The 134,779-nt window shown below is 43.0% G+C and overlaps 4 protein-coding genes across 13 annotated transcripts; 1 reads left to right on the top strand and 3 right to left on the bottom strand.

The window, feature by feature from the left end:
* Positions 1-13,388: 13,388 nt before the first annotated feature.
* On the bottom strand, positions 13,389-45,412 carry GPRC5C (G protein-coupled receptor class C group 5 member C). Of its 3 annotated transcripts, none has more exons than XM_042448095.1 (5): positions 44,962-45,412; positions 33,480-34,546; positions 20,435-20,529; positions 18,525-18,671; positions 13,389-16,257 (listed from the first exon to the last, which is right to left on the bottom strand). In XM_042448095.1, exons 2-5 carry the CDS (start codon positions 34,501-34,503, stop codon positions 16,225-16,227), a joined length of 1,299 nt encoding a protein of 432 aa, XP_042304029.1. In that variant the 5' UTR covers positions 34,504-34,546; positions 44,962-45,412; the 3' UTR covers positions 13,389-16,224. The 3 variants fall into 3 exon arrangements, with proteins under 3 accessions (XP_042304029.1, XP_042304028.1, XP_042304030.1); XM_042448094.1 differs by having other exon boundaries at positions 44,958-45,410; XM_042448096.1 differs by lacking the exon at positions 44,962-45,412 and adding an exon at positions 41,131-41,824.
* Positions 45,413-53,651: 8,239 nt separating this feature from the next.
* On the bottom strand, positions 53,652-98,543 carry CCDC137 (coiled-coil domain containing 137). 6 transcript variants are annotated; one of them, XR_006101778.1, is made up of 8 exons: positions 98,207-98,539; positions 95,052-95,179; positions 94,290-94,488; positions 91,975-92,057; positions 89,562-89,635; positions 56,328-56,474; positions 54,222-54,414; positions 53,652-53,852 (listed from the first exon to the last, which is right to left on the bottom strand). XR_006101778.1 is itself a non-coding variant. In XM_042448100.1 (7 exons), the coding sequence occupies exons 1-6, from the start codon at positions 98,248-98,250 to the stop codon at positions 56,328-56,330; spliced, it is 675 nt and encodes a 224-aa protein (XP_042304034.1). In that variant the 5' UTR covers positions 98,251-98,539; the 3' UTR covers positions 54,968-55,007. The 6 variants fall into 6 exon arrangements, 4 of the variants coding, with proteins under 4 accessions (XP_042304034.1, XP_042304032.1, XP_042304031.1 ...); XR_006101779.1 differs by having other exon boundaries at positions 53,653-53,852; positions 56,328-56,471; positions 98,207-98,538; XM_042448100.1 differs by lacking the exons at positions 53,652-53,852; positions 54,222-54,414 and adding an exon at positions 54,968-55,007.
* PDE6G (phosphodiesterase 6G) lies at positions 98,485-115,626 on the top strand. 3 transcript variants are annotated; one of them, XM_042448102.1, is made up of 5 exons: positions 98,485-98,606; positions 109,423-109,500; positions 110,987-111,200; positions 114,033-114,073; positions 115,435-115,626. In XM_042448102.1, the coding sequence occupies exons 3-5, from the start codon at positions 111,055-111,057 to the stop codon at positions 115,509-115,511; spliced, it is 264 nt and encodes an 87-aa protein (XP_042304036.1). In that variant the 5' UTR covers positions 98,485-98,606; positions 109,423-109,500; positions 110,987-111,054; the 3' UTR covers positions 115,512-115,626. The 3 variants fall into 3 exon arrangements, 2 of the variants coding, with proteins under 2 accessions (XP_042304036.1, XP_042304035.1); XR_006101780.1 differs by lacking the exons at positions 98,485-98,606; positions 109,423-109,500; positions 110,987-111,200 and adding an exon at positions 111,556-111,616 and having other exon boundaries at positions 115,435-115,535; XM_042448101.1 differs by lacking the exons at positions 109,423-109,500; positions 110,987-111,200; positions 114,033-114,073; positions 115,435-115,626 and adding an exon at positions 102,076-104,578 and having other exon boundaries at positions 98,488-98,606.
* Positions 115,627-121,119: 5,493 nt separating this feature from the next.
* On the bottom strand, positions 121,120-131,232 carry TSPAN10 (tetraspanin 10). The gene is made up of 3 exons (XM_042452517.1): positions 130,942-131,232; positions 128,434-129,014; positions 121,120-122,151 (listed from the first exon to the last, which is right to left on the bottom strand). The coding sequence occupies exons 1-3, from the start codon at positions 131,041-131,043 to the stop codon at positions 121,782-121,784; spliced, it is 1,053 nt and encodes a 350-aa protein (XP_042308451.1). The 5' UTR covers positions 131,044-131,232; the 3' UTR covers positions 121,120-121,781.
* Positions 131,233-134,779: the final 3,547 nt, after the last annotated feature.

Raw genomic sequence — 134,779 nt, 5'->3', positions numbered from 1 at the left:
CACCATCACATAGTGTGACGACAGGGGAAAGACCCTTCTCAGAAGACTGTGGAATTCCCTCCACTCTTAGGTTCATTTAGACCCACCAACCCACCCCTTTCCAGTGGAAGATAGTGACTTTTTTTTTATTTAGTCAGACTTTTGCTCTTAACCCATGTGGCAGAAGGGCTTTAAATGAGGCATGTTCTGCTTTTATCATTTGTTGTTGTTTTTGTTGCATGCTTTCAAGTCATTTCTGACTTACAGAGCCACTAAAGCAAACCTATTGGGGATGGTTCTTGGCCACCATCACATAGTGTGACGACAGGGGAAAGACCCTTCTCAGAAGACTGTGGAATTCCCTCCACTCTTAGGTTCATTTAGACCCACCAACCCACCCCTTTCCAGTGGAAGATAGTGACTTTTTTTTTATTTAGTCAGACTTTTGCTCTTAACCCATGTGGCAGAAGGGCTTTAAATGAGGCATGTTCTGCTTTTATCATTTGTTGTTGTTTTTGTTGCATGCTTTCAAGTCATTTCTGACTTACAGAGCCACTAAAGCAAACCTATTGGGGATGGTTCTTGGCACGATTTGTCCAGAGCAAGTTTGCCATTGCCTTCCTCTGAGGTTGAGAAAGAACGACTTGTCCAAGGTCACCCAGTGGATTTCCATGGCTGCGCAGGGACTTGAACCCTAGTCTTCCAGTACCCTAGTTCAATGCTCAATGCCACACTAGCTCTCTTTTGCCCTTTTTATAAGTGTATTAAATTGTTTCAACATTGTGCTTCTAAAATATTTTTTTTATTTAATTGTTCTTTAAACTTTTCTATTAGTAAGATTTTATCTACATTTGTTTAGCCAGCATGGCCTATATTTGGTTTGAGTGCTGCACTAGGACTATGGAAGACCTGTTTTTAAAATCCCAACTCAGACCTGGCAACCTGCTGGGTGACCTTGAGCAAGGTACACTTGTTGGCCAAATGCAAGGGTCCCAGAAGGCAAGCCACAATTAATATTCAATTAGGGAATTTTAGTAGCTCAACTGAAAGCAGTGAGAGGGCTTGGGCAACTGAGGAAGGGATTCACCCTGTGTATACTGCTTCCAGAAAATAGGACACCAGAGTGCAAGGTTCAAATCAGTTTTATTTATTAATCAGAAAGAAATCATTGCCCTCACAAACACTCTCTCTCACATACATATTTCAAGAACTAACAACATAAAAGGTGGTAGCAGATAGAGAATTAAAGGTCAATACTATACCAATTCCAGAAGCAAAGCTCTAATCAAGGAGACATGATGAAGTGAAAGTGGCTCAGCAAACTGCCTGGAGATCGTGGCATGGCCAGCAAACCTAGGAGTCATGTGCAATACAGACAAAAAGGGTGTCTGACCTTTTGAGACCAAACAGGCATGTTTAAAATGCAAAACCTGTCCCAAGGCAGGATTAGAGTGGATCTTCCAGGAGAGAAGAATGGGAAAGGAAGTTGGCAATGATCAGACATCAATGCAAATGTCCCTGGACAAAGAAACATCACTCTCAGAGAAGGTACTCTTGGCTTTACTGTTTACTTGCAAATATGTTTTTCACTCTCAGTTGCTTCCATTGGTGAAAGCGTTATGCAAAATTCGATCTTGATCAATCTATCTGTGGCTACGTGCCTTTCAGCTTCCCCATGAAGAGCATTTTGGATCTCGAAATATGGTCCCAAATCTCCTTATATGGCATGGCTGTTTCCTTGCCCTGAGACACATTTGCAGCTAAAAGCCTCAAACAGGCCCTTTATATCAACTTAATATCAAAAAGGAGGCGAGGAGGTGAAAGGAGAATGGGTCTTGGGTAACACACTCTCTCAGCCTCATAGGGAAGCAAAAGCAAACCCTTTCTGAACAAATTTAAAGAAAACATCATTATAGGTCTATCTTAGGGTCACCATAGGTCAGAAAAGTTAAAAGGACACAGCACATACACATACTTTGTTTTAATTTGTTGCAAGCCATCTTAAGTCCTGTGCTGGGAGCAAGGTGGGAACTCAGTTAAATAATTAGTTAATGTCTGATGCCCTGGATTGCATATGAAGAACTTACATAGCAACTCAATCCCTCCATGCCATGAACTTTCACACTGATATTGCTTCTTCACCCAAGAGGAGAGCCATGTCCTTCTCTGTCCCAGTATAAAAGATAGAGAAGAAAAGAAAAAGAGAACTCTTGTACTGCCCTTAATACGAATTGGTTTGTTTTAGAGGCAAATATGTGCTAGCCTGGAATATCAGTATGCAAAGGAATTTTGTAGCACCTTTAAGATTAGGGGGCTGCACATACAGCCCCAAAGGGGCAGCCTCCAGCCTAGTTGGATTGGAGCCGTGGCAACTTCATGCTGTGGCCCCGATCCAGCCTTTCCAGGGTGCAAAAAGGAGCCGCAGAAAGTGGCTCCTTTTAGTGGCCAGGAAAGGCTGCAATAACCACGGTGGCATGGCTATGCAATGTTCCTTCGGCGTTGCATAGTATGGACGCAGTGCTGGAGGAGTGCAATGATGCTGCATGCTATGTGGAGTGACACGTGGCATCACAGCACCCTGGGGGCAAAGTTGGAGTGTGCGTCATGAAGGTGCTATGCCCCAACTCCACCCCCATGTCAGCCCTAATTGCTGATCTGTATAGGACCTAACTGTGTGAAAGAATTTGTAGCATAAGCTTTTGTAGACTTGGGGGCCGTGCAAACAATCCCGAAGGGGTGGCCTCCTTCTGCTCCTTCTTTGGACAGAACAAGGCCGCAGCAATGTCATGCTGCAGCCCCAATTCAGCCTTTCCAAGGTGCGAAAAGGAGCCGCAGAAAGTGGCTCCTTTTAGTGGCCAGGAAAGGGTGCAATAGCTGCGGCGGCATGGCTATGCAGCGTTCCTTCGGTGCTGCATAGTATGGACACAGCGCTGGAGGAGTGCAGTGATGCTGCACACTGTGTGGAGCAGTGTGCAGCATCACAGGACCCTGGGGGCGGAATCAGAGCATGCGTTGTGAGGACGCTATGCCCCAACTCCGTCCCCATGCCAGCACAATGTGCCAATCTGTATACAGATAAACTAGGTGAAAGAATTTGTAGACTTGGGGTCTGTGCAAACCCATCTGCCCCTTCTTCAGCCAGATCAGGGCTGCTGCAACCACATGCCATGGCCTCGATCTGACCTTTCCAGGGTACAAAAAGGAGCCGCAAAAAGTGGCTCCTTTTTGTGCCCTGGAAAAAGCATGATAGCCATGAGGAACACCATGACACCGCGCACCTTGTGGTGTGGCGCATGGTGTCACGGAACCCTGGGAGGAGCCAGAGCATGCGGCGTGGAGACGCTATGCCCTGACTCCACTCCCCAGCCAGCCTTTAAGGCCAATGTGTACAGGCTCTTGGTCTACTTCCTCAGATGCCTGAGGAACTCTCAGTATGCATCTGAGGAAGTAGACTAACTCTATGAAAACTTATGCTATAACATCTTTCACACAGTTAGTCTTAAAGGTGCTACAAGATCCCTTTGCACGCTGGCTTGTTTTATGTGTGGTACACACTGCGCTAAAGTGCCATGCTGGCACTGTACTAGGGTTAAGGGACCATGTGGGAACTGCATGGTCCCTAACCCTAGTATGGCGCAGCGCCGTAACAATGCCGGTGTCCTGTGTATATGGGCGCCGTCATTGTGATATGATGGACGCATAGTGTCTGTACATCACACCGCATCTGCAATGTCATGAGTGTGCCATTGGCGTACTCGTGACGTCTGCCCTGTGGGGCAAAAAGAGCCCACTTTTCGCAGATTCTTTTTCCTCTGCAGGGAAGCCACACAGTTTGGCGGCTGCAGTTTCCCTGCAGAGGAAAAACAGGCACCGGCAAGCCGCCCTTTTTGGGTGGTCTGTCCCGCGCCTTAGTTGAATATTGTACTCCATCACTGCATCTGATGTCTTTGTGGTAGAAGCAAAAGCTTCACTCCAGTAGTCTTTACATGGCATGGATAATATAACAAAAACTCAATGAATTGATATTAAGCAAAACAAGGAGGCAGAATTTCCCTCCCAGAATTTTACCACCTCTTATCCATCTGCCTGTTTATTTCATCTACAACAGGCTGTAAGAAAGGAATATACCTACTCCCACACCTGCCACTGATTTCTGAACTCTGAGGAATCCAGAGAAAGAGCAATAGTCTCACCCACATTAAATAAGATTCCACAAAATTGGTTGCTGCCAAGGTTCAGTTGCACATAATGGAACATTCATTAGACAGACAGGACAGTTGATCTGGCTTGTGCTAAGCTTAGAAAGAACCATAGAGCTAAACATACATACACACGTGTGCGTACACACACATGCTGTGTAATACCCATATGAACACTTCTCCTCTGAGAGCAGACAGATCTATGGCCTCTGACAATCTTGTAGCTAGCAGCTAGCAAGTAGAGTTCTCCATTCATTTTCTTTGCACTGTGAAAATGCAAGAAGACAAAGTCTGCCCCCTCAGAATTTACTCGGTCCCCTAAATGTCTCCCTCCTTCCAGTGCTGTCACTCTCATTCTTTGCTGGGATGTATCAACCTAGTGTGGGTTGTTCCAGGTGATAAGCTCAGGGCAAGCATTCCTCTCAGCTCAGAGAAGGGGCAGCATTCTCTTCTTGCCAAAGACTAAATCAAGGGCACCATTCACATCCCTCTCCTGTCACACGTGACTGCCACCTCCATTGCCAGAACTCAATGTCAAACAGGACAAATAGCTGGCCAGGCACAATCCAGCTGTCACTGAGAGATAGGATTGCCACCCATCAGGATTTTTTTAAAAAGATATCCTGACTATTCTACTCTAATTCCCTTGCCTTTTGGAGCTGACTCTTAAAGGGGCAAATCCCCACAGCCCACATAAACGTGTCTTTGTTGGATTTTGTTTTGTTTTCAGCTAAAGTGCCTCCCCACCACCCAAAAAATCCAATAGGCCCTGCTGTCTCAGGGCCTGCCTTTGGTGACTAATGTTGCCAGAGAGAAAACTGGAGAAGGCTTCTGGACCTTTAATACTGTAGTTGGTATAAGAGGGAATTTCAGCAGGTGTCATGCAGCTAGGTAGAAAGCAATACTTGCTGAAATTCCCTTTTCCTCACAACCATAAAAAGGACAGGAGGCATCTCTTGTTTTCACTCTGGCAAGTCTATTGGGGGGCCCATCAAAAATCACAAGGCTTCACCACCTGCTTTCAACAGGAGAGTCCCTCCAGGCTCCATCTAGATAACAGAAGTTAGTCTTTCAAGAGATGGCAACCCTTGATTCCTCTACCATTTTGTTTGTTTACCTGTTGGTAGGCTGGGCAGATTAGCTGACAGGGAATGTTGCTTTTCTTCTTTCACTCTCACGTTCCTTCCCAGATAGTTTGGCAACGCTGATCCTCAAGCTATAGAGAAATATAAGGGAAAGTTATTTTAGGAATGTAAGTGATAATAATTTGGCCAAAGAAACACATTTGAGCAGCAGCCAAAAACTTTTGAGCAAGGACCAAAGACTAAAATGAGATGTTGGACTGGGTACCGTTAAAACTGACTGCAGTTAATCCATTTCCCGTCCAGTGCAGACTAAGCTGGCCCAAGACATTTAGTCCTGCCTATTGAAAAGTACAAGAGGATGTTTCCCTTTTCCACTGATGTCAGACAAAGCAAAGTGGCTGATGAATTTGACTGCCAGTAGGTCTTCCTTTGGGGCTTAGGGCAGAACCCTTCACATGTATCCTCTGAAGAAGGTTCAACAGGATGTACCCCCATCTTGCAGAATATGTTCTCTTTTAATTTAGCAGCTGACAATGCAAGCCAGGAGTTGCTTTCTTCCTTGTCTCAGTATTATGTTCAGATGCTTTCCACTGCTAGCTCTCTGCAATGCACAGAAAACTGCTCAGCATTTGCTGTCAATGAATCTGTATTAGCTGGCATTTTGAACATGTCCAGTGGTTGGGAGGATTGTTTTTCTTGGATGACAACTCCCAGAATCCTCCAGTGAGTAGTCTGAAATAACATTTCCAAGCTCTGGATTTGTGTATTGAACCCACGCTGGTTTTTACAAGCTTGGTGTTATTAATGTGACAGGATTAGACCACTGAACCAAGAAGGGCCCCAAAACTGAATAGCAAATACTGTTTGCTGGACATGAGCATTTTGTATGTGGTGTGTGTGTGCGCGTCCGCACACACACACCAGTTTCAATATGAAGGGCAGTAGCTCAGTGACAGAGAACAATGCAGAATATCTTGGGATCTTTGACCTGGTACAGACTGCCGAAAAGAGGCAGTCTGGGGCCAATTTTAGGGCTTAGGATTGTGGAGCAACCGCATGATCCCGAGCCCTAGTACATGGTGGCAGCACCATCATGGTGGCCTCTCGTCCACACAGGGGCTGCCATGATGACACAAGCACGGCACAGAATCCGGATATCGCAGCACCACACTTGTGTTATCGACACACGACAGTGCACCAATGGAGCAGTCATGGTGTCTGTCACATGCAGCAAAAGTAATCCACTTTTAGCTACAGAGGGAGGCTGCACAGTTTGGCTACTGTGGCATCCCTCATGAGGAAAAACGGGCACCTCCAGCTCACCCTTTTGGGGTGGTCTGTTGAGCCCCTCTGTTTAAAAGAATAGGGCAGCAGGCTGATGATGGAAAAAAACAAGTTTCTTTCCTAGAAAGCTACTGCAAATCAAAGTAGATGACACTGTACTAGATGGACAATAGACTGTCATGGCATAAGGCACAGGCTATTGTTTGTATGTAATGGTGAACAGCCCGGTATTGTGGTCCTTCCTGTTGATGACCTTCTTGTTGTTGCCTTGTTGAACCCCATGCCACACACCAGAAAGGAAAGAAGTTTGGAAAATGTAAAGTTACTGCCAGTAACCCACTCCATTGTTTGCCCTCTTCCTCTTCCCCACTCCTCGCCATGGGATGCTGAAGGAAGAGGAGCAGGTGCTGCCAGAGGAATCACTGCAGAACCTTAAATAGCCAAATAGCTAAAAGGGTATATACTGTAATTTGCCCATACTAGTAGGTCAATGGTGAGAAGCAGGAGTAAGATATTTGTGTAGAATAATGCATTCCCAGGATGATGGTGGCAAGTGGAAACAAACCATCACATGCCCCAGTCTGAAAATAGTAGTATTGCGGGACTGTCTACAAATTGTATATGTTATCTGCCTTCAAGTCATTTCTGACATATGGCGAACCTAAGGCAAACCTGTCAGAGGGTTTTCTTGACAAGGTTTGTTCAGAGGAGGTTTGCCATTACCATCCTCTGAGACTGAGACACTGTGACTTGCCCAAGGTCACCCAGTGGATTTATGGCTTTATGTGGATTCAAACCCTGCTTTCCAGAGTCATAGTCCAGCACTCAAACCACTATGCCACACGGGCTCTCAGCCTACAGATTACCCTCCCTATAACTAACTAAAAGCTGAGATTCATGGGGAGAGACTGGTCCAGCCCAGTCTTCTTCCTCTTCCTGTATACGTATCTGTTTGAGAAACTATATATAGGTTTGTACTATGTGTGTAATTGTGCTCAGTTTCTCTCTGGGGTATATATGCGTAAGATACAAAGTCTCACATCTTTATTTCCTTCTTTCTTGTCTGTATTATGAGTGCATTATAGAGCCAAAGAGAATACAGTATTTCTCTGTGTCTCAGGCTGCTGCCACATTTCACAATTAATAGTTTGACACCATTTTAACTGTCATGGCTCCATGCTATGGAATCATGGAATTTGTAGTTTGTTATGGCACCAGAGCTCTCCAACAGAGAAGACCAAATACCTCACAAAACTACAAATCCCAGAATTCAATAGAAATGAGCCTTGGCAGTTAAAGCAGTGTCAAACTGCATTAACTCTGGAGTGTAGATACAGTGTCTCTGTGTGTACAATTGTGTTTCTGTATACAAAATGAATAGTTTCTATATGATTAATCATACTGAATATATGTGATCTGACGTGTAGCAGCCTGTCTTTGAACTCACTTTCCCAGAGAATTGCATGGTGACATATAAATTATGAGTGCAGGACAGAAGAATAGTTGTTGGAATAGCAACAGCTCAGAAAAAGGAGGACATGAGAAGGTAAATATGTACAGTTTGTTCAAGATGGCCAGTTCCCTTCATTTTGCCTTAGGCTCCAACCGTTCAGACAACAAAGCCATCGACCTGCTAGAAAATAATGATTAAGTGGGGTTTGGCCTGACAATAGCCCAGCTGGTTAAATATTTCCAGCAGCTCCAAGAACCACTGCAATGTTTAGCACCAAACACAAAACAGTTTGTAGCACTGGCTAGTTATGCAAACTCATGCCTCAAGTCCTTAGGGATCAATGAAATAATTTCTGGGCAGGTAACTTAATAGGTTTTCTTTTCTTTTCTTTTTAATGGCAGCTTTCTTGTACATGCTGAAATTTAGCAGGAGAAGCAGGAAAGCAGTTTGTAATGTTTTGAGGACTGGGGGAAGGGATTCTCCAAACACTGCTAAAAAGTAGGATGTTTCCAGCAGACATGGTGCCATTTTGGGAGTGGAAAGACTATTACAAATCAGAGCACACACAGGTGATCAGAATGGTTGCTGGATTGTATAAAGAGGCCTGGTCAGTGCTACAGAGATCAGACCTACTTCTTACTTATTTTGTAGTCTTATAGAACTAGTCTCCTTCTGGACAGCACCCTACTTTTTCTAAATTTTGTCAAACCTCCACAAAGTTTCTACACCCACTGATGTTGTCGTTGTACACCTTCTATTAATTTCTGATTTCATGACAACACTGAAGGAAACCTATCATGGATTTTTCTTGGCAAGATTTGTTCAGAGATTAGCCACTGCCTTCTCCTGAGGGTGAGAGCATGTGACTTGTCCAATGTCACCCAGTGGGTTTCATGGCCCAGCGGGGGAATCAAACACTAGTCTCCAGTTGTAATACAACACTCAAACCAATACACCACTCTGGCCCTCTTTCTACACCCATGGTTTAACAAAGGCCAGACCAATTGGAGGAATGCAGCGCTCTTAAATCCTAGTCAGTATAGCAAGTGGTGAGCAATGCTGTGAGCTGCAGTCCAAAATCTGCAGGGCCACACTTTACCCACCCCTCTTCCAACCAGAGACCAACACCATTTGATATTCAGATACATATTATACCCAGCATCTGGCATTCAGATGCTTATTGCTTTTGAACATGGAAGATCCACTTAGCTATCATGGCTTGTAGGAAGTGTTGTTCTGACTTACAACAACATCAAGGTGACTCTATCAAGGGGTTTTCTTGACAAGCAGGGGTTTGAACCCTGCTTTCCCAGTCTTAGGTGAACACTCAAACCACTACACCCTGCTGGCTTTCTGTGGCTTGAATAGAAATTTGTGTTGGTAGAGCAAGGAAGGTGTGTTAGGAGTGGCACCCAAATATATCCTGCCTGCTTCTGCTTCTTTTCCAGCACCCCTTCCCTGCACAGTGGCAAATTGTGAGAAATGCCTTACTTGTCTGTAATGAGCAGACTTAAAAGAAAAAGATCAGGGCTGGAAAAATGAGTGGCAAACCCTAATTGTCAGTTCACCCAGTTATCACCAGTTTCACCTTCTTTTATCTTAGCATCTAGAAGCTATCATCACGTCTCTTCACATAAGCTGTTGTGCAACCAGGACAACACAAGTCACTTCACAAATGGTCTCAGCACGTCTGATGTTAAGCAGTCTTAAAGAGAAGCCTCGGGGCAGAGACCTAGCAAACCAAAAGGGACCCAAGAGAAATGCAAAACAGCATCAGGAATTTACCAGGAGGAATTTATGACTGTTACCAGCCTCTTAGGAAATGACTTCTTGACTTGGGAAATATCATTTCAGGCCTAGAGGTGTGGCTAGATTACCAAAACTTCATTTTGATTGTAGCTCAGAAAGGACCATTCCTATTATGTGAAGGAAGAAAACTTATCTCCAATCGATCTGTCCAAGGAAGCATGAGGCTCAGTAACTAAAGCTAATAAGGAAACCCTACATGCAGGTTCCCGCAAGCTAAGAGCTCCCTAGCCTATCTCAAGGAGAAAGAGAGGTCACAGAATTCCCACCAGCCAGACCAAGGCATTTCAGGTACTACATAATTCATTAGGCTTCAGTTTGCTAAGACTTCCATTTCCTGAATGGTAAAGAAACTGACAGGAAGGAAAAGATATCTGACCAAGATCTGCCCCACTGGCCCTTGTCATAACCTTCAGTGTCTACCTACCTACTTAAGGAAACATTCAGAAAACTTTGATGCTTTGGGTGTCTTTTTAAAATAATGCCACGCTTCCTCAGAGACAATGATCATTTCACGTCTCCTGCTTAAATGCATTCAGCATAACAAACATTCTGGAGTGCACTATAAAGTGTGTTTTTCAACCTTTTTTTTCCAAATTTGTGTAGTGTAAATATGCTCCAGCAAAACACAACATCAGTTTGATACCATTTTATCTGCAATGGCTGAATCTTGTAAAATTCTGGGGTTTGTCATTTGATGATGTGGTTAGAAATCTCTGCTAGAAACCTCTAGGATTGTAGTTCAGGGGAATGGATTAGAACTCTATAGAAGAGGAATCTAAGCACCCAACCATACTACAACTTCCAGGATCCCATAGGATGGAACCATAGCAATTAAACTGTGTAGTGTAGTTACATTCTTGGTTTTTATAAATCAGTGCTGTTTTCATATTTCCTGTCTATGAATGTGTATGTCTGGTTATTTTTAGGTGAACTATATAACACATTTCTGTTTGGGCTCACTTTGCAGGGCATGAATACAGTATCTGAGAATCATTTCAGTGCTGCCACAGAGGACACATTGTTGCTATTTGGGTGTTTTAGTTGTCACATCGTGGTTTATAGATTTTGCTGTTGTTGTGCATTTTAAGTATTTAGCTACCAGGATCTTTTTTGAGGAGAGACAGTACATAATGGTTACTTAAAACACAAATGTATTTCCATTAGAGTTGCAGGAAATGCAAATAAAAATAAAAATGCTTTTAGTGCCATGGTGAGACCTCTGAGAAGAATGGCTCTTTCAGTCAAGTTACAAAATGCAGGTGATCCAGAAACATGGGAATAAGTGAAGATTTAATAAGAAGCAAACAAATGTCACTTTGTGTATATGTCCATTAATACCTAGAATCCTGGGATGCAGAAATTAAAAAACAAGCAACTGTACAGCCTGATGGAATCAATATTTATGCCCCAAGGAATAATTCCTGTCCACCTTAACATTTCAAGTCTTTTGTTGTAGTTGTGATTTGCTGTGCTAGAAACCCATGTGTCAGCCATGATGTCAGCGAGCCATCCAGCCATCTAGTTCTGCTTGGGTTACCTGAACAGAAGAGGCAGGAGGGCACAAAGTTCATAGGACAGGCAAGAAACCAACATCCCAACCTTTAAGACTGATATGGTTGGGCAAAGTTGGACTGCACAAGCCCACAAACCACCAAGATACCACGGATGGCAAAGACACAAAACTTGGTATTCTCAAATAGGTTGGATGACAATTCCCACAGTCCCTGGCCACTGGTTATGCTATATGGGAATTACGGGAAACATAGTCCAAAGCAGTTGCAAAACATTGCCTTACAAACCTGAAACATGGAAACCAAGTAGGCATTGGGAAAAGGGGTGGGCAAGAAGGATGCAGGACATAAGAAGCTGCCTTATATAAAGTCACACTACTAGTCTAGCTAGCCTGGGATTGCTTACTTTGTCTGGCAGCAGCTCAGGCAGATGGCTTTTACATCACCAACTGGTCCTTTTAGCTGGAGGTGGCAGGGATTGAATCTGAGATCTGCATGGAGAGCTTGTGTTCTCCCACAAAACCTTGCCTCAAGAAGAAGAGCCCTCCCTCCATGACATCATCATCAGACCTGAGAGGGAGTGAAAAAGAGAGGCCCAACTTCCATCAGGCCTAACTGTGAATGTACTCACTTTGCTCTCTTTAATTTTATTGTATTTTATTTATTTATTGTATTTTATTTTCTTTATTTTTATTGTTGTAACCCGCCTGGATTCCTTGTGATTGGGCGGGCTATAAATAAATCATTATTATTATTATTATTATTATTATTATTATTATTATTATTATTTGGTAGTTGAATGCGGTGTTACCACTTGCAACTTTTATGTTGCTGACTGTCACCAATTAACTGATCTTTTTAGCTGGAGGTGGCAGGGACTGAATATGAGATCTTTTGTATGGAAGGCTTGCATTCTCCCACCTAATCTTATTTGGTAGTTGAATGTGGTGTTACAGTTTACAACTTGCATGTTGCTTACCTTGCTGCCTTAAGGCAGGAAGTTGACTAGGATAGTTCTCCTTGATCTCTTCTAGCTTCTGAGCTCAAGTGCCAGAAAATAAGCTCAGCTCAGCAGCACAGGTTGCACAGGAATCAGGGGAATGGTTTCTGCCATATCACCTGAGAAGAGTGGAATGGGATGGTAGGGGAGAAAAAAAGCTCATCCAAAAATTATAGTTACAGCTGGGATATTATTTCACACTGCAAGAAGGACAACATTGTAGCCAATGGATTACCTAACCAAGGTTTAACACAGGGGTAGGCAACCTGCGGCCCGCGGGCCGGATGCGGCCCAGCAAGGCCTTGGGACCGGCCCCTGCCCGGTCCTGCCGCCAATTGCCGCCGGGGCCTTTGGGAGGCAATTGTCTATAGAAGCCTCAGAAACATGCATTTATATTAACATTTTTTAAAAAACCAGCAAATTTTTTCACTTGTCCTCCATTTTTTTAAAAAAAAGTGTCTTCCATTTGAAAATTTTGTCCTACATTTGTCTTGGTTTATTTATATATTTAATTATTTATTTTTTGGCTTCGGCCCCCCCAGTTGTCTGAGGGACAGCAACCCGGCCCCCAGCTCAAAAAGGTTGCCTACCTCTGGTTTAACAAATAAATCAGGATCATGAACAGCAACATTGCTAATTTATACCAATAGAGGCCAACCTGGCTGGAAACAAGATTGTAATATTCTATTCCTCGTCTTGAAAAGGATTTGTATTTTAAAGCAAAGGGTCTCAAATTTGAGGTCTTGGGACTGAATTCCCAGATCAACTATGTAAACAGCATAAACCAAGTGGATTAGTGAATTAGAAAATGGTCAAGAGGGGGAGACTGGAAAAAAAATGAACTTTTCGGAGGATCAGAATCGCTTTTGCAGCAAACAGAACAAAGCGTTTTGTGGTACCTCAATTTGTGATGGGATACGCTTTCACAGAAGTGGACTGTAGCTTTAAAAAGCTCATGAGATCATAGGTGGTGGTACAGAACCCTTATTGTCATCTTCTCATTCATCCCCCACTCTTCAACTTCAAACTCATTGAAGGAAATTGGAAAGCAAGAAAGCCACAGTGCCATTTAGGAAAAAATGGATTTAATTTGTCAGATAGCTCTGGGCTAAAAAAGCCACGTCCTAGGAGGACACGCTTCCTTCCCCCACCCCCACTTAAATAACACTTAGATTAAACACAGTCTCTTTCACTCTCGCTCTCTCATACACTTCTCCTTTTCTTCCTACCATTCACTCACAACCCTTATTGAAAAAAACAAAAAACAGAGAAAGATCATATCATACATCATTATCTGTATAAAGACTGTCTCACCCAAATGTTATGTGCACATACATACATACAGCAAAATCTAGAACTTCATTCTCAGCAAGGGTGGGCAGAAATCATAATTCAATGCAAGTCTTTATGACCTGCCATGGAGAGCATAAATTGGCCCTTCATATTCTGAGCACAAAGACACAGGGCAAACTCTACAGGTCGGAAATGGTCCTTCCCTCCCGTTGTAAATAGAGCCTGCTCAGATAGAGAGTTTAAGAGAAAAGGATGGCTCATCGGCCAAAGGCACTGAAGACACCAATCTCAGGGGCCTTGAGAGGACCATTGAAAAGGCATTGCTTGGAATATGCAGTGCTTCCTCACTATTGTTATTCAAACTTTTTTCAGCTTGGGCCCTGCAACAGGAAAAAAACATACTCTGGGGAGAAACAACACCTCTTTCCTCTCCAAAGCAAGAAGGATAAACGGTAGCACACTAGGATGCATATGCAGGATGCATAAAGACCATGCTCAGGACATAGCCCAGCAACTAGCACATAGAAGTGTGTGGGAAAATGTGATATCAGGGTGCTGCTAATGATAAAGAATCTGACTGACAGATTTACTGTGGCAGATATTATGTGGGCCAGAGCCCCTTCATCAGATACAAAAAGTGCCACCCTCAGTTGGCAGATGCATACATGGGTACAAGGCAGAGACTGGGGGACAGGATTGTTTTTGTTATTACCAAGTGTGTTCAGAACTAGACAGTCCAGCAATGGATGACTGCATGTCACTTTACTATTCACAGCTCAAAAGATAGCAGATCCATTCAAAAGCAGAAAAGACTCAGAGTGGGTGTGACCTATTTCCAATGGGTAAGGAATAGACAAAGGCCACTAAACAGAGCTAGTAGCTTTCTGCACTGAGCTGACCATACTCAGTTGCTCTGGAGCCAAATTTTGAGAGAATCACATCTGCCAAAGAATCCCAATTCAGCCGCTTCACCTTTCAAAAGCGAAGCAATGATAACATGGTGCACAGTTCTGCAATACACCTCATCTCTTGCCCTGTCAGGGCCTCTGGCTTCATTCTACCTGTAATGAGATTACTCCCTCTCTTTCTCTTTACTCTCTCAACTTACATGCAGAGTTTAGGAGAATTACCTTTTGGAGTATAACTCCCAAAATACACACACACCTAGTTCACTGGCCAGAGGATTCTGGGAGCTGTAATCCAAAATGGAACGTTTCCTACATGCATAACCTGATGCTAATACTTCATGCACCTGACAAAGTAAATGTGACAGACAGAGGGGGGTGGGGACTGAGAAGGCTTCCTGTTGACCAGAAGCAGCTGTTCACCAAATAGCAAATATCATAGATCTCCCACAATTGCTAAACTGCATGGGAATTAGGGAATACCATTTGAATATTCAGAGTACTATACATAATCTATTACTCCGTGCTTTACTCATCAGTTGTTGCCTCTTGGACGTTAATGGACAATATCAGATCAGACACCAGTAAATTGAAAATATAGAGCTGCATCTACACTACAGGAATAATGCAATTTGACACCACTTTAACTGGCATAGCTCAATGCTATGTAATTCTGGAATTTGTAGTTTTGTGAGATATGTAGCTTTTCCTGTTGGAGAGTTCTGGTACCATAACAAACAACAAATCCCAGAATTCCATACGATGGAGCTATGACAGTTAAAGCAATGTCAAACTGCATTAATTATGCAGTGTGACTGCAGCCTAAGACCTCTTAGATGTTACCCAGAAAGTCAGTTCAAGCCACCCACACATCATCTTCTTCCAATAAGATTCAGAGTAATTATGAAGTCCAAGCATAAAAAGTCTGTATTGCTGCCTTAATTTGTGTTGTAGGATAAGCAGAGAAGACAAACAAAGAATCTGGGAGCAACATGTTATTGTGAAACTCCAGGGCTTGGTCCAAAGGCAGGAAGAAGACTATAGGAGAGCTGACCACAACTTAAGACTAGAGTCCCAGAAGTCTTTCTCCAAATGATAAGTCTCTTTTTCTGCAAGACCAGCATCCTTGTGGAACTCCATGTAACTTTCAGCTGTGAAAAACTTCTTTGTGAGATCTGGCAACAAGGTGGAAAGGAAGGTACTCCAAATTATCCACTGTGGTTGGCTGTAACTTGTGCAAGATCATTACTTTACCAGAAAAGGCCTAATTTTGCAGCACAGGTGGGGGGAAGGAAGATTGTAGGAGAAGGTGAAAAGCAAGAGAGTCACCATGGTCGTTCAAAGGGTGTGGGGTTAAAAGAGGGGGCTCTAATGAACTGATTGGCTGTACTGGAGAGAGGGCACTAAAGAGAGCTTGATTGAAGCTTCCAAGAAGAGTAGAAGTCTCACCATCAAGTATATACCAATAATCCCCCTCAATGGTGCATGTCAATGGAGTGATCCAAATTTTCTATAGCAGAAGTCAAGCAGAGCACTTGGGTTACACATAAGAAAAGGAAGTCAAGCAAAGCACTTGGGTTAAGCATTATCTCAGCTTCCATGATGTCATCCCAAAGGCAAACTGAAACCGTGATGCTCTTTCACAAAGGCAGATTTTGCAATCCATCCTTGAAGAACTGGACCTGCTGACATCAAGGCTGAAGTTTCTACCATCTGCTCTTGCTGTATGGAGATGAAGCCTGAGGTAAAAGACAATATCAAGACATTTGGTTACTTACAGCGGGAAAGTTCTTTGCAGATCAACAAAGTAAAAGCAAGTGAGCATGAGAGCTTGTGAGATAGAGACGTTCTGTAGATCAGTTCCCTGTCTGCAGAGTGGATTTGAGCTCAGTAGGGCAGGAATGGACTGCACTAGTAGGCTGGGATCTGACTAACATTAGATCTCCAAGGGATTCTGTCTTCCAGCAGTTTAAAAATTGCTAGTAAACTTGTGCATTAAAAAAATTCTCTACCATGGTTCAATCTGTACTAATCACTTGCCTCTCAGCCTTGGTGTTGCCCACTGGTAAAATGTGAATCTTTTTTGGTTATCTTTGACCAGGTATGGTTCTGACATATAGTTTTACAGTTTGGTATTAAGAATCTCTGATCTGCAGTAATTCAGATGCAGGCTTATATCTGCAGGGGTATATGTACTAACCCCAGCTCCACCCACCACATGTTAGCATTTTGCATCTGGCTCCATTCCCCAGCCACCACGCATTCATCTCTAGCTGCTGGACCTGTGTTCTCATAAAAAGAGCCCTAAACCTGAAATCTTCCCACCATTGTAGCTGGGTACTAATACAGGTCAAGTCTCCCTTATCCAAAACACTTGAGACCAGAAGTGTTTTGGATTTTTGAATATTTGCATATACATAATGAGATATCTTGAAGATGAGACCCAAACTTAAACATGAAATTTGTTTATGTTTCATATACACCTTATAAACATAGCCTGAAGATACAGTAATTTTATACATAATATTTTAATCATTTCGTGCATGAAACAAAGTTTGCGTACAATAAACCATCAGAAAGCAACGGTGTCACTGTCTCAGCCACCCATGTGGCCAATTTTAGATTTCAGAGTATTTTGGATTTCAGAATTCCAAAAGGGATACTCAGTGTGTATGAACCATCACCATTCTATAATTCTATGATCATCAATAGGACCCGGAACAATGGCTGCAAGCTATAGGAAAAGAGATTCCACCTAAACATTTCCTGACAGTGAGAGCTGTTCACAGTGGAGCAAACTCCATCAGAGTGTGGCAGACCCAGGGTCCTTTGACTGTGAGTTCTTGCATGGCAGAAGGTTGGACTGGATGGCCCTTGTGATGTCTTCCAACTCTATGATTCTATGATCATATAGGTCTCATCAACAGTCATGTCTGTATTTGTTGACAGCTGGTCAAACCCACCTCCTGCTTATTTTGTAGTCTTGTAGAACTTAATTTATTCTTGCCAGTATTTTGTAGAAGTTGTCTCCTAGACTGTACCCTGCTTTTTCTAATTGTAGTCAGACAGAAACCATTAAGAAGTTTCTACACCCATTGTTGATATTGTGTGCCTTTAAGTCCTATCTGACTTATGACAACCTTAAGCAAACCTATCACAGAGCTTTCTTGGCAAGATTTGTTCACAGGGTATTTGCCACTGCCTTCCTCTGAAGCCGAGAGAGTGATTTGTCCAAGGTCACCCAGAGGTTTTCCATAGCTGAGTGGGGATTTGAACCTTGGTCTCCAGAATCATAGTCCAATGCTCAAACCACTACATCAAGTTACCTCAGTGAATTCCAGAGTGTGCAAGTATAACTAGATGGAAGATCTTCAGGTCTGTAGAGGACCCTATTGTGATGTTTACATATGTACAGTCTGCCCTTCCCTTACACGGGGGCAAAGGAAAAAATGCAGATGCTCAAGCCCCATTCAAATGAATGGGGCTTGTGCCCGCGGAGGTGGGTGGCGGCACACAGGGCACATGCTGTGGGAGCACACACCATTGTTTCCTTCCAGCACGCGCCTCCCTCACTTCCATCGCGGCTTCCAGCGTATGCTGGAATGCGCGCTAAACACCGCCATGTATACCACAGGAGCACTGTATATATTTTATTCAGCCAAGCCTTTAAAACATAACATTTTTGAAGAACGCACTAGGAGGCGCTGCAATATATTAACAACTGTTTTAAAGAGCTCTTATCTTTTTCCAATTGCATGTTATTCTTTTATTGTGTGATTTGTTTTAATACTGTGATCAATTCTATTTTAATGTTCTTTTTTATATGTTTTTAATTCTAGTATTCTTTTAAACTGTGAGCCTCTTTAAGACCCTATTTGGGGGGAAAGGAAGATATAATTAAATGATGACAACGATGATGATAGGGGCAGGGAAGGAGCTGCGAGTTTGAGTAGCAGTAGTTGGGACTAGTCTGAGATGAAATGCAGTTGCCTAGCACTCTACACACCTGTCCACCCTTTCCATCCTTCTGGGCCATTGCTTGCTTATTCTGTGAAATGTAGGCCTCCTCAGCACGCAGTGTGGAATTGGCACTGCCCATCACTTGGCTGTTAGCTGTGGCACGAGGGAGGATGACATCGTATGGGCCCTCAGACTGGAAGCAAAACAACAGCAATGAAAAATGAGCTAAACAGTTAGAACTGAAAATATAGTCAGGAAAGGAGCCAAATGATTAGAGAGTTAAAAAAAACTAACAAACAAACAACTAGCCAATGTATATCTCAAATACAAGGGATTTTTTTTCAAAAGCCAAAATATTGATCAGTCAGGAAAAAAACTTATTTAAAAATTTTTCAGTGGACTGGGCCATATAACAAACTATGGAACTGTCTTCCCGTTTTTCATCCATCCTCTTTCCACGCCAAAATCATACCCAGGGAAACTAGTAGGATCAAGCCCAGTAAACCCTTCTCTTTTCAGGACATGTTCTAATAACAAAGGTAGTGGTTAACTTCAATCTGAATTGTCCAATCCCAAAAGGCAGGTGAGGGCTCCTCTAACTGATCACTTCTCCATGAAACAAGACAAAATTACATTAGAACACCTGTGAACAGGAAACTAGGTGTCAAAGAAAAGAGCGATATATCATGTACGTTTATCAGTGAACTCAGAACTCTAAGTCAGAGTTTCTCAACCTGTGGGTCATGACCCCTTTGGGGGTCGAACAACCCTTTCATAAGGGTCGCCTAAGACCATCAGAAAACACATATTTCCAAAGGTGTTAGGAACTGAGACAACTCTCTTCTATCTGAGAGGTCACCACAACATGAGGGACTGTATAAAAAAGTCATGGCATTAGGAAGGTTAAAAACCACTGCTCTAAGCAGTTTACAATCTGTAAACCAATTGCCCCAACAAGCTGGGTACTCATTTTGATGACCTATGAAAGGATGGAAGGCTGAGTGGACCTTGGATCCCTGCCTGGGATCGAACTCACAACCGTGTGGATGCAGTACTGGCATTTAACCACTGCAGCACCAGGGCTCCCTATGCATACTGTGCAAAGAGGGAGGTTTACCAAAATGAAAACTGGAGATGTATCCTGTACCTTTAGCAGTTGTATACTGGAGAGAATTTCAGCAGATGTTGCTTGTTATGAAGCCAGGTAACAAACAACAGATACAAAATTTCAGATACTGAAATTCTCTCTTCTACACTGAAAGTGGAGGAGCCCTCTCCTGTTTTCACTCCAGTAACTCTAGAGACAGTCTAGGGACCGGATTGGTTCCCAGACAGAAAGAAAGAAATCTACACTCAAAAGACCTGACATGAGACTGTAGATCTTCATCATCTGAATAATCATTGCCACTGTTGTGTCTTCCTGTATGGAAAGAACCTAGATTTAACCTTTCAGGCAAGCTTTCAATCCTCTGGCTAACAGAGAAGTTAGGGCCTCTACTAATGGATGGCTCAACGCCGCCCCTTTGAGGTCTGGATGGAGGCCGCGGCAACTAGACGTCGCAGCCTCCGGAAGCACCAAAAAGAACCCACTTCCCGGTAGGTTCTTTTTGCATCCCAGAAGGAGCGCCACAGGCATGATGATGCCGCTTCTGCAGAGCGCTGTTTGGGCACTGTGCCACCCATGTGTCATCAGGGCACGCCTGTGTGAAGAGGTGTGTGCCATAATGGCTCATGGGCGACAGAACAAGGTTTTGGAGCATGTGAACGCTCAGCCCTACCGCAGCCCTAACACACACGCAGGCCCCCATAAACTAACTGTCAAGCTTCTTAGTCTTCAGTTGGCTGGTACCCACTTCTCCATCTAACAAAGCAAATCACTTGTCAGAAAATTATTTAGAAAGCCAGGTTTTAGTCAAGTTGGATAAGAAAGGGCAGCAGCACCACACACTCACTTACAGGTCCTTTATGCATCAGAGCCATCTCTGTGGGTTGATACACGCTCGTCAGTAGTTGCCCGTTGTATCCACTGTATGGGGACACAGGCTTTTTGGCTGAAAAGAGAGAAAAGCCACAGTACAATGACATTTTAAAGCAAGTCCTTGGGCACATTTTGGAGACACTCTCGTCAGTAGTTGCCTGTTGTATCCAGTGTATGGGGACACAGGCTTTTTGGCTGAAAAGAGAGAAAAGCCACAGTACAATGACATTTTAAAGCAAGTCCTTGGGCACAGTTTGGAGACAAAGCTGGTATCTGAGATAGCACACATTAAGCTGCAGAATGAAAGAACTTCTGTCAAATGGCTTGTTACAGAGACAGAACAGTGGGTGTACAACTGTACAATGAAGCTACAACATGAAGTGAAAATCACATTTATTTCTTATCATGGCCTCTTGAAGCAGGTGTTCTCAAAGTGGCAACTGCTCAGGGAAAAATAAGCAAATAAGGCAAAAATTAATCTGAATGCAACCTTTTTGAACAAGATTGCCCAACCTGGCCATTGGATCCCTCTGGACAGAAAGCTCTCAAAAACTTCTTGTTGGTCTTGAGCATTGGTTGAGCCACACAACATTTCTTAAATCTGGCTCATCTCTGACAGCTGCCTACAGTTCAGCTCATACAGACAGTTGGGGCTGTGCAGACTGCAGCTGCCTCCATTTTCCCCAGATCGGGGCCGCAGCAACCACACGCCGTGGCCCCGACCTGGCCTTTCCATGGCATGATAACCGCACTGCAGTGGCTTTAAGGAGCTCCTTTGGTGCTGTGCCATGTAAACGCAGTGCCAGAGGAGTGCTGTGACACTGCACGCCATGTGGAGTGGTATGCGGCATCATGCTGCCATGGGGGCGAAGTTGAGGTATGCATCGTATGGACGCCATGCCCCAACTCGTGCATGATGTTTCCTTTTGTATAATAAAGCATTTAAATTGGACATTATTGTTTTAACTATCTCACCAACTATATCATTCCATTTGTCAATGCAAGATACAGCATAAGTAATGTAAATGCTTCAAATATTGTACTGTCTAGTGAACATCCAAGAACAAAATGTTTTTTTAAAGAAGGAAAGCAAACCTTTCACAGGTAGATATACTGATCACCACATGTGATAAAGGGATGAGGAATGGTGGGGATAGATGTGGCCCATAGAAATGCGAGGGACCCTAAGGTATACAAAAAAATCCTTCCCCATGAGCCCTTCCAAAAATGGTGAAGGCCAAAGTCTGGGCTTGTCTGCTTCAATCATGCTGCTGGCAAAGTTGGAAAGAGAAATCAATGTACCTGCAGGTGCAAGTCCACACAAATCCTTACAGGATTTGGACGTTGAGCTGATTTCCTTCAATGTGAGGCCTAAGGGCAGTCAGGTATGGGAAGGATGTTTTTAGATAGACTGAAATCTCAGACATGTCTCCCCCAATACTTCATGCCTCAGGGTACACTTCTCCCAAGCAAACACATCAGACTCAGAAAGCCTATTTAAAAGGTGAACTTTACAAATATAATACAATTTTAAAATAAAGGGGGGAAAGGGAAGAACATATGCAAGAAACATAAAACAATGAAAAGCTGTAATATTTAAAAAGATGTACATGAATACACCAAAGGAATGTGTGTGTACTCCTTCATGTTACATGTGCTGTTCAGTACATAATCATGCCTAGACAGATTTTTAAATTCATAGCAATGGTCCAAAACACACTGCAGAAATAATCCAGTCTGAGACTGCTTTAACTGCCCTGGCTCAATGGTAGGGAATTCTGTGAACGGTGGTTTTTTGAGGCATTCACCCTTCTCTGTCAGAGAGCTCTGGTGCCACAATAAATTTCAGTTCCCAGGAGTCCCTAGCCCAAAGCGTTCTCAAAGTGGATTATTTCTGCAGTGTTTTGAACCAGTATCTCCTGTTTGGACACTTGCAGGTCTGCCCCATGTATACTAACCCATTTCCTGATGCTTGAACAGCAGCCTGCCACTTTACACTTCAATATTTAACGTTCTCCTTTACACTGAAAAAAAGTGTCATTAAAAGCTTCACATGTTTTATTTTTGTTTGTTGTCTGCTGTTAAAGCATTAGGAGGAGAGATAATTGAAAAGCAAGCTAACATTAAATGACTGTATAAGAAACCATCATATATATGACCGGAATCCATTTCAGCTCTTTTTAAAAAATATATATACACATGAAGAAACTTTACTCTCTCATGGATAATTTTTATGACTGATTAAACTGTCAGATTTCCTCTCCATTATATATTACGCTTCATTTCATATGCCACTAGGAGACAGCAAGGACCTTCACCTCTGATCACAGATAGCTCTACAAAGGAGAAGTGATTGCTATATTTCTTTCATGCTGCTTCTTACTGCTGGAAGCAAAGCAGAAAGCACCAGCTAATCAATGTATTCAAGTGAAGCAGACATCAGGAGCCTGCTGGGGCCTTTATTTTTTAAGCCAGCCATAAAACAAAGCCTTGTTTGTGGGTAACTACAGACAAAGTAGGTTTTAATGAGCAAGCTGTGCTCAGAGACCTTCCTTAAATCAGAGAGTCCTCCAAGGTTTATGTAACTCAAGAGGCAATGCTTCCTGTCACAAAATTCTAGCCAGCCATCTAGTCACACTCATGTGTTTTTAGCCACTCAGGTTCCCACCAAAAAAAACTGTGAGTATATGGGTATATGAGAAATGGCAGCCATCTTAGTTAGTGTACTGTCATCTGCCTCAAACAAGGGGACTTTCACACTGGCAGTTTTTGCTTCTTTAACTGTGCTGTAATCCAATCTAGGCAACTCGGATGTATTTGTCACAGAAGGGTAACAAAAATAAAAATATTATTTTGGATTCCTGCAGCACTGTAATAGACAGGCCTACACGAATCCCCAGAAGATTAAGATTTAAAAAACAAAAAGGAACAAGTTGGAGATTCTGTACCTGCTCCCTGGAGTAAAAGTAGACTGTGAACTTCTGCTGGGAACCCTAAAAATTGACATGAGATTCCCTCTCTCTTTTAGGACAAGATGGTACAAGATGGTTATAATATGACTGAAGTACAGTGGACCCTTGTTATCTGCTGGAGTTTGGTTCCAAGATCCGCCGTGAATAACAAAATCTGTGTATGCTCATGTCCCATTAAATACAATGGCATATCAAAATGGTGTCTCTTATAGAAGATGGAAAAATCAAGGCTTGATACTTGAAATTTATACTTTTTTGGAATATTTTCCAGCCATGTATGCTTGAATCCGTGCATAAAAAATCCATGTATAAGGCGGGCCAACTGTATAAAAGTTGCAGTTAAGACATTAACAGAGCAGGGAACATAGCTTGCCATGTAAGGCTTAAACGTTCAATATAACATAAAGTTGTGATTGTAAAAGATGAAGTAATGAACTAAAGGTAGCACTGCATGCAAAAGCTTTTTATGATGATGCTCAATGCCATAAGAATATGAACAACATGATATTTGTTATAGTACTATGTAACAATCCCATTGAGCACACTGTTATTTCCTTCCTAGGAAGGACTGCAGTTATACCTCTTTCAAAATCATACTTTCATTCACGGCAGCTTTGAAATGAAGCTGCAGAACATTCTTACACTAGGATGGTATAAGGAATTGTGGCATACAAACTGATGGGTGAGATTTACACAGAGGAAAGAAAATCTGAAACTGCATTGTGAAACTATGCCAGAAAAAAAAGATCCCACAGTCATCTTTATTTCACATGACTAGATCCCCAAGTTACCAAGCTATAAATGTTGATCATTCTCTGTTCAAAACTCCAGATAATATAGTCAAACCACAAAAGGTGGTCTGCTCATACAGCCAAGTTTATGTCCACTTGTTCTGATACCTATCGAAAGGTCTTCTCAGGGATTTTAGTATTCACGTCTGAGAAACCATCCCTCTTGCCACTTCTTCTCTTTCTCTGTTCTAAACATACTTATACTTTTCTTAACCCTTTGGAATTTCCCTTCCAAAAATGCCTTGATTTTTCCAACTTGCTTTCTCCATAATACCTGAATGGAATATTTCCAATTTCTATTCAGTCGTAAGCAACAAGTGCTCCCCAGCGTTGTTTCTTAGATAGAGAAAGCAAGCTGCTTCATTTTGACATTTAAAGTGAACTGTGAAGGCTTGTGAATCTTGAAGCAAAGTACCGAGGCCTGTTTGATGAGGAAGCAGAGAATGTCTAATCAGGTCCCTATATCCTTATGTTCTGAACTTCTGCATCCAGTACTACAGCACTCATAGCATATTGTTCAAAAGCAAGGTTTCTTACATATTCTCATGGGCTATCATTTAACCTAGGGTACAGCCTGTACAAACTTACTAGAGACCAAGAGTGAACACAGAGGGACTTGCTTCTGAGTAAACGTGCATAGGGTTGAGTTGCCATTCTCCAGACTGTTTTTCATTTTCCTTTGCTTTAACAATATAAACGAGATTCCCATATTTGAGACTGTATGTTTTTCTGGACCTTTAAAAGCAGGCAGCCATGGGGGAATAAAAGAAAAGCTTCACACAAAGCATATACACCCAGCGTATTCACCTCTTCAAAGGCACAGGAGAGAAAATGTTAAAAGCTGGAAAACCAACCCATCTACAAGACTGTCTCTGCGGAGGCATGCCTACAAGTACATATTCCTCTTCTAGATAATATGGGAAACTCATAATAGGCCCGTTTTACAATGACATTTAAAGGCATAAGCATGTTAGTCTGGAAAATCAGTATGCAAAGGGATCTTGTAGCAATTTTGAGACTAAGAGGCTGTGCAGACCGCCCCTAAGGAGTGGCCAGCAACTGCCACTGGCTGTGCCAGATTGGTACCGCAACAACTGCATGCTGCAGCCCCAATCTGGCCTTTCCAAATAGCAGCTCCTTTTTGCGCCCTGGAAAGGGTGTGATAGCTGCGGTGCCGCAGCTTTAAGGTGCTCCTTTTGCACTGTGTCATGTGGACGCAGAGCCAGAGAAGCACTTTGATGCCATATGGAGTGGCGCATAGTGTCATGTCAGGGCATGCGTCATATGGATGCCACGCCATGACTCCACCCCCAGGCTAGCCTTATTGGCCAGTCTGCACAGCCCCTAACTGAAAGAAAGAAGCTGTAGCATGAGCTTTCATAGACTTCAATCTACTTCCTCAGATACATGCACCCAAGAAAGTATGCTCAAGTCAACTAAAGCTCATGCTACCAGTTTCTTTCTTCCATTTAGTCTCAAATGTGCTACAAGATCCCTTTGCACAATGACATTCATCGTGGGATTTATATGGAGTCTCTGGTCAACAGCAAACCGAGATAATATCAGTTGGCGAGTAAGCAGCACTGGGAATAGTGCAAGTAATGTCTCCTCCTTTCCCTAGGGAAAAACCTTCTTTTTCTATACAGGCCCACATACCATACTTCATTTGGGTCTCATTTCCACTACGAAAAAAATCGCAACAGGAATCGAAGTAAATGACTCCAGTTCCCATTTGAAATCGATCCTGATCCTTATCAGATCAATTTCAAAGGGGAAAACATGGGGCAAACACAAATACCTTGGCGTTTTCTGACACCACTTTCAAAATGTTGCTTTTTGGGATGAATTGATCTATTCTAAAATAAATTGATTCATCCCAGAGGAAACCATAGATGGATTTGCTTCCTCCACCAACCTTTTCCCCTCCTCCTCTTTCTCTCCTTCACTCCCTCCGCCGGCTGGCCTGCCTACCTGGCTGCTGGTGGCTTTGAGGGGCTTGGCGGTGGCGGTGGCAGAGACTTTCAAGGCTCTGTGCTGGCCCTCTCCTCCTCCTCGGGATCCCAGCCGGATCCTTCTCTGCTGCCCATCCTCCTTTCCCTACTCTGCCCTGGTAGGCCTACCTTAGAAGGAAGCCAGGGTGAAAGGAGAAAGCCAAGCCAGGAGGACGGGGGCCGGATCCTTCTCTGTTGCCCGCCACAGCTTGCCTCCGTCCTCCCTGTGGCAGTGGGTGGTAACGGCTGCAGCAGTCAGGCTCATTGGACATGCCTCCAGCGTGCCTCTGTCCTCCAGGAGACGAGCCCCGACAGCCGCCGCCTCTTCTGTCCTCCAGAGGGCTGCTCTGGAGGGCTGCTCCCGGGGCTGGCGGGCCCTCCGGCGGTGCTACTGCACTGCTGCCGCTTGCCTCATGCTGGCCGGCAGAGCAGCAGCACTGTCAGAAGGCCTGCCAGCCTTGGGAACAGTGGCGGCGGCACAGCAGCAGGCCAAGCAGGAATGAAGGGATAAAGGTAAGGAAGGAATAGGGATAGGTGGAAGGAAGCCCCGCCAGCACTGGGAAGCGGTGGTGGCTTTCCCCAGCAATGGGGAACCCAGGAGGAGGAGGAGGAAGGTGCGAGAAATTTTTTGAGGGGGGAATAGAATTGATCACAAAAGCACTCTATTGCAAAAGCCTTCCCTGGCACCTCCAGTGGGAACGACAAGTGTTCCCAGCTAAAAAAGCAGTTCTAAACAAGGTCCCTTTTCATAGTCTGAACGAGGGACCTTTTGGAATCGCTTTCCTTAGTGGAGCAGAGCAAGATTCCAATGCAGAGTTTTCCGCAAGTGGGAGTGGGCCCTTGGAAGGGCTACAGAGACAGTCACAGAAAGATTCTGCATGAGCTACAATGGCAGATGTATGAATGGATCAAATTCAGAGTCCATTAATCGTATGTAATTTGGTCATTTCTAAAATTTATAAACCACCGTTCTGAACCCTCCAACATTTTACAAATGAAAACTGGGAAATATGTGGCCAAGCATCATCAAAGTGTGGTCAACACACCAAAAGTTATTAATCAGAAAGAACAGACAAGTTAGGAGATGTCTCACCACATTGCTTCGGCTGAACCTACTGGGAAGGGCAAAATTCCACCTCGACTCTTCTCACCACTGCTCAGCTAATTAAGAGGAAACTATATTTACACTTTGAACTACATTTGCAGCAGTTAAAGTAAGCTGAGGACAGTGGGCAGAAGAGAGAAAAACTAGACTATTTAAAAGGCAGATGAAAAATTGGAATGAGAGGATTAATCGAGACTGTCCCTGCCAAGCCGGGACAGTTGGAGGATAGGTTCTTTATCCACAAAGAATGCCAGAGCAGTTCATTTTATTTTAATTGTATTGTTTTAGAAAGGATACTAACAAATATTGTGGTACCACACTCTAAGACGGAAGAGCTGGACTACAACTCACATACTGCCCAGCTATTGTTCCTGCTGTCTGGTGAGCAATACATCTAAGAGCTTCAGGATGGGAAGTGATGCTCTAGAAGTAATAATAAGCATCTCCATGCATCTGAGGATGTAGACCAAGGGGCTGTGTACCCTCTCGGGGCGGAGTTGAGGCATGGCATCCATATGATGCAGGCCCCAGCTCCGACCCAAACCAGTGTGATGCCACATGCCGCACCACATGGCATGCAGCATCAGAGCACTCCTATGGGGCTAGGTCCGCACGACGCAGTGCTGAAGAAGAGCCATAAAGGTGTGGTGCCACAAAAAGGAGTAGCTTTTGGCGGCTTTGTTTTGCACCTTGCAAAGGCCAGATCAGGGGTGCGGCATGCAGTTGCCGCAGCCCCAATGTAGTGTGGCTGAAGGCGGCTGCAGGCAGCTCCTTAGAGGCACCCTGTACAGCCTCCAAGTCTACAAAAGCTTATGCTACAACTTCTTTCACACAGTTAGTCTTAAAGGTGCTACCAGATCCTTTTTTCCATAGGAGTAAGTTAGAGTCGCCAGAGCCTGGGCCCAAGTTTTCTTGGGTCATCTCCCAGCAGAAGACACAGGTCCAGATTCTCCAGCTCAACTCTAGGCAAGAGAAAAGAACTAAATAGCGGATCAGCACATTTACACAGTTAGCTTCCTTTTCCCCTCCTTGTTGTTGTAACTCCAGGGCTCACCGCCTGCTCTGCTCTGCACTAGACTGCTCTGGCTAGAAGCAAGTAGGCTACATTACACATTCCTTATCCCTACTGCTTAAGTTAAATGAGAAGTAGCAATCCCCTCATGGCATCGTATTTTGGAAACAGCCCATTTGGCTAAGATTTCTATCTTCATTTCCAAAAAGGTAAATATGTTCTCTCTTTAATTTTGGAATTGCTCATTGAGGTCAGATTCAGAGACCTTGTTTCTGTGTCTTCCAGCAAAAGCAATTAGGTTGGTGGGCAAAAAGGACAGTGTCTTTTTAATGGTGGCCGCATGCTTTTGTAACTCAACTGAAATATATTTGGCTCCTATAATAATAATAATACATTTTATTTATAGACCGCTATTCCGCAATGATCATAGCGGTGTACAGTACAAAAATGCAATACAATACAATATAATACAATCTCTCTCCCTCAAGATGGTGGCTGAAGGGAGGGCTTCTTCCAGGCAGGGATGCTAGCCTGCCCTTCTCTCCCTCAAGATGGTGGCTGAAGGGAGGGCTTCTTCTTCCAGGAAGGCCTGGTGAGCCTAGCCTGGCCCTCCTCTATCCCTCAGATGGTGGCTGAAGGGGAGGCTCTCTTCTTCGTCCAGGCAGGCCTGTGGCTGCTAGCCTGCCTCTCTCTCCCTCAAGATGGTGGCTGAAGGGGAGGGCTCGTCTTCCAGCAGGCCTGGTGGCGCTAGCCTGCCTCTCTCTCCCTCAAGATGTGGCTGATGGGGAGGGCTCGTCTTCTTCTTCAGGCAGGCCTGGTGGCGCTAGCCTGCCTCTTCTCCCTCAAGATGGTGGCTGAAGGGGAGGGCTCGTCTTCTCTTCCAGGGCAGGCCTGGTGGCGCGAGCCTGCCTCTCTCTCCCTCAATGTGGCTGAAGGGGAGGGCTCGTCTTCTTTCCACAGGCCTGGTGGCGCTAGCTTCCTCTCTCTCCCTCAAGATGGTGGACTGAAGGGAGGGCTTTCTTCCAGGCAGGCCCTGTGGGCAGCTAGCCTGCCTCTCTCTCCCTCAAGATGTGTGCTGAAGGGGAGGGCTTCGTCCAGGCAGGCCTGGTGGGCTAGCTGCCTCTCTCTCCCCAAGATGGTGGCTGAAGGGAGGGCTTCTTCCAGGCAGGCCTGGTGCGTAGCCTGCCTCTCTCCCCTCAAGATGGTGGCGGAAGGGGAGGGCTCGTCTTCTTCTTCAGGCAGGCCTGGTGGCGCTAGCATGCTTCTCTCTCCCTCAGAGTGGTGAAGGGGAGGGCTCGTCTTCTTCTTCCAGGCGGCCTGGTGGCGCTAGCCTGCCTCTCTCTCCCTCAAGATGGTGGCTGAAGGGGAGGGCTCGTCTTCTTCTCCAGGCAGGCCTGGTGGCCTAGCCTGCCTCTCCTCCCTCAAGATGGTGTGCGTGAAGGGGAGGCTCTTCTTCTCCTACCAGGCAGGCCTGGTGGAGTTAGCCTGCCTCTCTCTCGCCTCAAGATGGGGTGAAGGGGAGGGCCGTCTTTCTTCTTCCAGGCAGGCCTGGTGGGAGCTAGCCTGCTCTCTCTCCCTCAAGAGGTGGTGAAGGGAGGGCTCGTCTTCTTCCAGGCAGGCCTGGTGGCGACTAGCCTGCCTCTCTCTCCCTCAAGATGGGGAGGAAGGGGAGGCCGTCTTCTTCTTCCAGGCAGGCCTGGTGGAGCTAGCCTGTCTCTCTCTCCCTCAAGGATGGGGCTGAAGGGGAGGGCTCGTCTTCTTCCGGGCAGGCCTGGTGTGCTAGCCTCCCTCTCTCCCTCAAGATGGGGCTGAAGGGGAGGGCTTCTTCCAGGCAGCCTGGTGGTCTAGCCTGCCCCTCTCCCTCAAGATGGTGGCTGAAGGGAGGGCTCGTCTTCTTCTTCCAGGCAGGCCTGGTGGCGCTAGCCTGCCTCTCTCTCCCTCAAGATGGTGGCTGAAGGGGAGGGCTTCTTCCAGGCAGCCTGGTGGCGCTAGCCTGCCCTCTCTCCCTCAAGATGGGGCTGAAGGGGAGGGCTCGTCTTCTTCTTCCAGGCAGGCCTGGTGGCAGAGCCTGCCCTCTCTCCCCCAGAGTGGCTGAAGGGGGAGGGCTCGTCTTCTCTTCAGGCGGCCTGGTGGCGTAGCCTGCTCTCCCCCTCAAGATGGAGGCTGAAGGGGGGGCTCGTCTTCTTCTTCCAGGCAGGCCTGGTGGCAGCTAGCCTGCCTCTCTCTCCCTCAAGATGGTGGCTGAAGGGAGGGCTTCGTCCAGGCAGGCCTGGTGGAGCTAGCCTGCCTCTCTCTCCTACAGATGGTGCTAGGGGAGGGCTCGTCTCTTCTTCCAGGCAGGCCTGGTGGCGCAGCCTGCCTCTCTCTCCCTCAAGATGGAGGCTGAAGGGGGAGGGCTCGTCTCTTCCAGGCAGGCCTGTGGCACTACCCTCTCTCTCCCCAAGATGGTGGCTGAAGGGGGCTCGTCTTCTTCTTCCAGGCAGGCCTGGTGGAGCTAGCCTGCCTCTCTCCCCCAAATGGTGGCGAAGGGGAGGGCTCGTCTTCTTCTTCCAGGCGGCTGGTGGCGCTAGCCTGCCTCTCTCTCCCTCAAGATGGTGGCTGAAGGGGAGGGCTTTCTTCCAGCCAGGCCTGGTGGCGCTAGCCTGCCCTCTCTCCCCAAGATGGGGAGAAGGGGAGGGCTCGTCTTCTTCTTCCAGGCAGGCCTGGTGGAAGCTATCCTGCCTCTCTCTCTCCCTCAAGATGGTGGCTGAAGGGGAGGGCTCGTCTTCTTCTTCCAGGCAGGCCTGGTGGCGCTAGCCTGCCTCTCTCTCCCTCAAGATGGAGGCTGAAGGGGAGGGCTTGTCTTCTTTTTCCAGGCAGGCCTGGTGGAGCTAGCCTGTCTCTCTCTCCCTCAAGATGGAGGCTGAAGGGATCAATTCAGGCCTTCAAGCAGACTCTAAAGTTGCATCTGTTTTGCTTTTTCTTAGTCACATATTGGTTACTGCAATTTTATGCTGGTTTTACATTGGCTGGATATATTTTTAATGTATCATTAACCTCAGTTTGTAACCTGAGTTGTTAATGTTATTGCTAAGTGTAATCACTAATTCTTTAATTACTGTCAGATTTTGTAGAGGTTTATGATCTGATATATTTATATAGACTTTTTTGGTTGGCTATTTTTTAAAATTACATTACTGTGCCAGCCAAGAACTCAAGATCTCTAGGTAGTTCATAAAATAGGAGCTAAAGATGTATTGTGATGTGAGATAGATATTGGAAGTTGCCACGAGAAAGCAGAGCCCTGAAATGTGGCCCAGTTAAATAAATAGGGTTTCAGCCCATTTCTATACATGTTTCCTCATAAGAAGGTTCGACTGAATTCAGTGCAACTTACTTCCATGTAAGTGTGCATACGACTGTAGTCATATGTCTTTATACTGTATTTCCATTCTGTGTACAGACTTTGAGTCAGACACCTTCTCTGCAAAAAATTTACAACACTTGAATTCCAGGCCATTCAGCAGCTCAGATTTAGCAAAGCCGATCCAAATTTGCCAAGCAGCCAAGTTTCTACAAAGAGCTTTGCTTTGATGTCACATTTCCAATTCTGAGTAAGGCTAATTAAATGAAGGTGAAACTGATCAGAACAGAGCCAAAGTCGGAAAATTCAGTTTCAAAGGACAAATTTGTCTCATTATTCAGAGCAAAACACACAGCAGGTCTCTCTATGTCTAATATTAGACAGGTTTTTTCACTGCAAGGATGCCACAACAATATGAGATAGTGCCATTCATGTGCATACTACAGTACAGTATGTCTTCCCCCCTCTCATGACTTGGGGCTGCTTTTCTTACTAGTTTATTGAACCAGGGAACAGTGACGCAAGCAGGTAACAGGATTCAGCATTAGTGTATACCAGTGTTTCTCAAATGGTGGGGCAGGAACTGCAGGAGGACATGAGAGTTATTGGGGGAGATGAGATTTGGAGGCCCTGATCCTCCCCCCCCCCCCACCTTCCTGCTCTTCCCAAAAATTTTCTGTCCTGGAGGAGAAGAGAAAGGTGAGAAAGATGTTTGGAGTAGTCACTTCTGCCTGAGGGAGGATGGGGAGAGCAGGAAGCTCACTGGATTGTGGCCTCTTGGGGGGAAGGCATCCTGAGCCACCACTTCTTCTCTTCTTCTCCCACCCATCCCATCACTGTCCCAGTTCTCAGGATGAGATGCTACAGCCTTCACACATTCACACATTCTTTCAAAGACTCTCAGTATCTCTCTCGGGGTGTGAATGACTTTCTGTCACACACTAATTCTCATACACATTCAGTAATGCACTTTTTTCTGACTCTCCCTCAGATGTTCATTCACACATAGTCTCCCATACAAATTCTCTCTCTCTCTCTCTCTCATGCACACGCGCGCACACACACGCACACAGTCACACTCTTCATCTCTTTTTAACATATATATATATATATATACACATACATATGTATATACACAAGAGCATGAATGTTTTTGTGTGACTGTGTGAGAGAAAGTAAATTAATATGTGTGTGAGTGAAAGAAAGAATGAAAGAGCATGACTGAGAGTGTGTACATACATGTAAGCAGTGGCTTATGTGAGTGTGGCTATGTGAGAATCATATGTAAAATCAACATGTGTTGTAAAGTACTAAATTTATTTATTTATTTTTAATTCTAATACGGATGGTGTTGTTTACTCATCCAAAGTTAAAATGAATATACATGAATGTACAAATGAAAATATGCACCCTAAACAAACAAACTATTTTTAGTCATATACTATGTCAAAGGGGGAGGGACAATGTCTGCATGTAGATGTAAAGGGGGTCATAAGGGTATAACGTCTGAGAACCACTGGTCTATACCATAGTGTAGACAGTTGTTCCTGATTATTCCCAACTGCCTGAGCCGTTTCTAGGATTTCTGGTTACTTGTGGACTCTACAACACAATGCCAACCGTTTTTTAAACTGTTCATACACAAGATGGAAAAAGATTATGATCCCCCCCTCCATATGCAAAGCACAACTTAAAAAGCCACCCCCATTCCCAATAGCATTGCTTCATATATAACAGTTTACCTGTAACACACACATGCATGAACCCCCATGAACAGCAGCCCCTCTAGACCTAACAGCCAAAGCCTACCTGAAGAAGGTTCATCCATTGAGAAGGCCTTGTTTTCCACGAACATGCTCTGAGACTTTTGTTCCTTGAGAATCGTTTCATACCCCACTCCCCGGGTGGGGTAGACATCATCCTCATAGGCCTGCTCTGGCCCAGGCCTGATCACTTGAGAAATCTCAGGGATGATATAAAAGAAAACAAAAACACAGGCATTGGAAACAAGAGCAATCGCCAGTGTGGGGTCATCCCAAGCTGTGCCCCCTTCCTGTAGGTTGCCATAAACATACATAACAATCCACACTATCCAAATGGCCATGGAGAGTGAGGTGGTAAGGAGAATGAAAATTGCATGTTTCCTCCAGTGCTTGTAGCGGCCACACAAGACAGGCCAAGCAGCAACAAAGGCGGCAACTTGCAAGACCATAACGTAGATGAGAGCCATGACAAAGTCTTCATTGCTCACATTGCAGGGGTCCTTAGACTCATTGTCGCTCCTCACTACAGTGATAATGAGCCACTCAGCATTGATTATGACTTCCACCAAGACTAGGAGTAAAGCCATGCCAAAGGCAATCCATCCCCGTGGAGCATGATTTCGTCGGGAAAGGAAATTGAGGCTGACGGTATGGGCCACCAGACAAGAGAAGCATATGGCAAAAAGGACACCAAAAAGGAAGCGGCGTGAGGTGCATGTGGAAAAATCTTGCTTGACGACAAAGGCAAAGGTCAGACAGAAGAGCCCAAAGGTGCCAAACAGAAAGAAGGCTTGAGTCCCTATCAAGCTTTTCTTCCGGTAGTCTTGGACAAAAGGCAGGCTGGCCACTAGGACAACGGTGAGGACAAAGCTGGTCACAACGCCAAAACTGGCCACTGCCTCCAACACAATGCCCCAAGCTATTGAGAGGTCACAGAGATTGTAGTAGATGGATTTCAAGTCCTTTCCACACCCTGGTGGTGGTGGTGGAGTCACCTGAGCCAAGCACACTTTGACAGGAAGGGCTAGGAGCCAAAGGCATGGCATTATTGTCCTGGGGGCAGCCACCATTGTTGGAAGGATGGGGAGTGTTCCTTCGTGCTTTTGGAAAGTACTAAATAAAATCAGAAAAGAGGAAAAAATGTTAGGATCCATAAAGCCAGAAATGACAAAGGTATAACTGCATTGCCTTATAACTATCACTTAACAAAGAATAATGCCACTGCTTTTGTCGTGCAATCATTTAGTCATTTTTTATGATTATGTGGGCATGGCTTTATTAAATGATTGTCCCATAATCCAAACCCTGGGCTCATGCTGCTTCATGCTCTGTTGCAGAGGCTGAAGTGACAACAAGGGAAACAAGAACTAAATGCACTCTAAATGAACTACAGGCCAGCAGCCTGTAACATTCAGGGATATTTTAAAATGGCCATCAGTGCTTATTTTAGTTACTTTTGTAAAACAGGAAAGCATTCCTGTTACAAGAAAGCTGTATCTATAATGGTAACCAACCACAGAGTGGGGGTGGGGATTGGCTCTACAATTACCTTTTTTCAAAGGAACTAAAGAGGAACTTTCCATGCTTTGGTCTAGTGTGGAAGTGGCTGTGTGGCAGTTTCTTGCCATTCAAGAAAGCAGAGCTCAATAGGGTGAAGTATGGTGAGGAAGAATATCCTACTAATCAGGCTTTCCACCCCAACCGCACTCATGCTCTTAGGCATTTCCAAGATTGGCCATGGTTTCCCCAAGAGAGAATCTGTCACTACGCTGAGGTTGCTGGCTTTTGCCTGGCTGCCACTCAACACTTCTTGGTTCCCAGGCTCAGAGGATACCAGATGGCCTCCAAGGGAGGGGAACACTCTCACTCTCCCCCTCCATCTCTGTCTCACATGCCCTCCAAATCCGCTTTTTCTGAGGCCTGGATCAGGGGCTAGTCCCTGCTTCTAGGGATTGGGGTTTTAGACTTCAGCATGTGAGAGCTCATTTTTGTTTTCTGCTCCCACACACTTTATTTAGGAAGTCACCTCCCTCAACAAGCCATAAATGCAAGCTCTCACTCCTGAGCATGGATTGGATTACTTCTGCAAGTTTGGATTACCTTTGCAACTACTGGCACTGGGGTACTTCAACTCCAAAACTCTGCAGTCCTCACATACTCGGAATGCAGCACATTCTGTGTTGTTATATGCATGTTCTCCAGTCCCAAGGAAAAGGCCAAGAAGGCGGCCTCCGTGGAGTTCAAACATTTCCCAAAAGAGCTTACTTAGCTGCTTCCCTTAAAATATTTCAGTCTTGTTTCCTTACCATTTCATTTGTTCTCTGAACTCTGCAGTCTTAGACTTAATATTTAACATCCTATTCATAGCAACCTTTCTACATACTAGTATAAGAATCTCGAACAGAAAACGCTGTAATGTTAAAGGACCAAAATACATCAGTGCCAGAATGTGACAGCTTTTCAAAGGGATATTACAGAAGCTCTTTTCACCTGTTTTGGAAAAGAATGCCAAAGTTGGGAAAGTTACTTTTTTGGCTGGGGGGATTCAGGGAGTTGCAGTCTAAAAAGGTAATTTCCCCAAGCTTGACTACTGTCAGCCCTTTCCACAAAGTCACTGTACACCTTGTCTACTAGACTATTTCCAAGTCATATACAGCTGGGCTAGTTATTATGGTATGGCATATTAGACTACCTGCTTGGAAATTGTTTTGTATCCTCTCAAATCTAAAGAGTTCTGGCTGGTGGAATGTAAATGCATAAAGCTTTAGGGATGCTCAAGTGCTATCTTTTCAATAGAGATACAAGTCTAAATTGATCAGTTGCTCACTGTAGAAAGCTCACTAGTAGTTTCATTTATTTTTCACCTGGCTGGGTGTCAGCTCACATACCCCATTTCAGAACATATAGTCCAAGTAAAATTCTCCCCTGCACATATCAGCTGGATGGGGCATTTTCTTCATCCATGTGATTTTGCTCTCAATTATCTTACAGTTTAATAGAAAAATAACAAAACTCACAATTCATCTGTGAACACGGCAATTGCTTTTTTAAAAGTATTTGAAAACCAGGGGGGCACTGGCATCAGGCATATGTTGATTAAAACATTTGACTCTATAACACATTTCAGAGTTCTGGAGAAAATGGCCCTATTCCAAGAGATGAATATTATGTAGCTATGGGATTCACTCTTGGTTTATGTTAGCATAGGGTTGCCATAAGTCAGGACCTCCAAACCGAGACAAATGTAGGACAAATGTAGGGCCACATTTTCAAATGTAGGACATGTTTTTTTAAAAATGGAGGACACATGAAAAATTTGATAATTTTAAAAAATGTTAATATAAATGCATGTTTCTTCGGCTGCTCAAAATGGAGGACATTTTGGCATTATTCCTAGACAGATGGCAAAAATGTACTTCTCTTTCTGGCCAAATACCCCCCCCCGCCCAATTCTACAACTACATGTCCCACTACCAAACAGGCATAGGATTTGAAAGACCACAGGCCCCCCCCTTTTGCCACTGCAAACTACAAGTCCCACTCCCAAGCAGGCATAGGATTTGAAAGACCACAGGCTCCCCCTTTTGCCACTGCAAACTACATTTCCCACTCCCAAGCCTTCTTAGCAATTCCCCCCTTCCTCCTTTTCTTTGCCTCCTCCAACCCCCCCCAAAGCCCCTCACCCCCTCTTTTTCCCCAGGTATGTCTCAACTTTGGGGGGATTTATGGGTCAGATCCCTTGCAAAATCTTTTTTCTTTTGTAATGGGGGCAAAGCCTTGAGAAGCCCTGGACCCCTGAGAAGAAGACGAGGGGGGCTTAGAGAGAGGGGGCTAGAGGCAGGGTTGCCATAAGTCAGAAAGGAGTTGGGCACACAACAACAACAATAACAACAGCAACAGCAGAGGAGGAAGCGCGAGGAGGAGAAAAAAGGGGAAGGAGAAAGAAGAAAAGGAGGAGAAAGAAGAAGAATAGGAACAAAGAGAAAAAGAAGATGAGGAGAGGGAAGAAAGGGAGAAAAAGGAGAGGAGGAAGTGGAGGGGAAGAGGAGGAGAAGAAAAAATCGTAATAACAAAAAGAGGAGGAGTGGAAGAAAGAGAAAGAGAAAGAGGGGAAGAACTAAAAGCAGCTTGCCTGAGTGCAAAGCCCTCCCTGCTTGGAGTTGGAGCATGCCCAAATAAGGAAGCAGAGGGCTGGCTCCTTGAGGGCTGGCCAATAGGGGCAGGGCAGAGCAGCAGACCCCGCCCCCTGCTAGCTCCAGCTACTGCTGCTGCTCCAGACATGCTGCTCAGCACTGTATGAAAGGGAGGCAGCAGCCCTGGGAGCCCTGAGTCGGGCAGCCACCCGGGAATGGGGGGAGGGCGGGGCGGGACCGGGCACGCTCCCAGGAGGCGGGAAAGTCCTGCCCACTGCCGTGAAATGGCAAGCCTATGTTAGCACAAACAGGCATAGATTGACCCAGAGTTCTTCACTCTCAAAGGATCTAGTTTGACATTTGCTTTGTCCTTCCAAGAGATGAACACATCTCTTTTTATAGGAATGAGGGAAATGTAGCCCACAAGCCATATCTGGCCCCCAAGGCTATTTTTGAAGCCTACAAATACCCCAAGCACCCACATTTTTGCAGGATAGGGGTACAGTGGATGCCACAACCCTCAAAAATGCCTTGGTGTGTCAATGAAGCTCTCATAATATCCTCTCTAGGGGACAATTTTATCACCCTCCTAGTTGAAGAAAAGCTTTGAAGCTAGCTTGGAATATAAGGTAGTCTTACCCAACCTAGTGCCCGCAAAATATGTTGGATTCCAACACTCACAGGTGATTAAGGATGCTGGGAGATATAGTCCAACACCTCTGAAGGCTGCCAGGTTGGGGAAGACAGCTTTAGGGCTCTCCACAGAATTACCAGGAAGCACACTGACCACAAAAACATCTGTGTGCAATGGTCCTCAGCCCACATTGAGGTATACACATACACATTATCTGGTTTAGTGCATGCATTGGGAGGTGGCATGTTTCTAGCCCCTCCCAATCTTGTGCTGAAAGTTATAACCCTGCCTGTGACCATCATGTCTCTTAGATGGAGCTAAATTAATCCAAGTTTGGTCAATGTCCAAACTCAGAAACCACTTGGAAACCCACGTAATATTCCCTGGAGTTCTACAGTGCAAATAGAAATATACCAAATAAAAAATAGTTTGGTGAATTGCCCAGCTACTGCTGGCCCTTCTGTTCACACATTTAGCACTTTCTGCCCTCCTCACGTGTACCAATAAACAGAATTGCATCAGCATGAACCAACGCTGCCTCCAACCATAGAAACCCCAGTGGGAGCTATTACAGAGAAGAAGCGTTAGGGATTACTCATGTTAACATTACTGCTGACTCATTAGAAATGTACCCTAATGAAGTCTTTCAGACTATAGATGGTAAAACAGCTTAGCTTTCATCCTTTTCCCCTTAGTTCAACCCCAAGGCTGTTAGAAAAAGAAAGATTTGTTTAAGTTGGTTCTGAACTTCCAGGTCCTTATTTATACAGAGGTTCAAAACACAACTCAAGAAATAAATCAGCTTTAAATGGGGTAAGGGACATGTGAGCCACAGACTACATGTTGCCAACCTTGATTAGGCAGCAATCGGGTTGCCATAAATCAACAGTTGATTTGAATGCACACACACACACATGGAGAAATAAATTGTTGTTGCTGTGTGCCTTCAAGTCATTTCCAACTTATGGCAAGCCTATCATGGGGTTTTCTTGATCAGATTTGTTCAGACAAGATTTGCCGTGGTCTTGCCCTAAAGCTGAGAGTGTGTGACTCACCCAAGGTCACCCAGTGGGTTTCTTAGCTGAGCCAGGAACTAAAACTACTACGTCATGCTGACTCCTACAGAAATAAATACAGAGCTGATATATGCAGAACAGTCCCTTGCCCCAAAGAGGTTTTTTTTTTTTAAAGGGGGGGGGGGGGGGGGATAAAATAAAAGGACTTATGCAATCCACAATAATCTTTCAACTAACCCAAATCACCCACCCACAAAGAGAGCAACCTGTCCAGAACAGCTTTGAATCGGGTATTTGCTTATCCTTGCAGTGATTCTGGATATTTGTTTTGGTTTAATCCAGTACTTCTCAAATAGTGGGGCGGGCCCCCCGGGGGGGGCGCAAGGCTCCGTAAAGGGGGGCGCGAGGCTCAGGATACAGTGTTATGCAGAGGTGGACTTATAACAATTTTATAGACAAACGATACTATTTACAGTCGCGCGGGGGGGGCGTGAAATGTTTTCTTCTTCCTAGGGGGGGCATGACAGAAAATAATTGAGAAGCACTGGTTTAATCTAACCTGGCACAGTGTCTAGGGGTGCCAAGAGGTCATCCCTAAAGCACACACTTTGCATGCAGAAAAGCCCAGCTCCGATTCCAGGGATTTCCAGTGGGAAAGAAAGAATGAGAAACATCCTGTGCTTGAGATCCTTTGCCAGCCAGACATGACAGCACTGAGTTAGGTGACTAAAAGAGTCTGACTCAGTGCCATAGGCGGTTTCACACACCTATGTTTTTCAGGAGCTTTATGCAAATAACATGTGTCATGGAGGAGGATATCTTGTAGGAGGGACACTCATTGAAGGCACCAAAACCAGATGCCCATGAGAAACTCCCACACTGATATATACTTTATATACTCATGTATAACTCTAGAAATTTTAATCAAAAAAGTGACCTCAAAAATCTGAGTCAACTTATCCATGGGTCAATGTAAGTATTGTATTTCAACCCTTCTTTATATAAAAAGGAACCATCCCCTAGTGAAAAGCAAGAGAGTAATCTGTCCTGGAAACGCTGACTGCCCTCTGTTGTCTCATCAATCCAGCTTTTAATATGAACACAAACAGTGATGCCTCCTGGAATTTTGTAAGTTCTTTGTTATTGTTTTCCTTTGCTTCATCCTTTACATCCTTTGTTACATGGCCCTAAATTTTACCCTCGACTTATACACAAATCATATCAAAATCTATAATTATGGCTCCAAAACCTGCCCTCAACTTATACATGAGGTCGACTTATAGTGAGGTATATATGGTAGTTTCTGTGACAGTTCACAAACTGTTTTTATGAGACATTTCTGTTTTATCTTCCCCATTCCTGTCCTGCTTATGCTGAGTGATATATATCACATATATATCACACATCAAAGGCTTTGGTGGATCATTGCAATCACACACTTTAAGAGAACAAAACAAACATCCTACATAAACATCCAAGCCATGTTTTCTGCTGCCCTTTAGAAAAGGGGATCAGGAAAATGTAAGCAGGAAAACCACTGCATTGTTATAAACTCTAGGAGAACCCCCCCCCCCCCAAATTAGACTTCAGAGACCTGTCCTGTCCTGTCTGATTCACTCCTCTTCAGGAAGAAGGAAGCATTACTTAGGTAGTAGGAGGCTGTTACTGGAGCCGTCTCAAGAGATTTGGATGGCTTCAGCTTGAGAGTCTGGTGGGGGGAGGTTAAATGGCATAGAGGGAGGAGGAAGCAGTGAGCAACTATTTCTTTTGGCATGCCTGAAATACGAATGTCAGGGAATGGCTTAACAGCGCCTCTCAGATCCCAGCAACCTTTCTCAGCAGAGCTCCAAATTCCAATTCCAGGGCTACTTAGGAAACAGGGGGGGGGGATCCCATCCATGCCTGATTACTTACTTAGATATGAGCACTACTGGGTTCAGCAGGATCTACTCCCAAGTAAGTGTGCACAGCAGCATCCACCTTTGAGTCCTCTTCCTATTGCAGGCCAGAGGTGAGCACAGAAATACAATGAGCCCTCCACATTCACTGGGTTTAGGGGCACAGGACCTCCGTGAAAGTGGGAAAACCATGAATTAAAAAAAAACTATTTTTTAAGAAGATGACCATGGAATTGCGCTGGAGGACCTACAAATGCCTGGAGAAGTGTTCTATCCAGAAATCTCTAGCTTCTTCAGTGTGACTTCTGCTGAATATTGACCACAGAATGTTGACCAAGTTTTTCTAGCATCAAGGTGGAAGAAGCAAATTCCTTCTTCTTTTTTTCACCCAGTTATCATAACGAAGTCAAGACTGAAACGAATCTAAAACTGCAAAACCGTACATTCTCACAGTCTGTCTGCCTTTCTTGGGTTAGGAAACTGTCTTGTTTCTTTGTTTGCACTAACGTATGAGGAATGCAGAAGCAGTTGTAAGGAGGGGGGAAGAGAACTACTCAACTAAAGCAGTGCATACCTCTGCCAAAAGGCCAGCAGGACCAGGTGTGGGAGAACAGCAACCATAAGTCTACCATGTCCAGTGTTGAAAAATCACCTAGCTACAACAGGGGTTTATAGAGGTGAGGTTGTTGGAAGACACAAAAAGGCCTTTTACCACTGTCTGCCCCCCTACCAAATTGTTTAACTTGGAAAATGATTATACCCGTTGCCAGCAGTTCAGAATCCCCATCTATCTAATGGTGTTCTATCTGCAGAGAAGGGGAAAGAAGATGAACATACTACAAGTCACCCAACAGGTGAACATCTGGCAACAATAAAGGAGTTGTTTCCCTTCCAGGAACCAGGATAAGAACCCAACCCAGGAGTCTATTTCTCAGTGCCCAGGGTCACCAGATGCCCTAACCCCAAAAGAGGGCAAGGCATCTCAAATGTAGATCATTCAAGAAAAATGGAGGGCATGACAAATAAAAGCTAAAAACACTCCTATAAGCGTCATAGTGATGCTCAAAATAGGGGACATTTTGGAATTCTTCCTGGACAGAAGCAAGAAATGTAGGACACATCCTGGGAAAGGAGGACGTTTGTTCACCCACTCGGTGCATTCTTATGACTTCACTCTACTTTCACACTTTCTGGGGATCACACAACAGACCCAGCAATCCTTTCTCACAACACAATTGTAACACTATTATTCCTCTCAAACTGGCATGGCACCATCCGGTGGAATCTTGGGACTGGTAGTTTTGGGAGGGCCCTTCAGTCTTCTCAGTCAGAGAGCTTCTCCAGTGACTCTACAAAACCCAGTATCCCATGGGACTCGACCAGGGCAACTAAAATGGCACCGTGTGTGTGTGTCCACATGTGTCTTCATGTTGCCTGTTGACTTATGGCACCCCAATGGTTACCACTGGGTTTTCTTAGCCAAGGAATGCTCAGAAGAGGTTTTGCCAGTTCCTTCCTCTCAAATACAGCCTACAGCACCTGGTACAGTGCTACTGAATGTGAAGTGTGAAAGACAGTCAGGTATATCCATTTATCTGTTGGATCACACTCCCACCACCACACTTGCAAGGTCTTGGTATGGCCCACGTAAGGTTATTCCATTTTATCTTTCCACAGCTGGCTCTGCTGTTCAGCAGAATGAGGCAGCCACCACTGGCAACAGAGACCAAGGATAAAATGGAAGTGAGAAAACAGAAGATGACCCGGTGTAGTTCTGAAGGGCCCAACAGCTGTAACACCCGCACTGCAGAATTAATCCAGGTTGACACCACTTTAACTGCCATGGTTCAGTACTATTGAGTTCTGGGGACTATAGTTTATTGCGGCACCAGAGCTGCCTGACAAAGAAGGCCAAATGTCTCACAAAACTACAGTTGACAAAATTCCACAGCATTGAGCTATGGCAGTTAAAGTTGCATCAATCTAGATTATTTCTGCAGTGTGGATGCTGCCTCCATCCCAGTGGTGATGTTGTAACAAGATTCTGATAACTAGATTACTTTAGCACATGGACTAGGAAGGGGCCACCATTTTATCTTCTAGCTCAGTAGGAAAAAATGGCTTGGGCCGGCCTTGGAACTTTGTAATAACTCTGACCAGCCAGAGAGCTCAGTGGTGGCATATATTTGGATCCAGTTGTTTTCCCATCCAAATTCAACATGATCCCACAATACATTCATAATCTAATGAAGTCTCAATCCCTGTTCCAGTGGTAAAGTTAACTGAACTTCAGACCGGATAATGCCCAGGCAGGGCAGGCAGAGACCAGCATACTTTTACTTTTCTATTCTACTGTCATTCCATTTCCATACTGGTTGCTCTTACTGGTTTCTCACGCTGGTTTACTATTTTCTCCCAGTATGCCTTATTACTACTACTGATTAGTTCCCACTATCCCACCTATTAGCACCAATTGGGCAGATGGCAGGTCAGTTTAGCATGCATTTCTCAAATCCTCTATACTGTGTGCCAGTGTAGAGAGGCTGCTTCCTATTTTGCTTCATGAACTCCTAACCCAAAAATCACAGTGCCAATTCCATCCCTTGTTTACTTACTGAACTCTAACACTAGGGACAGGGGCAATTTGCCCTTCTAAAAGATAATATTTCTTCCCTTCACTCATGTCCCAGGGTTGTTTATCTTCCCCTTGAAAGCCCCAAGTCCCCAAACCTCTTGAAGCCTCAACTGTCTTGCAAAGGTTTTTAATAGAAGAATCTGAAAATCCAAACCCAACACATGCCATTATGATTAATAATTTATTTACATCTTAGAGGATGCTATCAAATTCTACATGGCAGGCAGATTGGTAATATTGCGGGGTCCCAATTACAGTAAGCTGAACGTATGCAAGTGTTGACTTATTAGGTTGCCATTGGTTCAATAAGTATATTTGAGCTGGGACCAGTCACTGGATTTTAGTTTAGAGGGCCTAAATACCCTGAAATGGCCAGATCTTGGAAGCTAAACATGGTCAGCCCTGGTGAGTAGTTGGATGAGAGATCACCAATGAATACTAGGTCCTATAGATTCTATTTCAGAGGAAGAAACTGGCCAAACCACCTCCAAGGATCCGTTGCTTAAGAAAACCCTGTGAAATTCATGGGGTCACCACAAATCACAGAGGACTTGAAGACACACACATCATTTAGTTTAAAAAGTGCTAGCCTTTGAGTTCAAGCAGAGGCTGGAGAAAATAAGAGAAATGGCAGGAGAGAGCTTGGGGAGGCTCCTTCTATTTGTGTTGGTCCCATTGGGCCCCACAGCCATTGCCTTTAACCAGGGAAAGTCTCCCAAGGGGGCCAAGCAGAGAAGGGAGGCCACAAACTTTGGGGCCAACTATTGTTGCCCCAAGAGGGCCAAACATCAAATGTAGTGGCTTGAGCTATGACTCTGGAGACCAGAGTTCAAATCCCAGCTCAGCCCTAGAAACCCACTCTCTCAGCCTCAGAATGCAGCCCTAGCAAAAACCCCTCTGGAGAAACTTCCCAAGGTTGCTGTTGTGTGCCTTCAAGCCTTAGGGCACCCCTGAGGGTTGCCTACCAAGGGGGCTTCCTTGGCCAGCTTGGTCCAGAGGGGGTTGCTGAGGCTGAGAGAGTGTGACCCCCCAGGGCCACCCACTAAGCGTCCAGGGATTGAAAGCCTGCTCCCTACCGAGCCTCCAACCTGGACCCCACCCTGAGCCAAAAAGGAGAGCACCCACCCACCACAACTTCCAAGAGGGCCAAGGCACTCCTCCCTCCCCACCCTGAGGGCTTTCTTGGGGGGATCAGAAACCTCTCTTACCTGCCTCAGGGGGAGGGAGTTCCTTATAGCAGCAGCAGCAGGAAGGCAGAGCGGTGCCACGCTGCTGGGGCCCAGGCTGAAGGGAATGGCTCTCTCCCGGGCAACACCTGGAGCCTCCCGCCCTGCCTGCCTGCCTCCCTTCCAGCAGCCAGATCCGAAAGTTGAGCCTCGGGGAGGGAAGGCAGCAGGAAAGAGGCGGCGCTGGGGACGGAGGGGGAGAGGCTGAGCCTGCCCTGCCCTCCTCGGGGCTCTCTGGGGAGCTCCAGAGGGGCAGCATCAGCCCCAGTCGAGCCTCGCCCTGGAGCATGCTTCTTCTGCCCAGGAGGCAGTGCTCAAGCTCCCGGCAGCAGGAGCCATGCTCAGGCAGCGCCCACCTTCTCCTGCACAACCAAACAGAAAAGGTCCTCCCTTTGGAGCAGCCGGACTGAGAAGCATGGGCTAGGCTTCTTTAGTCCTGCTCAAAATGGAGGACGATCAAGGGGGAGGGGGAATGGGGGTAACCCCAAGAAAAGCCCAGGACACTCCCAGAAATGGCCATGCCTGCTTCAGAGCCATGCTCAGGATGGAGGACGTGGCCCAAGCAAAGCTCAAGAAGACCCTCCCCAGAAATGTCCACGCAGGGCTCAGAATGGAGGACCTTTCGCCATCCCTCCCGGACAGGAGGCGAAAATGGAGGACGGGTCCAGGGAGGGGGGAGGGGCACGCCTTGGCATTTCTAGCAGAGTTTTGTCGTTTTGAGAACCGCCTTCCCTTGGGAGCATCAGCAAGGAGCATGCCTTGCCAGCCTTAGCAGTATTTCTACGCTTCGAGGGGGAAATAATGATCCACGTTTGTTTCCTTCATGTTTCCTTGGCTGTCCTCCATTTGGCAGGAGCCCCCTCGCCTTCCCGGGCGCCCAGCTGGCCTGCCTTTGGCCCAGGGCCACTCCGGACACATTTCTGCCTGGCTGCCCCCCCTCCTCCTCCTCCTCAGGCGACGCCCCTTCCCTCTTCCTCCATTGCACTCAGGCGCCCAGGTGCAGCCAAGCTCCAGCGTCAGGGAGCTGCTGCTGCTGCTGCTGCTGCTGGAAGCAGCTTTCTCCGACCTTTCCTCTCCTTCTGCCTCCACACTGAAGTGCTGAGCAGGCTGAGAAAACGCCTGAGCTGTTGGCGAAGGCAGGCCAGGTGAGGCACCCTCAGATGCTTTGCAACAGCAGCAGCAGCAGCATCAGGAGAGGAATTCCCAGCATCGCCCTTAAACAAGGAGAGGGGCCCTATGCTCTCCTCTTCCAGCATGTGCCCCACATTTCTGCCTTCTGTCCAGTTCCAAAATGTTCTCCATTTTCAGCAGGACTAGAGCTACAGCCAGACTGCAGACATAATCCACTTTGAGACCGCTCTAACTGCCCAGGCTCAGTGCTAGGGAATCCTGGCAAAGGTAATTAAAGGTCTCACAAAACGATGGTGCCCAGAATCCCCTAGCATTGAGCCAGGGCAGTTAGAGCGGTCTCAGACTGGAATATTTCTACATTATGTTTTGCACCAATATCTCCCTTGCAGGTTTGCTCCATGGATACTAACCCATTTCCTGACACTATACTGATCGGTGTGTTTTTAGGTGTTCTTTTGTCACGTCCTACATTTTAATTCACTGTCCTACATTTTGCAGTGCCTTGTCCTCCTTTGCAGTTAGGGCATCGGGTTACCCTGAACAAGGGCCGCTTGAAAACATATCCAGGTGTAGCTGTGTGTTAGCCATACAGCCAACAATAACTTCCAGAATAACATCTAGTATGATAGCATCCAAAATCCACAAATCAAAGATACCTTTATTGGGACAACCAAAAATGCATGATGCCAGCTTCCAAAGCTCCACTGGCTTCCTTATCAGTTTGTTGTTGTGTGCCTCCAAGTCATTTTTGCTTTATGGCAACCCTAAGGGGAACCTATCCTAGGGTTTTCTTGGCAAGTCTCTTCAGAAGGGGTTTGCCATTGCTGTCCTCTGAGGCTGAGAGTGTGGGACTTGCCCAAGGTCGGATTTTATGCTTGATGGGGATTTGAAGCCTGGTCTCCAGAGTCGTAGTCCAGTACTCAAACCACTACACCACAATGGAAAGTAAAGATGTTAAAATCATACCGGAGAAATAAAAAATGAGAAATTTCCTTGATATTCTGAGGGGTCACTGCTCTGCAGAATTATAGAGCTATTATTCTGTGGTTCTGTTTTATGAACTTCTGAGGTTTGCTGTTTGGTGAAGCACTGGAGCTCCCTGGCTGAAAATTCTAAATACGCCTCCCTAAACTACAAGTCCCAGTATTTTACAGGCTGAAACCATGGCCGTTAAAGTAGAATAATAATGCCATAATAATGTGAATACAAAAGATGAGCCACCAAAGACTGCTGATAAGTCACTTACACACAAGCAAAAATCCCCATAAACTTCAGGACTCCTGTCCTCTTTATTAAAACCTGAGCTAAACCCTTGTTGAAGAGTGGGGCAGGAGGTAGGGAAGAAAATCGTATTTATCTATGGTTGGCTTTATCTTTTCACTGCCACCCAGGAGACATCTGTGACAAAACATTGGGGAAGGGGGTGCCAATCTCTTTCTGTGTCTGTACATCAAATCCTGTAAATCTGAAGGGTGTGGAGGGGGGAACCAGGCAACCCTTAACATGGCAATAGGATATGTAAGTAATTGGTTGTCTTTTTTAGAAAAAATCTAAGGGTACACCAACACTGTAGAGATAATGCAGTTTGATACCACTGTAAGTGCTATAACTCCATCCTATGGATTTCTGGGATTTGTAGTTTTAAAATGTCTTTAGCCTTCTCTGCAAAAGTGGGCTGGTGCTTCAAAAAACTATAAATCTCAAGAACCTGTATGATGGAGCCATGGCAGTTAAAACTGTATCAAACTGCATCATTTCTACAATGTAGATGCACCCTTTACTGGGGAGGCTGGAGGGGCTTTGAAAATATTGTTGAATGCTTGTGGGGAGGACTCACTAACCAGTGCTTCACACTGGTCCAAGGATGCTTCCAAACGTGCATGACTATGTCTGTGTCTGTGGAGTCACCCTGCTTCATCCAAAGAATTTTAAGCAAAGTGGGTACCCATACCCAGAGATCTTTGTCTTGTTTTCTCACCCTTGCGTCAATCTTTCTTCCTATCACAGAAATCCACTGAGGAGGAAAAAGACAGGGCAGTTGCACAATATCATTTGTTTGGTAGCATTGAAGGTTCTCCATTGGCAATCATCCCATGTCACTTAGGTTGCGTTTTTGACAGACACGCACCCGAAGCTGTCTCAAAGTGCATAATAATCTGGCCCTCAATGTCTATGACTTCATCTAAAAAGAATCGAACAGACTCAAACCATACGCCTACCGAATCCACTACTCTAACCTCAGAGTGACCAACCAAGTATCTATGAGAAGCCCAAAGGCAAGATACAAGTTCAGCTGCATCCTTCATTCATGATCCCTAGTAACTGATATTGTTGCCTCTAATCCTGGAGCTAATAGAGAGCCATCATGACTACTGATCATTGGTAACCTTTTCCTCCATGAATTCTCCTAACATCTCATTTTAAGCCATCACTACATTTTCTACTAGTGAATTCCACTTTTTAACTATGGATCTGTTTCAAATTTCCCACCATTCAAATCCTGTGGATGACCCTGAGTTCTAGGATCGCATACTTTCATACATTTATAACATGTCCCCTCTAACTTGCTTTTTTCTAAGCTGAACAAAGTTGAAACCTCCTCTTACAGAGAAGTTGATCCAACTCCTTTGGGTCATTTTGGTTGCCCAGCACCCTTTTAAAATCCTTTTATGTAACAATATCCTTTTTCTGGTGTAGTGATTAGAACTGTATATCTGATTCCAAATTTAGTGGCATTGTAGATTTCTATCAGGGTAGTATGTTATTGACAGCTTTGTTTTCGGTTATTTTTCTAACTACTGTATACCTAACCTGGCATTTACCATAGCAGCATACACTGGGTCAAAATTTTAATCAAGATACTGCCTTCAGTCCGAACATCTGTCTTTTTGCTCAGTAATCACCAGCTGAGATTCTATCAATCTTTTATGAGAAGCTGGTTTAAAAAGAAAAAGAAAGGTCATCCCCAAATGCATCATTATGCTTACCAACATTAAATCTCATTTGCTATTTTAATGATGTTTTCCCTTATTAGGGAAATTATATTTCCAATATGTTTCTGTTCTAGCCTCCCTAAATAGGCGTTTTCAGGAAACATGGACACCTTACTGCTCACCCCTAACTCAAGGTCATTTTCAAACAAGTTAAAAAGCAAAGGGTGCCAATACAGATCTTTGAGGGATATGACAGTTTACTTCCTTTCATTGTACAGCTGATGGGTTAATTTTATTATGGGCTTTCTGTTCTTTAATCAGTTATCAATCCAGGACTTTTACCTCTTCTCTTAAGGCTACTAATTTTGCAGAGGAATCTTTGGTGAGGGACTTTAGCCAAAGGCATTTGGAAGTCCAAGTAATCTTCTATCTCCTCTGTCCATATGTTTGTTGACCTTCTCTCAAAAACACTAAGACATTGATGAGATAGGATTCAGCAGGGCTTTCCCTTTTATATGCTGGATAATTTTATCTTTAATAATGCTTTCCACCCAGAACAGGCTAAACAGCCTGCAAGATGTTGTTGTTGTTGCTGCTGTGCACCTTCAAGTTGTTTCTGACTTATGGCAACCCTAAGGCAAAGCTATCATGGGGTTTTCTTGGAAAGATTTGTTCAGAGGAGGTTTGCCATTGCCTTCCCCTGAGGCTGAGTGCATGTGAGTTGCCCAGGGTCACCCAGTGGATTTCATGGCCCAGCAGTAATCAAACCCTGGTCTCCAGAATGGCAGACCAACACACAAAGCACACTGGCTCTCCCAGTAGTATCCCTCTAAGATACCTTTTCCAAAACTTAGTGTTATATTGTCTATTCTCCAGTCTTCTGGTATTTGTAGCCATTTATTCACTTGATACAGTGATCATGACTACTGGCTCATGTATTTCAAATGAACAATTACGTGAACTGGATATCAAGCATGTCTATTTCTATGGTGCTCTTTTAGAAAGATATAATACATATTCATACACAGAGGCACACAGACACCAACATACATAGAAACACACACACACACTTCTTTTTCTATGCAATTTCCTCTTAGTTTCTTCAAGCATGAGTTCTCTGTGCTTTAGTTCAGACTCCCAATGGGAACTTTTATTGAACTCTTGAGGATCCACAAAGCTCAGGAAAAATACTGATAATCAAAGCTTCCAGTCCTGGTTTAACAGAATTAGCATCTTCATCATATGCTCAAAAGGCTTTGGTTTGTCGGACAAATATGGATGATAGTGAGTGAATAGATACACTGACAGGAGAATGTACATCTGGAAGAAAGCTATATATGCATGTCATCAGAATCCCCTCAGCTTGGGAAATAAGACTTTCTTCTAATGAGGATGAACTTCAGCAAGCACTCAAAATCACAAATCACAATCTCCAAATTAAATTAGAAAAACTGTCACATTTAATTTAAATCAGCATTCTTAATTATTGTGCTTTCTGCGTGTATTTCTAGCTTTGCTGATATTATTCTTCCAATTTTGTACGTTCTAAGAGTTCTGCAAAGGCCTGATGACAGTAGAGGTGCAGACATGGCTTATTCCCTGCAGATGTATCCACACACACACATACACACACACACACAGAGGATCTTGTGTAACTTGGTGCTCTTTTACTAGCCCCATCACTTTGGAATGCAATTATATACAGGCATACCTCAGTTAACAAGGCCCCTGACAAAGAAGCTCCTTTCTACAAAGTCTTTTTATGGCCACCCAGTCCCCTTTTTCCTTCTTGTTGTATATGGTTTTTAGCAGTATCAGCATTGGGAAGGAGGGCTAAAGGAATACAGACTTTCCATGTTGGTTTGCAACAGTGTGCAGGATTCCACTTTAGCTGATCCTACTCTCTAAGATGTTTCTCATAAGGTTTGATTTCTAGACCTTTTATTGTCATGGTCTCAGTCTCCTTACTGTTGGAATCAGTGTATTGTAGTGGTGTGAGTGTTGGACTATGACTCCGGAGATCAAATTCTCCTGGACCATGGAAACCCACTGGGTAACCTTGAGCAAGTCACATTCTCTCAGCCTCCTCTGAACAAATCTTGCCAAGAAAACCTTGTGATAGGTTCAACCTAGTTGGAAATGATTTGAAGGCACATAACGACAACATCCTCCTGTAGACATGCTCCAGCTAGTCAATATCATTCTTGAACTGTAGTGCTCAGAACTTGAGGCACTATTCCAGGTGAGGTAGAATAGAGTGGTTCTATTGTTTCGCTCAATTTAAACACCATACTCTTATTGATCCAGCTTACCACTGCACTGGTCTTTTGGCTGATGCATAACACTGTTGACTCATGGAAACAGATCTTATAGCACTTTTGAGACTGAGAGAAAGACTTGATCTACATCCTCAGGTGCATGAAATATTGGAGCCCATGTGACCTTTATAATGAGATTGTATGAATAGCCAAGTTTGGTGAGGAAGGGATAAGTCAGTTTTAACTGTGGCTGTTGAAGGACAAAAGAAGGAGGAAAAATGTTGCCCAAGGCCAGGGTGGCTATGTCTGAATTCCACTGTACAATAATATCCAAAACAGTGATACCTTTATTGGACTAACCAAAACGTATAAAATATATGTCACAAGCTTTCAAAATTACACTGGCTTCTTCATCAGGCAAAGGTGTTAAAAATAATACAGGAGGGGGAAAATTGACAGTGTTAGTCACAGGCCTGCATTTTGGCAGTGGTGTTCTGAGTATGAAGGAATATCAATGTAGGCAGGCCACTTCTCCTTCTGGCCATAAGGTACTGGGAGACAAAGCATTTTAAAGTCCAAGAAATTAAAATTCCATTGTTGTTGTTGTTAACTGGCCTCAAGTTGACCTCAACTCATGGCAACCCTATGGATGAGATATCTCCAAAGACTTCCTGTCCTCCACCACTCTGCTCAGGTGCTGAAGCCTCAAGCCCATGGCCTCTCTGATTGAGTCTGGTATGCTGTCTTCCTCTCTTTCTACTGACCTCTACCTTTCCTAACATTATTGTCTTTTCTAATGATTCAAACCCTTTCATGATGGAGCAAAATTATGACAGCCTCACTTTAGTCATCCTGGCTAACAGTGTGGGCTTCTTCTGTTCTAGAACTTATTTTTTTGTCTTCTTGGCCATCCATTGCATCCTCAGCACTCTTTTCTAGCACCACATTTCAAATGAGTTGACTTTGTCTCTATGGCTTTCTTCTCTATCCACCTCTCACATCCGTACATAGTGATGAGGAATACAATGGCTTGGACGATTCTAACTTTAGGGTAGTATGTCTTTGCACTTTAGGGTCTTGTCTAGTTCTTTCATAGCTGCCCTTCCCATTCCTAATCTTCTTCCGATTTCTTGATTGCAGCCTCTGTTCTGATCAATGTTTGATCCAAGGTACAGGAACTCTTTGACTATTTCAATTTTTTTGTTGTCTGGGATGAATTCTCTTAGATCCTCCATGGTCATTGTTTTTGTTTTGTTTTGTTTGTTCAGCATTAATCTAATCTTTACACTTTCATCTTTGACGTTCTTCAGTATTTGCTCCAGGTTTCTGTTTGTTTCTGCTAGTAGTATTGTGTTTTTTGCATATCTTAGATTGTTAATGTCCCCACCCCCATCTTCACTCCTCCTTCTTCAGAGCCTAAGCCTGCATGTTTTCTACATACAACCTGAATAGATAGAGTGATAGTATGCAGGCTTGGTTGACTCCTTTATCCATTAGTGTTTTCCATTAGCAAAACAAAAAGGTACTTCCTATGAGATCCAGGATGTCTCAATCTTTTGTGAGGCCACAAACCCTTTTACTAGGCAGTGTGTGTTATTTTACTTTGCTATGTGGCAAACAGGCTACCCCCCCCCCCATGTTTTCTGAATGTCACTGTTGACTCATACAAACAAAAATCCATCAGTGATACATTTAGTGGCCAACCAAAATGCACAATATACTTGTTGCAAGGTTTGGAAGCCCCCTGGGCTTCTTCATCAGGCAAAATGTTACAAACCAAACGGGAGAGGAAGAAAAAAAACAGGGTACTTGGAGGACCGCCTCTCCCCATACAGTCCGCCTCACACTCCCAGATCAGGCGGAAAACATTTATTAAGAGTTCCTAAAGCAAGATATACTTCATCTCGGAGGGCATTTTCCATCTCAGCCCCACAGCTTTGGAACTCCTTGCCCGACGAGCTCTGCGTTGTCACCTCCCTAGATGTATTCAAGAGGAATCTGAAGACCTTCCTATTCTGCCAGGCTTTTCCCCATGTGCCTTAATGCTATCTGTTATCTCCCCTTGATGATGTATACTGTTCAATCCAGCTATTTCTTATGGTTTTAATGTTTGTATGATAATTGGTTTTAGATGTTGTATAGTTTTTAATTGGTATGGGTGTGTGGTTTGCACATAGTGGGGGATATATGTTGTTTATAATTGTTGTTTGTTGTATTTTTTTGTTGGAAACCGCTATGATCTACACAGGAATAGCGGTATATAAATAATAATAATAATAATAATAATAATAATAATAATAATAATAATTAGAGATGTTAGATTGCTGTTTCACTCCTGAATAAAGATGATATGCTGGGGAGGATATCTTTTGCAAGCAGGCTCCTTCTACTTCTCTGACCATGCAGCAGCAATAGGGATATTAACAAAGTCCAGGAAATTTAAAGTCAATTTGCACCTCAACAGGAACCCCTCTATTGCAATCCAATATGTCTCCATTCCAGTGAGGTCACAGGCCTCTTTGTAGGCAGAGAACAATGGATTCCTCAAAAAGTCTCTATGGCGGGGTACAGACCGCTGCTTTGCGGCGGTCTGCCGCCGCCGCCAGTAGGTCCGCGGGGGAGCCGGAGCCTTCACACGGCCCGACTCCCGCGCGGACCGAAAAAGAAGCTCCAAAATGGAGCTTCTTTTTCCGTCGCGTTTGCGACGTAGCGAGGCGCCAGGGGCGCGCTCGCTACGTCACAAGCGGCACGACGCGTACGGACGCTCAGCGTCCGATACGCAAAGATGGCGCCGGCCATGTAGAAGGGCCGGCGCCATCTTGTATGGACGGAGTCTGTACTAGGCCCAGGGGCGTCTATAAGAGACGCCCCTTTTTTAAAATGGGATGTCCGGAGGACGTCCCAAATGGCGGTGCAGAAAGTACCTATGTTTTTGAATCAGGAACATTTGGGTGGTGTAGAGGTAAAACATGTCAATTCAGTCCAAATATAAGGGGGGGAAATGTTGTACCTTTGTTGAAGTTCCAGTCCACACGCTACTCTTCATGGTTCCCCTGTTGCAACTACAATGCGTATCTCACAATACAGAAAACTGTTGATTGATGTTTATATTATGATCTAAGAAGAACAAGTAATAGAGAACACGTAAATACCCTGGCTTAAATACCCTAAAGCAGGGGTCGGCAACCCCCGGCCCACGGGCCAGATCCGGCCCGGCGAGGCAGCAAGACCGGCCCCAGCCCGGTCCTGCCGCCGATTGCTGCCAACACCAGGCAGCCACGGGCAGGGAAGGAAGGGAGGGCGGGGGTCATCCTCCTCCTTCCCAGCCTTCCCTTCCCGCGGCTGCCAGGCAGCCGTGAGGAGGGAAGGAAGGGGGAGGGGGAAGAGGAGGAGGAAGAGGAGGAGGGAGGGAGGGAGGGAGGGAGGAGGACGGAGGAGGAGGAGGAGGAGGGAGGGAGGGAGGAGCAGGAGGAGGATGAGGAAGAAGAAGAAGACTCTTTCTGAAGGTGAGACAGTGTGACTTTCCAAAGTGCATTTCTGTGTATTTTTGGTGCTTTTAATGCTAAAAGGTCTGCTTTAACAATGATAGTGATGATGATGATGAGGATGATGATGATGATGATGATGATGATGATGATGATGATGATGATGATGATGATATTGATATCAGCCAACTTCTGAGGCCCAAATGTCCTCCATTTTGATCATGCCTAAGAAACATGCATTTATATTAACATTTTAAAAAAAGATCAAATTTTTTCACATGTCCTCCATTTTAAAAAATGTCCTACATTTGAAAATGTTGTCCTTTATTTATTTATTTATCGGCTTCAGCCCCCCAGTTGTCTGAGGGACAGCAACCCAGTCCCTGGCTCAAAAAGGTTGCCTACCCCTGCCCTAAAGGCAACAGATCCGGTGTAATTTTGGAAGCAAGCAAGGTCAGCCCTGGTTAGTACTTGGATGGGAGACTGAAGACAAATACCACGTGCTGTAGGCAATATCTCAGAGGAAGGAACCAGCAAAGCAAACTCTGAATATTCCTTGCCTAAGAAAATCCCATGAAATTCATGAGGTCACCATAAATCAACAGGCAACTTGAAGGCGCACACACACACGCACACACACACACCACAGCCATGTGTGCTTGCTACAACAGGCAAGATCAGCAGCAGTTGCAAAATGGAGATAATAAAGAAAGCAGGTGCTGGTGAAAAAAAGAAAAAATGAATACCCCTGGAGGTATTTCAGAAGAAGCTTTCACATAGTCTCTAGTAAATTCAAAATGTTTGTGGGTTTTAGTACTTAGGCAAGGTTGTTTTATTTCACATGTGCATTGTTTTGAATACAAAGACGCTTTACAGACTGCCCAAAAAGGGTGGCCTGCTGGCACCTCTGTTTCCGCCATGGGGAAGCCTCAGCTTCCAAACGGCAAGGCTTCCCTATGGCTGAAAAAGAAGCCCCAAAAAGCGGCTTCTTTTGGCAGCGTGCTTATGATGTCACAAGGTGCCAATGGCGCACTTGCGGCATCATAAGTGAGCTGCGACGTGCGGACGCTAAATGTCCATGACGTCAAGATGACGGCGCCCATGTAGAATGGGTGCCGCCATTTTGTACATGCTCGGCACATGCCCATGCGGAACGGGCCCAAGTCTCCTGAAACATGTTCTTACTTTTTAAGGTGTAGGGATCTACAATAACTCTGTTCTTTCCAGACTATTTCTGCTGGTGGTACCAAAGATTCTGTTAAAGAAATAATGTCCATGAACACATCTATTTTGTTGACTGAGGTACACCTGCATCTGCTGTAACTCACTTCCTGCACTCTGATATTAGTCTAAGCACCAGTCTAAGAAAGCACCATTTATTATCTGCACTCTTAATAACCCTAAAGATCAATCCCAAAGAAGTGTGTGACATGAAGTCTTCCTTTCAGAATATTAGAAACTAGATGGCTCAGCTTTTTTTTTTAAAAAAAAAATAACAACAACAGTAACACACAAGTATTACCTTGTGTAGACTTACTTGCTTACCTAAATCACACAGACCACTTTTTGCTGAGCATGCTTCTTATCCAACAATACTCTTCTTGAAAGTGTAACCAAAAGCCAATGAGCTGGGAGCTGGAAAAATGTCAGGTCAGCCAGGTCTGAACAGAAAGACATACAGGAAGGATTCTGCTAGAAAGAAGAAATGCTTTTAGGTGCTGGCAGCCATGGAGGACTGGTATCTGATCACACATCACTATGGGCAGAAGCACCACTTTAAACATTCAAAGAACTCCTGATAGGTGTAGCATTCCAGAGAAGGGATTCTTAAATGGTGGGTTAAGACGTGTGTGTCTTTATTTATGGGCTGATCTGCACATTGTTGGCTGAGGCTGCTGGGAAAAAAATCTATTTTGTCTAAGGGTATAAAGTGCCAGCATGGTGTAGTGGTTTGAGCATTAGACAGTAACTCTGGAGACCAGAGTTCGAATCCCAGCTTTGCCATGTAAACCTACTGGGTAACCCTGGGCAAGTTACACTCTCTCAGCCTCAGAGGATGACAGTGACAAACCCTTTTTGAAGAAACTTGCCAAGAAAACCCCATGAGGGATGCTATAAATCGAAAATAACTCTGTATACTTAATCCTTCATAATGAAAGAGGAGGAACTAGTGTGGCATACAGGCTTGAGCATTGTATAACTCTGAAGACCAGGATTCAGATCACCACTCAGCCATGGAAACACACCGGGTGACTTTGAGCACGTCTCATTCTCTCAGCCTCGAGGTAGGCAAAGGCAAACCCCCTCTTGACAAATTTTGCCAAGAAAATCCGTGATAGATTTGAAATGACTTGAAGGCACACAACAACAACAACAACAAATGGAAGTGGCTTGTTTGCATCACTGACAATTTTTTTTAAATGCCATTGTGAATTGAATGTGTGCTAGCATCCCCATAGCCACTACTAACACAGGAGTCCTGCCAGAAAATAAAAGGCAATAATTTGTACACATCATATACAGGAAGAGCAAAGATATACAATTGAGCACAAGAGCTAGAATTGAACAAGCTATTGTATTCCCTATTACCATGTATGGATGCGAGAGCTGGACAGTTAAAAAAGAAGATAGGAAGAAAATCAATGCATTTGAGATGTGGTGCTGGAAAAGAAGGTGGAGGAACCCATGGACAGGCAAAAGGACAAACAAATGAGTCCTAGACCAGATCAAGCCAGAAATCTCTCTGGAAGCCAAGATGACAAAACTTCAGACACATCATGAGAAGGCATGACTCACTGGAAAAGACAATGATGCTAGAAAAAGTGGAGGGATGTAGAACGAGAGGAAGGCTGCATGCTAGATGGATGGACTCTATTAAGGAGGTCTCAAGTATGTATTTACAGGAAGTAAGCAGAGCAGTGGAGGTTAGGGAGTCTTGGAGATGTCTCATCCATGTGGTCACCATGGGTCAAAATCCACTTGAGGGTGGTTAACAACAACAACTAATAACCATCCAAATGGGAGTTTTTGAAATCATCTATCAGCTTTGTTCAGGAGATGGGAAAGACAACTAGTTTTCTTAATAATTCCCAGTTCTGCCACCTTTCATGGTAATTTGTCTTTTGAAATGGCTGTTTACCATTTACAGCGCTTTATAAATAAAGGATAATAATAATAATAATGATAATGATAATAATAATAGCATCAGATGTGGAAAATCCAAGGAAGTTCAAGTTCTCTCCAGTGTATCAATTCCTGTGCATTATTTGTAATTCTTACAGAAAATAATACCTATTTTCTTCCTAAATGGAGCAGAGTTTGGTTAAATTTCTTTCTGGATTATAACTCTCATAATCCCCCAACTGGCCATGTCACATAATGATATACAGCACTTACTTCTAGTATCAGGAGGAGAAGGGCACAGTGGGAGCCTGTTCCCAGCACAACACAACACTTGCTAGGCTGACTATGCTCTCCTGTGTGTGCTCTCCATTTCTGCTTGCAGATGTCCTCAGAAGAGTGGTTAAGACAGAGCGGCCAATGTGGAATTCCCAAAGCCTGCTGTCCCACTTGCCATCAAAAATAGGTTTCTTCCCCCCTGTTTCTTCAAGTTGTTTCCAATTTATGGAGATCTTAAGGTGAACCTATCACAGGGTTTCCTTGGAAAGATTTGTTCAGATTGGTTTTGCTGTTGATGTTGTTTTCCAAAACTAGAATATATAAACAAAAATAGAAAATAGAAAACAGAAATAGACTTCTGGCTACTTCCAATATCACCTGGTGGGCATCATGCAGGTACTGGAGTATCCCAGAAGCACAAAAGTTGGCTTCTGGATGCTTTCAGGCTGACAACTCCTGGGTTAAGGGCATGAGCTATGAGGAAAGAAGGTCCTATTTGAAATCTTAATCATGGACTCACAGGAAAGCCTAAGGCAAATTACCACCCTACACTCCATGTAACTTGTAAACAAGACATTACCTAGATGTGAGATTTACTGAAATAATGTTTGGTAAGCACGGGGATGGGAGTTAATATGGCACAGTGTTGGACTAGGACACTGGGAGACCAGGGTTAAAATCCCCTCTCCACTATAGAAACCCACTGGGTGACCTTAGGGAAGTTATATTCTCTTCACCTCAGAGGAAGGTGATGGCAAGCCCTCTCTGAATAAATCTTGCCAAGGAAAAAACACGTAAGTCAGAAAGGTCTTGAGGGCACGTAACAACAATCACTGGGTTAGAGGGTGGGACACTTTTCCTCAGAAATTTCATTTCCTCATAAATTCTTTCATCCACAGTACCTTCCACTACCTTCAAACCCCAGTGCTTTCCTTTACATCAGGGGTGAGCAGAGTGCAGCTCTACAGATGTTGGACTGCAGTTCCTATCAGCACTAGCCAGCATAGACAATAGTGAGGAATTCTAGGACAATCCAATAACCAGTCCAACAACAAGCAGCAATTGGTGGCTTTCATGTTTTTGGTGTGGTGAATCTGCTCCAGGTTCACTTTAAAGTTCTTTGTGAATTTTGAAGGAGCTACCCAAGGTGCTGGACCTATTTGGGAGACAGGATTCACCAGCTTGTGGTTGAATGGTTTCAGCATTGGACTATGACTCTGGAGAGCAAGGTTTGAATCTCTACTTGGCCATGAAAACCCACTCGGTGACTTTGGGCAAGTCACACCCTCTCAGCCTCAGAGGGAGACAATGGCAAGCCCCCTCTGAAGAAACATGTCAAGAAAACCCTGTGATAGATTCACCTTAGGATTGTGATAAGTGAGCAATGACATGGAGGCAAACAGTTCTCTCTCACACACACACACCGTTCACCACCTTGGATAGTTCATTTAATATTCAATCTAAATCAGAGAGCAGATACACTGTTGCAATTACATAGAAATAACATTTGGAGGGCCACCCCTACATTCATGGAGGAGTAGCAAATACAGATGCTCTTCATGATAAACCCAATAACTGTCTCCCCAAGGAGGGTCCAAAAGTACAGACAGCTGGGCCAATTCATATCGCCAAACTACTTTCAGCAGTTACCTTATCCAGCAGGAAGTTTTTTTCTAAACCAAGTGGCCATTCAAGAACAGGTCATCCCAAAATATACTAATGCTGGGGAAAAAAACCTGTAATGCTTGGTGCTAGGCTGGTTGGAAACGATGATGATGATGATGGTTGTTGCTGTTTCTTATCTGTCTCTCTCCATGATTTGAGGTCGGGAACAACAACAGAGTAACTAATACACTACATCAGTTAAAAACACACATCAGTTTAAAAAACAAACAAGACACATACATAATAAAATATTCCAAATTTTAAAAAATTAATCATTTAAAATTTACCATTTAAAAAACATCTGGACAAGCCTAATGGAAGAGACTGGTCTTTAAAACTGTTTTTAATCCAGACAGTATATTCAGCTGTCACATCTCTTTTGGCAGGTCATTCCACAGTCTAGGAGCGGCTGAAGAAAAAGTTATCTAGCAGACAATTGCCAACCTAGTCCTGGCTGACCGGAGCAAATGTCCCCTCTGAGGATGTGAGTGTACCAGGCGAATTGTATGGCAGGAGGCGATCCCATAGTTTCTCTGGATCCTTCGCTGGATCCAAACCAAGTAGGTTTTCAAGGGTAAATCATCTCTGCTAATCAAAAAGGCCCAGGACTTTGACCCTGGAAGCCTTGGTTCTACTTTGTCTTCTCCTACCTTTCCTGCTGAACATAATATAATCAGCAGAAAAAATTATCTAATCTCCTGTCTATCTGCTATTTTGCCTTATACTGTATTTCTCCAATACAAGGCAGCCTGCTACAACACTAACTCCTGCTAGCTTTGAAGACTGCATGGTTTCAAAGTGTTTTTATTTAAAAATGTAAGGTAGGCTTTCTTTTAAAATGCATTGCTGATGCAGCAAGTTAACAAAATGCATTTCACAACCTAAAGCAATCTAAAAATTTCCTGGAGTTGGGGAAGGGGCAGAGAGTGGACCTTTAGTGGGTCTTGCCACAGATAAGAACAGTGCATGTGAACCCGGAACACATAGGAGCTAATCATTTTGAGGGGGGCAGGGGAAGTACTGGACACTGCTATAGCCAAGTTGAAATTTCAGCCAGATCCTTCCCCTCTAGGTGCCTCATTCTCAAAATAGCAAAACTCATCTGAGTGGCTGAGAGCAAGGGATAAGGCAGCTGACTTGAGACTGAAAGATCAGGGATCTAGTCCAAAGGGCAGCTATCGCTCATCTTGAGTTACTGGTGAAGCCAGATGCTGTCTGAAGGACAGACCAATATGACAGACACTAAAACAGGCTCACTTCTTCTTCCCAGGAATCTTGAGAACGTCTGTCAAATGCTTCTCATGCTTTCTGATTGGCAATTTTCCCCCTTATGTTCCAGTGCCATATTGGTGCCCATTGGCTACCACTGTTTCTTACTTTCCTGAAAACTCTCCATGGACCAATGGCTTGTGAACCAGTACTGGTCCATAGAGCAACACTTTGAGAAGCACTGTTGTAGTTCACAACAGTGGGGGTATGGGGTGTTGTAGTCCAACAAGGTTCGGGAGGGGGAAGGAATTTCTCAACATGCCATCAAATGATAATAGCCATCATTTGGGGCAGGGACAGACCATTAAAATGAAATTAAAAAAACTATTTTCATAGGGTAGCTGGGGTCTTTGTCTTCCATATGGATGGTAATGAACAGCAGGATCCATTTCCTTCATTTCTGCGGTTAACCAAATGGACGGCTATAACGATCTGCTGATGTCAGTAGGCTATTGCCTACAAAAGCTCCTGACCCAAGAGAATCAATTAAGGCAGCTTTGGACACATATTTCTGATGCTTGAAGCCACAATTTTTCTATGCTTGTAAGTCGAAAGATATTTCTGCTGAATTTAAAATGCCAGTAAAAGAGGTTTTTGTCTTACCCACTTTTGAGATTATGCTCATGCACAACAGGAGTATTTTCAGTAACCGCCTTGAGAGAGAGCCATTCAGAGGTATAGTTACAGGGGAGAGAGTAAAATAAGGGCGCTGCCCCCCTCAAGTAGGAATCCTGTCTCTTCACTGAAATTTCCCTTCAGTCCCCAATTTCTAATGGTGCAATTGTAACAGAAATTTCAGGAAACTTAGATTTCTAGGATTGGCAGATCAATAGGATTAGCAAGAGGACCTAGTAATTGAAAATCCATAAGTTTATTTCCAGTTGTCGACAAAGGAAAACATTGAACTCAGTGGAATTCAAGTTCCAAAAAGCTGAGGACCCCGAACAAGACAAAATGGCTCTTTTTATATTATTCAAGACAAAGAAGCTTCTTCAATACACCTGATTGGCTAATTACAATTTAAACATACAGAATTCTTACAATCAGAACAGAAATACATGCATACATTAAAACTGCATCATCACTATTTACCCCCTCCTGTAGGAATTCAGTGGAATTCATCCTAACCTTGCTTCTGAATGTCAACTATGTATCCTTATCTCAGTAGTTTATGTTATGTCTTTCTACTGGTGCCAGCTTCCATCTAGGTCAAGATGCACTCACTATTCCTTTCCTCTAGTAACTCCAAGCCTTTATTTCAAAAACCATCTCTCTGGCTGACAAAGGTGACTCCATCTTTCTATAGCTTTTATATTTCAAAAAGGAATTTCCACCACACAATAACTTAAAACATAAGATGAACATGTTGAAGTACAAAGACATAGTATTAGTTTGGATCAGTACGCAAAAGGATCTTGTAGCACCTCTGAGACTAAGGCACGTTATAAACGGGCCTTTAATACGCCCCCGTCACGTGCTAGGGGTTGGCCGAGGACCTAGCGTCCATACCGGCCTCACCCCTAGCATATGATGGGGGCGTAAAGATGGCGGCGCCCTATACACATGGGCGCCGCCATCTTTACGTGCTGGACGCGTTGTGTCCGCACGTGTCACCCCGGAAATGACGCCGCAAATGCGCCCCTTGCGCTTTGCGGCACCTCTTCCGGGGCCTGAGAAGGAGCGTGATTTCCGCGCTCCTTCTCGGCAGCGTCCAGGAGCCGTGCCATTTAAAGGCTGCGGTTCCTGGACGGTGCAAGCGGCGGCAGCAGCAGACCGCCGCAATTGAAAGAAAGATGTTGGTTTAGAAATACATTTCAGGTGTCAAAAGAAAAGAGGTAGGCAATGTTACAAAGAGAAAACAAACACAGCAAATATAAGAGTTCCAGGTGTGGCCAATTTTTAATTATTTGCAATGCTAGAAATCGAAGGCACTGAAGGAAAATTTCTTTTGAGGCAGCAGAAATCTTATTTGGGAGGCGCGGGCTTAACATTGACCTGGTGTCCAGTAGCTATACCCCTGGATCCACTCAGAAGGATTCAGTGCAGAGGATGATGGGATGAAAATATGTTCCAAGATTCACTTTATGAAAAATTAATAAATCATTGACTTTTGCCTTGGAATAACATGTTGGTAATATGTATGTACGTGCACTGATATTTCCATAGGTCAAGTTTCATCTCTGCTTCTAGTTTTCTAGAAAGTAAATGTTGAATGGGGTGTGCAAGCATGTGTGCTGAAGGAAATGCATCTTGATGGTAGGACAAATGCTATGGCCCTACAAAATCTCCCATGTTGGAGCCAGTAGAAGAACATATCAAATTGAATTTACTTTGCAAAAACATACTATAGTGTACTTATAGTTCCCCTAATTTTTCTGGGGCTGAAAGAAGAAAAACTCTCATTGCTCTTAAGTAGCTAAGTGACAGACTATTGCAAAGTAAATTAATATGTCAGTGTAGAACAGCGTTTCCCAACCTGTGTTCTGTGGAGCCCTTAGGGCTCCACTAGTCAAAAAGGTTGGGAATCTGTGGTGTAGAAGGTACTTCAGCAATGCATTATGTGGAGAAATCAGGGAGAGACTCATGGAGCACAAAGACTGGGCATTAATTTTCAGTTACATGTTTCTCTTGAGGGGTTAAAACAGAGTTTGTAACACTTAATGGCCTCGTTGGATGAGAGATTTGCAGGGTTGTAGCACTGCGACTCTGAGAGCAGGATTCGATTCCCTACTCAGCCATGAAAACCCACTGGGTGGGCTTGGGTGAATCACATTCTCAGCCCCAGAAGCCCTCATGACAGGGTCGCCATAAGTCAGAAATGACTTGAAGACACACAACAACAATAACAAAATAAAAAAGTAAGCTTTACAAGCTGTTCACTAGAGGCATAGCACGACTGTTGCAATGTGTTTCCTTGTATCTGCCTTCTTTGCCCAAGCTGGCCCATTCTACACTTTGCGCTAAAACACCTTCTGTGCTGAAGGTCTGCTGAAAGAAGTCTCCAACTAACTTGGCAGCAACTGAGTGTCCTTGAGCAACAACAACAGCCATGGGCTGCAGTTCCTGCCAGCAATAAATGCTGACCCATCAGAGAAGGCGACCAGGACACATGCTGTTTCCTTGAGATTATTTCTTTCCACAGCTCAGGTTTATTTACTAAGAGCCTGACCCTGGCTTGCACTTAATGCTTAACACATTGGCACTGGCCTGTAAATTCCAGGAGAGTTCCACAAATGCCATTACAGGCCTCCCACTATGGGCAAGAAGAGCAGCAAAAGGTCTCTGCATCCAGCCCCTCAGAATGGGAAAACATCTGAACGTAAACACACCCGATGCCCTTGCTTACAGTGCACAGATTAACCTATGAAAAGGCTATAAAACTGTTCTGTTCTGAATCAGGCTATGAGCCCTACCTCACTTCCTCTGAGTTGGAAAGAATCCTTATCTGCAGCTAACTCTGTGTGAGAAGAATTGGGAACCTTTGCCCCTCAAGATGTTTTGGTCAAAAACTCCCATAATCCCTTGTCATTGGTCATTCAAGGATGGGGACTATAAAGCCAAAAGGTGCTCCATCCTCATTGCATAGTCTGTTCTAAATAGGAGCAACTGTCCAAGGCCTCAACTAGAAGGCTTTTGAACCTGCTATCAGACATTGTTCTAATATCACCTCAGATGCAGACCTTTTTCATTGCTGTGAACTTTCATATACTGTATTGTACTAGAATCTCCTCCCCATTAGCTATGCTAGCTAGTTGCAGTCATTCCTGTAAGAAATCACTAGGGTTGCCAGTTTAGAATCTCCCCAGGCCCTGATGTTTCCAGGCTAAAACATGAGACCCAGGGATGGATCCTTCTGATGACAATAAGCCTTATGCAGTAACAACCAACACTGACGTTGCTCACAGATTGCCATCCACACACACATAGAAACAACATATTTACTTGTTTGGAAATTAAGATAGAATTCCTAGCTATGAAACTGTTACAAAATCAAGGTGAAATAAGGAGATCATTCGTTCTTTCTAACTTGGGGGAGACAAGATAAGGAAGATTTAAACTCACCTCCTTGCTTTTAGTCAGAATGTGGATGCAGAGCAGAGTGGAGGGCGAGCCCTGATGCCACAGTGACTGTGAGAAAAAAGAGACTAAGAGGCTGTACAGACTGATGATAAACGCCGCCATCGGGGAGGGGGGCGTGGTGACCACACGGCATGTGCCCTGTCTCTGCCCCCATGCTGGCGCGATGCCGTGCAGTGCACCGCATGGCAGGAGGCATCATGGTGCTCCCTTGGCGCTGTGTGTACATGCGTTGCACCAAAAAGCCACAGCGCCAGCAGCTATAGTGCCCTTTTTGTGCTGTGGAAAGGCCAGATTGGGGTCACACTGTGCAGCTGCCATGGCTTCAATCAGGCTAGGAAAGGGGCAGCAGCCCCCAAGTAAAAAGATAATCCATCTGGAAAGCCTTCAGAGGTTGCAGCAAGAAACCAATTAAACTTTGTAAATTGTATGAAGGCGCTGCTCTACTAGATGAGCTAGAGATTTTCACATAGCCCTTTCCTCTTTCCCAGAACTGACCTATCCTCCCCCCCGGAGATTTGCACACACATTTCCATCTTGGAGATGACACACAAAGTGTGTGTCTCAGGGGCAGGCCCTGAGAACTGGCAACCCTAAAGGTCACAGGGTATAACAGTGCCTTGGTAGTTCTCATATTCTGAAAGAACTTAACCAACATCTCAATTTTTATCAGATAAGCACAGGTAAACCCTTTGTTGTTCAGAAAATCCAACCCAAGAGCAATGATTTATAACAGATTTCTCTAGGTAGTGGAATTGATTTAAAATAATTTTAAAATCCAACTGATCACATTTTCCAGGTCTTGGAAGAAATTTTAGTTGACTACCTAAAGTCCACCTTTCCCATCTCCACTCTGCTGTTATTGTTGTTAAGTGCATCAAGTGGACTTGACTCATGGCCACCCTGTGAATGAGAGACCTCCAAGTTGCCAGGGTATTAAGCCTAAGTGCCTGTGTTCCCCACCTGAAATGCTGCTACTGCTTTTAAGAAGCCCTGGCGATGCAGTAGTTAAATGTCTGTACTGCAATCACTCACTCAAAAACCATAAGGTTGCAAGTTCAATACCAGCGAAAGGGCTTAAGCTTGACTCAGGCTTTAATAGCAGGTTTTGTGTGACATTGTGTGAAATTGTTTTGCGTAATTATGTGATTTTTCCAGGATATTCATGGAATATCATTTTGAAAGCATGATACAGTTTAAAAATACAATTTAAAAAACATGTTTTATGAGACAGTATAACCAATTGGTCAAGTGACTTTTTTCTGATAGACCACATAAGGCTTTTACAGCTGGGTGGCAAGAATAAATTCAGCAGGGAAAGTTTTCTACACAATTATGCTGCTTCTCACATGAAGCTGCTATACAGTTATGGTGATGGCTGATTCCCTCTGCAGCCACTCTCCATTGCCTCAGGATTATCACAGGACTTCATGGCTTTCCTGGTGTTGTGCTAGAGGGTTGTTTGGAATTCTTTTCTCCCTCCCCGCATGCTTTAAATAATATGTTAATGACCCATTTCCCACTATGATTCAATAACTAGTTTGAATGGGAATGTCTCATTCTGCTTCATTGTGAGAATGAATGAATAGTGGGCAGGGTCTGGGTATGATCTGGCTGTCCCTCCCTTGGGGATTCCCCAAGGAAATCTCTTGCAGGGACTCCAGAGTCCTCAGACTACTTCTGGTGCTTGAGTGAAGAGGACAAGACTTGCCAAGACAATAGCCATGTTTTCTGGTCTGTTTTCAATGTTTTACCCTCTTGAAACCCTTTTTTTATTTTTTGTAATTTTTTAATAGAAATTCTTTCCTGTGATAATACAATAATGGTGCAATCCTGACCTGTTAACCTTTTAAGTCCTTTTTCTTATGCCTTCACTGCATAGCAATGTTTTCCAAATCAGTATTTCTCCTCTGCTTTCCTGTAATACCACACACCACAGTGTTACTACCACAGTGTTACTTGTTTCAAATAATATTCTAAAAATTATTATTAATGAAAAACATCTGAACACTGTGAAGTCCTACCACAATTATGACTTGATTTTAAAACTAATCATGACATAGGCAGTGGAGCAAACAAGGCAGTGCAAATGGTGTCATTGGTACTGAAAAAAGAAAACAGTGGAAATTATGATCTTTAAGCACAAATGTGGTGAGGGTGGGATACACAGTGTCAACATTCAGCTATCTTCATGAGTATGGGCGAACTAGTTTTCAAACAGAGCAACAACTGTCTAGTGTGATAAAATAGATTAAACACAATAACCCTAAAAAGGATCAGGTATATAGTAGTATTTATACAGTAACTATAATTGTATAAGTGCACAAATATAAGACAAACTTTAGAACACTATAAATTGACCAGGTAATAGCATCATCAAAAGGAACCTACAGTTTACAATGTGACTGTGTAATTATATGCATATGATCAATAATTCCACAATATTGACAGTTATCACACAACTAAACTGCATAAAGACCAGATAATAATATACACAAGACTCATATAGACAAAAATAAACAAGGATGATATAAAACCCAGATGGAATGATGAGATGTCTCTTCCTGAGATTTTAAGCAAGATGTGTTTAGCTGGTTGAGGTGTGTGGATGCTGGGGTATTCTCAGTGTGATAAATACACATGGCAATCTCAAGCCAAAAAAACCAGCCAAATTTCTGTTTGACACACAGGTGGCAAAGGTATGGGAGCCCTGTTACAGAAGTAGTTGAGAGTGATTTTTTAAAATATAGTGGCTTCCTTTCTCTGGCATCATTCCTTGGATACCACCAAAAAATAAACAAATCTCAATTCAGCATTCACTATTTTTTCTTACAGTTTCAGTCTTTTCATCCTTTCCTGCCAAGCCCCCTACAAAAGATCTCAGAAAGCTGATCAGGATTGGCCAAACACCATGCAGTAAATTTAAGGATTGGAAGTCACACAGTTAATGGTAATATCCCAAGAATCAAAAAGCATGAATGCAACACTCTTTGCAAATTGAGTATTGCCAGGATGCTTGAGTTGGCTGCAAATAAATTGAACAATAGCTGTTCCACCAGTTCAAGTAAAGTGATCATATAGATACATCCTGGAAAAGGAAAGGAATTAGTCATTTTCCAACAGTGGGCATGTTTGCATGGAGAAAGGAACAGGCACAGTAAGGGAGCTTGAAAACAATTATGTTAAGGCAAGTCATAAAGCCCAGCCTGTTACAGTTTTAGATAGTATAAATAAACCTTCCGAAATCTAGGTCTTGCAGGTGGGCTATACTACAGTTTTTGTTCTCTCCATCCAGCATGAAGCTTGACCTTACTCAGTAGTCAGAGTGTAAGTTCGGGGAGGGGAAATTGGTAGCCTTCCAGATGTTGCTCAGCTGCATCTTATCTCATCCTTCCTCCACAGCTATGCTGGTTAGGTCCAATGGGGATTGTAGTCCAGCACATCTGGAAGGCACTGGCTTGTGAAGAATGTTTTAAAAACACCAAACCTACCTACTAGTTTTCCCCAAAGTTTTTTAGAGGTGTTTACCCTTTAAATATAGGGCAAGGACATATTTGTTTCTAAATTTTCACAATGGTTTATCTTTTACTGTCTTACTTTCAACAGGATGTTCCTTGGCTCTTGCAACCCAGCCAGGCACTGGCATCAATGGCTCCTGGCTCTCAAAGCTCTCTGTGGGAGAGGCTGTTGGAGGTGTCATGAGGCACATAAGAGGCTCTCTACCTAACCCTCTCATTGCTGCAATTGCATTTACCCCATGGCAAGAGGAGGAATGCTACCACCCACCCCATTCTTCCTAGCCCTGGATAACAAAACTAAAGTAGGTAAACAAGTGGAAGCTATAACAGAGGGCTCTAGGATATCTCATTCCTCCTAACTAGAAAACATACCTTCTAATACTTCACAGATTGGGACACATGTGGGTAAGCAACTTCAGAGTGTGGTCAAGATGTCAACGTTTATTAATGAGGAAGAACAGATAAGCTAGGAGTGGTTACAGCAGTTTCCTTTGGCCTGAGCCTACTGGAAAGGGCAAGATTCTGCCCCTTTTCCTTCCCTCTTCTCCATGCAAACTATTTTTGAGCTGTGGTTTGGGTGCAAACTACTTTTGCACTTAGAACTTCTTTTGCATCAGTGGAAGTAAGCTGAGGACAAAAGGGGAAAGTGGGAGGAGGAAAGAGAAATAGAGGGTTAAATGGGACTGTCTGTGGCAAATTGAGACAGATGGAAGGTACGAGAAAGATTCTGTTCAGGATTCTTGCCAACCATTAGTTATGTATTCCGCAAGGATATTATCAGCTATAAGGAACTTAATCAAGGAAATTCACTACCCCAGAGGTGAGCAACTTCTGGTCTTCCAGATCTTATCAGACTGCAACTCCCATCAGTCCTAGCCTGCATGGCCAATGCTGAGGAGCAGTCTTTCAAACATATCAACAAGTTGCCCATCCTGGAGCTGTTTCTCCAATTTTTCTCCCCATTTCTCTTTCTCTGACATTCAATATTCTATAGCAACTGAGCATGCTCAATGCTCCTCGGACTGTTTTGGGTGGGGTGGTGGTGCATGCACACACATACACCATACAGGCCAGTAAGCCTTGAGGATATGCCAACCATGCTCATACCTTGCTCTTCTTTCTCAGTGACTCCTTTTCTATCAGTGCTCACTAAGTTTGATTTTTAAAGGGACTAACACCCAGCAGCTGCCCTGGGTGACTCTTAGAAGTCAGGGCAGGGTGCCCCAGTTATAGTGCCTCAGAGAAGTAACTCTTTTTTAGGATTGGAAACATCATGATCAATCACTGGGCAGGATGGTGACCTCCTCCTCCTTATAAAGAGACCACAGCACTTCTCTTTCCCCATACACATTGTGCCATCATCCATATAAAAGGGCAGTGAAACCTACCCAGGAACAAGAAGATTTGTTTATTCCCTAATAAATCCTCTGCTTGGACAGGAACTTCTTTTATTAAAGGGCCTTCAGCAAGGAGGCCAGGAGATCATAACTATTCAAGTATGGCTCTTTGTACAGGGAAAGGTGACCTATTTACACAACCATGCATGGCTTCCTACCTACCCCGATCTCTATTATAGGAACTTTTCTCCAACTTTACCATATTTACTCTCTCAGTCCTTGAATGAGTTTGCGGTGTTAGTGTTAGCAAGCACTAGTTTCTCCTTGACTGCTAGCCATCAATCAACCTTGCTCCTGATTTTTTTCACAAAAGGGCTTTGCCCTTGACACTGCAAGTATACAACAAGACAAAAACAGAAAGACCAGAAGTCCCGTTTAGGGTCTCTTTCCTTTCCTTTCCAGCTCTCACAGCCAGCACTCCATTGGGAAGCAGAGTATCAACACAAAAACCATGCAGGCCCTCTCTTTCCATAAGTTCCCCAGGAGTAAAGAGAAACATGGTTTAATAAGGAATTAACAGTGGAAAGCCTGGTCTGGTTTGAAGGATTATTCAACCAGATTACAATAAGATTCTTAAATGGGGGAATTAAGCTTGGAAAGTGGGACAGACAATCCTGTTCTAACTGAATTGTCAAAGCACTTGCTTTGGGGTGTGGGGAGAAATGAAGGCAAGTAGACAGGCAGAATAGTTTTGAGCAACTGCAAAACAGGGATTTTAAGAGTCTGAAGAGGCACCACACTTTGCTGTGTTTGGCATGCCTAAATTGTACAACCCACAGATTTGCGGGGGGGGGGGGGGTTACTATCAGTGGGCCAGGGAGGAGTTGAGGGCAGAGCCAATGCAACCTCTGTGTTTTTCGCTTAAGGCTGCATCTGATAAAGCCACCTCCTGCTAGGGTTGCCATTCCTCAGGACCTCCAAACCGGGAAAATGTAGGACAAAATTTTCAAATGTAGGACACATTTTTGTGTCTCCTACCTTTGAATAGGAGCCTCACTGAGGGGAGGCTTTCCTTCCTGGCCTGGGCCCCGGGCGGGCCCAAGCGGGGAGGGAATCCTCCCCTCAGCCCCAGGGCGGGGGCAATCCCGGGGGCGGGGGCAAACTGGGGCGGGACCATGCGGACCTGCCCCAAACCGGGAAAGTCCCGCCCCCAGGCGGGATATGGGAAGCCTACCTCCTGCCTTTGATGAAACCTCTCCCTGTTAAGAAAAAAAATGTTCATGATACATGATAGTATATGGCATGTTAGCCTTTAAAATGCCACCTGATTTTGGAGGATGCAAATAACACCTTGTCATGAATGCTCCCATGATACCAAAACACAAAGGAGCAAATAAATGGCATATACAAGGGTAGATCTGTGTGAATTCAAGGGTACCCTTTTGTTTTGTTCCATGCTGAAACAAGAACAAAGCTTTTCACATAAATATCCCTTGTAGTCCATCCCATAGACCAGGATCTGGTTTGAACTGCCACTTCTAAGGATAAGAAGTCTTAGTCTCTTTAACTACAGCAACTACCATCATTCTCCACCATTGGCTATGCTGGCCAGGGCTCCTGGGAGTTGTAGTCCAATAATATTTGGAAGACCACATGTTCATCACCTCTGGGGTAGACCTGGGTGCTCCAAGCAGCCTTCTGTTTCCAGGTCTTTTGTCACTACAATTGATCTGTGGCGGTGGTACAAAAACCAGCCACACATATAAACATGCAAGTGTCACCATCACATTTTCTATGCAGGCAGTGGCTTGTTTGCTGAACACAGTGGTAGAGATGGGGAGGGGGAGGCAGGACGTAAAAGCAAACAAAGACTCTAGCAGATCAGCTTGCCTTTAACCAGTGATAGATTGCACAACAAGCACAAAGGCGGAAATTTACGAGGGTATTGGAAACGAAGCAGGCAACAGGTTCAAATAACAAATGGCATTGATGTTGCTACAAAAACACTTCCACAAAAGAACTCTAGCTATGTGCTGCTGGCCTTCTCAACGTCCCCATGGAAATGTGTTCCACAAGCAAAGATGCATTTATTTATAGCCTAGTTTCATCCAAAGGAAATACTAGGCATGTCACAAATGTTTAGGTTGGGCTGCATTTCAAGCCCTATTGATTTTAGAGGCAAAGATTTAAGCCTATTCTCTCCTGTGCAAACCAGCAGGAAGTCTAAAGTTGCTTAACTTTAGGCAGCTCATGCACTGCTTCTTACCTGGCCTTAGCCCAGAGACCCATGCCTAAATCAAGAAATGTCAGTGTTTGTACAGCTTTAGGTGCCATGCTGCTTAATACTAGATGTCTAGGGTAACAGTGGTGTGGAATATTCACTCTGCATATACTCAGAAACACTTTGCCCATAGCTAGGCTATATATGTGTGTGTGTGTACGTGTGTGCACTTTCAAGTTGCCTGTTAATTTGTGGCAACCCCATCAATTTCACAGGGTTTTCTTAGGTAAGAAATACTGAGAGGTAGTATTGCCAGTTCCTTCCTCTGAAGTAGAGCCTACTGTGTCTTGTATTCATTGGCACTCTCCTATCCAAGTACTAACCAGGGATGCCCTGCTGAGCTGTAGTTAACATTTATATTTTTTTTCATATAACCTTGGAAGGTGATTTAAATATTTACACAAGACCCTTTGTATTGGCAGGCTGGCCATCCATGGTTTTGAGTGCCCGCAGATCCTCATGCTTCATATTATTCAAGGGTGGCACATGCATACATGCACACTGATGTGTCTGTGTGCATGTCACTGCCATTAAATAAAATCGAGACAGCTGTCTGCATTTTTTGTCATCCAGGGGAGCAGAACTGAACCCCCACAGAAGAGAAGCGTCCACTGTTCATAGACCAAAATGCATTGGGCTTGTATCAAAATAAAAAATAAAGGCTATCTACAGAGCTCTTGGGAACATCTCTCTCCCTTTTTTCTTTGGATTCCATTTAGGGTTGCCATAACTGTCAACCTCCAAACCGGGAAAAATTGGGGGGGGGGGGGGAGCGTGGAGAGGGGAGGGGGGGGGGGGGGGGGGGGGGGGGGGGGGAATGTAGGACAATGTAGGACAAAATTTAGCCCCAAATGTAGGACATATTTTTAAAATGGAGGACACGCGGGGAAAAATAATAATTTTAAAAAAGTATTGATATAAACTCATGTTTCTTAGGCATGCTCAAAATGGAGGACATTTGGCATTATTCCTCGACAGATGGCAGAAATGTACTTCCCTTTCTGGCCACCCCCCCCCCCAAATTCCAAAACACACACAGCAGCACGAGTCCAGGCATCCTCAGCATTTTAGACAGGCAGCCCCTTGAGCCGGCAAACTATATGTTCCAAGCCTTCTTAGCAATTGTCCCCTTCCTCCTTCTCCTTGCTCCCTGCAACCTCTTTTCCCCCAGGTACAGTGTATCTCCGCTTACTATAAGGGGGATTTGTGGGTCAGCCTTTTTCTTTTTGCATGAGGGCAAAGCCCTGAGAAGCCCTGGATCCTTGAGAAGAAGAGGAGGGGGGCTTAGGGGGGGTAAATAAATAGAAGTTTAGATAGAAGAGATTAAATAAGGGCGTTAGAGAAAGAGGGGCTAGCGAAGGGAGGCTAGGCAGGGTTGCCATTAGTCAGAAAGGAGTTGGGCACACGACAGCAACCATAACCACAACAGCAGCAGCAGCAGCCGAGGAGAAAAAGGAAAGGGAAGAGGGGAAGAAAAGAAAAAAGGGGAAGAAAAAGAAGAAGAGGAGGGGGAAGAGAAAGAAGAGAAGGAGGGGAAGAAAACAAAGAGGAGGAGGAGGAGGAGGAAGAAAAGGAAGAAGAAGAGAAGAAAAAATAGGGGAAGAAAAAGGAAAGGAAGAAAAATGGCTTGCCGGCAAGGCTCTTTTCTGCCCTCGGCCCGCGCCAGGGACCAAAGAGGAGACACTCCTCCTCTTGAGGCTGGCTGGCCAATGGGGAGAGTGGAGCTGAAACAGCCCTGCCTCCTGCTAGCAGTCACAGGCTCCTGCAGCAGGGGAGGGCTGTCCAGCCATTGGCCAGCCACCCTGAAGGGCAGGAGCTCCTGCTCAGCCCACGCAGGGCCAGGGCAAAGCGAGTCAGGCAGCGAAAAGGCTGCAGCAGCAGCCACAGCAGCAATGGCGGTGGCGGCTGCAGAACAGCCATGGTTGTTGCGGCGGTGGCGACAACCAGCTCAACCCGGGGCTAAGAGCCAAACCGTGCCGTGACCGTGCCAAGGGGCCAAAAATCGGGTTTGTCACACCCCCAGGGGGGTTATGGCAACCCTAATTCCATTGCATGCTCTTCAGTATTTGTCTCTTCCGTAGCAAAAAAGAAAGAAACAAAGAAAAAAGCCCTTGAAAATAAAAATGACATTAGCAGTGCAAGTCCTGTTTTTAAAAACTGAGTCCAGAGGAGAGTACTGGCAGAAATTAAGGACTACTTAAGAACATCACCTGCCACAGATCATTATGACATATCTGTTTCAAGGCAGGAATGGGTATGAAACAGAAAATGTGTGTGCTACTAGCAGAGAGAGTTGCTTCTCCAAGGCCAGAAACCACAGTGGCAGCTGTCATGAGTGGGCACTTACTGAGGCCCAAATCTGAGTGACAAGGCAACAATAGCTATTCTTGAAGAGCAGGCATCTCCAGAGCACATAGTCAGTTCAAGCAGCTGGATAAGGGTGGGAGGGTGGCTTGTATCATATTCTATGCAAAGTGAGGGCCAAAACAACCCCAGATGCCAGAGACCAGCAACTGGCTTATCTAACATTTTTATTCTTCCCAAAGTAAATGAGCAACAGCAGCAAATGACTATACCACTTCAGGGGGCAGAGACAAAAATTTCCCATATATCAATAAATATATAAATAAAATAAACAGAACAGCATAGGCAGGTAGTGCCCAAGTGTAGGAAATGGATGCTAAAGGGGTCAGGGACAGATAAAGAGCCTTTGCCTGTAAATGTGCCTTCAAGTCACCTGTCCACTTATGGCTATCCCATGAATTTTATTGCAGCCTTTTAAATGGAACTGCCCAGAAAACAGATTTAGATTGCAGTCTTTAATAGAATGGAGCCTCAAGTGCCACTACTTAAAACTAGGCGTAAGTAAGGTGCTGTACAGACCGGTGCTTTGCGCCGGCCTGCACATGTACTAGCGTTGCCTCGGGGCGTCCTTTCCAGACACCCAACAACCCTAGTACATTGTAATGGTGGCACCCTTTCTAGATGGGCACCGCCATTACGTCACGGCCACGCCACCTCCAAATGGGGCGGCACAGGCCGCTGAAGGCCTGTGGCACCCTTTCAGCAGTGCCGGAAGGAGCTCCGAAACGGAGCTTCTTTGTTTGTGTCGCTGGCGCAGCCTCTACACAGCTGTGCCAGCAACACAAAGGAGAAAGGGGCCAAGTGGCCCCTTTCTCTTGTTCCCCGCCACTGTCAGGGTGTCCTTGGGGCATGAAGCCCCAAGGACACCCCTTTCCAGATCGCAGGGAAGCGGCCTTTTGCTGCTTCCAAGCAGTCTGGAAAAGCAGTGGATCAGGGCCTGAGAGCTGCCGCTGTGGCAGCTGAGGCCCAGATCCGTCAGGGAAAGGGACGGGTGCAGGCCGCCCCAAAGGGGCAGTCTGTACACCGCCATTGTTACTTAATTTGAAAAGAATTATCCTACATGCTAAAATATGACAGCTTCACCAAACACATTGAATATGTGCCTGGTTTTCAATTTGCCCTTTCATACAAAAGCACACAGTAGAACAGCCATCATAATTTAAATGTCACTTACTTTTTAAGTGTTGATTGAATAGCTGTATATTGTGCTAGTATGGTGCTTAGTAGAAATACACCAAACCTCATTTTTCTGTTTATGCTATTTGTCATCTTCTTAGATGCCAACTATTCTTTTTTAAAAATAAAATATTACACCTATTCGAATTTAAATATATAGAATTTATTTTATCATATGACAATGATTCTTACAGTATTCAGTCATAGGTCAGCAATAAATCAATGCAAGGAAGGAGAGGAGAGGGATAAACAGGACCTGAATCTATAGGATACAGGTTGAGTCTCCATTATCTGAAATGCTTGGGGCCATTAGTGTTTTGGATTTATTTATTTTTATTTTAGAATATTTGCACATTGTTGGTGTCATTACCAGCCTTGAAGTCAACCTCGATGCATGGAAAGAGACCTTTCCAAGATCTCTGTTCTCCACTATTTTCCACAGGTCTTATAGCCTCAGGCCCATGGCCTCTCTGATTGAGTCCAACCATCTTGCATATGGTCTTCCTCTCTTTCTGCTGCCCCTATCTTTCCTAGCATTATTGTCTTTTCTAATGTTTCATGCCTTCTCATGATGTGACCAAAGTAAGACAGCCTCAATGTAGTCATCCTGACTTCCAAGGGTAGTTCAAACTTGATCTGTTCTAGATCTGTTCTGGCTTCTTCAGAACTCTTCCCCAGCACCACATCTCAAATGAGTTTATTTTGTTTCTGTCAGCTTTCTTCGCTCTCCAGCTTTCACATCTGTACATGGCGATGAGATGATCCTCACTTTAGTGCTCAGTTGTATATTTTTGGACTTTAGGATCTTGTGCAGTTTTTATAGCTGCCATTCCCAATCCCTAGCCTTCTTCTAATTCCTTGACTGCACCCTCTGTTCTGATCAATGTTTGATCAGAGGTATGGGAACTCTTTCACTATTTCAATTTTTGCATTCTCTAGGATGAATTCTGGTAGATCTTCCATGGTCATTATTTTTGTTTTCTTAATGTTCAACATTAAGCCTACCTTGGCATTTTCCTGCTTTATCCAGGTCTTTGTTGCTGCTAGTAGAATTGTGTTGTCTACATATCTTAGGCACGTTACAGACAGCCTAAAAGCGGTGGTCTGCCGGCGCTGCTGGTTGCTCTGTGCAGGAGCTGCAGCAGCCAAACGCACGGCTCCCATGCGGAGCAAAAAAGAAGCCCCAAAATGGTGCTTCTTCCCACGGCATGGTTATGACGCCGCGAGGCACCAATGGCACACTCGCGACGTCATAAGCGCTGCGCGACGTGCGGACGCTATGCGGCCGGAACGTAATAATGGCGGCGCCTGTGTGTATAGGGCGCTGCCATTATTACGCCCCCGTCACGTGCTAGGGGTGAGGCCGGTGTGGACACTAGGTCCCTGGCCAACCCCTAGCACGTGATGGGGGCGCCTCAAGAGCCCGTCTGTAACGGGCCCAAGTTTGTTAATTTTCTTTCCACCTATCTTTATTATTCCTGCCTCTGAGTTTAAGTGTTACCCAAAGAAAGGACTGGGAGGACCCCACCAAATATGACAGCATTACTTCAGATGTTGGGGAAATTAGCTTTGCAAGAGGCTGAATAACCTTTAGAACCACTTGCACCTGTTTATACAAGTAATAACTGAACATTCCAGGCTTGGGGTAAATTAAGAGGGTTTTATTTAGAAAAATGCAGAGTGCACACACACAATAGCAATTCACACAGACAGTGAGTGCATTCAGAGCTAACTGGAATGGAAATATGGAAACTGCATAGCGGAGTTTGGTGGGTTTGCGGGAGGGATATTAATTACCTGTCTGGTGAGTAGATCACAGAAAGCTGGAGTGGCTCAGACTGGGAGTTCTGAGGATGGCACAGATGTATACATGGAGGGCAGCCTGGGACAACTGTATGCATACTGTGAGTGCACAGAGACTAGGCTTCTGAGACACTTATTTATACCTAAAATCTAGCCTCAATCAGTACCTATCTTGTTAGGTAACAAAGCTGGATGTCCTTTCTCAGGAATTGACAATGGGATTCCCGACTGGTTGATGGCTTTAAGTTTAGTGTGACAAAAACAGCGATTAGATCAGGATATCCTCAGGATGGAGGGATGGAGAAATGTACCTGGGAACACAACAAGGAAGAAGCAAGAAGGCTTGGCTTATTGTTTTGGGAGCAAGGACATCCTTTGTCTCAAGGTGCAAATGGAAATACAGATGACTTGGGGAAGGAAGGAGCACCTAATACACCCACCTAGATTTGCTTGTCCTATTACCTGGATGTGCATATGATTCAGGACGTACTCCTTTTCTCCTGAAAACCTGACCTAGTTTTCCTTAAAGATCATTGATCGCTCAAGAACATTCTGTCCAGATATGAAATATGGGAACCCCAAAATACAGTGCAGAGCATACAGGGTGTGCTAACATAAGCCTGTTCTGTGTACAATGTTTTCTGCATACAGGTTGAATAGACATGGTGATAGTATGCAGCATTACCTGACCCCTTTTCTAATTGTAAACTATTTTGCTTCTCCATACTCTGTTCTGACAGCAGCCTCTTGATCTGAGTTTAGGTTACACATGAGGACAATCAAATGTAGTGGCACTCCTTTTTTAGAGCATTCTATAGATTTTCATGGCTTATTCAGTCAAAAGCATTGCTGTAGTCAATAAAGCACATGCAGATTTTCTTTGGGAATTTCCTTGTGTGCTCCATTATGTTTGCAATGTGATTCCTAGTGCCTCTCCCTTTCCTGAAACCAGCTTGTACTCTGGAATTTCTCTGTCCATATATGGAATTTTGAGCAGGACTTGGCTTGTATGGGAAATTAGTGCTATGGTCATGTAGTTGCTGCAATCTTTTACGTCTCCTATTTTGGGTTCACGAATGTATAGTCATTATTTCCAATCTGTGGGGCACTGCTTTGTTTTTGCTTTGTACAGTACATAATGTATATAAATGATGAGGTACCTTGGAGATAGGACCCAAATTTAAATATGTAACTCATTTATGTTTCATATGTACCTTATACAGATAGCCAGAAGGTAATTTTATACACAATATTTTAAATAATTTTGTACATTAAACAAAGTTGGTATACACTGAACCATCAGAAAGCAAAGGTATCACTATCTCAGCTATCTATGAAAAAAGTTTTGATTTTTGGAGTATTTTTGATTTCAGAATTCTGGATAAGGGAGGCTCAACCTGTATAATGAATGCTCCTTGAAAAGGCTTAAGAGAAATACACAAAACCACAGTCTGGTAAGCCAGACTGGAAAAGAGCAAACAGAATGCTTCCATGGCCTGTACAAACAGAAAACAAACTGGAAAGCTAATAGCAATAGCAACTTCGTTTATGTACCACTTCTTACCACAAGATGGGTACTCATTTTAGCAACCTCAAAAGGATGCCAGGCTGAATCAGGCTGGGATTGAACTCACAACCTTGTGGTTTGTGAGTAAGTGGCTGCAGTACAGGCATTTAACCACTGCCCCACCGGGGCTCCAGACTCAAACAAAGCACACTAGGAAAAGAGTTATCTTGAAAACACATATCTTATAACTGCGTAGCCTTTAAGGGATATCTAAGACAATGGAAGAACAAAAAAGGAACACCTTCAAATGTTCAGGTTAAGGAAATATTGTGACATGCAATGCAGTAGAAAAAAACATGATGAAGCTTAACATTGATGTGTATGCATAGAAAACCTTCTATAAAAAGTCAAGGAAGATTACTTCAATATATGACTACATCAGCAAGATTGGTCTATACACACAGAAACAGTTGTCGAAACTGACAGACTTAGCAGAAATTGGCAAATCGTCTGGTTTGATCAGAGAAAGGTCATTAGTGACATTCCTTAAGGACTGGAAACTCCTTATAGACTTTTTTGTGGTGGGGGAAAATGACTTGGGCGCTTTACAGACCGCCCAAATAGGGCGGTCTGCTGGCGCCGCTGGTTGCTGCGTCCGGGAACTGCAGCCGACAAAGCGCGCGATTCCCAGACGCAACAAAAAAAAGCTGCAAAATGCAGCTTCTTCTTGCGGCACAGAAATGGCACCGCAAATTGCCAATGACACACTCACAGCATCATTTCCATTGCATGACATGCGAACGCTAGGCCCCCGCAACGTCAAAATGGTGGCGCTCATGTAGAACGGTCACCGCCATTTTGTACGCGCCGAGCACGTACTAGGGTTAGGGGCGTCCGGAAAGGACGCCCCTTTCTAACCCTAGTACGTGCATGGCACGTACTTTCTACCCATGTGGAACGGGCCTTGGTAACTTTTAGTTTTGATTATAAGAAAGAATAAACCATTGTCAGAAGAGTATATGCTGCAATTCGATAGACAGAGGTATGAATAACTATATGTATGTATAATCACCAAAAGGAAGAAGTCACTTTCTTTTTATCTTTTTTTCATTTTAAAATTTCTTTTCATTTCTTCATTTCTGTAATTTTAATGTATTTAAAAATAATAATTTATGTTGTTGTAAGCCTTTAACTTTTTTCAATTTATGGCGACCCTGAGGCAAATTTATCATGGGGTTTTCTGGGGCTGAGAGGGTGTGACTTGGCCCAAGGTCACCCAGCATGTTTCCATGGCCAAGCTGGGAATTGAACTCCGATCTCCAGAGTCTAGTCCTGTGCTCAAACCAGTACACCACGTGCTTTTAATATGCAAGGGTCCTTCTATGACAGGTGAGATTTGCTTAATCTATGGGGCAGAATGCATTGCTGAAAAATCCTGAAGTGAGTAACATGAATTGTCAGAAAGCACTTCCCCTGTAAACAAAACCCTGAAAATATTGCCCTACAGTCCCATGAGTGGACTGTTTGGAAAGTTCAGTGGTCAAAGTGTGAGTCTTTACAAAGCCAAAATAGCCCTCACTATAGAGAAGTATAAATAAAAACCTCACATTTTGCAGATGGAGAGCTATGCGTGCTCAGTGACACAGAATGTTGCTGGAGGATGGGATGGAGAGAATGGCATGGAGTACCCTGCAAAAAGACATGGGCCCATTTCCCACTGGCTTATAATGCGGAATTATGGGTGCATCGTTCCCATTTGAGTGCACATTCGATCCACATTGCTCCGATTTGTTCCCATTGGAATTCGGATCTGATTCCCATGTGACTGAATTACCCTGAAAAAACCCAAATCAGTGGCAGATAAACCAGTTTAATTTAACAGTACATTTTAAACGATTTTTCCTGTGCCTCCAAAGTCTGATTCGGGGCAAATGAATGGGAACGACAAGGGTGTCTGATTCAGGAACTTGGGGATGGGAAGAGCAGTGCTCAAGGGGCTGGCCTGAGGGTATCACCCACTTGTTCTCTTTCCTGCATTGCTGGTGCCATTTTCTCCTGTTCGCATAGTCTTTCCCCTGGTGGAGGGGGAAGCAGGGTAAGGCGATCGCTCTACATTGAGCTCCAAACGCAGTAAACGCATTACACCCCCTGCAACCTCCCCCCCGCTCCACATTCATAGACTGATGTGTGAGGGAGCCATTGAACACCAATTTAAACTATTTTTTTCTTTTTTTTCTTTTTTCCCCTCTGCCTGAGCACCTGAGCAGCAGATGGGCTTTGCAGTACATAACTTGCTTAGGGGAGGAGTAGTTTGCCAAGGGGGATTTATGCATTGGGTCGGTTGGGAGGGGTCAGTCTCAGCTAAGAAGCTAAGTGATGTGGAATTTCTGATTCTGGAACCATCAATAAAGTACTGTTGATTTATCAATTGAGCTGACTGGTTGATTGTCCAGGATTGGAGGTCGTCTTATACACCCAGTTGTCTTGTACACCGGAAAATATGGTATGTGTAGCTAATTTGTATATCATGAAATAATATTATTGTTAAGCATACTATACTATAGTAATAGCTGATTTGTGTACCATGCAATACCAAAGTCAAGAAAACGTATGCCACGGCATTTACAATTTCTATGTATAGTTGTAAAAGCCGGACAATGAAAAAAACTTGATCTTAGCCAAAAGGCCGAAAAGCGAATACACTTATTTGAAATGTGCTGGAGAAGAGTTCTGGGGATACCATGGACTGCTAGAAAGACAAATGAATGGGTCTTAGAGCAAATTATGTTTGAACTCTTATTATGACTAAACTGAGGCTATCATACTTTGGACATATTATGAGACAATATGACTCAATGGAAAATGCAGTGATGCTGAGTAAAGTGCAAAGCAGTAGGAAACGAGGAGGATTGTACATCAGGTAGATTGATTTAGCCAAGAAAGCCATGGACTTAAGTTTACAAGACTATAGCAGGACAACTGATAATGGAGGTCTCATTCACAGGGTTCCCATAAATTGAAACTGACGATGGCGGACAACAATAGCTAATTTCCATGTAACTTTTACTTTTAACCATAAAGGACACAGAACAGTGTCCCAGTAGACCACAAGTTGAACATGAGTCAAGTGTGATGCGGCCAATGTGATTTTAGGCTGCATCAATAAAAGTATAGTGTCCAGATCAAGGGAAGTAATAGTGCCACTGTATTCTGCTTTGGTCAGGCCCCACCTGAAAAACAGTGTCCAATTCTGGGCACCACAGTTCAAAATGGATCTTGACAAGCTGGAGCGGGTCCAAAGGAGAGTGACTGGGTCTGGGTGAAGGGTCTGGAAACCATGCTCGAGGAACGACTTAGGGAGCTTGGAGAAGAGATGGTTAAGAGGTGATATGATATTTGAAGGGATGTCATATTGAGAATGGAGCAAGCCTCTGCTGCACCAGAGAATAGGACCTGGAACAATGGATGCAATCTCCTGGAAAAGAGAATCCACCTCAACATTAGGAGGAACTTCCTGACAATAAGAGCTGTTTGGCAGTGGAACAAAGTCCCTCAAAGTGTAGTTGAGTCTTTTGGAGGTCTTTAAACAGAGGCTAGATGGCCATCTGTTGGAGATGCTTTGACTGGGAGTTCCTGCATGGCTGGACTGGATGGCCCTTGTGGTTTCTTCCAACTCTATGATTCTGTCTTGCAGGTGAAAAATTAAACAAAACAGATTGATTGCATGAAGCCTTCCAAGGCCTCCTCAACTTTTGACTTAAACCCATTTAAGCTATCTCATACAGGCTGATACAAGATGAATTCTTGTCATGAATCAATCCCATGCCCAGGTACATGGCATCACCGATGGCAGGAATGCATACAATATATATGTTCTTATACATTGTGGTTGGGCCACCTACCCTCTAGAAACTGCAGGACTGCAGTTTCCATTGACCCTAACTGATAGTGAGGGAGGTCACAGTCCAACAACATCTGGAGGGCCAGAGACAGACCACCTATTTTATAATGTGAGCCAGTAAATAAGGACCAGTTCCACAAGTGTGGAGTTCTGGGGACACTCTTCATATCAGCAGTTCTTTACATTTGATTATTCCCTCCAAAGAGAATGAAAAGGCCAATGTCTACTGTGCCATTCCTGTAAGAAGGAAAAGCTATGAGACAAAGGTTCAGTTTCCTGTAATTGCTGGCAACATGACAGATGTCTCTGCCTCAGAGAAGTTTAACTGAAAACCATTAGAGCCAATCTACACAAATGATGACACTGTGGCTGTACTGTCCTCAGTTAAGAGTGCTCGTAAGTGCACCTAGCTTCTGGAACGTAAAGCTGGCCTTTTCCTCTGGCATTACATAATTCCTATTGCACAATATAAGAGGTCCCAGGAGAAAGTTTTGTATATTTTTAATAGCACTGCATTCGTGTAGGATGCCAGTTCCATGCATCTGGAATCGTCAGATCATTCCAGCTATTATAATACCTTAATGGGCCCGAACAGACAGGCTTTGGTTCATTTTGGAGATATGTTGTCTAAATGTTGTCTAAATAAGGACTGGAGCGCAGCTTTGGCGCAGCTTCTGGCTTCTTAAGATGCGTGTGTCATTTAAACAGCATACTTTCAAAGAGACCTGAAGCAGCTTTATTTTGGCCTGTCTGTTCGGGCCCAATGTTTGAGACTACAGTTTAATAAATTCAAACTATGCTATATGCTCTAAGAATATTGGTCCTTCAATACTTATATGCAAGAAACTGGAAAGAACAGAGGACCCCTACCACGGAAGAATGAATCATGAAAATTATGAACTTTTCAATATTAGATAAGATTACCAACCAACCAACTAAACAACAAATCAACTAAAATCTATGAGGAACAATGGAAAGAAGTAGCAAAATTATGGGTAAGTAAAATATAAAACTAGTGTCAAATGAAAAAAAAAGATAAAGAAATTGATATAATCACTCTGGTAAGAAGTGGAAGTTGATTTAGACTGGAAGATATGAATATAATTTGGGGTTTTTCAAGGAAATAAAAGTTGAAAGGGGTCCTTTTTTGAAGTACTTAGGGACAGGTATAAGGATGATTATTTTATTTAATGTTAGTTATGTAAGACAAATTATCAACTGAATTTGAATGTCGTCAGGAAGTTGTAATGTAAAAAAAGAATGAAAGTATTAAGGAAGATTTGAAAAGAAGAAGGAAAGAAGAAAGAAGGAAAGAATGTTATATGAAAGATAGGCGATAGACTGTTATGTTTTGTGTTTTTAAAAATGTTTGTTACCTTTAAGTATGTCTGTTTTGTTATGGTTTGTATGTGTATGTAATAAAATAATTTTTTAAAAAAATACTGGGATGAATTAGTCTATTTTATTATGAACACATTCTTCAGAAATTATAACCTTTGGTAATTTTCCCATTAAAAAGACAGTCTCAATTGACTGACAGACTGACAATGTTTATATCCCTTCTCTAGGGAAACCCACAACAAAGAAAAATAAAACACAGCCATGAAAAAAGAGACATAAAAACAATTCCAAAATTTTAATACAATATTGAAATGACATTTAAAAGACTGAAAATACAGTGGGCCCTTCCTATTGATGGGCTTCCAATCTACAAATCTGACCACCCACGGATCACCACGCTCCATATTATTAAATGGTGGCAACATGAACACAGTGTGCACATTCATGTTGCCACCACTGAATAATATGGGAAGCAATTGTGTGAATTTCTTATCATTCATGGAGAGAGGTCTATCAAAAAGCTATCAAAACAGGATAAAAATGGTACAATAAATGCACATTTTATTTGAAGGTGTTGATAAGGCCATACAGAAACCATTGTTGTTGTGTGCCTCCAAGTTGTTTTTGACATGGGCAACCATCAGGCTATAAATGCATCTAGCTTCTAGGATGTAAAACACAGATTTTCACAAGGTTTTTTGGGACTGAGAGTATGTGGCTCACTTAAGGTCACTCAGGTGATTTCCATGGCTAAGAAGGGAATCAAATCCGGGTCTCCAGATTCATAGTCCAATGCTCAAAGTACTACACCACACCAGCTCTGAGAAGCCTTTTAAGGCTACATAAACTTTCTTTAGACAAGAGTTCTGTGCAATCAAAAATCTCCTAGTGAGTTTTACTAACACAGCCCACTCAAAAGCATCACCATAGTAATTTTCGATTTTCTTGTTCTTTGGAACAAACTGAGCATCCATTCTTGCACAGTGTCAGGGCAAAACACATTTTACAGTTGGAACCACTCCAAACATTGTGACACCATCTGACAGTTACTTTAAGAATACAATTCTAAACACATTTTCTAGGGGTTCTCTACCCACTGAACACTGCAAAACTTATTTCTGGCTAAACATGTAGAGGATTATGATGCAGTATTACTTTCACCTATACACTTGCTCTCTATTTGAGAGTTAAAAAACCTTTGACCTTCCATATGTTTTGGCCTAGAATTCCCATCAGCTGCCCCCCAAATAGTCAGTGCTAAGGGATTCTGGGAGAGGTAGTCAAAAACATTTAGAGGACCAACTGTTTCCCATCACTGCTCTACTCTCCTTCAGTGAATCAAAAATCAATGAGGTATGCTTCCAACTAGGCATACTAAGTACACTGCTATTTGAAGGGGCTCGCCCATATGAACACAGCTGAACAAGAGAAATGCTTCTCTCTTTCTCATCTTTCCAGCAGCCTTATGGTACCTATGCTTTTTAAAAGCTGTGAGAAGCTAGTAAACAAAATTAACCAAGCCAGAGGTACCTGAAAGCAGAGATGGGTCAGATGAATACAGAGTAAGTGCCTCAAAAAAGAATATACCACGAACTGAGAGAATACACTACTAGGGCTGCTACACAGTTAAAAGTTTAGCCTGGCTATAAATTTCAGAGCATCAATCACTCAGTTAGTAGCTACAATCCAATTCTACCTTAGGTTTGCCCAGAAGAAACAGAGAGAATACTCAGAAAGTGCTGCTCATGTCACACAGCATTAACATCAAGACCGAAAAGTCCTTGAAGCTAAGAAACGGCTAAGCATAGATTCCCCTTGGCCTGTGCGTACATTCTGCCACCTACTGACCAATCCATGTGGAAACAGTTCAAAGACAGTGCCAAAATTATTCTCAACCACCTTTCCATTTACAGCCACATCCCACTCAACATCTATCTTAAAATGCCACTCCCACTAAAAGAAATTAAATTGCTCCCTTTTTAAAACAACTCTTGGCAGTAACTGGATGATTAAAATCTTTAAGAAACAAAGGTAAGATAAGGACAACCTCTGGGGCTTCAATATAGTGCAGTTGAGAGCATCCAAGATGTACACAGTTGTCTTATACACAGAAGGCCTAGCAATGTTGCTCCCTCATATTCTGTTAGGCACTGGCTGTCATTTACTTCTGTTCCCAACTGTGCCAGGATTTGGAAGAAGAAATTACCATTATTTTTTCATTTACAGCTTCATCAGTCCTATATACCAGCTTTGATGATTGCATCTCCAAAGCAGGAACATTGCTTCCTTCATTCCAACATGAACATTTTTTCCAAGGGAAGGCACATTCATGTAGCTGTATTCTGGGGGGACTCCCATCCCAACACAATTGCTGTCAGGTATAAAGGGAGGCCTCTCTATACCCTGCTTTGGAGTAGGACTCCATTTCCCTTCAATGAGGAGAGAACTCTCTTTGCAAACAGAATAGAAAGCAGTGCCGGGGGAGAGGAGAAAACATAGTTCATAACTGTGGTGGAAAAAAGAGAACTAACTGGAACTAAAAATGATTTATTGTGATTCCTCCATGTCACCCACTTCTGCCCCAGAAGCAGTTTCACAAAGTGAAGAGTGCCTTCAAGGATCATTTTTGTTAAGCAGGAGATGGAGAGCTAAATAACAATAGTATCATTTTCCTATGTCTCTTTATCTCTGCTTTTGAAACTAGGAACAATACTCTCAAGAGGGGCACAGCAAAAGGAGACACAACCCAAAGAAATGCAACATTCTAACAGAGAACAGTTTCTCAACCAAGATATCTTCTAGCTGTTTTGGCCTACAATTCCATCTGCCCTAGCCACCATAGCCCATAGTGAGAATTTGTTGCTCTGTGCCTTCAAGTCTTTCCCACCTTTGTTGCTTAGTGATGTGTGCCTTCAAGTCATTTCCAATTTATGGAAATCCCAAGGCAAACCTATTACAGGAGTCTTTTAGCAAGTTTCTTCAGAGGAGTTTCCACTGTCATCCTCTTGAGACAGAGAATGTAACTTGCCCAATGTCTGGGGACTCTATCACTGGGTTTTCTTAACAAGATCTATTCAAAGGAGGTTTGCTATTGATATCTTCCAAAGCTGAAAGAGTATGACTGGCCCAAGGTCACCCAGTGGGTTTCCATGGCCTAGTGTGGATTTGAACATTGATCTCCCAGATTCCTAGTCCTAAACCAGTATACCACACTGGCTCTATATTGAGGGCTGTGAGAGCTGTAATCCAACTAGATAAGAGAAGTCACTTGAAAAGATCCTAAACTATAAAAATATATCACTGAATAATAAAATTGAGATGGTCCATGCCTTCGTATTTCCAATTTCTATGTGTGAGTGTGAAAGCTGGCCAGTGAATAAAACTGTCAGGAAAAAAAACTAATTTGAGATGTAATGCTGTAATTCTGAGGATACTGTAGACTGCTAAAAAGACAAATAAATGGATCCTAGAACAAATCAGGTCTGAACTCTAACTAGAAGCCGGGTGACTAAACAGAGACTATTGTGCTTTGGCCATATCATGAGAAGACATAACTCACTAGAATATACAATAATGTGCAGGGCAGTAGGAGAAGAGGAAGACTGCATTCTAGATAGCTACTCAATGAAGGAAGCCATGGCCCTGAGTTTGCAAGATCTGAGCAGGACTGTTGAGGACAGGGGCACTGGATTTCGAGGCCTCTAAATCATAGCGTTGCTATAAATCAAAGTCGACTTGAAGGCAAAGAACATAACAACAAATCCAAAAATAGCTAGCTAGGAGGCCACACAAATACTACCCCTGTTACTAAGTCATGGGTTTAGTCTTGTAAGTATCGAAACAGATTCTGGGGGAGGGCAGAATAAACACATTGTATCAATTTTTGGACTGCACATAGGAATGGTTATCTTCTACTGGGGGAGGGGAGATTGGGCAAAATGCAGTCCATGCTCCCTACCAGGCTGTTTCTGGAGCCTCACAGCTCTTCCCATTCTTTTTGAAAATATGTTTTTTTAAAACTACAAAAATGAGTGACAGAATTGACTTTCAAAAAGAAGCTGAAGCCAGTACCCAGCTGCTGTTTCTATTGGAAAAATACGGGCCATGATCTGCTTTGTAGCAACTACCTAAGATACATACATGGTCTTCTAAGGGCTCTTGATGCTACAGGCACTCTCATCTAACTTGTCCTCCATTTAAACATGCTGAAAATGGGAAATATTTTGTCATGCCTACTTGGCTGTTTTAGGCCGAGAAGACCTTCTGAAAGCCAGAAAATCAACTTGTTAAAAAGAAATACATTAAAAGTTTTAAAAACTTCAGTATGGCCCTCTGCACCCTCTCTCTCCTGGCAGCTGCCACACAAAAAACAACAACAACTGTCTTCAGTCTTCATACTGCTGTGACATTCTAAAGCTAGTTTGAGAAAGCTGCCTCACAGAGAATCCACTCCACTTTCATAAGTAATACATATAGTTCAATAAGCTATGTAGCTATCCATTGCATACAAAGTATTCCACTCTGTTTGCCCAAGTGGCTGGGTACACTCAGCCAAAGAGGAACTACTGCAATCCACGGCAGTCTTTTCCTCTGTTCTATCTTTGTATCCAAGCAATTTGGTGTTCTCTGTCACAATGGAAGTGTTCCCACAACTCAGGCTGGCTTCTTTAGTTTGTCCATAGCAAGCTGGCTCTCAGCCACTAACTGTTGCTGCTGCTTGCGTTTCTTAATGTCACGATAGGCTTGTACAACCCGTTCTCGTTCCTCCTGCACAATCCTTTGGCGAGCTAGAGATGCTTTGGGGATAGATGCTTTACTATCAGATCCTAAGAGAGACATGAGCAGAAGCTGTCTCTGGCCAGCCTGGAAGACAAGACAGATTGGCTAAAAATTAGAGAAGCATGAAGAGGAAAAGATTATGGTTTCAACTATGATGGCAAACACAGGACCAACTTTAAGAACAGGGTCCTGACTATTCCGAATTTTGGCACTGGTTAACACATTAAGGGTAACACCAATCAATGGTCTCTTCCTGTGGTTAGTTGCTAACCAAGCAAAACCTTTCCACATTAATGGCAAAGGCAGTTACCACTGGCAGAGTTTTAAGAAAATATAACTAGAATTTTGTAACCCAAACATACCTTGCTTTTACTCTTTCTGGGTTTTGCTGTAAGTGTTGGGGGCTGTAAAGCAACTTCTCCAAACTTTACTGAGTCTGAAAAGAAGATACATAATGGAGGAGATGGAAACAGCTCTAAAGAAATCCATGTACAAATGGACTCTGGCCTGAAGTCTTAGAATCCATCACAGACTCTCCTTTACCATGGCATGATATGAGACAAACACAGTCTGAACCTGCAGATTAACTACTTTGCTAAGCAAAAAGAGGAGCAGTGTTGGCACTTTGCCATAGAAATTTTGACTAAGCTTCAGTTCAAATGCATCTGGTCTTACTGAAGAATTTTTCACAATGCAAGCACATAGTATTATAGCTCCCCTTTTAGATGGGATCGTGTCACTTGGTAGAGTCCAGCAGTTTAAGAATAATATAATTGACTTTGAAAAGCCAGTACCCAGTTATAATTTCTGCTGGATAAATATGGGCCATTATTTGCTTGGCAGCAACTACTTAAGATACATTCATGGTCTACTAGGGTTCTTGATGCTACAGCCTCTCTCATCTAACTTGTACTCCATTTTAAGATGCTACACAGTGAATATGACTCCGCTCTTCCAACCTTACACAGTCCTAATGATGTGCAATTATCTATTTCTACTTAATATGTTTTTGTTGGACTAGTCTCAATTTAAGACGGCAGTATTTCAAAAGCTATATAAAACTAGATTCTGTTTATGTGAACTGCTTTCTAAACAGAGTACAGTCCTCCCTCTGTTCACATGATTTTCGAGCCCATGTCCCTTGCTTATGTGTGAGGGATGAACAGAGGGGAAAATAATGGGGCACATGCACACAAGCGCTCCCGCAGTCACACACCTATATTCAAGCCAATAGGGCTTGAATATAGGCAAAACTCCGTTTTCACAGGGGGTCTGGAACGGATCCCCCATGAAAAAGGAGGGGTGACTGTACACTGCAACCCCATCTGATGAGGGACAATCAGATAAATCTCATAATTTGTGCTAAGATCCTGATATGCTGACCTGAAGGGAGCCGTATGTGACAACAATTCTAAGAAATAACACAGGCTACCTGTTTGTGGTACTATATCCAATTCAAGGAGTTGGTTGTCGCTTTTTAAGTCCTAGAAAGCTTTGGCCCCAACTTATCTGAAGGAATGCCTTTTGCCGTAACATCCTGCCTACGTAACATCCTGCCTATGTATTAAGAACTTCAGCAAAGACTTCAGCTAAGATCAGTAGGAGAAATATGTTACAAATGTTAAGAATTGTAAAAAGAGAGGGCCTCCTCTGTTACGGCACCTTGAATTTGTAATATCCTCCCAAGGAAAATAAGACTCATGACAACTATGCTTTCTTTTTGACACCAAATTAAACATCTTTGTCCAGATATTTTAGAAAATGTGGGATTTATTAAGACTGGTAGATCTGTTTGTTTTCTTGTTCAACAGTTCTATTCCTCTGTAATTTTAATTGTTGTTTTCCATACAGTAATAATAATAATAATAATGTTTTATTTATAGACCGCTATTCCGCAATGATCATAGCGGTGTACAGTAAAAATTGCAAGGGCCTCTCTGCCCCTCAAGTAGTGTGTGGGGGGGGGCTCTTAGTCTTGCAGGCCAGGCTCGTCTCTCCCCCTCAAGATGTGGTCGGGGAGGGCTCTTAGCCTTTCCAGGCGGGCCTCGTCTCTCCCCCTCAAGATGGTGTCGGGGGAGGGCTCTTAGCCTTTCCAGGCCGTCGTCTCTCCCCCTCAAGATGGTGGTCGGGGGGAGGGCTCTTAGCCTTTCCAGGCCGGGCCTCGTCTCTCCCCCTCAAGATGGTGGTCGGGGGGAGGGCTCTTAGTCTTTCCAGGCCGGGCCTCGTCTCTCCTCCTCAAGATGGTGGTCGGGGATCCATTCCACCCCCCACTCCCACCCGTGTAAGCCGAAAAGCATGTATGCTCGAGCCCCATTCAATATAATAGGGCTTGTGCTTGCGGCAGAGCGCACCATTCATCCTTTTGTTGTGTGGCTTCAGCGTAAGATAAAAGCCACGTATAGTGCACCCGCGTATGGTGTGGGCACACTGTATTTGTATTTTTATAAAATTTATTCACAATATGATCTTGGGGATGAAGGATGGTTTATAAATTTTACACAGTATAATCTTATGTTATGTGCCTCTTCTGTAAGCAACTATGATTATATAGGGATCATTAGTTCTTCCAAACCAGAAAGAAATGTACTGTATTATGTTTTGAAATAACTGTCACCCATAGCAAAGAAACACTTTCAAAACAATACTCAGGAGGAAACCTGGAAGGACACATCTACAAAAATTCTAAATTTTAAAATGTACAGAAACATGAAACAAAAGTTTTGTGTTGTTTTTCAAAAATTTTGCCCTCTACTGAAAAAAAAAAACAAGACCTACCTTTGAATAATTCCTTTTCCAGCATTGCTGCCTTTTTCTCCTCTTTTTGTTTGCGGATTTTATCCATCTTCTTCCTCTGAAATCTAGAGAACCAGTTTTGTTGAACACAGTTTATTAAAGTACACACATGCATTTCAAGAGAGAGGTATAGGAATATTATTGCGATTCCCAAACAGAATGGAAAGAACACCCATACATCTATTTAACATGTTAGAGAGGACTCCATTCATGTTATAGAGTCAACCACTCAATGCAAATCCATGGTCACATGTTTGGGAATATGTTCCGTTGAACCCTGGGAATTACAGTTGGCTGATCTTGACAGGATCAAGCTTAAAATATCCATTCTAGGCAGAGGAAGGATATGCTACTTGTAAGGAAAAAAATAGACAGGGGCAGGTGTAATTACCATCATGCTATTATCACCTCTTCTCTCTGCTGGAAGAACCATTAGAGCTTGGTCTCTCTCTCATATAATAAAAATAAATAAATAAATAAATAAATAGTTTATTTTTATCCCACTTTTTGCCAAGCAATCAAAGTGGCGTACAACACACTAAAATACATCCATACACAGTACTCCCCCTTAAAACAAGATTAAACATTATAAGATTAAAACTAACATGCTAAAATCTGAATAATCCAAATAAAAACCATGGGCAGAGTTTGATAGATAGGAAGACTTATTTGTGGCCGAGTATTTTATTCCAGGAAGAAATATCAAAAGTAACGTCAATGAATCTGAACATCCATATCCTTCCCAATGCTCATTAGCTCTCACTGAGTATTGTTGGTGGCCTACAGGTTCCTGTGGTACCATACTTCCTTGTTTGCACTACAGGAATAATGAAATTTACAGCGCTTTATAAATAAAGGTTAATAATAATAATAATAATAATAATAATAATAATAATAATAAATCTGACACTGCTTTAACTTTCATGGCTCAATGCTATGGAATCCTAAGATTTGTAGTTTGGTGGAGCACCAGAGCTCACTGACAGAGTAGACTAAATATTTCATAAAACTGCAAATCCCAGGGTTGCCATTGCAGTGAAAGTTGTGTCAAACTGCATTGTTTCTGCATGCAGCCCTTGTTTTCCATTTCCTTAGTCTTTCCTACTCATCTACCCATTCCAACTCACTGTCTCTCAGGGACTCTGCTGGTGTACTAACTATTCCACAGTCTTATATAAATCTCTTTTATAACACACACTCCTTGCCTATGGTGGTCTCAGAGGTGGTTTTGAGGATTCCAAGGCTTTTAGCCTTGAGGAATTTTAAGAGCCGTACCAAGGCTGCCTTATTTGAAATGTCTGGTTTTGTGTCAATGTTAGGTGGGTAGAGGAGTGAGAAATCCGTTATCATGAATTAAACATTTCCTGATCAAGTTTGATCTACTGGCTACAATTCAATCCTGTCAATTTTGGGGGCTTAGGCCTAGAGGCAAAGAGGTCAATATGGTTTCCCTTCTCTTGGGAGGTTTCTTGTAGTTCAAGCTGGTTATCTTGCAGATTCCCTGGTGAAATCTAGTAACTGTAATTTTCTCATTAATTACATTTAGCATTTGGGTCGTTATTTGAAGGACTGAATCTCCCTTTAAGAGCTCACCAGACTACTGAGATCATCGGGAGAGGCCCTTCTGTCTGTCCCACCACCATCTCAGGCACGTTTGGTGGGAACAAGAGAGAGGGGCTTCTCAGTGGCTGCTTCCAAGCTTTGAAACTCCCTTCCTAGAGAGGCCAGGATGACTCCATCCCTGCTATCTTTTCGGCAGCAGATAAAGACATTCTTATGCTGTCAGGCCTTTTCTATTATTATTACTGGCAACAAAAGAATATTATAACATGTTGTTACACTTTAGATACCAAACATGATAATATATTTTTTACTTACAAAGGAAGCTGTCAGGCCTTTTCAAGCTGATAAGGGCTGGGATTTAAATGCTGTGTGTTTTAAATTTTAAGTTTTCTATTTTTGACATGTTACATTTTAATTCATAACTGTTTTAGCTTTTAAAATTGTTTATTTTTTAAGTTTTGTGTTTATACATTGTACTGTTTTAAATTGTATTGTTTTTAAATTTGATGTTAGCCGCTTTGAGTCTCTATGTTGGGAGAAAGGCAGATATAATAAACTAAACTAAACTAAATTAAACTAAAATGAGAGAATCACCCAGGGTCATCAACAGCTCCGTTATGTTTCTACCCAATCTGCACTCACTGGCTAAAGTGATCACCTCAAGAGTCACCCTCTTAGACTATATACACTGCTTCCTAAGTCAAGTCCTACAAATAATCTGTCCTTAAACTTACTCTTTTTTCTTCTGAGACTTTTCTTGGGCTAGTTCTTCTCTCTCAGGTTCACGTTGCAGCTGGTTTTTGGTGAGGAACAACACATGCTGAGTTTCCCGCTCCATGCGGTTCACATAAGAAGCTTCTGCCTCCCTTTCATGCCTCCTGAATTTCGGCACAGGTATGTCACCTTCTGATATATCAGGCCATTGTTTGTTCACTGAGACAAGAGCACAGACAATTATAGCCTCATTCCGTCAAGCAATATTCAGGAGGAGCGACAGAAAGACCTCTAACCACTCTCTACTCTTTAGCCTGGCTTTCTGGAAAACAAACATCCCTAGCTGAGCAAGCACAGTTGCCATCTGACAGTGGTCTAATACATCAAACAATTTCTGAGACCTGTGGCACACAACTGTATTATATACTTCCAGTCAAATTTTTCCAGGTCAAGAATATCATTTTTAAAAAACATGATAAAAATCAAATGTAGGATTAAATTACATCTGGTTTTGTTAACTTCAGCTTGTTATTAGACATATTTTGTTATTATGAAGTCTCTTATAGAAAGCAAAAATGATTCATAATGCAGTGGTCTGCACAGGAGAAGTATATTCTATACTATCACTATCTGACCATCCTTTGTACTCCTTCTCTAAGATAATTTTATTAAAGTGGACACTGCAAAAATTATGTGCATGTACGTATATGCATAAATATTACTATGGCAAAAGGATACTCTGTAATGCATATTGAAAAAAATGGCTAGAGATTATTTTTTACCTATTTTCATTTTCTTCTTGCTCTTGGGGTTCTTCAGTTCCTCATGACTCTTCATAATTTCCCGCAAGCGATATGGAATTTCTTGCTCATCCGGGCATTTTGGTTTTGAGTTGATTTTCTTCATTTGGCTAAAAAAAATTTTAAAAAAAAATCTGTAAAGGACCTACAAATTTTCACATCAGACATGCAAGTAGCACTAACAAGTAGCACACACATGTTGGTAGCAGAAGTGTGCCCTGAATCTACAGTCAGCTCCAGTTAGAGGGTATGAGAGTTTCCCCAACCTGGTGCTTTCCAGGCTGGTTGAACTAGATTACAGTGATGGTGAACCTTTTACAGACCAAGTGCCCAAACTGCAACCCAAAACCCACTTATTATCACTAAATGCCACGTTCCTCTGGCTTTCTAGTAACAAACTCTGTTGAAGTCTGTGCTGGGGGTGACAGAGCATGTGCCCACAGAGAGGGCTCTGAACGCCACCTTTGGCATGTGTGCCATAGGTTCGCCACCATTGAACTAGAAGTTCCATCATCCCCAGCAAGCATGGTTATGCTAACTGGCGATAAACCTGGACCTAGACCAATACACGTGGAAACTCATAGGCTGGGGAAGGAGAAGTTAAAAGCAGCTTGATGTTGTTATGATGTGCCTTCAAATTGTTTCCAATTTATGGCGACCCCACAGTGAACCTATCACAGAGTTTTTGTGATGGGATTTGTTCAGATGGGATTTGCCTTTGTCTTCCTCCGATGCTAAGAGAGTGTGACTGGGCCAAAGTAACTAATCCTAATCCTAGTCCTAATCCAACACTCAAATCATAACATCATGCTGGCTTCAATAGGGAACTTACCCATTACTAGGGTCAGCATGCAGACGACACTTTTCTTTTCTACTTTCATAACATGCTCTGTACTGGATTTTCAAGGGTTTCAGCACAAGGACAGAACAGCTGCTTAAAGCAGCAGACCCACATTAGTCTCAAGCACTAATACAGCCATTCCAACATTAAAGTGAAAATTATTTTATTCAACAGTTTTACAACACAGGCTGATGAAATGGGACTGAGAAATGATGGCTTGGCCCAAGACCATCCAACTGGTCTACAAATATGCCACTAAACTGAACCTGAGCCTAAACCAAGCTCTCAAAGCATAAAAACAAGGTCAGTAAAAAGGAGCATCTTCAGCCTCCTTTCCAGTGCAGCCAGCAAAACCAGAAGTGCCAGAATATGCCTGGTCATTAGTCAACATGAATTGCTACATGGTCCCTGTTTCAGCCCGATTTAAATGCTTTTGCACTGATCTTTGCTCATGCACAGTTACTGTATACACGCATGTATAGGTCTAGAAAAACGGACTCGACCTATCCATGGGTCAATGTAGGTACTGTACTTTAACTCTCATTTAAAAAAGGAACCAAGTCCTGGTGAAAGGCAAGAGTGTCATCTGCTCTGGAATCACTGAAATGCCTCTATTTTCTTATCTAGTATGAGCACAAACAGTTATGCCTGCTGGAATTTTGTACGTCTTTGGCATTGTTTTCTTTTGCTTCATCCTTTATATCCTTTGTTAGATGCCCCTAAGTTTCACCCTCAATTTATCATATCAAAACCCATAATTTTGGTTGCAAAACTTGCCCTCAGCTTATACATGAGTTGACATACACTCAAGTATATACAGTAATTGTAAATAGGCTGCCCTGCCAGACATTGGTGGCTCTTGCCTATGTGAGACATTCACAACATGCAAAGAGAAATTGAAACTTTTCCCCAGCATGAAGGTGGTATTGGACTATGACTCTAGAGATCAGGGTTTGAATCCCAACTTGACCATGAAAACCACTGGCTGACCTTGGGCAAGTCACACTCTCTCAGTCTCAGGGGCAAGCAATGGCAAACCTCCTCTGAACAAATCTTGCCAAGAAAACCTCACAATAGGTTTGCCTTACGATTGCAATAAATTAAAAATGAATTGGAGACACACAAAAACAACAAATTAGGGAGGGGGGGAAATAACATCCCTGTATGTTTCCCTAGGTTAGCTTCTTGGGCTGGGATAAAGAGGAAAATGACCAGATTATTAATCCCAAAGCTGTATTATGGAAAAGGGATATCCCACATCAGCAACCATTTATTTCTTACCTGCCTCTCCTCATGGACTGAGGTGGCAAATAATAACAAATAACAATTAACAACATCAGTTAAAACATGCAACAGTGTTAGAAGGATAAATAAGACATACACATTTTAAAGCAATCTACATCTAAAATTCAATATCTTAATTCACAATGTAAAATTATCTGTGCCAGCCTGATGGACCTTAGACACTGGTCTTCAAAGTTGTTTTAAATTCGGAGAGCCTCTTCAGCCCTGGAATCTCTTTTGGAGGGTCATTTCGGTCTGGGAGCGGCTGAGGAGAGAGACAACCTAGTCCTGGCTGAGTACATTATATTATAGTACATGGAGTAGATGGCATTTTAATTTATAACTGTTTTAATTGATAAAATCTTTGTTTTTTAGTTTTATATTTATGTACTTAGTATTGTTTTTTAAATTGCATTGTCTTATTCTTGCTCACCGCCTTGAGTACCTATGTTGGGAGAAAGGTGGGCTATAAGGAAATATAATAACAATAATAACAACAACAACAAATGTCCTCCAGTGTGCCAGGCGGAGGCGATGGGAGCAGGCAATCCTGTCTAGTGAGTCTACTACGTTCAGTGTCGTATGTTCACTCCTGGTTGCCCCAGTAATCACATCCCCTGTAGAAATGACCCAGTTGGTGGCCGCTTTAACTGCCCTGGCTCAGTGCTAGGGAATTCTGGGAACTGTAGTTCATCGTGGCACCAGAGCGCTCTCTGGCAGAGAAGGCTAAATGTCTACAGTTCCCAGCATTCCCTAGCACTGAGCGGAGGCAGTTAAAGCGGCCTCCAACTGGGATTATTTCTGCAGTGGGTTCATGGGAAGAAGGGCGCGTCTACACTGTTTGGGCCCCACCTTTACTGCCATGGCTCCATCCTATGGAATCCTGGGATGTGAAGTTTTGTGAGGCACTAAACTAAAGCCCTTGTAAAACTACAGATCCCAAGGAGTGCCAAACTGCATTATCTCCACAGTGCGGATGCGCCCTGGGAAGAGCCATAGGCGGGGAACTCACCGCGACGGAGGCGCCCTTGGGACCCTTCTCTCCGCTTTCCCCATCTCTCCCCAAGACAGGCACCGTCCACGTGCGGGGACTCCACTTCCTGGTCACCGTCCAATCAGAGAAGAGCTTTTCTTTTCTCTTGCCCCGCCTCCTTGCTCAGGTTCCATATTGGGAGGTCTCACTCCTTTTCCCTCTTCGAAGGGTTCGCTTGGCCACGCCCCTTCCCGCGGCGATTGGACGGCGGAGGTGTCAGTGTAGGTTGGGAGGCGGGCGGTGCGCGCGCGCGTTGGGGGAGATAGTCGTGAGGTTGGCCTCTGCCGCCGAGATGTCGTTGCTGCTCTCGCGCGCGGTCAGTCGCGGCCGTTGGGGTCTCGGGGCGGGGCCTCCTCGGGGCGTGGCATCCCCCGGGCAGGTGAGCGTTTGGCAGTTTGAATTCAGCCAATGGGATTAAGCCTCAGACTGATGGGTGGGCGGGGCGTAGAGGAGGGGTCGCGCCTTCAAGGCCAGCCAAGTTGTTCAGTTCACCTTTCCTCAGAGGAGTGTTTGGTTCAAGCTAACCATCTTTAAACCATGGTTTAAACTTGGTTTGAACCAAATGACTTTTGAACATCCTATTTTGGGTGAAACAGCGAGATATCAAAACAGTATTAAATAAATATTATATAATAAATAATAAATATTTTTAAAACTATATTTAAAATGCTCCTGGTTTTTAAAACTGATTACTGTATTTGTATTGTTGTTAACTGCCCTCAAGTGGCCCCAACTCAAGGTGACCCTGAGGATGAGAGAGCTCCACATCCCCCTGTCCTCCACTGCTTTGTTCAATAATAATAATAATAATAATAATAGTCTCCTGATTCTCCAGAAAGACCGAAGCGGCCAACAATGAAACATCCATAAAATACATTAAGCATACATTAAATGCCTCATTGTTCATTGTCACAGGCTCCTGCCCCTGGCTTCCCTTATTGAGTCTAACCATCATTTAACATGAGTAATTTTATGTGATTTTATAATATATTTTAATGTTATATGATTTTTATATATAGACATTTTGTTTGAATTTTATAATAATTTTAAAGGTTTTTATCTGTGACCCGCCTACGGTCCCTGCGGGGAGAAAGGCAAGATATAAAGGGAATAAATAAATGATAAATAAATTGGATATAAATGAAATAAATAAAAATAAATCTGGCATATGGTCTTCCTCTTCTTCTGCCGCCCTCCACCTTTCACAGCATTATTGTCTTTTCCAGTTATTCACTTCTTCTGCAAATAGGACAGCATCCATGTCATCATCTTGGCTTCGAGATAGAGATCAAGAGATTTGTTTGTCCTTTTGGCTGTCCATGGTATCCTCAGCACTCTTCTCCACCCGCAGATCTCAAATGTGTTGCTTTTCCTCCTACCTGCTTTCTTCACTGTCCCTCTCTCACATCCATGCATGGTGATGGGGAATACAGAGTTTTGGACAATTCCTTAGTGCTCAGATGCATGGAGACTCAAGTCTACAAAAGCTCATATTACCAGCTTCTCTCTTTCATTAGTTTGAAAGGTGCTACAGCATTCCTTTGCACATATTATTTTTTTTTTTAAATTGACTAATATCACTAGTTTCCAACCCTTTTACTGGGACATTAATGACTGTCTGAATTTCAACATTTTAACTTGAACAATGTGAAGTCAAAGGCTTTAATGAAGTTGTCAAAGTGTTTGTGGATTTCTCAGAAGATGCCAGCCACAGATGCTGGCGAAACATCAGGAATAAACTCTTCTAGAACATGGCCACATAGCCTGAAAAACCCACAAAAAACTATTAACTTGAACAGTTTATTGGCAGTTGTTCATTGTTAGACCAGCGTCAGTTGCTTCTTTTAAATTGTTTTATTTTACAGTCAAGAAATGCCATTCAGAAACAAATCCTTCTGTTAACACAAGTTCAACCTAAACAACTTGCTTTAAAAAAGCAGTTTTTAAAAGAATGATTATTATTTAAGCTAGTGACATCAGAACTGCATTTTGCTACTTGATTTTCTGATTTAGCCCAATATTGGTATAGTCCTACACATTGATGCAAAACACAGACACACAAACTAGTTTAAACCCCAAATCCAGGTTTAAAAAGTCCTGTTTTGTTGTCGTTTTGTCTTGTTTTTTAAACTCCTCCCTCCCAACCCTGGAAGGAAGGCCCCCAGTCACCACCCATCTCCAAGGATGATGGTCAGAGCTTGGAAACTTTACCTTTCTGGGCTACATCCGTACTGCAGAAATAATCCAGGTTGACACTGTTTTAACTGCCATGTTGGTTCATAAGAAAAAAAAATACACCATCTATAATATGATATCTTTATAAGAACCAATCAAAAGTCAAACAATGTTTCTAGCATTCTTGGAGCTAATTGAGTCCCATTTTCGGGGAAATGCAGGATATACATCAAGATGATCATGATGATTTTGTCCTTGTAGGTTTCAGTGCATGGTTTGTGTGTTTTATTTGGGTCTTACTCTAGGAGAAAGGTGGCATATAAAATAAATAAATACATAAAATTATGTACCATGCAACTTTAGACAATATAGAAGCAATAATACTGCTGATAATGATGCTTATACAGCATTAATGTGCTGATGACATTGTCCATCCACCTCAGTTCAGACTGCTTTTAATCCTTCCTCACATAGGATGTTCTGCCATAATCAACTAATCAGTTTCCTGCAACAAGATATAGTAATGGTCAGTAGTTTAATTGGTGTTTAAAGAGGACTAGCATAAGCAAATTCATGGAGCATAAGGCCATCGGTGACTACTAGTCACAGTGGTTGTGCATTGCCTCTGTGCTTACCATTAGTATTATGATGAATACCAGTTCCTAAGCAACAAGACTGCCTTCCTGCCTGGCTGGCTGGTGTGGGAAAGAAGATGGTGGGCTAAGAATGTCCTCTCTGCAGTGGCCACTAGCCCTCATAGATGATGGAGCCATAAAGGGCTTCTTTGCACTATCACAAATTAAAGTGGATTCTAAATATACGAAATTCATTTTTTTTTTTAAAAATGCCCATCTAAGATCCAAAACACACTGCAGAAATAATCTAGTTTGAGAACGCTTTAACGGCCTTGGCTCAGTGCTAGGGAATACTGGGAATTGTAGTTTGTAGTGGCACCAGAGCTCTCTGACAGAGAAGGCTAAATGGCTCACAAAACTACAGTTCCCAGGATTCCCTAGCATTGAGCCACAGCAGTCAAAGTGGTGTCAAACTAGATTATTTCTGCAGTGTGTTTTGGACCTAAAATGACCTAAAATTGTCTCTTTTAAATAATAAAACAAAGGGAGACACAGCAAGAGATATGTCATGATTTCACCAGGACCTGGTAGATTTTAGCTCTTGGAGACTATGGGGGAAATTACTTATTGACATTCACAGTTGCTTCCATGGCACAGACGGACCCAATGAAAGAACCTAAAGTCTGCTGAAACCAAGATCCTGGTCTTTTGAAATGGGTTTTTAAAACCTGCCTACATGTGATATGTGGCTGATGAGTTTTATCCGCTGGTATTTTGTATGGAGATGGGGAGCTTTTGACCCTCCAGATGTCTTCAGTGCCATCTTCCAGAAGTTCAAGCTAGCATGGGAAACAGCATGGAATAGTGGGACTTCTAGAAAAACAAATCTTCTCTACCCCTGTTTTAGTCATCTTTGATAGCTTTATTATTGTATCACATTGTTTTTTGTTATTCTCATAAAAGTATTGTGTTGAAAGTTGCATTACAACTTTTGGGAATAAATGAAATCTGACAAGCCAGTTCCTGGACTGGTTTGACTTCTGGAGAGAGGAGAGGAAATATAGCACTGGAATGTAATACTGTTTTTGTTCTTGCCAGGAGTGCTTTTATCTGTACAAGCATCCCCAGGATAGCAGTGCTACAGTGTCCTTGCTCCTGGACAGATCCTGTCACAAGAGGTTAGTGACCATGTGGCAGCTCCCTGCAATGCTTATCAAGAGTGGACAACGTCATATCCATGCAGATGACAAGGATGATGTCTCCCAAAATGCTGCTTCCCCGATGGACAAAGAGTCTGACTCTCAAGAGGAGCCCGTTTCTCCAGAGGTTATGGAGGATCCTCTTTTGGCCATACCTTCCACACTCGCCCCTCCCACAAACTGTTGTATGAGTGGATGCCACAACTGTGTGTGGATTGCATATGCTGAAGAACTGCTGAAGTATTACAAAGATGGTGGAGATGAGGCATTAGCAGCTGTGGAGAAACACATAGAGGATGAGAATATAAAAATGTTCTTAAAGATGGAAATCAAATTCCGTATGAAGAAAGAGTGAAGCATTTTGGATTTGCAGTAACGAAAGACTAAATATCTTTAGCTGGCATAATTACATACCTCACATAGTGGTCTCAGGTCGCAGTAGGCTCACAAGGAAAAGATATCTTAATTATTTATGGCAGAGAAGGAGAACCTTGAGTCCTCCAGATATTGCTGACTTCAGCCCTCAGAAGCACAGCCAATGGTAAGGGATGACGGAAGATGGAGTGGGAACTTTTCACCCACCAGATATTTTGAACTACAGCTTCCACAATCTTTTATTATCAGTAGTGCTGGCTAGGTTTTCTGGGCACTGAGGTCCAAAATATTGGAAGGGCCAAAGATCTCCTACCTTTGATATATTGTCATTCTGAAGGCGACAGTGTTGTTTTATTTATTAGTTCTAGAGTTCTCAAGCTTATTGCTGTAATGCACTGATGAGGGCCATAACATATACTTTTTATCCTACTGTGCTATTATTAACTGTACTGTTTTAAGAAATTTTTTTTTGCCCTGAGGCATTTTGGTCTCATGGAAGGGGATAAGTTATTGCTAAGAAGTCCTGATTTGAGTGGAGCAATCAAAGTCAGGTCAGTTCTTCCAGAGCTGCATATTTATTAATTAAAATTATATCCTGACTTTTTTCAGGAGAATATGTAGTACTGTCAATGGCACTCCCAGGAGATTTCCTATCCAGGTACTGAACAGACCCAAGCCTGCTAAGCTTCAGGAAGATAGTTGTATCATGTGCCTTTGGACAACAACAAATTCAGTAGAGAAAGAGAAACATTCCTGTGCCAAAGTTCAGTGCATATCTATTTGGGCACAAGTCCATTTGAACTGTGCCAGTCACTTCTGAGTAAACATGAAGAGATCACACTGTAGCTGAGTCAGTTACTTGGTCCTATTAGCCTAGAGCAGGCATGTGAGGGCCTTCTGGAAGTTGAGTTTCATGACTGAGCAGAGATCTGAATCTGAGTTTCCTACATCTTAACTACTGTGCTAACTGGCAAAAATGACAAATCTGTGCCCTGAAGAGCTTACCATCAAAGTGGTTCTATTTATAAACATCTGCATGTTATTTATAATAAAAATAAATAATACCATACTTGTTTCTCATCACTGAATTTCCAGTAAGTCTTTAAAAAATAGCAATATTTCTATATTATAATGGGAAAAGCTAAGAGATGCAAAAGCTACTAGGCCTGAGAGTGGATTTAGAACACCAATAGGACCATCAATATGATATTTATATTGCACTTTGGACTGTTCAAAGCATTTAGCTCTTTGGACTGTTCAAACATGTATCATACATTGTTTCAGTAATGCTTAGTCTACATTATAATATAAACCAAGGATGGGATATAGAAATGAATAGCTTCCAGTGTTCTCTGCTTTCTCCCAGAGATGACTGGGAAAGCTGGAGGCAGATTATGTTCTTGCATCAAATGTGCTGGCAACATTTGTACAGGTGCCCCGTAGAACTGAAGGGCTTCTGCTAACTTCTGGGGGATAAAGAGAAATAATACTAAATGTGTACCCCTTTAGCCTGAAAGCAGAACTTGGGGCTGTTTCTTGTTTGTACTACAATTTACAGAATCCCTTAGCCAGTATGACCACTAGCTATGCTGGCTGGAGATTTCTGGAAGTTGTAGCTCAAAAAAAGCTAACCCTTTTCCCAGTGTGGCCCAAAAAAGAATCAGATGCCAAAAACCAAATGGATGGATGGATGGATGGATGGGGAGGTCCTTTTAGTGCAACACAAGGAGAGCAGGATGGAGATCTTGTGGCAGAAATGCCAACTAACTGGGGAGGTGGGGGGATTGACTAGGCTGGTTTTTGCCTTTTAGCAGAGGGATAGGGAAAATGTAGCCTCCCAGATATTGCTGGATTATAGCTCCCAGCATTCCTAGTCAATTCAACTTTGGGAGTTTCAATTTAACATTATCTTTTCCATCCCTGCTTTAGCAACAACGTGATCATCAGACATCAGCAGGTGAAATTTGTTACCAAAAACACAGAGGCATTGTCGCCTCCCTTTATCTGTCTCGGTCATGCTGCTGTTGAAATTACCACTTGAAAAGTTGGCAAGACTACTGGATCCAGGAAATATACAAAGAGCAAAAGGCAAAGTTAATAATAAATAATAGTAAATCTGAGGAATTAGAAATAAAACGAGGTACAAGACAAGGCTGCCCTTTATCACCATCGCTATTTATTTTTGTATTGGAAATGTTAAATAATAGGATAAGATTGGAGGAACGGATTCAAGGTTTGAAAATTAAGAAAACGGAGTATAAAATGAGGTTATTCGCCGATGATGTGGTTTATATTCTGGAAAACCCCTGTAATAGTATCGAAACCCTAATTAGTCTTGTACAAGAATTTGAAAAAGCTTCTGGTCTTAAGGTGAATAAGGACAAAACCAATATGCTGACGAAAAATATGGACAACGCAGCCATCAAGTACTTGGAAGAACATTCGGGGTTCAAAATAGGGAAAAAAGTGAAGTACTTGGGAATAACTATAACCAATAGAAACACAGACTTATTTCACAACAATTACGAAGAAATGTGGAGGAACATTAAACAAGATCTTGTTAAATGGAGGAATATTGAACTATCTCTTTTGGGGAAGATAGCGGTTATTCAAATGAGTGTGCTTCCTAAAATTTTGTTTATGTTCCAAACCATTCCGATTTTACATTCCTTTAAACCTCTAGATATGTGGCAAAATGACATAATGAAATTTATTTGGAACAAAAAGAAGGCTAGAATTGGAAAGAAAATAATGTGTGATGAGAAAGGTAGAGGGGGTCTGGGACTACCAAATTTGAAAATTTATTATTACGCATCCGTATTGTTGTGGTTAATGGAATGGATCTTACTAGAAAATGAGTACATATTAAATCTAGAAGGAGATGGATTAAGATTTGGATTTCATGGTTATTTATTTTACAATAAAGACAAAATACATAAAGAATGTAAAAATCACATTATTATCAGATCAATGTTAAAGGTGTGGGATAAATTAAAATTGAGACTGTGTAATCAAATTGTCCATAGTTGCTCTCCACACGAAGCTCTATTTGGGAGGGAAGGTATACCAAAGAAAAAATGGTTAAGATATGCAGATCTTATTAATATAACAAAGAATTTGACAGAATTTAAAACAATGGAAGAGTTACAAAGCTCAGGCATTTCATGTCATTGGTATCTGTACTTGCAACTAAAAGAAAGATGGAAAATTGATAAGCAACAGCCAGGTATTTGTAACAAGAGAAATGAATGGGAAGAGATAATGGGGAAAGGAAAGAAGAATGCTATTACTAAATTTTATAAAATGATTTTGAGTTGGGATACGGAGGAGGAGGTGATTAGACGAAGCATGATCCTATGGGCACAGAACGTAGGCCATAGTATAGCATATAAAAAATGGGAGAATATTTGGACTAAAGGCCTTAAATATACTAGTAATCAGAACTTAAAGGAAAACATATACAAAATGACATATAGATGGCATCTCTCCCCACAGAGAATTTCCTTAATGTTTAAAGGTAGCAAACCAGACTGTTGGAAGTGTCTTAAAGCGATAGGATCTTATTACCACGTATGGTGGACATGTACTATGGCAAAGAAATATTGGCTAAAAGTACATAATATTATAATTAAAGAGTTAAACATCCAAATTTCCTTTCTCCCAGAAACATATCTACTTGGCATGATTGACTCAGAATTGCAGAAACAACATGGTAAATTAATTTTTTATCTTCTTACATGTGCAAGGATTGTGTACGCTACTTTTTGGAAATCAGACCAGATCCCATCCATGGAAAAATGGCTAATGAAAGTATTTGAAATGGCAGAAATGGATAAGATGACCTGTTGGATGAGGGAAAAAAATGAAGAATTTACTAAAAAAGAGTGGGAACCTTTTTATACATTCATAGAAAGAAAATGGAAAAATACTCTGGTCCTAAGATAATCGTATAATATCAAATTTAGTAGGTGGTGAGAAACAAAATGTAATAGTTTAGGAAATTAGATCTTAATTTGAACTCAAGTCTTCAATTCATAAACGTATATAGTGCAATGTAACCGAACTCTCCTACAATTTAATTTAAAGAGAAGACCATTAAGAATCAAATACTAAAGGGTATGCTTCATATATTTTGTATTATTATATGTTCATATGGATTTACTTGCTTGAATTAAATTACAGGGTAAAAGACTGTTCAAAGACTTCTAGGATAAGAAATTTATGACTGTAAATTGGATTGAACTACTTGTGAACTTAGCGAAGGAAACATTTAAGCTACAAGTAAGATAAAAACAATGGAAAATTGACACATTGTATAGAAACTCAAACAGTTGGAAGGTATAGTTTATGTTAACTGTGTTTTAGTAATGTTTAATGTAGCGAGGAGGGGAGTGAGGAATAAACTGTCTAGGTATGTGGATGTCAAATGTATTGTTATTGTAATTATATGTGGTCTTTGTCTTTGTAATTGTTTTTCTTTGTACTTGTCAAATATTTTCAAAATATCAATAATAAAAAAAAAAAAAGAAAAGAAAAGTTGGCAAGACTAGAGAGAAGAAATAATCTATTTGGCTGTAAATTAAAGGTTAAACTACCTTTTTTCTCCTCTTTAAAATTACTGGAACTGTTTCAAAGCTTGGTAGAGAACTTGTTTCAAAGCTTGGTACAAAACTTGTGCACAGCGTTGTATAAGTTGAGTTTCCCTTATCCAGAAATCTGAAAACCACAATATTTCAAAAACCAAAACTTTTTTCATGGGTGGCCGAGATAGTGACAGCTTTGTTTTCTGTTGGTTCAAAGCAGAAAACTTGGTTTTATCCACAAAATTATTTAAAATATCATATAAAATTACTTTCAGGCCATATGTGTGTGAATAGGAAACATGAATGAATTTTAATATGCAAAGGAATCTTGTAGCAGCTTTGAGACTAAAAGAAAGAAGCTGGTAGCATGAACTTTCATGGACTTGAGCCTACTTCCTTTGATGCATCTCTCAGACTAACACAGCTATGTCTTTTAATAAATGAATTTTGTGTATAAACTTGGGTCCCATCTCCAAGATATTTCATTATGTACGTATATGCAAATACAAGTATTTCAAAATCCAAAAAAAATAAAAAATTCCAAAACACCTCTAGGCCTAAGCATTTTGAATAAGGGACACTCAATTTGTATTCCCTCTGAGCTCTTATAGAAATGCAAGTGACTATCCATATCCTTTGCTGCCTGCTAGAACAATAGATCCATTTCTAACCCTTTGCTCTAAGCAATTCTGAGACACTCTAATCTCAGGTCACTTTAATGGAACTGCTGAATCTTCTGTTAATTACAGCTATCAATATTTCAGCAAATAGGATTAAGCTATCCTAGTTATGTGTTGAATGTACCTAGGTTGATGACTTTGTGTATGGAAGAAATATTTAACATTTGCTTGTTTTATCTGGTTCTATATAAAACTGGTGTACAAAATTTTGTAGCTAGGGATGTTAAAAACAACTGAAAAAATTGAATAGCTGGTGATTAAAGGGAAGTGGTGTGTACTTCATCTCAAACCCTTCTGGGCTACCTCAAGAAGTCCAACTGCTGGCCATAACTTCCTACAGTTATCCCAACAGATCACTGCACATCTTTCTAGACATCTTTTTATTTCACAGACATGCACTGGCACTATATTTCTGTGCTGGGTGCTTCTCCCTTCTTTACACTGAGCCTTTCGTATGTACAGCTGCTTTTGCTTTAATGTGAGCTGGGTACAGTGTAGATATAAATGTGTATACAGTAGAGTGAGGTTATAACAGTTTTAGAGTATTATATTGTAATATTTTTTTAAGAAACCTGTGCTACTTAAAGCACTTACAGTTACAGGTGTATTATGATGTGAGCTTTCACAGACAAGTCTACTTCATCAGATTCAGGAAGTTTTATCCCAAGCTGTCATGCATACATGCACATGCTGATGGAAACTGTAAGCAATTAAGGCAAGCAGCCAAGAGAGTTAGTTTAAGGGTGACCACTCACAAGGTAGTATTGATAACATAAATATCCAGGCCTTGCTTAGCTAATTAATACTAACAATAACCTGATGCAGGACATGGATCATGTAATAAAAACCTGTTATCTCAATTCAGGCCACAGATGAATGAACAGAATTTCTCAATAAATTGTAATTCGTCAGTTTTCATGCTACAGTTGCTTTTTGAAGTTAATTTGTTCCAGAAGGGGCGTTTTAAGGTCAGTAGCAGAGTATCTTTGGATGCTGAAATGTTCCTCTATTTTTGACTAACACGGCTACCCCTGTGGAAATTGTTGACCCAGGAGTATTCAGCCCTTCAAACTACACAGGACTTCATAAGTCACACATAGCGATATTAAAAATAGCAGTTGTATTAGTCTCTTGCAGCATAAAAGCAAGTCAGTGAGAGGAAGCAGGGCAGGCGAAGGCATGTAGCAGTACCTTGAAGACTAATTGGTTTTTTAGCGTAAGCTTTAGTGGATATAAACCTACTTCCTCAGGCACTCTGTACTATATCTGAAGAAGTGGTTTTATGTCCATGAAAGATCATGCTAAAATAAAAACCAGTTAGTATTTAAAAGGCTACTTCATTCCTTTTCCCCTCCTTTCTTACTTTGTATAGCGATACAACACTGTGAAAATGAAACTTTCTATAGGTTCTAGAAACAACAGAGACAGATGTTTAACCTATTACAGTAATGTTGAAATATTTTCCCCATATTTATACTCCAAAGCCCTTCACTGATCCTGGATACATAGATAATAAACAATATACCTATCGTTGAAAATGACATTGGATTAAAAACAAGTCATAATCCTATTATGAAAAGCACAATAAATCTAGCAAGCCCTTTCTAGCTTTCAGAGCTTCTGCAAGTGACACTGGTCGTTGTTAAGGGGTGCGACTGTTACATACGAGTGAATTACCTATATCTGGTAAGTAAAAATTTCCTTAAGTTTTTACTAGGCTTATCATTCATAGTTTTATTCCACAACTACTTAGATTTTACTCTCACCTGGGTCCATGTGGGGCTGTGTCCCCAAAAGGTTATAACTGGTTCCAGGAAGGCTCTTATACATGCAAAGGATCATGTGTTTTATATAAATGCTTGCTCAGCCATGTAAAGTCACCAGCTAGCTCTGGACCATCTCTCAGTGAACCTCTCTTATATGGTTGCTGTTAGGCTAGTTTAATTGAACCCAATGGGCCTGCCAATTGAAAATATGTTTTAGCTTTGGGCTGCAAAAATTATATAGTTATTTATAGCCTGAGAAAAATTAAGACAGTAACTAAAACAATGACATTAATGGATCCTGGAGCATAGAAGACATGATTCATTTAAAAGAATCAGTAATGAGTTTAATTGAAGCACGTGTTTAACAGTATTTGTAATAGAGCTAAACCATGATTTTAAAAATGTCTTGTGTTTTTAAGTAACACAAAGCAAAGTTCTCAAAATGACAATTATGGGGAGAAAGCGATCTTTATTTCAATTGCCAGAAAGCCTGGGGTATCTTATTTCCTGGTCTGTGTGTTTCAAGCTGAAGGGCGTGAGCACTGCTGAGTCTGAGAACAATAGTTCTGACCTTTTCATAAAGGAAGATGCAGCAATGGCACCCTCAGTTCTTTCCAGTGTTAATCCTGTAAGCAAGGATACCTATTAGCAAAAGATTTCATAGAGGTGAAGAATATATGGAAGGGGAGGCTAATCAGATTAACCTATGTCTATGGATCAGAATGTGAAAATAAGAAATATGGTACTGGATCACATCAATAATCCATTTATTAGATCTCAGTGTGTTAGCTGGATCTCAGCCAGAAACAGATGTAGTGTTTCCCAGTAGGCCCAATCTGCTGTGGGCAAGTCTCCACAAAAACTAATTCAGTTGTGTAGTTGCCCATTGAGGTTGCGTCCCCTGTGCCCATTTTGTCTATTTTGTGATGCATGCTACCCCCATTCCCTGTTTGTGCGCCAGAGTACAAATAGTTTACAGGCAAATTTTGTATGGAGTTGTCCTAAACAACATACCAGTAGTTCTTGCATCTCTGTGCATACTGTTTGTCTCATTCTCATTTCTAAATAATGAAAGCTGAAACTGAAAGGATCGTGCAAATGTTGGTACGGTAGGAAAGGGTTTGCAAAAAGAGCCACACTTTAGGGGGGGAAACCAACACAACAAGGAAAACAACCACCACCACCAGATACCTTCTGGATGTAAAGTTGCTATCTTTGATTAAATCTGGAAATTATCTTCTATAATTTCATATAGAAGATTTGTCTTCTCTGAAACTGGAATATTCCTGTTTTGATCTCTTCTGATCATTGAAATATATCCTTAGAAATATAGGATCAGAGTCCAGCAGATGCCACCTTTCCTCTGAGCCCTGTGCTCTGATTTTTTCTGTCTTTCTCTCTCTTAGTTCCCCCCCCCCCTAACAGATTAAAGAACAAGCAGGGTTTGCCAAGGAGACATTTCCTCATTGCAGCCATGAGCCTGGAGCCTCCCAAACCAGAGATCAAGTCAGCCACCAAAGTGACTGGAGGGCCCATCACCCCTAGGAAAGGACCTGCCAAATTCAAACAGAGGCAAACTCGGCAGTTCAAGAGCAAGCCACCAAAGAAGGGCATCCAAGGGTGAGAGATGAAAAGCTCCTTAGGAGGAGTGTTTTGATTCCACCTTCCTCTGGAACCAGCTATAGGCTTGCCATATCCCGCCTGGGGGCGGGACTTTCCCAGTTTGGGGCGGGGCCACACAGTCCCGCCCCAGTTTAGCCCCTCCCCCAAGACCTCCCCCCCCAGCAAGGCCCTGGAGGCAGCTCCAGCCCTCCCTCCCCATGGCTGTGTGCCACCCTCCCCGCCTCCCTGCCTGGCTTAGCCTAGCGAGCAGGGCTTCAAGACATCTGCCACTCAGAGCTATTGCCAGCCCACTTGGTATATATGTCTTGCAAAAGGCCTGACCTTCCAGGTTACAGTGAGCAAAGAAAAAAAGGCCATCAATCGTTCCTGTTTCCCTGGGAGCCTAAATGCCTCATCTTTTCAATGTCTACCAGGTCAGTATTCTTGTAATTCTTTATCACAGGATCGTTTTTGAGGCCCTAAACACCTTTCCTTGTAATATGCAAATTTCTCCCGAAGCTGACCAATGGGAAAGAAGCAATCAGCCCTCCTCCCCTTGGGTTGGTTTTCAATGGCTTGGAAGGAAGAGATTTTGCCTTGCTTGTAAATAGGAAGGGCTTTAGGGTAGCAAAAGGCTGAAGAAATAGTTTGACCCCCCCTTAAACATCCATGGCTCAGTGCTATGGGATTCTGGGAATTGTAGTTTCTTGACAAAAGGAAGCTGAATGGTCCACAGAGGAGGCAGGGGCAGAGCCTCTTGCCAGCAGTCTTCAGTGGAAGAGAGGAGGCTGATGGTCCTGGCCACTTCCCTTGGCTCCCTTCCTCCTCCTCCTCCTCCAGCTTCTCATTCACTCTCCCTGGCTTTTCTCCCCCCCCCCCCCCCCCTCTGCACTTTGAGACCCCTTTAACTGCCAAAGCTCAATGCTCTGGAATTCTGGTGTCTGTGAGGCATTTGGCCTTCTCTGTCAGAGAGCTCTGGTGCCACAATAAACTACAATTCCCAGGATTCCATAGCACTGAGCCCTGGCAGTCCAAGCAGTGTGTTTTGGACACAGAGATCCTCCAAATGAATCCAGTCCCTAGCTTTTATATCTCTCACACACACTGCAGGAATAATAACCCACTTTGAGACTGCTTTAACTCAGTGCTAGGGAATCCTGGGAATGCTAGTGTTTGGGAGACATTGAGACTTCTCTGTCAGTGATGGCTCTGAGGCCACAATAGACTACAATTCCCAGGATTCCCCAGCACTGAGCAGTCTCAAACTGGACCATTTCCTCAGTGTGGATGCAACTGGTGAGGCATTCTGGGCACTGCAGTTCAACTACGTTTGGAGGGTTATGGGACTCCCTGTCAGAGATAGCTCTGGGGCCACAATGTACTACAATTCCCAGCATTCCCCAGCACTAACCCAGGACAGTTAAGTCACTCTCAAACTGGATTATTTCCTCAGTGTGGATGCAATTTTGGTGAGGAACTCTGGGCATTTCAGTCCAGCATTGTTTTATTTCTGCAGTGTATTTTGGACTAGAGACAAGGTGACCAGGCATCCTCCTCCTTTTCCAGGACATGTCCTCCATTTGGATCATGGCTAAGAAGCATGGATTTATAATTACATGGGTGTTTTTAGCTTTTATTTTTGGCCATGTCCTACATATTTTTGCTTGGGTGCCCTACATTTTGGGGTGAGGGCATTGGTCACCTTGGTCAGAGAGCTTTCCAGGGGTTTAACTGCCATTCTGCTGTGGTGCTGGAACAAACCATAGCATTAAGCCAAGACAGTTAAAGTGGTCTCAAACCAGATTATTTCTCCAGTGTAGATGCAGCCCAAGCCTTTTGCCTCTCTTATGCCTGAGATTTCAAAGCCCAGCCTTGGCACCACAACAAACTACAAATCCCAGGATTCCATAGGATGGAGTGATGAGAGTGAAAGCAGTGTGGCAGCAGCCTAAGTGTGCTTAATGCAGTTCTTAACATGGTGCACCTCTGGCCTACAGAGTCTCACAAGACTTTTTTGTTTAACAACTTGTACCCATTAACTCCATTTTATGTCTCCTTTATTTAGTGGGGAGGAATACAGAGAAAACAAGTCAAAATGAAGGAAAACCAAAGTCCCTTGACCAAAGGGTTTGGTTGTGGAATAAGCCTCTGAAATATGCAAGAGGCAATGTTAAAATAAAGCCATGTTCAATGCTCAAATGTGCTGTTTGAAATGGGGAGAGGGGGGTGGCCAGAAAGGGAAGTACATTTCCGTGATCTGTCTACGAATAATGTCAAAATGTCCTCCATTTTGATCATGCCTAAGAAACATGCATTTATATTAACATTTCAAAAAAAGCCTCAAATTTTTTGCGTGTCCTCCATTTTTATAAAATGTGTCCTACATTTGAAAATGTTGTCCTGCATTTGTCCTACATTTGTCCCGGTTTGGAGGTCCTCACTTATGGCAACCCTAGCTATACGTCACTTTATCCATCACTGCTACAGCCAAATCCCTGCCAGTCCAGCAGCTTCTTTCATGGAAACCTTTCAGGCCCAGAGCTCTATATGCAATGAGCAGCTTTAGAGGACCTTTATAAGGGCTGGAAAAGTTAGCTTGGCCAGATACGCTAATCCAGCCTCGTGAGTTTCTGCTCCCATGTATAATATTAACTTCCAACAGTGATTGTCCTGAGACATAGTAGGCCCTTCAGTGAAGCAACAAAAATTCCCCTTGAACCACCTACATGAGTCTCTATCAGAGGTTTTATTTCTCCTGGCTAGAGTGATGATCCCAAGTCAAGTGATGAAAATCTAGAAATTTAATAGAATACACATTCTCATTCTCTCTCCCGTTCTCTCACTCTGCAGATTTGGTGATGACATCCCTGGCATGGAAGGCTTGGGGACAGGTATGAAAGATTGTATTTTTATTTCTTTATTAAAGTATTTATATCCCACACTGTGTCCAAGGATGTCAGCGTGGATTTATGAATTTCAAGCAGTTTAAATCAGTAAGAATACAGTCATCCCTTGGTATCTGTGGACTTGCCATCTGTGGTTTCAGGCTGCCACTGGGGACAACAAGGGCTGTCCTTAATGGTGGCATGTCCACGTGCACACACCACCATTGAAGTCCTGTTGTTCCTAATGGTGGCACAGCCACATGCATGTGCCACAATTGGGGACAATGGAGCTCAAGCATCTGCAGATTTTGGTATCCATGGGGAGTCCAGAATGTATCCCTGCGGATACTAAGGGCTGACTGTCATCTAAAAGACTAAACTTCAGAGACATGGTTGTGTTAGTCTGGAATATCAGTATGCAAAAGGATCTTATTGAGCAAAAGAAGACATAGTCTACGTCCTCAAATGTAAAGACTAAAAGCATATATTAAACCATTTAACACTAAAACCAAACAATGTAAAATTATTTTAAATTGTTTTAACTGATCTCTGAACACATGTACACATATGGATAAAATCAATTAGGTCCCAAAGGTTCTAATAAAAAGCCATGTTTTGATTACTACTATCCATCTATCTAGTACATGTGTGAATTTATCCTATTAGTGAAAGATCTGCCATGACAGGTCTCAGCAAGAGCAAGTTTCTTGCAACTTTCCTCTTTCAGCACTGCCAAATCTGAATTCCATCATCTTAGCTTGGGTCCTTGTCAAGTGTAATTCCTTCTCACATGTAGCACTGTGTGAAACAGGAGTAAGGGACTAAACCAAAAAAATGGCACTCCAGTGTGCATGCTTCCTCAGTATAGCTTAGGCATTTGCATGAAGTAAAAATGATGCTACTTTTTAAAATGTTATGCTAATTCTTCACAAAATTGAAAGAATGCCCAGGATATTCTTTTTCCGTGATTGAATGACAACCTTCAATATGTGTAAATACAAAAGAGAATCTTTGTTCTCAGGCTCTCTGGGTGACATGTAAATGGCTGACCTACCTCAGCCTGTCTTGTTTCCCAAATGGCCTTGTTTGATTAACTGTGGGTTGTTTCTTGGCCTTCAACTTTCTGAACAGCCATGTCAAACTACAATTCTTTCCACTGTTTGGTAGTCTCTTTCTCTCTAACACATATGAAGTGGTTACTCAGAATTGGTTCTATTTATGATTATAATACTGTACCCTGTAATTGCTCACTGTACCAATTGTCAGAATAGGCTTTGAGGCTGAGTCCAGCTCAGCAGTGTGATGACTTTTAGCAATAAGCATCTATGAGGTACTTTGATGCTAGTCTCTCTCTCTCTCTCTTTCAGATATCACTGTGATCTGTCCATGGGAAGCCTTCAGCCACCTGGAGCTCCATGAGCTTGCACAATATGGTATCATCTAATTACAGAGAGGCCATAAATGGGGCTGCATATATAGATATATGCTTACTCTTCAGTAGGTTTTGCAAACCTGCAAAATAATCCTCCCAATAGTAATCAGCTCAACTCCAAGAAATTGCTAAAATTAAAAGAAAGTCCAAATAAACAAGGAGTAGGTTTGATTTTATACTGTATTTCCTGTAATCAACTCCTCTTCTGCTTTCAGTAAAAGTTTTCAAAAAGACACTTGTAAGACTGAGTCTTTTTGCATGTACAATGGTTCCATCATTTTACTGTGTCTATCTCTTTGTTCTTATCTATGACCTGAGCAATAAAAGGTATAAAACATGATTTCAAACAATGGATGATTTCAAACACAGAAAGCTATTCTTAAAATTCCTTAAGCTAAAGCAGAGAAATATGTGGGCAAGGAGTGAAGGTTTGGGACTAGGTCTAAAATCAATTCTTGTAGTAGCAACAAGGTGACTTTAGATTCAGAGGATGATAGGACAGGAATGATGAAGTGGAAAGCAGTAAGGTTGAAAATATGAAGATATCCCTCCTACATGGATAGAAAATAAATAGTTTTCTATAGAAAGGCTGTGGCATAGCCATGGGAATTTTCATGAATAGATTTTCATAGAAGTTAAGTGGGCACATGTGGATTGGATGATTTCTTGGGATTTTAGCCATTCCTGAAGACTTACCAAAAAACACCACAAATATAAATTGAATTGAAGAGAAACTGACAGCACAATTCCATACATGTTTGCTCTATAGCAGTGCTTCTCAATTATTTTCTGTCATGCCCCCCCCCCCTAGGAAGAGGAAAACATTTCGCGCCCCCCGCGCGACTGTAAATAGTATCATCTGTCTATAAAATTGTTATAAGTACACCTCTACATAACACTGTATCCTGAGCCTCGCGCCCCCCCTGGGGGGCCTGCCCCACTATTTGAGAAGTACTGCTCTATAGGAATTCCCACTGGATTCCACTGGCCTTATTTCAAGTAATTTAGTACAGAATTGCAATCTGAATTCCTCCTTGTTGCTCAGATATGTCAATGTGAATTGAAATCCACTGAGCAATATCTGTTCATTTCCAACATTTTTTTGATTCTCCAGTACATAAGAAAACTCAAAAGGTGAAGCAGCGTGTTTCTGTACACAGAGTTCACACCCTCCACAAAATCTGTCCTCTTTCACATCTTCCTTGATTGTTAGGCTTAGGCCATGTTCCCACTGTGATTTAAAGCAAATTGCTGATCGAGTTATATGAATGTCGTTCCCATTTGAAACTGGTTCTGAAAAAAATCGCTCTTTCCTGACACTAGTTTTTTGGCAGTTTTTTTTAAATTGATTCTAAAGTGTGTTCAACAAATGGGAACGACAGATCTGAATCGCATCATTCTGGAGGGGAGGGACTAATGGAAGAGGGGTGTTCATCATCCCTCCTCAGTTTTTGGTAGATCCACCATTGCCCCCCCACTAGGGATGCCATATCCCGACTGGGGGCGGGACTTTCCCATTTTTTGCCTCCTGGGACGGTCCCGTCCCGTTTTTGCCCCTCCCCTGGGTTTGCCCTGGGTTGAGTTGGTCCCTGCCGCCGCCGTTGTGGCTACTGCCGCAGCAGCAGCAGCAGCTACAGCCGCTCTGCAGCTATTGCTGCCGACTGCCAGTCTGCCACCAATGTGGCCACTCTTGCGGCCGCTCCTGCTGTGGCCTTTGCAGCTCTCCGGCGCTTCCATTTTGCGCCCTGGGCTGCATTGCAAGCTCTTCCGTGGCCGTGTGCAGGGCTGAGCAGGGGCTCCTGCTCTTCAGGCTGGCTGGCCAATAGCTGGACAGCCTGCCCCTGCTGCAGGAGCCTGTGAAAGCTAGCAGGGGGCGGGGCTGTTCCAGCTCCACTCTCCCATTGGCCAGCCAGTCTCCAGAGGAGGAGCTTCTCTTCTTCCCCGCGCGGGCCCAAGGCTGAGCAGCATGGAGAGGCTTTACCAACAAGGTGCTTCCTCTTTCTTTTTTCACCCCCTTTCTCTTGTTCTTTCTTTTCCTCCTCCTCCTATTCTTTTTCTTCTCCTCTTCCTCTTCCCCCTCCTCCTCTTTTTATCTTTTTCCCTATTCTTCTTTTTCCTCCTTTCCTTCTTTCTCCTCCTACCCCCTTCCGCCTCTGCTGCTGCTGTTGTTGTTGTGTGTGCCCAACTCCCTCCTTGGCCAGGCCTGCATTTCCCAACAAGAGGGAAGCCAGGACTCGTGAGGGTCATGTGGGGGGAGGCTGAGAGGGAGGCACCAGGCAAAAGGGAGCCCAGGAGGGAGGAAGGGATGGGAGTGGCACCATCATGCTGCATCCACACTGGAGAAATAACCCAGTTTGGCTGGCAATGCTTTAACTCTTTTCTGACTCGAGGCTGTGGAATTCTGGGGGCTGGAGTGTGCTGTGGGGACCAGAACTCAAGGCCTTCATCACTTTTAACAGTGATAGTGATGATCATGAAGATGGTGATATTGATATTAGCCAGCTTCTGAGGCATGCGCTCACTGTTTGTTCATAAACCTCTGAAATATGCAAGAGGCAATGTTAAATAAAGCCATGTTCAATGCCCAAATGTGTGTCCTGTGTTTTTGGAATGGAGGGGGGTGGTTTGGGCAGAAAGGGAAGTACATTTCTGCCATCTGTCTAGGAATATATGCCAAAATGTCCTCCATTTTGATCATGCCTAAGAAACATGCATTTATATTAACATATTTTTAAAAATCATCAAATTTTTTCGCGTGTCCTCCATTTTTAAAAAGTGTGCCCTACATTTGAAAATGTTGTCCTACATTTGTCCCGGTTTGGAGGTCCTGACTTATGGCAACCCTACCCCCCACCCATCTCAGCTCTGTCTTTGTGCTTGTGGTGTAACCTATGGGCGCATGATTTTTAAAAAAAAATTGACAGAAGATTTGATTAATTGATTTTGCAACTACTTGCAATTACTCAGGTGGCAATCCAAGCAGTAGTTGCAAAACTAATGAATTGAATCTTCTATCAAATTTTTTAAAAAATATATAGTTCCCAAGCTGGGCTGCTGCTTACATCACTGATGACACGCAGATGATTGACATGCATTTTGAAGTGGCGCAAACTAGTGGGGATGACAATCATGCTAAAAAAGAAGCGATTACAAGGGGATAATGAAAAGATCTGCTTTCATGGGTACGATGGACCTTTTGGAATTGATTCACTGACACAGAGCTAAGGCAAATCACCAACTGTTTTAAATGTAAGTGGGAATGGGGCCTTAGATTGGAATAGCCCAACACGGCGGCTGCTGCCCTTTCTTATGCTGCCTCTGCCTCCTTTTGCACTGGTCCATCTCTTCTGAGCCAATGTAGGCACAATGAGACAATACAGAGTCTAGACTGAGTCCCAAAGAGAGAGTTTATTTATTTAGAGGCTCTCAGAGCAGTTTACAGATTGCTAATTTGACAGTTCCCTGCCCTCAGGTTTACAATCTAAAAATACATGACACAAAAGAAGAAGGGAATGGCAGTGGGGAAGGGGACACTGGCAGTTATTCTCTCCTTCCAAGGTCACAGCAGCTGGAATGAAGGGAGGATTCTCCAAGCAAGATGTGAAGGAAGATAGAATACACACCCTCTTACTTCCAGGGCAAGTTGTGTTCTGCCTTCCTTTATATGTAGCATGCTAGGAGGAGATGAAAGAAAGGGAGATAGATTGCCTCCTCCCCATCTTGTTTTTGTGCTATGATAGCAACAGTAGAAAGTGTCATAATATCATTTTCCTTTCAATGCAAAATGTTGCCTAAGAAATTTGCTCCCAAACAGCCAGTGCTAGATGTTAGAGTGTGATGCAGCTAGGCTTGCCATATCCCGCCAGGGGGCGGGACTTTCCCGGTTTGGGGCAGGTCCGCACGGTCCCACCCCGGTTTGGCCCCGCCCCCGGGACACACACCACCCACGTGACGGACACCAGGCAGGGCAAGGAGCCTCGCCTCCGTTCCCTGCTTGGCCTCCTCCGCTGGCGAGGGAGGCGGCCTGGCTCTGCTCCCTCCTTCCCGGCCTCTCTGGAGGCTTGGGCCTCCACAGAGGCCAGGAAAGGGAGTGGGGGCTGCCCGCGATCGCGCCGATCGCGCCTATCGCGGGTGCTCTCCTTCCTCCTTCCCGGCCTCTATAGAGGCCCAAGCCTCCACAGAGGCCAGGGAAGGGAGTGGGGGCCGCCCGCGATCGCGGCGATCGCAGCAATCGCGGGCACTCTCCTCCCTCCTTCCCGGCCTCTATGGAGGCCCAAGCCTCCACAGAGGCCAGGGAAGGGAGTGGGGGCCGCCCGCGATTACGCAGATCGCGGGCGCTCTCCTCCCTCCTTCCCGGCCTCTATGGAGGCCCAAGCCTCCACAGAGGCCAGGGAAGGGAGTGGGGGCCGGGAGGAGGCTGCTTCCCACCGCGGTGATCACCGTGATGAGGAGCAGCCCTTGCATCCTTCCCGGCCTGAGAGAAGGCCAAGGCTTCCTCCCAAGCCGGGAAGGAGCAGGAGGATAAGGTTTTAAAATGTAGGACCTTAAAAAAAAAAAAGTCCTACATTTTAAAGCCTTGTCCTACATTTGTCCCGGTTCGGTGCTCCTCAGTTATGGCAACCCTAGATGCAGCCATTTACTGGAATGCCTTAAGAAATACAGGGCAGCAGTTTTTATTCCTGACAAGATGCAGGTACTGTTACTACGTAGCATACCATAGAAAGGGCTATGTGAGCCAAGAGCTATTGACTGAGTGTCCAGCATATGAAAGAAGCAGAGTACATTGCTATAATGTATAATTAATGAAAAGCAAGAAGCCATCATTGGAGCAAGAAGAGTGGCATATGGGTATAACTCATCCCTCACACCAAGTGCTAGAAAAGAAGTTCTCATTCTCAAAAGGTTCAACTTTTAAAGGTAAAAGAATAGTTGTGTGAAATCTACAAAATAAAAATAAGTTATTGCTGGAACTGAATGAAGCATATGATGAGAAAAGGAAAGTATGCCTAGAGAAGGCAAGTGAGCATATGGGAAATTACTGGCATGTCTGCACTCTGAATGTCTACATGCCAGTGTGAGTTAAAAAAAAGTCTGCTTTAACATGAAAATATAAAACATACAGTGGATCCAAAACATACTGCAGAAATAATCCAGTTTGAGTCTGCTTTAAGTGCCCTGATTCAATGCTAGGGAATTCTGGAAACTATAGTTGTGTGTGACACATTCAGCCTTCTCTGTCAGATCCCCTGGATTAGGATGCAGCCCCTCTAGAGGGAATCTGATGGAAATTGAATTCTCAAGGGTATATAGTGTATAGAAAGTCCAAATGTGCAGGCCTGATTCTCCTCCCCACATTGCTAGGAGAACTGTTCAACCAGGTTACTAACAGGAGAAAATTTACTCCCTCAGTCCATTCCCAGCCTTTAGATATTTTCCCAGACTCAGATGAATGCAAAATTATCAAAGGTCCAAAGCACACTGCAGAAATAATCCAGTTTGAGTTTGCTTTAAGTGCCTGGGCTCAATGCTAGAGAATTCTGCGAACTATAGTTTTGTGAGACATTCAACCTTCTCTGTCAGATAGCTCTGGTGCCACAATAGACTAAACTTCTCCCTAGCACTGAGCCAGGGCCATTAAAGCAGTTTCAAACTGGATTATTTCTGCAGTGTGTTTTGGACCACAGTAAAAGGCATTTGCAATGATCCACTGTAATAGATAGATAGGTTTGTATCACAGGCTGAAAGGCAAGCAGAGAGGGAAACCAGTGGAATTCCCTTGGGGGAGTAGTTTCATAATTCTTGCTGCCATATGGGCCTTGGGAAGGTGGGGGAGGGAGGCTGATGAAATACACTTTATCTAGCCCCACTTTTCTTGAAGCCATTTTTAGGTGTGAATTTGTTCCTATGCCCAGATCAGAAACTGGCTTTCAAAAAAGATTATGGAAAAGCAGTTTGTAGGGGAGCTGCCTGCATGTAGAGGTTTCTCCCAGCAATCAAGGCCAAGTCACTTCTGTTCTTCAATACCTTCCCTATCTTTGTGGCCATGCCCAGAAGCCCTGAGGGACATTGAATGGAAATGTAGCATTGATGGAAGAGAAAATGGCAGGAAGGAGGGAGCAGGATGAATTCCAGCCAGAGACTGTGAGAAGTATAAGAAAGGGCACAAGCAAGAGGAATTAAAGTGTAAAGGTGCTCTCAGTCCTTCATATCCTACTCTCTGAAATTAATAAGTAAATGATGACAGGAGTCTTGCAGTATTCTGGATTTGCTGTCCTCAAAGGATCAGGTATAAAATCTCCTTTGTGTCTGGTAAGAGGAGAACCAATATGCTCCCTCCCTCCCACTGTCATCGCGGGTTTTAGCAAAGGTAATGCCTGCCAGAAGCTTAGTGGCCAGTAATAAGCTTCCTACTTCAATCAGAATCAGAAACACAAAATAGAATGCAATTGCTCTTGCATGATTATTAAACCATCTGCTCAGCTGGGGAACACAGCCTCCAAGATAGATGGTGCTCTGAGCCACAAACTCCTCCAGGACCAGGGCGCCAAAGCCACACTGGGAATTTGGGATGGTGCCATTTTCCCGTGGATCCAGGCAACAGGAAGCTGGAACACCACAGGCTTGCACACCTGGAGAGCTGCAGTTAAAATACCTGAAAATTAATAAATGAAAATGATCATTTTGTTTATTAGGGCAACATCGAGCTCCTGTCTCACTGCTAAGGTTCCTGCAGCATCCACATGTTTCTTGAGAAACACATCCATAGGACACCTAGAGAGAGAATGGTATCCCAACTAGTAAGGCTACTTTGTCTAAGGATCTCCTGATTTGATAAGGATCTGGAAATACAAAATGAAAAAAACCCATGCATGACCCGTAAGCTTAATGATTATACATAGGCAAGGCATGATGGGATGTTCAAAGTCTGGGGGACTATACCTTCTTCATCACTAACGCCATGGGGCCCGACCTCGATTAAGAAGAAGAACCCTCCCTCCAGTCCATCTGCCTTGGTCCAGGCCTCAGAGGGAGAGAAGAATGCTGGACCTGATCCCCCTCTCACCATTCCCTTTTCCTTTTGTGTCCTGTCTTTTCAGATTGTAAGCCTGAGGGCAGGGAACCCTCTATTATCCCCTCTGTTGTAAGCTACCCAGATTCCCAGTGATTGGGTGGCATATAGATAAATCCTATTATTATTATTATTATTATTATTATTATTATTATTATTATTAAGTGACAGTCATTGCATAGTCAGCTACAACAGTGCCCACAAGGACTCAGGATCATAGAAATTATTGAACATGGGACCTGAGGGGAAGCAGGTGCAAACTTAAACCTCAGGCTGAAGGAAGGAAGTGAACAGCTAAACCAGCAAGACAGTTTCTTACCCAAATGTCCCAGAGCAGTCAATGTAGTGTTTTCCAGCTCAATAGTTTAAGCAACAAAGGGGCAATGCTCCTGGGGATGATTAAACACTGTCTTGCTCCCAACTTCACAAGAACCAGGTCTATATGGCACCAGAGTCTTCACAATATACAGGAGTGAACTGGATCCTATCTCTTCCTTGGAAGCTGAAAGTAACAGGGCTACAAGGGAAGATAGCCATCTGTACTAGCTACTTGTGACGGGAATGCAGTGATGGAGGCATAATGAAGTTATATTTCAAAAGTAATATAATAAGGAAGAGGGAACTTAAATCACTGGTGTAACAAGAAAGGAACCAGAAACTGTTGCTCATTAAACCAGTGAATTTCCCTCTTCCTCATTATATTACTTTTGAAATGTAACTTCATTACGCCTCCATCACTGCATCCCCATCACAAGTAGCTAGTACAGACTACTTTCCCTTGTAACCCTGTTGCTTCCAGTTTGTAATCCTTTACAAGTAGCTGTGTCACTTGGAAAGGGTTACAAGCTGGAAGCAAATGGGAATCGATCTTAAATCTAGAGAAGTGTTTGCAAATGGGTCCTTTACAAGTAATCCTAGGGCTCAACAGACCACCCCGAAAGGGTGGGCTGCAGCCGCCCATTTTTGCAACTGAGGGAGCCCACAGCAACCAAACCCTGCAGGTTCCCTCTGCACCAAAAAGAACCTACTAAAAACAGGTTCTTCTTGGTGCGCATGGCCGCCGCCATAGTGCACCACTGGCGCACTGTTGCGCATCAATGACACAAGCACAGCAGCACGAGGTGCAGACGCTGCACCACACTTGCATCATCATGGTGGCCCCCATGTGGATGGGAGGCCGCCATGATGGCGCCACACCATGCGCTAGAGTTCAGGAGCATGCAGATATTCCACACTCCTGAGCCCTAATTTTGGCCCAGGCCGCTGCAAACCAGCAGTCTGTGCCAGGCCCTGTTACTTATAAAGGGCCTGTTTGCAAACACTTCTATAGATTTATGTCACTCAACTAACAGTTATGTTTTTTTTCCTCAAAAAAAGGAACAGAACAGCAAACATACACAAGTACTCTAATGAGCTGCTTTTAAACAATGTAACAAGTAACAGCAACATATTATTTTCCAAACACTACAACAGTAGTGGTAATTAATTACTTTTACAAAGCAGCTTTCCACATTGTGTTCTTCCATGCTGCTGAACAGGCAATTGCTACTGTTCTAACTGATAGTGCCAATTATCTATGAGCGTGCTTATGCAGTACCTGCTAAAAGCTGCTAAATCTGTTGATGAAATTTGGTTATTCATATAAAATAAGTTAGAAATTATCTAAGACTTCTTTCAAATAAAATCAGGAATACACCATTATGAAGAACAGGTAGCAACATCTAAGAGCAGACATCATACAAAAGGTTCTCCTTAGAGCTGGAACTATTTGCACGCTTCAGGGCTAATCCAGAGAAAATTGCTTATGCTTAAATTATTCACAGCTAATTTGCCCCATGAATGTGAGAGTAATTAGCAGTTTCTGGACTGGGTTTTTTTCCTAATAAAATTCTCACTTTAAATGAAATCAGCTAGGTTTTAATTAATCTAAAATTAGAGCGAGTAAGTAGATTGACACAGATTTGTAGTACCAGATGAAGCTCAAAGAAATATGAACACACCAGTGAACAAAGATAGGCATTAATCTCACCACATTTGCCTCCTGGTCTTTATCAGATTAACTGCAGGTATCCCTGCAAGAGATTTGAAGAGTTTCTAACCTCCTTTTTGGGCAGGGTTCTGGAGCATGTGATGGCCTCCCAACTCCAGGAGTTCTTGTATAGAATGGATTATCTAGATCCTTTTGAATCTGGCTTCAAGTCTGACTCTGGGACTAAAACAAGTTTGGTCACCTTGGTGGATGACCTATATAAGGAACTGGACAGGAGAATTGAGTTCTTGTTGGTTTGGCTGGACCTTTCAGAGGCTTTCCCAATACTATCAACCATGGTATCCTTAAGTTCTGTACCAGTTTGGAACAACTTGGAGGCACAGTTATTCCAGTCCTACTTGGAGAGGAGAACTAGGTGACATTGGGAGATTTCTGTTCTATCCCCAAAGCTGTTCATCTGTCAACACCCCCAGGGCTCAGTTTTGTCCCCACATGCTATTTGGCTTCTATGTGAAACCACTAGATGTTATCTGTAGTTTTGGAGTTCAGTGTCACCCTTATGCTGATGACATCCAACTCTCTCTCTTTCTGACCTAACATTAAGGATGCTTTTTCTATATTAAACCAGTGTCTGTTGTCAGTAATGCACTGGATGAGAGCAAACAAATTGAAACTTACCATATATACCGACCAACATGGGTTGGTGGATGACAGATCGAGACCTTATGTTTTCGGGCCAACCCTCTACAATTATTGGCTTGCTATATTTAATAAAGTTGTGGTCTTTTCTGCCAGTTTGTTGTCTGGTGTGTTTGTCCACCCTCCCTTATCTTCCACAGCAAATGGGACCGCTCGACTTACTGGACCGGTCCAGTTGCTGGGTCCAGAGGCAGGGTGGCTCCCTCCTGCACTGTGCCCAACGCAGTGGCGCAAAGCAGTGGTACTGCGGTGCTTCGGCCAGCCAGGAGTTAACTCCTCGGTCACCTGGGAGTGAAAGCGCCAGAGCATCATACCATGGTTGGCTGGGCCACTTCTGTGGACTACAACTCCCAGAAGCACCTGGGAGAGAAAGTGACCCATGATTGGTGGCCTGCGGAGGGCTGCAATGCCGGGATGGGCCAGGAGGTGGGCCGCCCATGCTTCCTGGGTGCTGACTGGCTGGCCGGCCTTTATCAGCCTGTGCCGGCAGACACTAGGCACCATTTTTGTTTGCCAGCTCCCACCCTTCCCTCCCTCGCAGGGTTTGTGCTTCACTTTCACAACTTTCTGAGGACAGCAGCATAGGTTTTGGAGCTGTTGGGCATGGTTTCCAGTGCTGCGGAGCACTGGATCGGGAATCCCATGGGACCCGGGGGTGCTGAGGAGTAGCGATGTCGCTAATGTGGGGGCAGCATAGAGATGGCGTTCCCTGGTGACAAGGGGCGAAGATGCACAGATGCGCATAACTGGCTCCCAAGGTGGCTGGACACTTTAAGCTGGTTCCCTCTGTCATCTCGAGGCCTGGCTGTGACCAGGCATTTTGGTTCATCGACGAACGTGGGTTGGTGGATGACAGATGCAGACCTTATGCTTTCGGGCCAACCCTCTACAATCATTGGCTTGCTGTATTTAATAAAGTTGTGGCCTTTTCTGCCAATTCATTGTCTGGTGTGTTTGTCCACCCATATGTTTGGCCTTTGGGGGCCAAACTTATGGAGTTTGATATGACCCATGGATAAGTTGAGGGTAAAACTTAGGAGCATATAACAAAGGAGCCAAAAGATGAAGCAAAGGAAAACAATGTCAAAGAATTTACAAAATTCTAGCAGACATAACTATGCTCACACTAAAGGCTGGATGGATGAGAGACCAGAGGGGAGTTAGTGCTTCCAGAACAAATTACTATCTTGCCTTTCACCAGGGGATGTTTTTCTTTCTTTCTTTCTTTCTTTCTTTATAAAAGTACAGTACTTATATTGAACCGTGGATAGATCAGTTTACTTTTTGGGGTCAATTCTTTAACTAAAATGTTTAGACTTATACATGACTATATACAGTAATTCAGATAAGACAGAGGTGCTCCTAGTTAGTTGGAAGGAAGGTCGGGGAATAGGGACTCAGTCTATATTTGATGGGATTACACTCTCCCTGAAATCTCAGGTTAGCAATTTGGCTGTACTCCTGTACTCTAATCTGAGTCTGGATGTCCAGGTTTTGGCAGTGGTCATGAGCATATTTGCACAGTTAAAACTAGTGTATCATTCCTTGAGATGTCAGATCTGGCCAGGACAATACATGCCTTGATTACATCCTATTTACTGTAATGCATGCTAAGTGGGGCTGCCTTTGAAAACTGTTTGAAAATTTCAGCAGCTCCGAAATGCTGCAGTTAGACTGCTTATTGGAGCTGGTTATGGGGAACGTATAACCCCCATCTCCAAAACAGCTTCTCTGGCTATCAGCCTGTTTCCAGTAGAATTCAAAGTTCTGGCTATGACATTTAAAGCCCAAAATGACAAGTCCAGAATATCTGAAAGACCATATCTCCTTAGATATGCCTGACCAAGTTTTAAGTTCTTCATGGAAAGGCTTTCTCTTCATCCCATCACCATCACAGGTAAGTTTGGTGAGGATATGGTCGAGAGCCTTCTCAGAAGCTGTTCCCAGGTTGTAGAATTTCCTCCTATGGGAGGTTTCATTGGCCCCACCTGTCCTTCCCTTTTGCTGGTAGGCGAAGATCTTATTCAGACAGGCCTTTGCCTTATAATTTATGTAATAGAAAAGGGGCTTGGTGGGCTTGTGTTTTTATCTTTTTTATTGCTTTTTAATTTTTAAATTATGTCTCATGTTTTTTTATTGTTTGACTCTTCTGTTTTTAGCTGAACTAACACTCAATTGGGTTTTTTAAACTTTTGCATGAGTAATGTGTTTTTTAAATCCTGTAGGCCACCTTGCATCCTGTTCAGAAAAGGGCAAGATATAAATCAAACAAATAATTAGGCCAGTGAATTAGTTCTGCAGGCCCTAGCCATGCTACCGAGAGAGTATCAGCAGAAGATTAATCCTGATATGAAAAAAAAGTTTAAGCAACCCAATCATATCTACAGTATAGTTCTTTGAACACAAGTTTCAATATGGTGTATTCTCTAACAAGCTGCAGAATGTTTGAACACACATTGCTGCCACAGAACAGTAAAGCAGTAGGTCAAGTGAAGATGGGGTAGAAATATAAGGTGGAGAAGCTGTTGGGAAGCAGGTTGAACTTTCTCTCCCTGCCAGTTTTTCTTTTGCAACTCCTTAGCCAGCTGCTTTTTTCTCCTAGACAATCTGAGAGACCCAACACCAGCCCAGATTGAGGACAAACAGCTTGGGTCAAAGCATGTGTGTAAGAGGGAAGGTGGGGAAGCCAGACAGAGATAGGCTAGGGAGCTGAAAAATGAAATTAAACTTCAGAGCCTTCTGTTGCTTGCTTCCTCTCTGCTGAAAGCCTTAACCATGGTTGTCCATAAGCTTTACTGTTAAGTGTATACAGGTTTGCTTCTATAATTGTCCATTTACATGGAATAATAATTTATCTGGTTAAATATTATTCAGCCTGGCAGCACTTTCACATTGAATCTGTAATACAAATGAATATGTCCTAGTTTTAGAAAACCAAACATAAAGCTTTTCTGAGATGAAGGGGCCATGAAGAGCCAGAGAGGAAGAATATGTCTGCGGAGCTGGGCTGTACTGTGCCAAACTGATAAGAACCTACTCCCAGCATTTCAGATTTGAAAACACCTTCATCCCAGAAATACTTATCATGACATTCCTGTAGTATTAGTGCTCTCCCACCCTTCCTAGCTATTGAAACAGTAAGACAGGAAGTACACTCCAAATAGATTTCTACTCACAGATTTGTTTTCCAGTCTAGGTAGGACTCCACTCCACAGCACTGTAAGCCTGACTGAATTTCATCCATAATGAACTGGAGATCTAGGTCATCTTGGTATCGTAGCACTGCCACCATGAGGGAATTTTGCAAGGAGGCCTTGATTTGGTTTCTTAGGGAAAAGAGTGTCATTCCACCAATGGTTTCCAGGATTACAAACATGATGATTCCTCCAGAAAAAAACTTCAAAAGGCAGGTGTTCTCAAAGAGGGCTCCTGTACAACCCAGTAGAGACATAGTGCTCACTGCTAGGCCCACTAATACAAAAAAGAGCATTGGGTCACTGCCCAAATGAGTTATCCGTTCACTTGCCAAGGACTCTTTGTCTGAAAGACCCCAGAGCCCTATAGCCAAAATGAGCAGTCCTGTAATGGAGAAAGCCAGGTTCCAAACAAGGGTAAAGTATTTAACACAACGAGTAAGTGAATCCAGGTGATGATGGGAAGAATGATGCAGACACCACTGTCCTTTCTGTTTTCTACTACAGCCAGCTTCTTCTCTACTGGGATTTGGAGGAGAGCCTTGTGCATCCAGATTGTCTGTCTGATCAACAAAGGAAGGAACCAGAAAATGTAGAATGCATGTCAGAGAGAGGGAACACAATTAAAAGGGATGCAGAGCTGATTTTTTTTCTTCCCATGCCATATTCTGATATATGCCTTAAAATCTCATGAATGTAGGGGACAAAACAACAGAGAAGAGCAGAGAAGAATAAAAAAAAATCAGGAATATTCTAACATTATGGCTGGATTAACATAAATTCAGTGGCAATTCATTCCATTTAAATAAAATGGAGACAGATGCATGAGTGTGTGCACATATAGTGGTGATACATATGATAATCTATGGGAAACACAAGTCTCTCTGTTATAAGTGAAAACTGTAAAATGAAGGGAGAAAGCTATCTGTAGCCTTGGCAGTCTAAAAGGGTGTAGCATTATGAAACGGTAACCTCACAAAAGAGAGAAAAGTGGTGAAGGAATGTTTCTTTAAACCATAGCACAATTCCACATGCAGTAATTTGGGAGTCACTCCCATTGAACTTAAAGGGGCTTGCTTTTGACTGTACAGATATAGGGCTATACTGCCAGTACTGTGTGTCTGAGTCAAATTGATGGGGAGGTGGGGAAGCAAAGAAAGCCCAGTGCTTAGATGCAACCAACCAACTGCCCCAGCTCAGATGGGAGTACTTACAGTAGATGGTTACTCTAGGCTGAGCTTCAACGAAGACTTTTACTGCTGAACAGATTTACATGGGAGGTACATAAACTGAGAAGGAATCATATGGCTTTTCAGAAAAATGTTTAACTGGAAGATTTTTCTTCACTTTAGATCAACAGATATGAGTTAGCTATTCATTTTTATGCAGCATGTTTATTTAAGAATTATGGATATGGGGCAGTTGAAAAGTCAATCAATAAACTCTTTTTGACATATCAATGTTAGTAATTATGAAGTGCTATGCTAATAATTTAGATGATTTCCAAGCATAGCCACTTGAACAAAACTGTAAGATAATTATAAATTTGATTTTATGTTTATTATGTTCATTCCAGCTGGCCAGTTCAATTTCATTCAGAAAATATTCCACTCTACATCACTGTTGAGAGGCTGTGGGCCAGAGGTAAAATTACAGGAGATAGTAATAGAATAGAGAACATATATGTGATCATCTTAAAAGGAAAAAGAAGCCATTTAAAGTATTCAAGGAAAGGCTGATGTGAGAAAAGTTGAATGCTTGTGCAAAGGGATCAAGGCAGATCAAAAGAATATAAGTGAGGAGAAAGATCCTCAGAGACTAAATTCTAATCATTAAATGAGAAAAAATATCAAACTACCAATCTTATTACATCAAGTTGTTCCCTTAAAAAAAAAAAAAGAAGACTTAGCCTGATAATGTAAGAGATTTCATGAGCTGAGAGGCTAATACCTAGTCCTTCAAAGACAGGGCTGGGCAAAGTGTGACTCTTCTGATACTGATGAATTACAACTCCTATCAGCCCTAACCAACACAACCAAGGGTAAAAAACATTGCAGTTCAGGTGATCTTGGGCAAGTCACATGCTATCATCCTCAGGGGAAGGCAATGGCAAACCTCCTCTGAACAAATCTTGCCAAGAAAACACCATGATAGGTCGCCTTATGGGCCCCATAAGTCAGAAACCTTGAAGGCACACAACAATAAACAACAACATCTGGAGATGCACATTTTGCCCACCTCCATCCTAAGCACCTCAATTTGGAGGAAAGTACCATTATATTTAGTGGGACCTACTTTATTTCCAAGTTAGTGTCTTTGCGATTAATTATTAATAATAAGATTCTCTACTCACCATTGAAAACAAACAGACTAGAAAGCAATACTATCTACAAAGAAGAAGGCCACAAGATCTTCAAAGACCAAACCCATTTTTTTCAAAAGCCAGGAACAACAACAACAACAAAACACACTGCAAATCCTTCTAATTACCTTTGGTAGCAAAGCTCTTGTTTCATTGTCTCCTTTTTTGTTGCTCTGAAAAGACAGTGCCTGCAGGAAAGTCCTGGAAAATGTAATAAGTTTCTTTGCCATATTTCCCAGGCTATAGTGTGGTTAATTTGAAATAATTTTGCACTGCTCTGTGCCAAATAAGAAAAAAACAACTAGACATCATAAGCCATACAAGGGAGGGAAACTTTAAAGCAAAGCCCCACAGTCATACTCATATCATGTGAGAAATCACATTTTGGGGCTTAAAGAGACTGACTCCTGCTTGCTGTGAATGTATTTAAGTGTAACCATTTACATGTAATTTGTTCAGGCTGTATATTCACAATGATGCTATATAACTGATTGCAATTCATAGCTGTACACTCAAACAGTTATATATTTAAGGACTGTTTCTGCTTTAAGGCCTTGAAAGACAGCAAATTTAAGCAGATTAAAATTGGATTTACCTCACCTTGCCCATTCACCATATTTGGTCAGACTCCTATCGTGGGGCCTGCTAAACATTATAAGGGTACTTTACAGAATATTGAACTTCTGTTCTATAGTTCAGCAGTGACTTTGGGCTTGTTTTGTGAATTTATAAAAGACATTCTGACCGAGAAATAGAATAAAAATGCTACAGGCAAGGGCTGTAGAATAGAAAATAGAAGAAATAGAATACAAATGCAACAGGCAAGGGCTGAATTCTAATCTAGAGACAGAGGTCCAGATTCACTGAACTGTGAATTTGCTTACTCTTGATTCCCCATCTGTAAAACATACTGACTTATACCATCACTATGATAAGTATTGAGTAAATCATTCCTCACCATGAAGCCCTACACATACAATAACTACACCCCCCCCCCTTCGTCAACCCTGTTTCGCCGGCATGAAATTTTATTATTTTTATTGAACTGTTTTTAATTAATTTTGTATGGTTTATTGTTGTACTGTTGTATAATTGCTGTTCACCGCCCTGATTTTAAGAAGGGCGGTATACAAATAAAATTATTATTATTATTATTATTATTATTATTATTATTATTATTATTATCGGTTGAATATTGGAATAGGTCTCTACAAGGATATCACCAGTAAACAAGATAATCTTCCAAACTCCCCCACTCTTCCCTGCAGGATTGCAAAATTCAGGAGATTGTGAGGCAATGGAGGCCATACATTCTGATTGGTTACCATTGCTGTGCCAATGTTAAGTATTAGTGATAGCTTCTTGGACACTTAACAGAGTTCAAAAAGCCTCTGCAGCAATGCCAAAGAGCGTACCTCCATTTCTAAAGGTAACTCATCAACTTCTTGCCATACAAACCTAAAATACTGAGGTTACGAACCACATTTACTCAGCTAATGAAATCAGTCAGCTATGATTTTGGATGAAGTAATTATCCACTCAGAGGTATATGTAACAAATACTGAAGTTAATTAGGCTTCAATGTTAGAGAATTCACACCAGATCCTATTGACCTTCAGTGTTAAAAATTTGGGGGATGCAAGAAAAAACCAGGGGGTTGGGAACAGAATTTTTATTTCTGAAGGCACTGTCCTAATTTTGCCCCAGTGGCTTCACTAGGGTTGGTGTCACTTGACCCCCTCCTATACCATACCATACAGAATCCTTGGGAATTTTTTTGTTGTAGTAATGGTACTCATAAATCATAATTCTCTTAGGTAAAAGTATTCCCCATTGATAAGGTTGTCAAGGCGTATCTGACCATGGGGGGGGTGGTGCTCATATCCATTACTAAGCCGAAGAGCCAGTGTTGTCATAGACTACTCTGTGATCATGTCGCCAGTATGATTGCACAGAATGCTGTTTACCTTCCCACAGGAGTGGTACTTATGTATCTACTTTGAAAGAATACAAGATAAAAGAAAAAACATACATAGTTAAAACTTACATAAAAAGAAATCTCTATAAAATTTAAAATATTTGGCTTTGCTTACACCGTTCTTGTAATTTGCACAGCAATCTATCTGGGGTCCTTTTCTTCTTTTTGCTTCCATAGAATAGCTGCTTTCACTGCAAACAAGGCAACCCTAAGAGTTATAAAAGGCTCTACTTGCATTTGCATGCTTTCGAACTGCCAGGTTGGCAGAAGCTGGGGCTAGTGATGGGAGCTCACCCCATTATGTGGCACTCGGGCCTCAAACTGCCAACCGGCCGATCTTACAGTCAAAAGAGTCAGCGTCTTAACCACTTGAGCCACCACATATATCACCAAATGTAATGGCAATAGTTGTGATATAAACAACTAGAAAAATTAAAATGATACCGTTAAATTACAATATCATACACACAGCCTAAACATATTTACATGTACATAGTTTCACATGGTTAAAGTGCAAATTTGGTAAGATGTGATGTTTTAAATTTATTTTAAAAGAGAATAATTTTTATTGTTTTTAATTAAAATTTTAAAAAAATATTTAAAAAACACCAGGGCTTCTCCTTTCTCCTTCCACTGACCTTTGCACCACTCACACCATCTCTTCCGATAAGGTCCAGTGTTTTAAAAGGATACAGATAACCGTGTAGACAGTTTCTGCAAAAATACTTGTGATGTTTAGGGTGTCACCTGGTGTGGTCCGTATCCCCTGCACCCCCTTAGTGATGCCTCTACCCTACAACACCCCATTTCCACCCAATGTAATACTCCATTTCTCAAAATAATGCATTATCCACAAATGGGGCATTTGTAGTTGCCATTTTTGCAGCCAGCACTTTGCTCCCAGTGTGCAGCTGAGAGAAGGAGCATGGGGTAATTATTTATATCTCACTGTTCACCTCCCTCTAATCCTGTTCTTGGCATGACAGCTGCAAACAAACTGTACCAGGTAGCTGAGTATAAAGAGTATATATAGAGTACAGTCGGCCCTTCTTATACACAGATTTTTTTTATACACGGATTTAAGCATACACAGTTTGAAAATGTTCCAAAAAAGTATAAATTTACCTTGATGTTCCATTTTTTATTAGGGACACCATTTTGCTATGTCATTATACTTAATGGGACTTGAGCATACACGGATTTTGTTATACACGGGGGATCTTGGAACCAAACCCCAGCGTATAACAAGGATCCACTGTATAAAGAGTGTCCAATAAAGATGTTAGATTCTGAACAAGCACTACTGGTGTAATATACAGCAACACTTTCACTTTACTAAAATAGCAAGTTCAATAATAATAATAATAATAATATAGTTTATTTGTAACCTGCTTTTCCAAAATTTTGATCAAAGCGGCGAACAATTATATATAAAAAACATTCCAATAAAATCAATTAAAAACAACACAATGATACTAACAACAAAAAGGTCAGATAGAAGGGGAAGTCAATATATACATTCCTGGGTCATCAGTGAAGAGGGGTAAAGGAAAAAATGATTTTTCACGGTGGGAAGGCTTGGGAAAAGAAATACGTCTTCAGGTTCTTTTTAAAAAGAGCTAAAGATGTGGTGGAGCGGAGCTCATCTGGGAGACTATTCCAAGATCTGGGGGCCACGATAGAGAATGCCCTCTGTGAGGTTCTCACATAGCGTGTCACTGGGACCTCCAACAATTTCATCCCTGTTGACCTGAGTGTGCGGGGCGGATTATATGGGGAGAGGTGGTCCTCCAAGTATCCTGGGCCCAAGCCATTTAGGGCTTTATAGGTCATTACCAACACCTTGTATTGAGCCCGGAAGCGAATAGGCAGCCAATGAAGATCTTTCAAGATAGGTGTTATATGGTCAGACCTGTAACAACCAGCGACCAATCTTGCTGCCATATTCTGCACTAACTGTAGCTTCCGGGTTTGGTACAAAGGTTGCC

Source organism: Sceloporus undulatus, chromosome 2 (genome assembly GCF_019175285.1).
Source record: "Sceloporus undulatus isolate JIND9_A2432 ecotype Alabama chromosome 2, SceUnd_v1.1, whole genome shotgun sequence".
Lineage (NCBI taxonomy): Eukaryota > Metazoa > Chordata > Lepidosauria > Squamata > Phrynosomatidae > Sceloporus > Sceloporus undulatus.
This window is presented reverse-complemented; position numbering and strand designations above follow the sequence as displayed.

What these genes read in the sequence shown, in the direction of transcription:
- GPRC5C (XM_042448095.1), bottom strand. Translation starts at nt 34,503, where the DNA reads ATGGTGGCTGCCCCCAGGACAATAATGCCATGCCTTTGGCTCCTAGCC. An exon ending in AATGGATGAACCTTCTTCAG is followed by an intron (nt 20,530 to 33,479) that starts GTAGGCTTTGGC and finishes CTCTCTTTTCAG; the next exon opens with CCAAAAAGCCTGTGTCCCCA. An exon ending in AGGATGGAAAGGGTGGACAG is followed by an intron (nt 16,258 to 18,524) that starts GTGTGTAGAGTG and finishes CTTTTACCTCAG; the next exon opens with GCTTCATCTCCATACAGCAA.
- PDE6G (XM_042448101.1), top strand. Translation starts at nt 98,520, where the DNA reads ATGTCGTTGCTGCTCTCGCGCGCGGTCAGTCGCGGCCGTTGGGGTCTC. An exon ending in GCGTGGCATCCCCCGGGCAG is followed by an intron (nt 98,607 to 102,075) that starts GTGAGCGTTTGG and finishes TGTTCTTGCCAG; the next exon opens with GAGTGCTTTTATCTGTACAA.
- CCDC137 (XM_042448097.1), bottom strand. Translation starts at nt 98,250, where the DNA reads ATGGGGAAAGCGGAGAGAAGGGTCCCAAGGGCGCCTCCGTCGCG. An exon ending in GGAAAAGGAATTATTCAAAG is followed by an intron (nt 89,636 to 91,974) that starts GTAGGTCTTGTT and finishes TCTTCTTTTCAG; the next exon opens with ACTCAGTAAAGTTTGGAGAA. An exon ending in CCAGAAAGAGTAAAAGCAAG is followed by an intron (nt 89,284 to 89,561) that starts GTATGTTTGGGT and finishes CTTGTCTTCCAG; the next exon opens with GCTGGCCAGAGACAGCTTCT.
- TSPAN10 (XM_042452517.1), bottom strand. Translation starts at nt 131,043, where the DNA reads ATGGCAAAGAAACTTATTACATTTTCCAGGACTTTCCTGCAGGCACTG. An exon ending in CAAGAGCTTTGCTACCAAAG is followed by an intron (nt 129,015 to 130,941) that starts GTAATTAGAAGG and finishes TTTGTTGATCAG; the next exon opens with ACAGACAATCTGGATGCACA. An exon ending in CTAGACTGGAAAACAAATCT is followed by an intron (nt 122,152 to 128,433) that starts GTGAGTAGAAAT and finishes ATTAATTTTCAG; the next exon opens with GTATTTTAACTGCAGCTCTC.